The 144179-nt window shown below is 37.2% G+C and overlaps 1 protein-coding gene, 3 non-coding genes and 3 pseudogenes across 4 annotated transcripts; 5 read left to right on the forward strand and 2 right to left on the reverse strand.

Annotated features, from left to right (window-relative positions):
* Nucleotides 1-9638: 9638 nt before the first annotated feature.
* LOC148551080 (uncharacterized) lies at nucleotides 9639-55088 on the forward strand (annotated as a pseudogene).
* On the forward strand, nucleotides 19878-19985 carry LOC148551081 (small nucleolar RNA R71). Its single transcript, XR_015893874.1, has one exon. It is a non-coding gene; the product is annotated as a small nucleolar RNA R71 (small nucleolar RNA).
* Nucleotides 55089-55571: 483 nt separating the features above from the next.
* On the forward strand, nucleotides 55572-100014 carry LOC148551082 (uncharacterized; annotated as a pseudogene).
* LOC148551083 (small nucleolar RNA R71) lies at nucleotides 67814-67921 on the reverse strand. The gene has a single exon (XR_015893925.1). It is a non-coding gene; the product is annotated as a small nucleolar RNA R71 (small nucleolar RNA).
* Nucleotides 100015-100204: 190 nt separating the features above from the next.
* On the forward strand, nucleotides 100205-101194 carry LOC107607177 (phosphoglucan phosphatase LSF2, chloroplastic pseudogene; annotated as a pseudogene).
* A 26492-nt stretch (nucleotides 101195-127686) lies between these two features.
* Nucleotides 127687-129783, forward strand: LOC107608103 (blue copper protein). Its single transcript, XM_016309994.3, has 2 exons — nucleotides 127687-127972; nucleotides 129084-129783. The coding sequence occupies exons 1-2, from the start codon at nucleotides 127801-127803 to the stop codon at nucleotides 129542-129544; spliced, it is 633 nt and encodes a 210-aa protein (XP_016165480.1). The 5' UTR covers nucleotides 127687-127800; the 3' UTR covers nucleotides 129545-129783.
* Nucleotides 129784-141531: 11748 nt separating this feature from the next.
* LOC148551084 (small nucleolar RNA R71) lies at nucleotides 141532-141638 on the reverse strand. The gene has a single exon (XR_015893838.1). It is a non-coding gene; the product is annotated as a small nucleolar RNA R71 (small nucleolar RNA).
* Nucleotides 141639-144179: the final 2541 nt, after the last annotated feature.

The following is a 144179-nucleotide window of genomic DNA, read 5'->3' on the forward strand; positions in this document are numbered from 1 at the left end:
TCCTTATATGAGTATAAGAAGAGAAGGATGGAAGAAAGAAAAGTTAAGAATTCAAACACAGAGGAGAAGAGTTGGTTCAAATTTTTGAGTAGAAGAGAAGTGTTAGTAGATAAATAAATAGAAGGAGATGAGAGAGAGGAAAATTCGAAAATTAAAAATAAAGTGAAAAATAATTTTTTTTGTTTTTATGTTGACTATTAGTTAGAATTCGAAATTTAAGATGGGAAATAAAATTAAATTAAAATTTAAGACAATTAGTTAATTAAAACAAATTTTGAAAAAGGGGTTAGTAATTTTCGAAAATAAGAGAGAGAAAAGTAGTTAGGTGGTTTTGAAAAAGATATGATTGAAATAGTAAACTTTTAAAATCAAACAAAAAGTTAAGTGGTTAATTGAAAAAGATTTGAAAAGATAAGAGGTTAGAAAAGATTTTGAAATTGATTTTGAAAAAGATGTGATTGAAATTTATTTTGAAAAATATTTGAAAAAGAAATTTAAAAAGATTTTATTTTGAAAATTAAAGTTGATTACTTGACTAACAAGAAACAAAAAGATATGATTTTAAAATTTAAAGATTGAATCTTTCTTACTAGGCAAGTAACAAACTTAAAATTTTTGAATCAATCACATTAATTGTTAGCATTAATTTCGAAAATATGAAATAGAAATAAGAGGAAGATTTTGAAAATAAATTTTGAAAATTTCAAAATTATGAAAGAAAAATGAAAAAGATTTGATTTTTGAAAAAGATTTGAAAAAGATAGAATTTTTAAATTGAAAATTTGACTTGACTCATAAGAAACAACTAAATTTTAAAAAGTTTTGAAAAAGTCAACTCAAATTTTCGAAAATTTATGAGATAAAAAGGGAAAGATAATTTTTTTTATTTTTGAATTTTTAATGAAGAAAGAGAAAAACAACCAAAAGACTCAAAACATGAAAATTATGAATCAAAATGCATGATGCATGCAAGAACACTTTGAATGTCAAGATGAACACCAAGAACACTTTGAATGTCAAGATGAACACCAAGAACTTATTTTTGAAAATTTTTAAGAAAAGAAACACATGCAAGACACCAAACTTAGAAATTTTCAAACTTTAGATACTAACAGATTGAAAATGCATATGAAAAACAAGAAAAGACTCAAAACATGAAAATGCAAAGATCAAACAAAGAAGATCATCAAGAACAACTTGAAGATCATGAAGAACAACATGCATGAGTTTCGAAAATTTTTTATGAAATTAAAAAGATGCAATTGACACCAAACTTAAAAATTGACACAAGACTCAAACAAGAAACATCAAAATTTTTTTGGTTTTTATGATTTTATTAATTTTTTTGGATTTTTCGAAAATTAATTGGAAAAAGAAAAATAAGGACTTCAAAATTTCTAATGAGAATTCCAGGAATCATGCAATGTTAGTCTAAAGCTCCGGCCTAGGAATTAGACATGGCTTACTAGCCAGCCAAGCTTTCAGTGAAAGCTCCGGTCCAAAACACTAGACATGGCCAATGGCCAGCCAAGCTTTAGCAGATCATTACATACAAAAGCTAAATTGCTGAGAAAGGCAAAGAAGCTCTTCTTTAATGATAGTTGAAACCTCAGTCCAAAGGATTAGACATGGCTTTACAGCCAGCCAGACTTCAACAGATCATTATGAAACTCTAGAATTCATTCTTAAAAATTCTGAACCCATAGAATAATTTATTTATTTTATAAAAATATTTTTTTTTAATTTTTCGAAAATAAAAATAAAAATAATAAAAATAAAAAATCTTAAAATTAAAATAAAATTACCTAATCTGAGCAACAAGATGAACCGTCAGTTGTCTAAACTCGAACAATCCCCGGCAACGGCGCCAAAAACTTGGTGCACGAAATCGTGATCGTTCATTCCTTGGTAACGGCGCCAAAAACTTAATACGCACGTTCATAATCTTAGTTCTTTGTCACAACTTCGCACAACTAACCAGCAAGTGCACTGGGTCGTCCAAGTAATAAACCTTACGTGAGTAAGGGTCGATCCCACGGAGATTGTCGGCTTGAAGCAATCTATGGTCACCTTGTAAATCTCAGTCACGCGGATTCAAATGGTTATGGTGAATTGAGAGTTAAAATATAATTAAAATATAAACTAGGATAGAGATACTTATGCAATTCATTGGTGAGAATTTCAGATAAGCGTATGGAGATGCTTGTGTTCCTTCTGAACCTCTGATTTCCTGTTGTCTTCATCCAATCATTCATACTCCTTTCCATGGCAAGCTGTATGTTGGGCATCACCATTGTCAATGGCTACATCCCGTCCTCTCAGTGAAAATGGTCCAAATGCGCTGTCACCGTACGGCTAATCATCTGTCGGTTCTCAATCATACTGGAATAGGATTCAGTAATCCTTTTGCGTCTGTCACTACGCCCAGCACTCGCGAGTTTGAAGCTTGTCACAGCCATCCCTTCCCAGATCCTACTCGGAATACCACAGACAAGGTTTATACTTTCCGGATCTCAAGAATAGCCGCCAATAATTCTAGCCTATACCACGAAGACTCTGATCGTAGATCAGGAGGCTAAGAGATATGCATTCAACCTTGTTTGCATGTAGAACGGAAGTATTTGTCAGGCACGCGTTCATAAGTGAGAATGATGATGAGCGTCACATAATCATCACATTCATCATGTTCTTGTGTGCGAATGAATATCTTAGACAAGAAATAGACTTGAATTGAATAGAAAAACAATAGTACTTTGCATTAATTCATGAGGAACAGCAGAGCTCCACGCCTTAATCTATGGTGTGTAGAAACTCTACCGTTGAAAATACATAAGTGATAATGGTCGAGGCATGGCCGAATGGCCAACCCCCAAGTCTAAGGAAAAATGTTCCAAAGATCTAAAAATGATCCAAAGATTCTTAACATGATAGTAAAAAGTTCTATTTATACTAAACTAGTTACTAGGGTTACAGAAATAAGTAAATGATGCAGAAATCCACTTCCGGGCCCACTTGGTGTGTGCTTGGGCTGAGCATTGAAGCTTTCACGTGTAGAGGTCTTCCTTGGAGTTAAACGCCAGTTTGTAACTTGTTTCTGGCGTTTAACTCTGCTTTGCAACCTGTTTCTGGCGTTTAACGCCAGAATAGGGCAGAAAGCTGGCGTTGAACGCCAGTTTGCGTCATCTAAACTCGGGCAAAGTATGAACTATTATATATTGCTGGAAAGCCCTGGATGTCTACTTTCCAACGCAATTGAGAGCGCGCCATTTGGGTGCAGGGAGGTCAGAATCCACTTTGAGTGCAGGGAGGTCAGAATCCAACAGCCTCTGCAGTCCTTCTTCAGCCTCTGAATCTGATTTTTGCTCAAGTCCCTCAATTTCAGCCAGAAATTACCTTAAATCACAGAAAAACACACAAACTCATTGTAAAGTCCAAAAATGTGATTTTTATTTAAAAACTAATAAAAATATATTAAAAACTAACTAAATCATACTAAAAACTATGTAAAAACAATGCCAAAATGCGTATAAATTATCCGCTCATCAGAGGCTCTCTCCTCTCTCTAGGTTTTAGGATTTCTCTTAGTTTTAGGTTTATTTCTTCTCAATTCCAGGTTCAATGTTCCTTTAATTTAGTTTCTCTTCTACTTTTATTTATTCTAGCATTCTAGTTTATTTATTTTTCCAATTTGGTTTATGAACCTTCCATGTTAGATTTGATTTCTTTATTTAATGTAATTTGAGGTATTTCATATTCATGATTTTAATTTAGATTTTTACATTCTTAGCTTGAATTGATTAATTGGAGATGCTTGAGTTATCAAACTCCTTTATTGATTGTTAATTGAAAGTTGCTGGTTGATTTGGATCCCTCTAAGCTAGTCTTTCCTTAGGAGTTGACTAGGACTTGAGGAATCAAATTGATTAGTCCACTTGACTTTCCTTTATTTAGTAAGGGTTAACTAAGTAGGAGCAATGAACAAGTCTCATCACAATTGATAATGATAACTAGGATAGGACGTCTAGTTCTCATACCTTGCCAAGAGTTTTCTTAATAATTAATTTACTTTCTTGTAATTTACTTTCCTTGTTCAACCTTTCAAAAACCCAAAAAGGTACAATCTCATAACCAATAATAAATACACCTCCCTGCAATTCCTTGAGAGATGACCCGAGGTTTAAATACTTCGGTTATTAATTTTATTGGGTTTGCTTAAGTGACAAACAAGTTTTTGTACGAAAGGATTCTTTGTTGGTTTAGAAACTATACTTACAACGCGATTGTATTTGTGAATTTCTTTACTAGCAAAAATCCGTTCGTCAGGCATACTATAAAAATTTAGAACTCAAAGGATGAATTTATTTCTAAACAAGTTTGATAAAAATCGAGGATCCGAAGACCAAGATATGCTCCGTCCAAGTAGACCAAAATCACAACTTTCACAAAAACCAACAAAAACTAAATTTTCAACACAAACCAATTTCAAACCTTTTTAAAACCAACCAAAACTTACCAAAATCAACCTCAAGCCTCCACAACTCATATTTTCAACATTCTAATTAAATTCACAATCCACCAATCCACCATTTTGACCAATCTCAATCAAATAACTCAATTTCAAACAAAATACCATATCCTATATTTCATTCCACATCTCAAGTTCCAACAATACCAATTCCATCAACCCCCAATACATGTAAATCCATATATCATATACAACTCACATGCATTATCAACAAAGACATCAATTCCTCCCTCAAAACCAATAACAACGTAATCCATGAAATCCATTGTAACCAAATAACATCAATCACAATTCCATTCAATCTCATATGACATCACACAATACACGCATCACTTACCTTTCTTACCTCTTTTCGGCCTCCGGCCTAAATTCACAATTTAAATGCATGTTTCACAAACTAATATTCATTATCCAATTCAGCAAATTTTCAACACACCAAACATATAAATTCACACAATTCTCAACCCAATCATTCATTTACATTACATATCAACTATATATATTAGTACCAACCATTTACACAATCCAAACTTAATCCTAGGGGCATCTAGCCTAGGAATTCTCATCACACCACACGGTACTTAAATGAAAGTTAAATCGTACCTATTGGAGCCAAACCAAATGAGCCTCTTCTTTGGAAGTCTCCACCAACCTTAGCTCCAAGCTTCACCAAAACTCCACAAGCGATATCAATCTTCCAATTGTGCACCAAAATCACCCAATACTCTAAATTAATTTTCACACTTATAATCAACCTAGGGTTCATAAAATTGATAAATCACAAGGGTTAGAGGATTCCTTACCTTAACCCAGAAATTGGTTGATGGAACTCACAAATGGCTCAAACTAGAGCACTCCTAAACAACCACTATCATAAAATTACTCAACACCCATAACCAAACTCGAATTTAAGAAGAAAAACAAAAACTGGGTAGAGGACAGTGAAATACTCAACACAAAACTTAGATAGAATTGTAGAGGATGAGAAGAGCGATGCGTGGTCGTAAATGGCTCGTCAATCGGAGTTCCAGATCAAAAGTTGTGGTGATTTGAAGTTTGATGGAGTTAGGATTTTCTCTCCTTTTCCTCTCTTCTCTATTTCAGCACCCCACACCCTTTCTTTAGGGTTAATGAACTGAAATGCTCATAACTAGTGTTTATATATGTTGGGTCATGGGCCCGGTTCACTTGGTTTAGTCCGTTGGCCCAATTTTTGGCCAAAACCTTTAAGATTAGAGTTTTAAATCGTATTTTAAATATTTCTATCTTTCCAAATTATAAATTCTTATTTCGTAAAATTATTCACTTCTAATTAATTTTCTCAGCTACAGTATCGGACAGATCGCAGCCGGTACTGCTGATTGTAAGACCCGGTTAATTAACGGCTAATTAACCCATAAATGAGAATTTATTCTAGAAAGCCAAAAATGTTATTTTTATGGCTTAATATGATAAAGGAGATTGAGACGAGAATTTCGGTACCAATTTTATAGAAATCGGACCAAGATTGGATCGAACGGGCCAAACCGGACCAACCGGACCCAAAGTGGGCCCTTGGCCCAACATAACTAAACCAAAACCCTAGTTTTCAGCACTCTCTCTCCTCACTTGACACACTCACACGCTGAAAATAGGTATGGAGGGGGGAAGAACACTCTCTCAAGTTCTCTCCCTTGGTTGATCTTCAAACCACCATAACTTTTGATCTAGAGCTCCGATTGCCGCTCCGTTTGTGGCCACCTGTTCACCGCGGAGAGCTCTACAAAACCCATACAATCAATCTAGAGGTAAGCCACGTTTTTCTCTTCGAACTTCCAGCCTTGATTTCGAGTTTCATGAGCAAAAATGTTGAGATTTTGGGCTCTTTGATGTTATAGGACCCAACTCTCTTGAAGGAGAAGGTTAATCTTGTCTCTTTGGACCTTGGGTATGGTAAGATTCTCAACCCTAGTGTAATTTTTTGTTCTATGATGTTGGGTATTGAGATGTTGTGTATGGGTATGATGATTGTGGCTTAGGTTGTGTATATGTGGATATTGGAGCTTGATTGGTGATTTTGGAAAGCTTGAAAGAGGGTTTGTGTGATAAAAATATGTTCTTGGAGGTGTTGATACCTTGAGAGCTTGTGGACAAGTGGTTTGGAAGTGCTCCGGTTGAGCTTGGGAAATCGGCTAAGGTATGGTTTCGGTTTCCCGTATCTAATATGTAATGTGGTAGGAAATACTTAGGCTAGAGGCCCTAAGATAGGCATTGAATTGTTGATGTTGTTGAATGGTTGAGATATATGATGTGTTCATATATGTGATTATGAATATTGATGCCTTGATTGTGTGATATGTGAGAAATGCATGTTGTGATATATGCTTGATGGATGATTGAGGTTGAATTAATGGGTGGTACCATGTTGATTGTGAGTATGATGTTGATTAAGTATAATAATGATTGATTGGAAGTGGTATTATTGGAAATTGGGATGAGGAAGGATGTATGACATGATATTGTGTTTGTCCTTTAGCCATTTGATTGAGAAGGGTTAAAATGGTTGGATGGTGATTTTGGGAATTTTGGTAAAGTGTCAATGTGTGAGTTGAGGATGGCTTGATGTTGATTTTTGGTACATTTTAATTGATTTCAAAAAGGGTTGAAATTGGCATGTTTTGGTTGATTTTGAAAAGAGTTGAAAAAGGCTTATTTTGAAAATGGCACTATGTGGTTTTGTATGAAAACATGGTTTTTGGACATACTTTGACGGGACATAACTTGGACTACGGATCTCTGATTTATGCCAAATCTATTTAGAAATGAAATTGGATCCGGGATGTCCATGCCGTTCGAAGAACGGGTGAAAAACGATTTAAAAAGAGAGAGTTATGTCCGTCGGAAGATTGGGGGTTGGATCTGTAAATTCTGCAGCTTTTAACTTAGAAAATTTTTAGCAGAATGACCCTCCGCGCGTAGGCGCACTTGGCGTGTACGCGCCGTTCTTCGAGAAAGCACCATCCACGCGTGCGCGTGGTGTGCGCGAGCGCGTCGATGCGCTGCATCAGATGCCCAGCCATTTTCCAGAGAGTTGTGCCAGGGTTGTGCCAGTTTTGTGCCTGAGGCGCAAGAGCACCCACGCGTGCGCGTGGCTAATGCTTGCGCGTCGTTTGGCTATTTTTCAACCCGCGCGTCAGCGCGTATGACGCTTGCGCGTCGATGAGTTTTGTGGCCATCCACGCGTGCGCGTGGAGTGCGCGTACGCGTGGCCCTGTTTTCATCCCAAAGTTGATTTTTGAGTTTTAAAAGCCAAATTTCATACTTCTAAGCCTCCGATCTCACCTCTTATGTCTTAAATCATTATGATATGCCTAGCAATGAGACAAGGAGCTAGTGAATGTGGTAACTTGCGAGTGAAGCAAGGGAAAAATGAATGATCAATGAGGATCAAAGATGATTATGTGAGATGCGGAGGATGGCGGTGGAAGTGCTTGTTATGCCATGGGCCGAAGGGCCACAATTGCTAATATATTGGCTGGTTCTAGACTGAACCGTGAGCCGAAATGGCTGTGTATGATATGAATATTGGCTGGTTCTAGACTGAACCGTGAGCCGGATGGCTGAGATGGATGACGATCCATGGATGAGATTGAATGCATGTTTATGCTGAAACATTGATAAATGTGAATGTTGCACTTCCACTAACGGAGATGAGGGTTTCCCTGGAAGGAAGCAGTGGCTAGCCACCACGTGCTCCAGGTTAAGACTCGAAGCTCTTTTGACCCTACGTCGTAAGTGTGGCCGGGCACTGTGAAAGGCCCGGATGAGCTCGCCCCCGTAAATATTCACCAGTGAGGGTGATGGATATGGATCATGATTATGATCAAGTTTATGATGAGTATAACTCGAGTTGGGGATGCACGACAAAGGGACAGTCCAATGGTTAGCTACCAGGACTTGTCGGGTTGGCTCTATAACCGACAGATGATATCATCAGCCACTAGGGACAGGCATGCATCATAAGCATACTACATGAATTGTTTGAGATTGCCTATTTGACTGCATATTACTTGCTAATTGTCTAAATGCCTTATCTGTTTCTATTTGTAAATCTCTTGTCTGATATAACTGTGTTTGCTATATTATACTCCTGCTGGTGGTTGGGAGGTCTGAAGGAATTGGAAAGGGAAGTATTAGTTAGACTGAAGGATCCTTAGTCAGTTGCCACTTATGGTTTAGCTTGTTTATAAGCTTTGATATTATCTGGAGGAAGTTCTAGGATTGCCTTCGGCTTTCCTCTATTATTATGTATTATATATGTGGAAGCTGTTACCATGCTGAGGACCTCTGGTTCTCACCCATGCGGATTTTGTGGTTTTTCAGATGCAGGACGCGAGGCTTCTCGTTGAGGCATGCTGGAGACTTCTGGATTTGCGAAGATCCTTTGTTCTCGGGACTCTGTTTTGGTTTATATGTTTTGCTTAGATACTTTTATCTCCATTACATAATACAAACTGTGATGACTCCTCTTATAGGAGATTTTGGAGAATAGGCTTCTGTATTTGTGTCCCTTTAGGTTTCCTTTGGGGTTTCCTTATTTTTATTATATGTATATATTGCTATGCTCGGACCGGTTATCTTCGCAACCGGATTTGGAGTCTTGATATTCCTGTTTTTGACACTCCTTTGTATATACATAATCTTGCGTTAGCTTATCCCCGTTCGCTACGTTATCGATTCGGAGTGTTGCGCTTTCGAGTTACGGTTTTTGTCTACCCCCTTTTTCTACAAAGGCTCCTAGTTATAATCAATCATTCATACTACTATATGTACTAAATTTTTATTTTAGAGGTCGTAATACCTTGTCATCTCTGAATTATGACTTAAGCATAAGACTCTGTATGGTAGGGTGTTACATTATGGTATCAGAGCAGTTCGTTCCTGTAGAGCCTGAGGAATGGACTGACTATGCTTCTGTGCATTCTCTGTATGTGTGTTATGTGCTGTTAGTATATCTACTTGATATAGTTGGCATAAACGTTCATGAGCATGCATTTGGGACTTTGAAGCACTAAACTTCCGATATTGAGACTGATCAACTTAATATCGATTGTTTGGTGTGTATAGGAACCAGATGACGCCTCGTGGACGCGGTAGAGGTCGTGAGAGAGGTCATACGAATGCTCGTGCACCGGAGAATAACCCAAACGACCCGGTGAACTTTATGACTGCGTTGGAGAACATGGCTGTTGCTATGCAAGCCACTGCTGAGGCTCTTGGTCAACAGATGAACAACCATGGCAACGACAGAAATGGAGCTCAAGGACCAATGGAAATCAGAACTTTCGTTGTGTTGGTGAACAAGTGTGGGGTTGCTGAAGAGTGTGTGAAGAGGGCAGTCGCTGAGAAAGGAAGTCACAAAGGATCATTTCCACAGAACCGAGGGAAGAGCTTTGCACCTAGAGGCACGTCTTTCAAAAGGGGAGGTTCTTTTAGGAGGCCCAACAACAACTACTCCCAAGGGAAAAGGTTTGGGAAGTAGCCTCAGAATGATCAAGCTTGTACTAGGTGTAGAAGTCACCATCCGGGAGTACCATGCAAGGCCGGATGGGGTTTGAGCTACAATTGTGGAAAGGCGGGGCATAAAGCCGCAAGTTGTCCAGAGAAGCAAAAGCAAGGTGCTGGGAAAGCACAACAGACTGGTCGGGTGTTCACCACCTCAGCTGTGGGTGCAGAGGGATCTGAGACACTCATTCGAGGTAACTGTGAAATGGCTGGTCAAACTTTAAATACTTTATTTGATTCGGGAGCATCGCATTCATTCATTGCATTTGAGAAAGCCCATGAGTTAGGATTGAAGATCGTAACCTTAGGTTATGACCTAAAGGTACATAATGCCACCCATGAAGCCATGGTAACTAGGCTAGGATGCCCGAAAGTTTCGTTTAGGTTCAAGCAGCGTGATTTCGTCTATAATTTAATCTGCTTACCGATGATCGGTCTTGATCTTATCTTGGGGTTGGACTAGTTATCTGAGAACCATGTCCTGCTTGATTGTTCTACAAAGTCGGTGTACTTTATGCCGGAAGATACAGAAGGGCCGGTCGTGATGAATAATTATTACTTGAATTCGATGATGGTGAACTGTTCTGGAATCGAATGTCAGGGTATTCTGTTGTTAACCGCGGGTGTTTCGGGTGATGATCAAAGGTTGGATCAGATTCCGGTAATGTGTGAGTTTCCGGAAGTGTTTCCCCGTGGGGTGCTCCAGTATTACTGGTAAAGAAGAAAGATGGGAGTATGCGACTCTGTGTGGATTACAGGCAGCTGAACAAGGTCACCATAAAGAATAAGTACCCATTGCCGAGGATTGATGATCTCATGGATCAGTTACAAGGAGCTGGGGTTTTCTCCAAGATCGATTCGCGATCCGGTTATCACCAGATAAGAGTGAGGGGTGAGGATATCCCTAAGATCGCTTTCAGGACTCGTTATGGTCATTACGAGTACACTGTAATGTCCTTTGGGTTGACGAACGCTCCTGCAGTATTCATGGATTACATGAATAGAGTGTTCCGTCCGTTTTTGGATAAATTCGTTGTTGTCTTCATTGACGACATACTGATTTACTCCAAAACTGAAGAAGAGCATGCGGAACACTTGCGGACCGTGTTGCAGATTTTGAAGGAGAAGAAACTCTATGCGAAACTGTCTAAGTGTGAGTTCTGGAAGAGTGAGGTGAAGTTTTTGGGTCACGTGGTGAGTAAGAAGGGAATAGCCGTAGATCCAACTAAGGTGGAAGCCATGATGGATTGGAAGCAACCAACCACAGTAACTGAGATAAGGAGTTTTCTGGGCTTAGCTGGCTATTACCGAAGGTTCATCAAAGGCTTTTCGCAATTAGCCTTGCCGTTGACAAAGTTAACCCGCAAGGACACTCCGTTTGTTTGGACTCCTGAGTGCGAGGAGAGTTTTCAGGCATTGAAGAAAAAGTTGACCACTGCACCTGTGTTGGTGTTACCCGAGCCGGACGAACCTTTTGAGGTGTACTGTGATGCCTCATTAAAGGGTCTAGGGTGCGTGCTGATGCAGCATCATAATGTGGTGGCGTATGCCTCACGACAGTTGAGACCTCACGAAGTTAGTTACCCTACACACGATTTGGAACTCGCTGCGGTCGTGTTTGCCTTGAAGGTGTGGAGGCATTATCTCTATGGGGTTAAGTTCCAAGTTTTCTCCGATCACAAGAGCTTGAAATATCTCTTTGATCAGAAAGAGCTTAATATGAGGCAGAGAAGATGGATGGAATTATTGAAGGACTACGACTTTGAGTTGAATTACCATCCGGGAAAGGCGAATGTAGTGGCGGATGCGTTAAGTCGGAAGTCGTTATATGCGGCTTGGATGATGCTCCAAGAGGAGAAGTTGCTCAAGGGATTCGAGAGTTTAAAAATTGGTGCTCGAGAAGTATCCGGAACCTTGTGTTTGAGCCGATTAGAAATCTCGAGTGACTTTAAGTCCGAACTCCTAAAGGCTCATGAAAATGATGAAGCGTTATGGAAGGTGTTACCGGCTATCGAGCAAGGAAAACAGTGGAGAGTGTCAGAAGAAAAAGATGGGTTATGGAGATTCAAGGGTAGGATCATTGTGCCGGATGTTGGTACTTTGAGGCAAGATATCTTAAAGGAGGCACACAAAAGCGGATTCTCCATTCACCCGGGGAGTACTAAGATGTACCATGATTTAAAGGCGATGTTTTGGTGGCCGGGTATGAAGAATGATGTGGCGGAATATGTTTCAAAGTGCTTAACTTGTCAAAAGGTAAAGATTGAACATCAAAGACCTTCTGGGATGTTGCAACCTTTAGAGGTTCCGCAATGGAAATGGGAAAGTATTGCAATGGACTTTGTGTCAGGATTGCCAAGGACTAGGACTGGTTTTGATGCTATCTGGGTGATTGTGGACCGACTGATGAAGTCAGCTCACTTTTTGCCCATTCGGATGACTTACACCCTTGAGGATCTAGCTCGGTTATACATAAAGGAGATTGTAAGACTCCATGGTGTACCTGCTACTATAATCTCTGACAGAGATCCTCGTTTCACTTCGAGATTCTGGGGTGCATTTCAGAAAGATTTTGGAACCCGATTAAGCTTGAGTACAGCTTACCATCCTCAAACAGATGGTCAATCCGAGAGGGCGATCCAAACACTGGAGGATATGTTGAGAGCTTGTGTTTTAGACCAACCGGTGAGTTGGGATCGGTATATGTCGTTAGTGGAGTTTGCATACAATAATAGTTACCATACGAGCATCGAAATGGCTCCGTATGAGGCATTGTATGGGAGGAAATGTCAATCTCCGCTATGTTGGTATGAAGCTGGAGAGAAAGGCTTGTTGGGGCCGGAAATGATAGCTGAGACCACTGAACAAGTTAAGAAAATCCGAGATAGGATGCTTACGGCGCAGAGTCGCCAAAAGAGTTACGTCGATCAGAGGCGGAAGCCCTTGGAATTTGAGGAAGGAGATCATGTTTTTCTGAAGGTTACCCCGACCACAGGAGTAGGTAAGGCGATTAAAGCGAAGAAGTTGAATCCTCGTTACATTGGTCCATTTCAGATCCTGGAGAGGATTGGGCGGGTGGCATATCGGATGGCTCTACCACCTCATCTTTCAAACCTACATGACGTGTTTCACGTGTCGCAGCTTCGGAAGTACACTCCTGATGCTAGCCATGTGTTGGAACCTGAATCGGTTCAGTTAAGAGAGGATTTGACGCTTCCAGTGGCTCCAGTCAGAATCGATGATACTAGTATCAAATGCTTGCGTGGAAAAGAGGTTTCACTAGTCAAAGTGGCTTGGAGTCGAGGCGGTGTTGAGGAACACACTTGGGAAATTGAGTCGGAGATGAGAACGGATTATCCGCACTTATTCTCAGGAAATTGAATTTGAATTTTGTGGGCAAAATTCCTAATTAGGTGGGTAGAATGTAAGACCCGGTTAATTAATGGCTAATTAACCCATAAATGAGAATTTATTCTAGAAAGCCAAAAATGTTATTTTTATGGCTTAATATGATAGAGGAGATTGAGACGAGAATTTCGGTACCAATTTTATAGAAATCGGACCAAGATTGGACCGAACGGGCCAAACCGGACCAATCGGACCCAAAGTGGGCCCTTGGCCCAACATAACTAAACTAAAACCCTAGTTTTCAGCACTCTCTCTCCTCACTTGACACACTCACACGCTGAAAATAGGTATGGAGGGGGGAAGAACACTCTCTCAAGTTCTCTCCCTTGGTTGATCTTCAAACCACCATAACTTTTGATCTAGAGCTCCGATTGCCGCTCTGTTTGTGGTCACGTGTTTACCGCGGAGAGCTCTACAAAACCCATACAATCAATCTAGAGGTAAGCCACGTTTTGCTCTTCGAACTTCCAGCCTTGATTTCGAGTTTCATGAGCAAAAATGTTGAGATTTTGGGCTCTTTGATGTTATAGGACCCAACTCTCTTGAAGGAGAAGGTTAATCTTGTCTCCTTGGACCTTGGGTGTGGTAAGATTCTCAACCCTAGTGTAATTTGTTGTTCTATGATGTTGGGTATTGAGATGTTGTGTATGGGTATGATGATTGTGGCTTAGGTTGTGTATATGTGGATATTGGAGCTTGATTGGTGATTTTGGAAAGCTTGAAAGAGGGTTTGTGTGATAAAAATATGTTCTTGGAGGTGTTGATACCTTGAGAGCTTGTGGACAAGTGGTTTGGAAGTGCTACGGTTGAGCTTGGGAAATCGGCTAAGGTATGGTTTCGGTTTCCCGTATCTAATATGTAATGTGGTAGGAAATACTTAGGCTAGAGGCCCTAAGATAGGCATTGAATTGTTGATGTTGTTGAATGGTTGAGATATATGATGTGTTCATATATGTGATTATGAATATTGATGCCTTGATTGTGTGATATGTGAGAAATGCATGTTGTGATATATGCTTGATGGATGATTGAGGTTGAATTAATGGGTGGTACCATGTTGATTGTGAGTATGATGTTGATTAAGTATAATAATGATTGATTGGAAGTGGTATTATTGGAAATTGGGATGAGGAAGGATGTATGACATGATATTGTGTTTGTCCTTTAGCCATTTGATTGAGAAGGGTTAAAATGGTTGGATGGTGATTTTGGGAATTTTGGTAAAGTGTCAATGTGTGAGTTGAGGATGGCTTGATGTTGATTTTTGGAACATTTTAATTGATTTCAAATAGGGTTGAAATTGGCATGTTTTGGTTGATTTTGAAAAGAGTTGAAAAAGGCTTATTTTGAAAATGGCACTATGTGGTTTTGTATGAAAACATGGTTTTTGGGCATACTTTGACGGGACATAACTTGGACTACGGATCTCTGATTTATGCCAAATCTATTTAGAAATGAAATTGGATCCGGGATGTCCATGCCGTTCGAAGAACGGGTGAAAAACGATTTAAAAAGAGAGAGTTATGTCCGTCGGAAGATTGGGGGTTGGATCTGTAAATTCTGCAGCTTTTAACTTAGAAAATTTTTAGCAGAATGACCCTCCGCGCGTAGGCGCACTTGGCGCGTACGCGCCGTTCTTCGAGAAAGCACCATCCACGCGTGCGCGTGGTGTGCGCGAGCGCGTCGATGCGCTGCATCAGATGCCTAGCCATTTTCCAGAGAGTTGTGCCAGGGTTGTGCCAGTTGTGTGCCTGAGGCGCAAGAGCACCCACGCGTGCACGTGGCTAACGCTTGCGCGTCGTTTGGCTATTTTTCAACCCACGCGTCAGCGCGTATGACGCTTGCGCGTCGATGAGTTTTGTGGCCATCCACGCGTGCGCGTGGAGTGCGCGTACGCGTGGCCCTGTTTTCATCCCAAAGTTGATTTTTGAGTTTTAAAAGCCAAATTTCATACTTCTAAGCCTCCGATCTCACCACTTATGTCTTAAATCATTATGATATGCCTAGCAATGAGACAAGGAGCTAGTGAATGTGGTAACTTGCGAGTGAAGCAAGGGAAAAATGAATGATCAATGAGGATCAAAGATGATTATGTGAGATGCAGAGGATGGCGGTGGAAGTGCTTGTTATGCCATGGGCCGAAGGGCCACAATTGCTAATATATTGGCTGGTTCTAGACTGAACCGTGAGCCGGAATGGCTGTGTATGATATGAATATTGGCTGGTTCTAGACTGAACCGTGAGCCGGATGGCTGAGATGGATGACGATCCATGGATGAGATTGAATGCATGTTTATGCTGAAACATTGATAAATGTGAATGTTGCACTTCCACTAACGGAGATGAGGGTTTCCCTGGAAGGAAGCAGTGGCTAGCCACCACGTGCTCCAGGTTGAGACTCGAAGCTCTTTTGACCCTATGTCGTAAGTGTGGCCGGGCACTGTGAAAGGCCCGGATGAGCTCGCCCTCGTAAATATTCACCAGTGAGGGTGATGGATATGGATCATGATTATGATCAAGTTTATGATGAGTATAACTCGAGTTGGGGATGCACGACAAAGGGACAGTCCAATGGTTAGCTACCAGGACTTGTCGGGTTGGCTCTATAACCCACAGATGATATCATCAGCCACTAGGGACAGGCATGCATCATAAGCATACTACATGAATTGTTTGAGATTGCCTATTTGATTGCATATTACTTGCTAATTGTGTAAATGCCTTATCTGTTTCTATTTGTAAATCTCTTGTCTGATATAACTGTGTTTGCTATATTATACTCCTGCTGGTGGTTGGGAGGTCTGAAGGAATTGGAAAGGGAAGTATTAGTTAGACTGAAGGATCCTTAGTCAGTTGCCACTTATGGTTTAGCTTGTTTATAAGCTTTGATATTATCTGGAGGAAGTTCTAGGATTGCCTTCGGCTTTCCTCTATTATTATGTATTATATATGTGGAAGCTGTTACCATGCTGAGGACCTCTGGTTCTCACCCATGCGGATTTTGTGGTTTTTCAGATGCAGGACGTGAGGCTTCTCGTTGAGGCATGCTGGAGACTTCTGGATTTGCGAAGATCCTTTGTTCTCGGGACTCTGTTTTGGTTTATATGTTTTGCTTAGATACTTTTATCTCCATTACATAATACAAACTGTGATGACTCCTCTTATAGGAGATTTTGGAGAATAGGCTTCTGTATTTGTGTCCCTTTGGGTTTCCTTTGGGGTTTCCTTATTTTTATTATATGTATATTTTGTGGTTTCCTTATTTTTGATATTCCTGTTTTTGACACTCCTTTGTATATACATAATCTTGTGTTAGCTTATCCCCGTTCGCTACGTTATCGATTCGGAGTGTTGCGCTTTCGAGTTACGGTTTTTGTCTACCCCCTTTTTCTACTAAGGCTCCTAGTTATAATCAATCATTCATACTACTATATATACTAAATTTTTATTTTAGAGGTCGTAATACCTTGTCATCTCTGAATTATGACTTAAGCATAAGACTATGTATGGTAGGGTGTTACATTGTAAGGCCCACATTGGTTGGGGAGGGGAACGAAGCATGCCTTATAAGGGTGTGGATACCTCTCCCTAGCATGACGCGTTTTGACGAGTGAGTATGGGGGGCTTCGGCTAGCATCCCTATCGTCAAAAGCAAAATCGTGAGGCCTTGTGTGCCAAAGCGGACAATATCGTGCTAGCGGGTGGTCTGGGCTGTTACAGATGGTATCAGAGCCAGAACCCGGATCGATGTGCCAGCGAGGGCGCTGGACTCCCTTAGGGGGTGGATTGTAAGGCCCACATCGGTTGGGGAGGGGAACGAAGCATGCCTTATAAGGGTGTGGATACCTCTCCCTAGCATGACGCGTTTTGACGAGTGAGTGTGGGGGGCTTCGGCTAGCATCCCTATCGTCAAAAGCAAAACCGTGAGGCCATGTGTGCCAAAGCGGACAATATCGTGCTAGCGGGTGGTCTGGGCTGTTACACTGATCAAATTTTCAGTGCGCATTTTTATTTAGAAAATTATGTTTTTCGACTAAAAAAAATTCGCTAAGTCTAAATATCATATTTAAATTATCAAATTCCGATTGCTAAATTTTCTAACCATATTCGCTCCTATTTGATTTATTATTTAATTAATTACGATTTGAGCGGGTTTTACATTCTACCCCCTTAACAAAAGTTTTTGCCCTCGAAAATTCCATCCGCCACCACGAGTACGTGAGCGTAGTCTGCCTTTATATCTAATGCATAGTAGTCCCAAGGTCTTTTTACTCTGCGCACTTCCGTTGAGACGCTCTGATTCCTTTATCTCCGAGGATCTCAATCATTCGTCAAGGACTTAGCATCCCTACTCCAATTAGGCATGCAAAACGCCCTTAGAATGCATGTCTGGCATTAAACGCCAGCTTGCTGCTTGTTTCTGGCGTTTAACGCCAATTCCATGCTCTGTTCTGGCGTTAAACGCCAGTCTGGTGCTTGTTTCTAGTGTTTAACGCCAGCTTGATGCTTCTTTCTGGCATTAAACGCCAGTTTGATGCTTCTTACTGGCGTTTAAACGCCAGTAAGCTCTTCCTCCAGGGTGAGCTATTTTTAATGCTGTTTTTCATTCTGTTTTTGATTTTTCAGTAGTTTTTGTGACTCTACATGATCATCAACCTAAAAAAAACATAAAATAACAATAGAAAATAAATAGATATAATTAAATAACATTGGGTTGCCTCCCAACAAGCGCTTCTTTACAGTCAATAGCTTGACAGTGAGCTCTCATGGAGCCTCACAGATGTTCAGAGCATTGTTGGGACCACCCAACACCAAACTTAGAGTTTGACTGTGGGGGCTTTGGTTGACTCTGCAGTGAGAGAAGCTTTTCATGCTTCCTCTCCATGGTTACAGAAGGAGAACCTTGAGTCTTAAATATAAGGTAGTCCTCATTCAATTGAAGGACCAACTTTCCTCTGTCCACATCAATCACAGCTTTTGCTGTGGCTAGGAAGGGTCTTCCAAGGATGATGGATTCATCCTCATCCTTCCCAGTGTTTAGGATTATGAAATTAGCAGGGATGTAAAGGCCTTCAACCTTTACTAACAAGTCTTCTACTAATCCATAAGCCTGTTTCATGGATTTGTCTACCATCTCTAATGAGAATTTGGCAGCATGTACCTCAAAGATTCCTAGTTTTTCCATTATAGAGAGTGGCATTAAGTTTATGCCTGACCCCAGGTCACACAGAGCCTTCTCAAAGGTCATGGTGCCTATGTTACAGGGAATTAGGAATTTACCAGGATCCTGTTTCTTTTGAGCTAAAGTGTGATGAACCTAGATATTTAGTTCATCAATGAGCAATAGAGGCTCGTCCTCCCAAGTCTCATTACCAAATAGCTTGGCATTCAGCTTCATGATTGCTCCTAAATACTGGGCAGCTTGCCCTTGAACAATGTCTTCATCTTCTTCAGAAGATGAATAGTCATCAGAGCTCATGAATGGTAAAAGGAGGTTCAATGGAATCTCTATGGTCTCTAGATGAGCCTCAGATTCCCTTGGTTCCTCAAAGGAAAACTCCTTATTGGTCAGTGAACGTCCCAGGAGGTCTTCTTCACTAGGATTCATGTCCTCCTCCTCCTCTCTGGGTTCGGCCACACCAACTAAGGTTATGGCCTTGCACTCTCTTTTTGGATTCTCTTCTGTATTGCTTGGGAGAGTACTAGGAGGAGTTTCAGTGACTCTTTTACTCAGTTGGCCCACTTGTGCCTCCAAATTTCTAATAGAGGACCTTGTTTCATTCATGAAACTTAGAGTGGCCTTAGATAGATCAGAGACTATATTTGCTAAGCTAGATAGACTCTGCTCAGAATTCTCTGTCTGTTGCTGAGAGGATGATGGAAAAGGCTTGCTATTGCTAAACCTGTTTCTTCCACCATTATTAAACCCTTGTTGAGGCTTTTGTTGATCCTTCCATGAGAAATTTGGATGATTTCTCCATAAGGGATTATAGGTGTTTCCATAGGATTCTCCCATGTAATTCACCTCTGCTATTGCAGGGTTCTCAGGATCATAAGCTTCTTCTTCAGAAGATGCCTCTTTAGTACTGTTGGTTGCAGCTTGCAATCCATTCAGACTCTGAGAAATCAAATTGACTTGCTGAGTGAATATTTTATTCTGAGCCAATAAGGCATTCAGAGTATCAATTTCAAGAACTCCTTTCCTCTGAGGCGTCCCATTACTCACAGGATTCCTTTCAGAAGTGTACATGAACTGGTTATTTGCAACCATGTCAATGAGTTCCTGAGCTTCTGCAGGCGTTTTCTTTAGGTGAATGGATCCACCTGCAGAATGGTCCAATGACATCTTAGCTAATTCAGACAGACCATCATAGAATATATCCAGGATGGTCTATTCTGAAAGCATGTCAGAAGGACACTTTTTGGTCAGTTGCTTGTATCTCTCCCAAGCTTCATAGAGGGATTCACCTTCTTTTTATTTGAAGGTTTGAACATCCACTCTAAGTTTGCTAAGCTTTTGAGGAGGAAAGAAATTGGCTAAGAAAGCCGTGACCAGCTTATCCCAAGAGTTCAGGCTATCTTTAGGTTGAGAGTCCAACCATATTCTAGCTCTGTCTCTTACAGCAAATGGGAAAAGCATAAGCCTGTAGACCTTGGGATCAACCCCATTGGTCTTAACAGTATCACAAATTTGCAAGAATTCAGTTAGGAACTGAAAAGGATCTTCTGATGGAAGTCCATGAAACTTGCAATTCTGTTGCATCAGAGAAACTAATTGAGGCTTTAGCTCAAAATTGTTTGCTCCAATGGCAGGGATTGAGATGCTTCTTCCATGTAAGTTGGAATTTGGTGTAGTAAAGTCACCAAGCATCTTCCTTGCATCTCCACCATTATTATTATTTTCGGCCATGTCTACTTCTTTTTCGAAAATTTCTGTCAGATTTTCTCTAGAGAGTTGTGCTTTAGCTTCACTTAGCTTCCTCTTTAGAGTCCTTTCAGGTTCAGAATCAACTTCAACAAGAATTTTCTTATCCTTGTTCCTGCTCATACGAAAAAGAAGAGAACAGAAAAGAAAATATGGAATCCTCTATGTCATAGTATAGAGATTCCTTATATGAGTATAAGAAGAGAAGGATGGAAGAAAGAAAAGTTAAGAATTCAAACACAGAGGAGAAGAGTTGGTTCAAATTTTTGAGTAGAAGAGAAGTGTTAGTAGATAAATAAATAGAAGGAGATGAGAGAGAGGAAAATTCGAAAATTAAAAATAAAGTGAAAAATATTTTTTTTTTGTTTTTATGTTGACTATTAGTTAGAATTCGAAATTTAAGATGGAAAATAAAATTAAATTAAAATTTAAGACAATTAGTTAATTAAAACAAATTTTGAAAAAGGGGTTAGTAATTTTCGAAAATAAGAGAGAGAAAAGTAGTTAGGTGGTTTTGAAAAAGATATGATTGAAATAGTAAACTTTTAAAATCAAACAAAAAGTTAAGTGGTTAATTGAAAAAGATTTGAAAAGATAAGAGGTTAGAAAAGATTTTGAAATTGATTTTGAAAAAGATGTGATTGAAATTTATTTTGAAAAATATTTGAAAAAGAAATTTAAAAAGATTTGATTTTGAAAATTAAAGTTGATTACTTGACTAACAAGAAACAAAAAGATATGATTTTAAAATTTAAAGATTGAATCTTTCTTACTAGGCAAGTAACAAACTTAAAATTTTTGAATCAATCACATTAATTGTTAGCATTAATTTCAAAAATATGAAATAGAAATAAGAGGAAGATTTTGAAAATAAATTTTGAAAATTTCAAAATTATGAAAGAAAAATGAAAAAGATTTGATTTTTGAAAAAGATTTGAAAAAGATAGAATTTTTAAATTGAAAATTTTACTTGACTCATAAGAAACAACTAAATTTTAAAAAGTTTTGAAAAAGTCAACTCAAATTTTCGAAAATTTATGAGATAAAAAGGGAAAGATAATTTTTTTGATTTTTGAATTTTTAATGAAGAAAGAGAAAAACAACCAAAAGACTCAAAACATGAAAATTATGAATCAAAACGCATGATGCATGCAAGAACACTTTGAATGTCAAGATGAACACCAAGAACACTTTGAATGTCAAGATGAACACCAAGAACTTATTTTTGAAAATTTTTAAGAAAAGAAACACATGCAAGACACCAAACTTAGAAATTTTCAAACTTTAGATACTAATAGATTGAAAATGCATATGAAAAACAAGAAAAGACTCAAAACATGAAAATGCAAAGATCAAACAAAGAAGATCATCAAGAACAACTTGAAGATCATGAAGAACAACATGCATGAGTTTCGAAAATTTTTTATGAAATTAAAAAGATGCAATTGACACCAAACTTAAAAATTGACACAAGACTCAAACAAGAAACATCAAAATTTTTTTGGTTTTTATGATTTTATTAATTTTTTTGGATTTTTCGAAAATTAATTGGAAAAAGAAAAATAAGGACTTCAAAATTTCTAATGAGAATTCCAGAAATCATGCAATGTTAGTCTAAAGCTCCGGCCCAGGAATTAGACATGGCTTACTAGCCAGCCAAGCTTTCAGTGAAAGCTCCGGTCCAAAACACTAGACATGGCCAATGGCCAGCCAAGCTTTAGCAGATCATTACATACAAAAGCTAAATTGCTGAGAAAGGCAAAGAAGCTCTTCTCTAATGATAGTTGAAACCTCAGTCCAAAGGATTAGACATGGCTTTACAGCCAGCCAGACTTCAACAGATCATCATGAAACTCTAGAATTCATTCTTAAAAATTCTGAAGCCATAGAATAATTTATTTATTTTATAAAAATATTTTTTTTTTAAATTTTTCGAAAATAAAAATAAAAATAATAAAAATAAAAAATCTTAAAATTAAAATAAAATTACCTAATCTGAGCAACAAGATGAACCGTCAGTTGTCCAAACTCGAACAATCCCCGGCAACGGCGCCAAAAACTTGGTGCACGAAATCGTGATCGTTCATTCCTTGGTAACGGCGCCAAAAACTTAATACGCACGTTCATAATCTTAGTTCTTTGTCACAACTTCGCACAACTAACCAGCAAGTGCACTGGGTCGTCCAAGTAATAAACCTTACGTGAGTAAGGGTCGATCCCACGGAGATTGTCGGCTTGAAGCAATCTATGGTCACCTTGTAAATCTCAGTCACGCGGATTCAAATGGTTATGGTGAATTGAGAGTTAAAATATAATTAAAATATAAACTAGGATAGAGATACTTATGCAATTCATTGGTGAGAATTTCAGATAAGCGTATGGAGATGATTGTGTTCCTTCTGAACCTCTGCTTTCCTATTGTCTTCATCCAATCATTCATACTCCTTTCCATGGCAAGCTGTATGTTGGGCATCACCATTGTCAATGGCTACATCCCGTCCTCTCAGTGAAAATGGTCCAAATGCGCTGTCACCGTACGGCTAATCATCTGTCGGTTCTCAATCATACTGGAATAGGATTCAGTAATCCTTTTGCGTCTGTCACTACGCCCAACACTCGCGAGTTTGAAGCTTGTCACAGCCATCCCTTCCCAGATCCTACTCGGAATACCACAGACAAGGTTTATACTTTACGGATCTCAAGAATAGCCGCCAATAATTCTAGCCTATACCACGAAGACTCTGATCGTAGATCAGGAGGCTAAGAGATATGCATTCAACCTTGTTTGCATGTAGAACGGAAGTATTTGTCAGGCACGCGTTCATAAGTGAGAATGATGATGAGCGTCACATAATCATCACATTCATCATGTTCTTGTGTGCGAATGAATATCTTAGAGAAGAAATAGACTTGAATTGAATAGAAAAACAATAGTACTTTGCATTAATTCATGAGGAACAGCAGAACTCCACACCTTAATCTATGGTGTGTAGAAACTCTACCGTTGAAAATACATAAGTGATAATGGTCCAGGCATGGCCGAATGGCCAGCCCCCAAGTCTAAGGAAAAATGTTCCAAAGATCTAAAAATGATCCAAAGATTCTTAACATGATAGTAAAAAGTTCTATTTATACTAAACTAGTTACTAGGGTTACAGAAATAAGTAAATGATGCAGAAATCCACTTCCGGGCCCACTTGGTGTGTGCTTGGGCTGAGCATTGAAGCTTTCATGTGTAGAGGTCTTCCTTGGAGTTAAACTCCAGTTTGTAACTTGTTTCTGGCGTTTAACTCTGCTTTGCAACCTGTTTCTGGCGTTTAACGCCAGAATAGGGCAGAAAGCTGGCGTTGAACGCCAGTTTGCGTCATCTAAACTCGGGCAAAGTATGGACTATTATATATTGCTAGAAAGCCCTGGATGTCTACTTTCCAACGCAATTGAGAGTGCGCCATTTGGGTGCAGGGAGGTCAGAATCCACTTTGAGTGCAGGGAGGTCAGAATCCAACAGCCTCTACAGTCCTTCTTCAGCCTCTGAATCTGATTTTTGCTCAAGTCCCTCAATTTCAGCCAGAAATTACTTGAAATCACAGAAAAACACACAAACTCATAGTAAAGTCCAAAAATGTGATTTTTATTTAAAAACTAATAAAAATATATTAAAAACTAACTAAATCATACTAAAAACTATGTAAAAACAATGCCAAAATGCGTATAAATTATCCGCTCATCAGAGGCTCTCTCCTCTCTCTAGGTTTTAGGATTTCTCTTAGTTTTAGGTTTATTTCTTCTCAATTCCAGGTTTAATGTTCCTTTAATTTAGTTTCTCTTCTACTTTTATTTATTCTAGCATTCTAGTTTATTTATTTTTCCAATTTGGTTTATGAACCTTCCATGTTAGATTTGATTTCTTTATTTAATGTAATTTGAGGTATTTCATATTCATGATTTTAATTTAGATTTTTACATTCTTAGCTTGAATTGATTAATTGGAGATGCTTGAGTTATCAAACTCCTTTATTGATTGTTAATTGAAAGTTGCTGGTTGATTTGGATCCCTCTAAGCTAGTCTTTCCTTAGGAGTTGACTAGGACTTGAGGAATCAAATTGATTAGTCCACTTGACTTTCCTTTATTTAGTAAGGGTTAACTAAGTAGGAGCAATGAACAAGTCTCATCACAATTGATAATGATAACTAGGATAGGACGTCTAGTTCTCATACCTTGCCAAGAGTTTTCTTAATTATTAATTTACTTTCTTGTAATTTACTTTCCTTGTTCAACCTTTCAAAAACCCAAAAAGGTACAATCTCATAACCAATAATAAATACACCTCCCTGCAATTTCTTGAGACATGACCCGAGGTTTAAATACTTCGGTTATTAATTTTATTGGGTTTGCTTAAGTGACAAACAAGTTTTTGTACGAAAGGATTCTTTGTTGGTTTAGAAACTATACTTACAACGCGATTATATTTGTGAATTTATTTACTAGCAAAAATTTGTTCGTCATGCATACTATAAAAATTTAGAACTCAAAGGATGAATTTATTTCTAAACAAGTTTGATAAAAATCGAGGATCCGAAGACCAAGATATGCTCCGTCCAAGTAGACCAAAATCACAACTTTCACAAAAACCAACAAAAACTAAATTTTCAACACAAACCAATTTCAAACCTTTTTAAAACCAACCAAAACTTACCAAAATCAACCTCAAGCCTCCTCAACTCATCTTTTCAACATTCTAATTAAATTCACAATCCACCAATCCACCATTTTGACCAATCTCAATCAAATAACTCAATTTCAAACAAATACCATATCCTATATTTCATTCCACATCTCAAGTTCCAACAATACCAATTCCATCAACCCCCAATACATGTAAATCCATATATCATATACAACTCACATGCATTATCAACAAAGACATCAATTCCTCCCTCAAAACCAATAACAACGTAATCCGTGCAATTCATTGTAACCAAATAACATCAATCACAATTCCATTCAATCTCATAAGACATCACACAATACACGCATCACTTACCTTTCTTACCTCTTTTCATCCTCCGGCCTAAATTCACAATTTAAATGCATATTTCACAAACTAATATTCATTATCCAATTCAGCAAATTCTCAACACACCAAACATATAAATTCACACAATTCTCAACCCAATCATTCATTTACATTACATATCAACTATACATATTAGTACCAACCATTTACACAATCCAAACTTAATCCTAGGGGCATCTAGCCTAGGAATTCTCATCACACCACACGGTACTTAAATGAAAGTTAAATCGTACCTATTGGAGCCAAACCAAATGAGCCTCTTCTTTGGAAGTCTCCACCAACCTTAGCTCTAAGCCTCACCAAAACTCCACAAGCGATATCAATCTTCCAATTGTGCACCAAAATCACCCAATACTCTAAATTAATTTTCACACTTATAATCAACCTAGGGTTCATAAAATTGATAAATCATAAGGGTTAGAGGATTCCTTATCTTAACCCAGAAATTGGTTGATGGAACTCACAAATGGCTCATACTAGAGCACTCCTAAACAACCACTATCATAAAATTACTCAACACCCATAACCAAATTCAAATTTAAGAAGAAAAACGAAAACTGGGCAGAGGACAATGGAATACTCACCACAAAACTTAGATAGAATTGTAGAGGATGAGAAGAGCGATGCGTGGTCGTAAATGGCTCGTCAATCGGAGTTCCAGATCAAAAGTTGTGGTGATTTGAAGTTTGATGGAGTTAGGATTTTCTCTCCTTTTCCTCTCTTCTCTATTTCAGCACCCCACACCCTTTCTTTAGGGTTAATGAACTGAAATGCTCATAACTAGTGTTTATATATGTTGGGTCATGGGCCCGGTTCACTTGGTTTAGTCCGTTGGCCCAATTTTTGGCCAAAACCTTTAAGATTAGAGTTTTAAATCGTATTTTAAATATTTCTATCTTTCCAAATTATAAATTCTAATTTCGTAAAATTATTCACTTCTAATTAATTTTCTCAGCTACAGTATCAGACAGATCGCAGCCGGTACTGCTGATCAAATTTTCAGTGCGCATTTTTATTTAGAAAATTATGTTTTCCGACTAAAAAAAATTCACTGAGTCTAAATATCATATTTAAATTATCAAATTCCAATTGCTAAATTTTCTAACCATATTCGCTCCTATTTGATTTATTATTTAATTAATTACGATTTGACCGGGTTTTACATTCTACCCCCTTAACAAAAGTTTTTGCCCTCGAAAATTCCATCCGCCACCACGAGTACGTGAGCGTAGTCTGCCTTTATATCAAACACATAGTAGTCCCAAGGTCTTTTTACTCTGCGCACTTCCATTGAGGCACTCTGATTCCTTTATCTCCGAGGACCTCAATCATTTGTCCAACGCCAACCAACAGTCTCGTTCATTACTTTCATCATCTCATCAACTCACATCTTATTAAATCTCAAATCATGTCATCAATAATATCACCGTCATCATTAATCATAGTCATCCTCCCATATCACTATAATCAACCAAAAATTATCACCATACCTTAATCATACTCCATCAATATCCTCTCTCTCTGTCAAGCCAATTACCACTAATCACTGCTCAACTCCAAGCATAACCCCCAGATTTACTTTCTTATTCCCAAATCCTCGAATTTATATATAAATTACTGTTTTAAAGTCTTTGACTAATTAATCAAAACTCTCTTCGTTTTTAGAAATCAACTGAGTTTGAAATAACAAGTTAACAAAATCATAAGAATCCGATTTTCTTTAATAATCTATAAAAGCATTCAAAACACATCTCTTTTGTTAAAGTTACTCAAATCAAAAATCATTTTCAAAACCATAACCAACACTCTTTCAAATTCTTGGAAAAATTTCGACAGCACCTGCCTTAAAAACTGGAGTTTGCCACCTGTCACGGGTCCCCTCCTTTCAACCTCAACTCAATCAAAACCAACATTTCAAATCAACGTTTCCAAATCCATCATTTAGGACCATTCTTTATCTATTTAAATCAAAGGAAACTAAAAGTCATGGATTCAATCCATTTCACCAAAAATCCAGAAATCAACCAATTAAATAACAAACACAACATACTAATCTCAATAGAAAATCGTTTACATCGCAGGCATTTATCCATTTGTATTAATTTCCTAAACTTATCAGGTATTTAAAGCCCAAAGCATTTTTTTTAAAGCAAACCCCTACTCAGACCATCCGATTTGGTTCTAAGTCTAATACTAAGCTCAACATTCCCAGTTTTATTGTAAACGTGGTATTATAAAATTATGCACAGTCCTTTAAACTTGATTATTGCAATTACCTCAATCTTACTGTCGCAATTGGCCCACATCCTGACTCCCACCTTGTTGGCAATTTCTTGATACATGCCCTAGTAACCCGTACTTGTAACATACACCTAACCCCAATCGGCACGGCCTATTTAGGTGATGACTTCGACATCTCTGACAGCTTGAAACATCTGAAGCAGCCACTGTCTATTTTCCCTTACCGTTCTCTTGGGACTCCTCATTTGTTGCAAAGTTTTTCCGTCCTTGGGGAAAGTGTTGTGTGTATCCTCTCTCCTTAAACTCTCGACCCTTGGTGCGAATCCTTGGTTGTGCTCCCTATGGCTTCCTTTCTCTGCAGCCACCTTTTTTCACACACTCTTCAGTAACTCTGCTTTTATTCACCAACTCTGAGAAAATTCAGATCTCTATTGGTCCCACTGAACTTAAGATATCGCTCCAAAGCCCTCCTTCATACTTAATGCACTTCCATTCCTCAAAGTCTCCCGGAGCTCCCTGACACATGCGAGAAAACCTGAATAGCTCCTCAAATTTGTCTGTATACTCAGATACGGACATAGCACCTTGCTTTAGCTGTAGTAACTCAAGTTCCTTAGCCGTCTTGGCAAAATTTGGAAAGAACTTTTTATTAAATTCCACCTGGAATGCATCTCAGGTAACAGGGTCATCCCCCTGCCACCAATGCGATGCTTCCTCAGTGAGTAGACAGGTAGCAAATTCAACACATTGCTCTTCAGGTACCAACTGCGCTTGCAATGCTCGCTCCAAAGCCTGAAACCAGGTATCGGCTTCAGTCGGATTGGTGGTTCCCTTGAACTTAGGTGGATTAACCTTTAAGAAGGTTTCCAGTGTCATCGGGTCCTGAGCTCCACTTCTGCCATTGCCATTATTGTTTATCCGTTGCCCAAGAGCCTCCGTTGTGGCCTGCATAGCAGCAACCATGTTCTCCAACACCGCAATAAAATTTACTGGGTTATTCGGGTTGGTTTCCGGTCCCTAAGTACTAGTACGACCTCTCTCACAGCCTCAACCGCATCCACGAGGCGCCATTTGGTTCCTATACACAACAAACAATCGATATCAAGTTGATCAATCTCAATATCGGAAGTCTAGTGGTTCAAAGTACCAAAGGTATACTCATGAACTTCATGCTAGACATATCAGTCGGATACCCTAACTAGCACAGGCACATACTCAGAGTATGCATTGAAGCATAAGCAGTTCCATCCCTTAGGCTCACGATGATGAACAGCTTTGATACCATAATGTAACACCCTAATATTCAAATCCTTATGCTCAAGTCATAAGTCAATGATAATAAGGTGGTACGACTCTCAAGGGAGATTTTAATACATAATTTATAAGTATAATTGAAAGGAGTATTAATTGAGAAGCCTGAAAAGAGTAAAAATTAAATCGCGAAGTCGTAACACTCACGTATTGATAAAAAGAAGGTAAAGCGTGAACTGAGACGATATAAAGATAATGCCATCGAGATGAATAACATAAACAAAATATAGATAGGTAACATAAATATTTAGCCACTAGTCGTGACCTGCGAAGTTTAGGTCGGCTAGGGTACAGTATAAAAGCAGTTTGACAACCATATCTCCAAATCTATCCCAAAAGATGCACAAGGGCCTCTATAGGCAAGTTTTCCAAAGGATTAAATACCTATCATAAGTTCTTTAAAAACAAAAGCAGAGAGAATCTAAGCAAAATGTAAATAAGAGATCTTAAAGGCTAACAATCGGATTTCCGCTAGTTTAGAATTTTTATAAGAATAATCGCGTTGTAAGTATAGTTTCTAAACCAATAGAGAATCCTTTCGTACAAAAGATTTGGTTGTCACTCAAACAAACCCAATAAAATTTATAACAGAAGTATTCAAAACTCGGGTCGTCTTCTCAAGGAATTGTAGGGAAGTATGATTTATTATTGATTATGGAAAAGGGTATCGTTGGGTTTTTTTTTTTTTTGAAATAGAAAACAAGAATTTAAATGGCAAGAAAAATAAATTAATGATTAAAAAAACTCTTGGCAAGGTATGAGAACTAGAAATCCCATCCTAGTCATCCTTATCAGGTGTGATGAGAATTGTTTATCGCTCCCACTTAGTTGACCCTTACTAAATAAAGGAAAGTCAAATGGACCAATCAATTTGATCCTCAAGTCCTAGTCAACTCCTATGGAAAGACTAGATTTAGAGCGATCCAAATCAATCAGCAAGAATTCCAATTTTTAATCAACTGCTGAGTCTGATAACTCAAGTGTCACCAATTACTCAACTAAAGCCAAAAGGGGAAAAATATAATTTAAATTGAAAGCATCATAAATAGAATAAAATAATCATAAATCTGAAATACCTCAAATTATATTAAATAGAATATTCAAATCTAACATGGAAAGATTCATAAGCCAATTTGGCAACATAAGTAATTAACAAGTAAAAACATTAGAGTATCTAAAAGTAAAAGAGAAACATAAATTAAAGAAACATAGAACCTGGAATGAAGAAATAACCAAAAATAAGAGAAATCCTCATTCTAAAACCTAAGAGAGAGGAGAGAACCTCTCTCTCTAACTACTACATCTAAAACCTAAAATTGTGAATTATGAAAGTTGTATGAATTGTTGTTTGAATGAATGGATTGATTCCCCCACTATATAGCCTCTAATCTGTGTTTTTTAGGCCGAAAACTAGGTCAAAAATAGCTCAGAAATTGCCCCCAGCAATTTCTGGTACGTACAGGTCGTTGCAAAGTCACGTGGGAGCGTCGTCCACGCGTTCGCGCGGATTGCATTTTTTCTAGGTAACGCGTCCGCGTGATTCAAGCGTGCGTGTCACCTATATTTGGGGCAGTGAAGAACTGAGGATTGATGGTTTAGAAGTTAAAATAAATACTCGTTGCAAGTATAGTTACTAAACCAAGCAATCAACCTTTCTTACAAACGTTTTGGTTGTCAAAAGTAACAAACCCCTTTTTAAAATTGATAACCGAGTATTTAAACCTTGGGTCGTCTTCTCAAGGAATTGCAGGGAAGTATGTTCTTATTATTGGTTATGAGTCTTGTAAATTGGGGGTTTTGAAAGTAAGGAACAAGTAATTTAAATGACAAGTCGTTAAAATAATAAATAACAAAGCTCTTGGCAAGGTATAAGAACTGGAAGTCCTATCCTGGTTATCCTTATCAATTTTTATGAGAATTGGATTTTTCTCCCACTTTGTTAACCTCTAACTATGAATGTAAGTTAAGTGGATGAATTAATTCTGATTCCTCAAGTCCTAGTCTCTCCTTGGGAAAAGTTAGAGTTATTGGATCGCGAATTAATTCTTGAAGAATTCCAATTTTCAGTCAACAATGAGTTTGATAACTCAAGTGTTACCAATTACTTAACCAAAGCCAAAAGGAAGAAAATATCCAAATTAAATTAAAAGCATTCATAAATAGAATAGAACAATCATAAACTGAAATACCTCAAATAATATTAATTAAGAAAATCATAACATGAATGTAGCATAAGATAAATTGGAAAGATAAATATCAATTAAAGTAATAAAATAAAAGTAAGAAAATAAATTAAAGGAACATTGAACCTGTGATGAAGAAGAAATAATCCTAAATCGTAAAACTAAATCCTAAGAGAGAGGAGAGAACCTCTCTCTCTAAAAACTATATCTAATCCTAAAATTGTGAATATGAAAGCTTGTTATTATGAATGGATGCATTCTCCCACTTTATAGCCTCTAATCTGTGTTTTCTGGGCCGAGAACTGGGTCAGAAACAGCCCAGAATTCGCTGGTTGCGAATTCAAACACGCTGATTTTTTCGTCACTGCGATGTGTCCGCGTGGAGTACGCGTTCGCGTCGCTTAGCGTCAGAGCAACTATGGCATATTATATATCAAATAGAAGCCCCGGACGTTAGCTTTCCAACGCAACTGGAACCGCGTCGTTTGGACTTTTGTAGCTAAAGTTATAGCCGTTTGAGTGCGAAGAGGTCAGGCTGGACAGCTTAGCAATTTCTCCAACTTCTTGTATTCCTTCCACTTTTGCATGCTTCCTTTCCATCCTCTGAGCCATTCCTGTCCTGTAATATCTGAAATCACTTAACACACATATCAAGGCATCTAATGGTAATAAGAGAGGAATTAAACATAGGGAACTTAAGGCCAAAGAAGCATGTTTTCAATCAAAGCACATAATTAGGAAGGCAAATGTAAAACCATGCAAATAGTATGAATAAGTGGGTAAAGATTGATAAAATCCACTCAATTGAGCACAAGATAAACCATAAAATAGTGGTTTATCAACTTCCCCACACTTAAACATTAGCATGTCCTCATGCTAAGCTCAAGAGAAGCTATAAAGGTGAAGAGAAATGGTAGAATGTATGAAATGCAACCTATCTATGTGAATGCAACTATATATATATATATATGGGGCTAAGGTAAGGGTGAGGGTATATATATATATATGGCCAAGTGAGCTATAATATGAATCTTTGACTAACCTAAGCTCTCATCTAATATACATATACTCTATATACTGTTAAATTCATGCCTAACTACCCATAATTCCTACTTTTGTATGATTCCCATACTCATGTACCAAATTTTTGATATTTCTTTACCTTTATCACATGTGCATTGATCTTTTATGAACTTAGCATTGGGGTAATGTTGCCCCCTTATTTATTTACTTATTTATTGAATATTTTTGGATTTTTCTCTTTTTTTTGTAGAGAAATAAACATAACTTATCAATGCACATGGATTTGCATTATTTTTCTATTTTGGTTTTTTATGAGTAGGTTTCCAAATTCCCAATATTCAAATAAATTAGAAACATGATAATTCCCTTATTAATCCATGTTCCCACAATTTCCCCACACTTAGTTGATGCACAATTTCTATCTTAAGCTAACCAAAGATTTAATTGGGGTATTTAATTTATTTTTCTGTTTAAGACTAGTGATGTGGTAAAATATAGAATAAATGGGGGTTTAAAAGGCTCAAAGTGGCTAACAAAGGTAAATGGAAGGGTAGGCTATTTGGGATAAGTGAGCAAAAACAAATGATGGCCTCAATCATATGCAAGCATGTAAATATACTAAATAGCGGACAAATAGACTAAAACAAAGTAAAGATTGCAATCATAGAGAAGAGAACACACAAGAATAAAAATTTATGGTTAAATAATGTAACCATATAAATAAGATCAACCATCTCACAGGTTGTGTGTTCTTAGCTTTTTAAACTATGTTCCAAATACAACTTCAAACAAGTTTAACACAAAAATTTTTCAATTTAAATTAGTGAAATATTATAAAAATTTCTTGAAAAAGAAAATATTACTTCATCCAAGTAGTAACTAAATGCACAAAATCAAATAAACATGCAATTAACCATGCAAATGCAACAATGAACAAACAAAGAAAATAAAACAATGGTGTTTGAAAAGAAGAAAATAGCTAACCCATGGAGATCAGGTATCGACCTCCCCACACTTAAAGATTGCACCGTCCTCGGTGCACGCTAAGAGGTACAGGTGGACGGGCTGTTTCAACTGATGCTTTTCTTCAAGGATTGTGCAGATGGACTTGTTTGTCTCCTCTTTTAGAAGTTTCTCCCTTTTTCCGTCTTCGGTGGCCAGCCTAAAAGAAGAGAAAAAGAAGGAAAGTAATCCAGAAATAAAGATAAGAACATAAATGAAGTATGGGTGGGTTAATGCCAACTGATAAGGGTCTCATTTACATGGAAGCTTCAACATGTACGTGAGAAAACAATAGAAGCACATGGCATACCAATGGTGCAAAATTTGCAAAAATGGGGAAGAGAGTGGGGAAGGAGAGATAATATAAATTCATGTCAATGCAAAAGTAATACAGATATAAAATATTGGCATTGATTTAAATAATATTACTCAATCAGAATTAAACAAGTCACTAAGCACCAAGAAAATACCAGAAAAGATGTAACAGTTGAATAAGAACATTTGAACACCAATAGTAAAATAATAAATTTAGAAAAAGAAAAATAAAAATATGCAATGAATGAAAGTATGCATATAAATTAAATTAAATTAAATGAAAGTGAAGGAAAATAAGAAAGGAAGAAGAAAGAAATAAGAAAAGATAAGAAAAATAAGGATTTAGAGAAGAAAAGATAAGATATTTTGGCAATTTGGGGTAAGCTATGCGGCGCAAGCGACGCGGTCGCGTGGGTGACGCGCTCGCGTGGTGCGCGATAAGGTTAGGTGACGCGGACGCGTGGGGCACGCGATCGCGTGACTCGATTTGTGCTAGTGGCGCGAGTGCAGCCTCGCGGTCGCACAACTCTCTGTTCAAAACTTAGTATTGCCAAAATCCAGGGTGACGCGGTCGCGTGGTCGACGCGATTGCGTGAATGGTCATGACAGGGATGTGACGCGAAAGCATGAGCCATGCGTCCGCGTGGTAAGGCTGGGCGTTTAGCACCAGTCCAGCACCACTCCAGCATAACTTTCGGCTATGCACCCTTTTCACGTCGATTTTCATGTCACGCGGCCGCGTGGGTGACGCGGTCGCGTGGGAGGCCAAAGTTCCCACATGACGCGGACGCGTCAGCGACGCAGTCGCGTGGATCAATTTGTGCCAAAGGCACGCCTCCAGCCACGCTATCGCGTGACTCTCTGTTCGATTTTTTTCTTCCCAATGCACTGGCGACGCGGACGCGTCAGTGACGCTGCCGCGTCGCGTGCGTGCTTCTCTTTTTTTTTTAATAATGCAGTATGCAGAATGCAATGCTAATATGAATGTTATGCATGATTCCAGGTCCAATGAAATAAAATAAAACTTAAAAACAAACAAAACAGACTAGAATTAAAACTGAAAAAGGAACGATCATACCATGGTGGGTTGTCTCCCACCTAGCACTTTTAGGTAAAGTCCTTAAGTTGGACATTTGGTGAGCTCTTTGTTATGGTGGCTTGTGCTTGAACTCATCCAGGAATCTCCATCAATGTTTGTATCTCCAGTAACCTCCGGGGTCCCAAACTAGGCATGTAAAGCCCTTAAGAAGCTTCAAACAAATCCTTAGGCTCCCGGGGTGACAAATGTCAGAGCAGATTCCAAGATCCCAAATCTTGCTTTTACACCCATTTTTGTCAGGATCTGTATTTTTCCAGCTGGGTGATAAGTAATTTGAATTCTCACTGCAGCTACCACACAGCTTCCTAGACCCATTCAATTGAGCTCTACACCAACCTTCGCGTTTAAACTTAAAGCTTCCAACCATAATGAACTTTGCAAGACAATTCTTACCACTGACCATCTTCCTCTTACTCTTAATCTCACAAAGAGCTCTAAGTTGACCATCCATCTCCAGTAGCCACTTGAATGTTGTGAAGGATGATGGCAACTTAGGGGGAGGGGTCTCCAATAACTTTGGCAAGGTGATTTCAAGCTCCACTCCCTTGTGCTCTTTGACAACTTCCACGTCTTTGCAAGCTTCTTCAATTTCAACCTCTTCCTCTTGGTAGCTTTCTTCTAATTCAATCTTCTCTTTACTGCTTTCCAAGGGCATGGGAGGTTGTGCTTCTTCTTCTTTAATCTCCATCTCTTGATCAACCTCTTCCAAATCTTCAACTATGATATTCCTTAGAGGTTGTACACCCTCCTCAGTATCAATTTCAATCGCCTTGGAAGGAGGTTCTATGTCTTGACTTTCCCATGGAGGTTCAGCATCTCCTAAGTCTTCAACCACTTCTTCCTCCTCAATGGCAGGCGTAGCTTCCTCTAATTGTTTTAATATAAAATCGTGCTACTCACTGTCCACCGGAGTTTCTAATATCTCTTTCATGCTACGTTCTTCATTAGATTGCCCACATGAGGCCATGTGGGTTCCTTGAGTGTCCGAACGTCAGGAAGGTAATCGATTTATCGCTTGATCCAGTTGGCGAAGGGTTGCTTGAAGTTTTGTACATGTTTTTGTGAGATGATCCCTTGATTCTTGTTGCGCTCGGCTATCATAAGTAGGATCATAGTGCTCTTGGATTGATGGATATGGAGATGGCAAATATTGAGGTGGTGGTTCTTGGGAGTAATTGGGGTGGTTCTATATATGGTTCATATGGCTCAAAAGGTGGTTGGTGTGGTGGATACGGGTTAGAATCATGTGATGATGTCTGGTAGTAGGGGGCTTGTGAGTATGGTAGTCCAAAGTCATGTTGAGGAGGTGGTTCATTGGCATATGATGGGGCTTGTTGGTAACTACAAGGGGGTCCACCATATCTATTGTCTTGACATGCATTCTGGAATGGTCGTGGTCCATGGTATCTTGGAGGGGGTTATTGCCTAAAGCGTTGATCAGATCCTCGTGGCTCCTTCCATCTCTGATTATTTTGACCTTGATGCATGTTCCTGTTATAATTTCCATTCCTTGCAACAACATTGGAACCAAACTCAAAGCGAGAGGGGTAAGAATTCATGGTAGCTAATAAAAATTAAAAACGAAAATAAAAACAAATTCAAATTAAAAGGTTATTGAAATTTAAATTTTGAAATTTAATTTTTGAAATAAGATAAGATAAGATTTTGAAAAAGATATGATTTTTGAAAAAGATTTGAATTTTGAAATTTAAATTTTGAAATTTTAAATTTTGAAATTTGAAATTTGAATTTTTAAATTTTTAAATTTGAATTTTGAAAATCAAAATTTTGAAATTTTGAAATTTGAATTTTAAAATTTTTTTTTAATTTGAATTTTGAAAATTGAAATTTGAAATTTGAGTTTTAAATTTTGAATTTTTGAATTTGATGACGAAAGAGGAAAACAATAAAATGACACCAAACTTAAAATTTTTAGATCAAAATGAAGAAAACAACTAAGAACAACTTGAAGGTCAAGATGAACACGAAGAACAACTTGAAGATCAAGATGAACACCAAGAAATTTTTTTTTAAAATTTTTAATAACTAAATAAAAACCAATAACCTCTTAATTTATGAAAAAGAAAAAATAAAAAAAACAAAAATAAAAACAAATAAACAAGCAAAGAGTAAATATTTACAATAACCAATAATAAGGCACACGTTTGCAATTTTCCGGCAACGGTGCCATTTTGAAGAACTGAGGATTGATGGTTTAGAATTTATAATAAATACTCGTTGCAAGTATAGTTACTAAACCAAGAAATCAACCTTTCTTACAAATGTTTTGGTTGTCACAAGTAACAAACCCCTTTTTAAAATTGATAACCGAGTATTTAAACCTTGGGTTATCTTCTCAAGTAATTGCAGGGAAGTATGTTCTTATTATTGGTTATGAGTCTTGTAAATTGGGGGTTTTGAAAGTAAGGAACAAGTAATTTAAATGACAAGTCGTTAAAATAATAAATAACAAAGCTCTTGGCAAGGTATAAGAACTGGAAGTCCTATCCTGGTTATCCTTATCAATTGTGATGAGAATTGGATTTTTCTCCCACTTTGTTAACCTCTAACTATGAAGGTAAGTTAAGTGGATGAATTAATTCTGATTCCTCAAGTCCTAGTCTCTCCTTGGGAAAAGTTAGAGTTATTGGATTGCGAATTAATTCTTGAAGAATTCCAATTTTCAGTCAACAATGAGTTTGATAACTCAAGTGTTACCAATTACTTAACCAAAGCCAAAAGGAAGAAAATATCCAAATTAAATTAAAAGCATTCATAAATAGAATAGAACAATCATAAACTGAAATACCTCAAATAATATTAATTAAAAAAATCATAACATGAATGTAGCATAAGCTAAATTGGAAAGATAAATATCAATTAAAGTAATAAAATAAAAGTAAGAAAATAAATTAAAGGAACATTGAACCTGTGATGAAGAAGAAATAATCCTAAATCGTAAAACTAAATCCTAAGAGAGAGGAGAGAACCTCTCTCTCTAAAAACTACATCTAATCCTAAAATTGTGAATATGAAAGCTTGTTATTATGAATGGATGCATTCTTCCACTTTATAGCCTCTAATCTGTGTTTTCTGGGCCAAGAACTGGGTCAGAAACAGCCTAGAATTCGCTGGTTGCGAATTCAAACATGCTGATTTTTTCGTCACTGCGACGCATCCGCGTGGAGTACGCGTTCGCATCACCTAGCGTCAGAGCAACTATGACATATTATATATCAAATTGAAGCCCCGGACGTTAGCTTTCCAACGCAACTAGAACCGCGTCGTTTGGACTTCTGTAGCTAAAGTTATAGCCGTTTGAGTGCGAAGAGGTCAGGCTGGACAGCTTAGCAATTTCTCCAACTTCTTGTATTCCTTCCACTTTTGCATGCTTCCTTTCCATCCTCTGAGCCATTCCTGCCCTGTAATCTCTGAAATCACTTAACACACATATCAAGGCATCTAATGGTAATAAGAGAGGAATTAAACATAGGGAACTTAAGGCCAAAGAAGCATGTTTTCAATCAAAGCACATAATTAGGAAGGCAAATATAAAACCATGCAAATAGTATGAATAAGTGGGTAAAGATTGATAAAATCCACTCAATTGAGCACAAGATAAACCATAAAATAGTGGTTTATCAGGCAGCTATGGCAAATTATATATCGTTGCAAAGCCCCAAATGTTAGCTTTCCAACGCAACTAGAACCGCATCATTTGGACCTCCGTATCTCAAGTTATGATTGTTTTAGTACCAAGAGGTCAGGCTGGACAGCTTTAGCAGTTCCTTCAGTTTCTTGTATTCCTTCCACTTTTGCATGCTTCCTTTCCATTCTCTAAGCCATTCCTGCCCTGTAATCTCTGAAATCACTTAACACACATATCAAGGCATCGAATGGTGATAAGAGGGAATTAATTTTTGGTAATTTAAAGGCTTGGGAAGCAAGTTTCCAATTATAGAACAAAATTAGGAAGGAAAATATAAAACCATGCAATTTATATGAATAAGTGAGTAAAGAGTTGATATAAACCACTCAATTGAGCATAAGATAAACCATAAAATAGTGGTTTATCAATCTCCCCACACTTAAACATCAGCATGTCCTCATGCTAAGCTCAAGAGAAGCTATAAAGGAGTCAAGGGGAATGGTAAGACTTATGAAATGCAACCTATCTATATGAATGCAACTAAATGCAAAAAATATTTATACCTACTTGGTTAAAAGTAAACAAATCTTTTAAGAACAAATATGAAATGGATTTCACTAATTCAAATCACAAAATAAAGTACAAGTAAACTTGCAGAAGGAAATAGCTCATGAAAGCCGGGAACAAAGAATCGAGCATCGAACCCTCACTGGAAGTGTATACACTCTAATCACTCAAGTGTTTAAGGTTTGACTCTCTCAATTCTCTACTACCCTTGCTTTCTAAGGCTTGCTCTTGATGATTGGACTTTTGTGTGGTCTAGAATTCACAATAAATTCTCGTTGTAAGTATAGTTTCTAAACCAACAAGAGTCCTTTCATACAAAAATTTTGTTTGTCACTAGTACAAACCCCTAAAATCTATAAACCGAAGTATTGAACCTCGGGTCGTTCTCCCTAGGAATTGCAATAAAGTGTCTTGTTATTGGTTATGAGTTATATTTGGGGTTTTTGGGATAAGAGACATGAAAGGTAAATGGCAATAAAAATAAACTAACAACTAAAAAGGTCTTGGCAAAGGTTGGTGGTCAAGGATCTCTATCCTAATCACTAACCACAACATGAGAATTGGCAAGGACCAACCCCACTAAGTTAACCCCTAACTAATAGTAGAGGAAAGTCAAGTGAGCTATGTCAATCCAAGTTCATAAGTCCTAGTTCTACACCAAATCAATTAGTGAGATCTAGCGTTAATGGCTCCCAATCGTCAATCACTTGGAGATTAGTAACTCAAGAGTTCCTAAGTTACCTTTCCAAGCCAAGAACATAAAATTCTACTCTAAAATCCAACCAAGCATTTTATCAAACACTTAGAAGGCATAAAAGGAAAGCATAGTAAAATTGCAAGGAAAATAAATCTACACTACTCAATGGCAAGGAATTAAACATCAACAAATCAAATGAACAATAAAGGAACATGAAAACATAAATTGCATTAAAGGAAAATGGAAGAACAAAAGTGCATCAACATAAAAGTAAAGAATTACATGAATTAAATGCTAAACTAGAGAGAGAAAAGGTAGAAGAAGAACAAATTGCAAAGGAAAAGTAAATCAAAGAATGAAATTAACCTAGATCTAAGAATTCCTAATCTAGATCTAAAACCTACTCATAATCCTAGAGAGAAGTGAGAGCTTCTCTCTCTAAAACTACTCTAAACTAATCCTAATGTGTGTGAATGATGCTAAAATGAGTGAATCATGCCTTCCCCCTTCAATCCTTGGTCCTTATATGTATTTTGGCACCAAAGTTGGTTGAAATTGGGCCGCACAGCTCTCAGAAATCGCTGGGGATGTTTTCTATTTAAAAAATCACGTACGCCCATCGGCGCGTACGCATACAGTGCGCGTGCGCGTCCCTTGCCTTTTCACGATCCACGCGTGCGCGTACCGTGCGCATGCGCGTGGATGATGTTTCTCAAATCTTTGGCTTTTCCATGATTTCTCCACTTTGCATGCTTTCCTCTTCACTCCTTTGATCCATTCCAAGCCTTTTCAACCTGAAATCGCTTAACAAACAAATCAAGGAATCTAGTGGAATCAAAGGTAAATCAAGATTAAACAATTAAGGGCCTAAAAAGCATGTTTTCACACTTAAGCACAAATTAGGAGACAATCATGAAACCATGCTATTTCGTTGAATAAATGTGGGTAAAAGGTTATAAAATCCCCTAAATCAAGCACGAGATAAACCCTACAAATGGGGTTTATCAACCTCTCCACACTTAAACCAAGCATGTCCTCATGCTTAAACCAAGAAAGAACAAATGGTATCAACATTTATTCAATGTAAACTAATCTAAATGCAAACTACCATTATGCAACTATCTACATGAATGCAATTGCTTGGTCAAAATAAATCAATTCCCAAGGATATATATATGCACAAGGGCCAAAGGTATTAACAATTGTGCCAAACCACAATCGAATTGAGCTATTAAGTATTTTTATAAACTTGCATGAAGAATGATGATCATAGGTGAAAACATGTAATTGAGCATCAAACCCTCACCGGATGTGTTTGCACTCTATTCGCTCAAGTGTTTAGGGCTGATTCACTCAATTCTCCCCTAATCATACTTTCCAAGATTTATTTTTCATCTAACAATCAATATATATTTCATGCATGCATACAAGTATCATGAGGTCTTTTCGTAGGTTGTAATGGGGCTAGGGTCAAGGTAAGGATGCATATTTGGTCAAGTGAGCTTGAAATTTGAATCTTTGATAAGCTTAAACTTCCCACCTAACCTATGACATCCTATACAATTAAGTTCTAACCTAGCTACCCATTTTTTACTTTTTCATATACTCATGCATTCTTTTTCATTTCACAACACTTATGCATTGATTTTATTGAGCTTTACTTTGTTTTGGGGCATTTTGTCCCCTTTTTATTTCTTTCTTTTTCTCTTTTTTTTATATTATTTTTTTCTTTTCTTTTCCATACTCTTCTCTTTGTTTCTTTTTCATTTTTTTTTGTTTTTCTCATTTTTTTTCTTTCTTTCAAACTATATACAAGAACCCTAATGCATAAGGTCTATGCATTTTAATTAACACATGAGCATGTACCCAATTCCCAATATTCACAACAAAAATACAAAACTACCCTTTTATTCAACCAATGTCCCTAAGTTCCCACACTTGAATGATACCCACACTAGCCTAAGCTAATCAAAGATCCAAATAAAGGATGTTTATTATTTTTCGCTTTAGGGCTTGTAATGTGCTAAATTAAAGAACAAGTGGGTTAATCGTAGGCTCAAAGTTGGCTAACAATGGAAGATAAAAGGTAAGGCTATTTCGGTAAGTGAGCTAATGAAACAACGGCCTCAATCATATAAATACATGAATACACAAAATAATGGATATAAAGAATCAAACAAATCAAGGATTACAATCATAGAAAGAGAATACTGCACACAAGAAGAAAAAATAAGTGGTTATAAGATGTAACCACACCATTAGGCTCAAATCTCACAAGCTTGTGTTCTTAGCTCAAAAACATGATCCACAATATATATAATTCAAGAAAGTTCTATGAAAATTTTTCACTCAAATCAATTGGTTCCCTGTAGATAGAAATCTTAGAAAAATCTCATTATTTTGACTAAGCTTATTATGTATATATATGCAAAAATAAGAAAATGAAACTAAAAATCCTAAAAACCTAAAAATGAAATGCAATAGTGTTGGGATTAGAAATTTGTCACCCAAAATCGCCGATCGGTCGGACGACCTCCCCACACTTAAAAGTTTGCACCGTCCTCGGTGCACTCAAAGATGAGCAAGGGGGTATGGCGACTCTCCGGGTTGCTACCTTCAGCTGGTAGGTTAACCGGTTGCTGCGTGTTCTTTCTTACGATTCCGTTATTGCTTGTGGTGCATCAATCATAAAAAATAGAGAATAACACCATAAGATAAGAAAAGACAAAGAAGGAAGCATGCATTGTTGGAATGAGGTATTAATCACTAGGATTGAGTGAGTGAATTAGTGTGACATTAATGACAAATAAGTGTGTGAATTCTAAATTGCGCGCAGTTTAGAACACACATTAGCATAAAAGCTATGTCACTAAAGAAGCATGTACTTCACTTATCCTAGTGTGCTTGAGATGCTTTAAGTAAACTTGTAAGGTAAAACAAGCATTAAAGAAGCATGAGAGCATTCAAGCTATAAGCATATGGATGCATACGATCATGAAACACAATGCATTAAGATAAATGCATAACATCAATCATCAAGGAACTGCCTAATCGAGGGAAGGGAATGAAATTACATGGTGGCCAAATCATGCAATTCAAGAAGAGTTACAAGCTCGAAGGCAATTCTCATCACTTGGTATTCTTAAAAGGTAAGCATGAAAAACTCAAAACCAAGTAGCAAAATATAACCTCAACAATAGAATCCAACAACGATTATAAACATAATGATGTTAAGATAACATCCCTTTATAATACTCAGCAGCAATTAATGGTAAACAAGATTAACAATCCAACACTTACAATGAAAAAGAGAAAAAAATAAATGAAAATTAAACTAACTAACTAACAAACTAACTAACTAACTAATTAACTAACTAACTAACCAACTAACAAACTAAAATAAATGCTTATCAATGGTGTTTGGGAGTGTTGGATGAAGGGTAGGAGAAGGGAAGAAGAAAGGAGAAGGAAAGAAATGGAAAGAGGAGAAGAAAAGAGATGTGTTGAAGGAAGGACATCCACGCATACGCGCACATGGCGCACGCACGCGGATGGTGGTGCAATGGACGCGATGCGTACGCGTACATGGCGCATCCGCGTCGATGGCTTAGTTCAAGAGTGGCGCGTACGCACCAGGTGCGCATCCGCGCGAATTGGTTTGTGCGAAAGGCACAATGCTAGCGCAGCATTCGCACAACTCTCGGGTTTTTGGCTTGGGGGTGGAATTTCTGAATCCACGCGTACGCATACATGGCACGTCTGCGTGGGTAGGCGAAAATGCTTAATGCATGCGTACGCGCGCAGTGCGCGTACGCACGGATGGTGCTCTATTTTTTTTTAATGTTTTTGTACCAATCCAAGCATTCCAGACCTCCAAACAACTACCAAAACACCATAAAATCCTATTTAACATACTAAACTACCAAAAAAACTCAACAAATCAATCAAAACATGAAATTAAACTATTTTAACCAATATGTGCAAAAGAAAAAATGAAAAGAGGTTACCATGGTGGGGTGTCTCCCACCTAGCACTTTTGTTTATTGTCCTTAAGTTGGACTTATGGGGAGCTCCTCTCAAGGTGGCTTGTGCTTGAAGCTATCTTTGAACATCCACCAATGCTTGAATCTCCAATAAGCTCCATTCTTCAAATTTAATACCTTCAAGCTTTAATGGAGTTCTTCACAAACCATGGGCTCCCAAATTTGATTCTCCTTGTGCGATCCGGGATCCCACACTTTGTTTTGACACCCATCTTCAAATTGATCATCATGATTCCAATTGGGTGGCGTGACCTTAGAATTCTCAATAAAGTGGCCAAACATTCTCTTAGACCCAAACAATCTAGCTTTACACTAAACCTTGCAATCAAACTTTGAACATGCAACCATAATGAACCTAGAATAATGTTTCCAACCACTAGCCATCTCCCTTTTACTCTTAAAGCCACAAATATGTCTAAGTTGACCATCCGTCTCAAGCAAATCATATTCAAAGGGAATAATAAAGCTTAAGTATAAGGAATTTACCCACTTGAATGAAAGAATGGATGGTGATGGCTTAGGGAGAGGTATTTCTAATGTCCTTGCAAGCTCTACTCCCTTATATTCTTCCTTGATTGCCTCCACCTCTTCACAAACTTCTTCACTTTCAATCCTTTTTTCATCATTTTCATCTAGCTCTTCTCCATCACTCAAATCATAGATGGGAGGTTGAGAGAAATCTACCTCCACATTGCTTTCTATCTCATTGGGAGAAGGTTCTTCAAGTTCAAAGGATTCACCACCAAGAGGCTGGGGTGCATGATCTTCATCACCAAGGGAACTCAATTCTTGCTTCATTCTCTCCAAATCTTTTTTCAAAAATTATTTTGGAGGTTGTGCACTCTCCTCCTCAACATCAAATTCAATCTTCTTGGAGAGGTTCTCCTCAACTCTAGGTTCCCAAGGAGGTTCCGCATCTCCTAAGTCTTCAACCACTTCTTCCTCTTCTTCAATGATCATAGACTTCTCCAATTGCTCTAATACAAAATAACATTCTTCATTTTCCACCGGAGTTTCCAATCTCTCCTTATGCTTTTCAATTGATTCTCCACATGTGACCATGGGAATGCTTTGAGTGCTCAAATATTGGGAGGTTAAAATGCTTACTACCTTGATCAAGGTAGCCATAAATTCTAGTTTCTCCCTTTGCATTTCTCCTTGCCCTTGAAGTATAAGGCTAAGGGTTTCATCCATTGAGGATTGGGATGGATAAGAGGGTTCATTGTCTTGGAGAAAGGGTTCATAATAGAAAGGTGGTTCTTTTTGGTAAGGATGTGGTAGTGTGTCGTGGTAAGGGTATGGTGGTATATATTGAGGTGGTTCTTGGGAGTAGTGATCTTGGAGTGGTGGTTCCATGTATGGCTCATATGGTTCAAAAGGTGGTTGGTATGGTGGATATGGATCAAGGTCATATGGAGGTGTTTGGTGAAAGGAGGCTTGTGAGTATGGTTGAGGTTCATGTTGAGGATATGACTCATAGGCATATGGTGGTGGTTCTTGAAAGTCACAAGGAGATTCACCATAGCCATTGGATTGATATGCATCATAGAATGGCTCTTCTTCATAGTGCATTGGTGGAGGTTGTTGCCATGAAGATTGATCATATGCATATGGCTCCTCCCACCTTTGGTTATCCCATCCTTGATGCATATCTTCATTGTAGCTCCCATTCCCTACAACATAGTGAGAACCAAACTCATAGCCAAAGTGAAAATTTATAATGAAAAGAGAAAATAAGAAACAAAAGCTAATAAGAAAGAATGAAACAAAGTCCTAAACTTAGCAAGAACTAACAAGCAATCCAAAAATCAAGCTATTCACAATATTCACATATATACAATAACCAATAACATAACACCATTGCAATTCCCTGGCAACGGCGCCATTTTGATGATTGGACTTTTGTGTGGTATAGAATTCACAATAAATTCTCGTTGTAAGTAAAGTTTCTAAACCAACAATAGTCCTTTCATACAAAAATTTTGTTTGTCACTAGTACAAACCCCTAAAATCTATAAACTGAAGTATTGAACCTCGGGTCGTTCTCCCTAAGAATTGCAATAAAGTGTCTTGTTATTGGTTATGAGTTATATTTAGGGTTTTTGGGATAAGACACATGAAAGTTAAATGGCAATGAAAATAAACTAACAACTAAAATGGTCTTGGCAAAGGTTGGTGGTCAAGGATCTCTATCCTAATCACTAACCACAACATGAGAATTGGCAAGGACCAACCCCACTAAGTTAACCCCTAACTAATAGTAGAGGAATGTCAAGTGAGCTATGTCAATCCAAGTCCATAAGTCCTAGTTCTACACCAAATCAATTAGTGAGATCTAGCGTTAATGGCTCCCAATCGTCAATCACTTGGACATTAGTAACTCAAGAGTTCCTAACTTACCTTCCCAAGCCAAGAACATAAAATTCTACTCTAAAATCCAACCAAGCATTTATCAAACACTTCGAAGGCATAAAAGGAAAGCATAGTAAAATTGCATGGAAAATAAATCTACACTACTCAATTGCAAGGAATTAAACATCAACGAATCAAATGAACAATAAAGGAACATGAAAACATAAATTGCATTAAAGAAAAATGGAAGAACAAAAGTGCATCAACATAAAAGTAAAGAATTACATGAATTAAATGCTAAACTAGAGAGAGAAAAGGTAGAAGAAGAAGAAATTGCAAAGGAAAAGTAAATCAAAGCATGAAATTAACCTAGATCTAAGAATTCCTAATCTAGATCTAAAACCTACTCCTAATCCTAGAGAGAAGTGAGAGCTTCTCTCTCTCTCTAAAACAACTCTAAACTAATCCTAATGTGTGTGAATGATGCTAAAATGAGTGAATGATGCCTTCCCCCTTCAATTCCTGGTCCTTATATGCATTTTGGCATAAAGTTAGTTGAAATTGGGCCCCACAGCTCTCAGAAATTTCTGGACACGTTTTCTATTTAAAAAATTCCGTGCGCCCATCGGCGCGTACGCGTACAGTGCGCGTGCGCGTCCCTTGCCTTTTCGCGATCCACGCGTGCGCGTACAGTGCTCGTGCGCGTGGATGATGTTTCTCAAATCTTTGGCTTTTCCATAATTTCTCCACTTTGCATACTTTCCTCTTCACTCCTTTGATCCATTCCTAGCCTTTTCAACCTGAAATCGCTTAACAATAAATCAAGGCATCTAGTGGAATCAAAGGTAAATCAAGATTAAACAATTAAGGGCCTAAAAAGCATGTTTTCACACTTAAGCACAAATTAGGAGACAATCATGAAACCATGCTATTTCATTGAATAAATGTGGGTAAAAGGATATAAAATCCCCTAAATCAAGCACAAGATAAACCCTACAAATGGGGTTTATCAACCTCCCCACACTTAAACCAAGCATGTTGATAAACCATTATTTTATGGTTTATATTGTGCTTAATTGTGTGGTTTTATCAAACCTTTACCCACTTATTCATATGATTAGCATGCATTTATAATTCCTTCCCGAAATAACTTCATGGTTGAATAGCTGCTTCCTAGAGACTTTTAATTTTGTATTTTAATTCTCCTTTATTCCATTCGATGCCCAGATCTGTGTGTTAAGTGTTTCAGGCTTTATAGGGCATGAATGACTTGGAGATTGGAAAGGAAGCTTGCAAAAATAGAAGGAACACAAGAAATTGAGGAGATGACCAGCGAGAAGTGACGCGGATGCATGGCTCACGCGACCGCGCGACATAGAGGAAATTGCAGTGACGCAGACGCATGGCTCACGCGACCGCGCGGATTGGAAACTGCACAAGTGACGCGAAGGCGTGGACGACGCGCACGCGTGGCAAGGCAAAACGCTGGATGACGCGATCGCGTGACGTGCGCGATCTGCAGAATCTGCAGAATTTACTGGGGGTGATTTTGGGCCCTGTTTTGACTCAGTTTTCGGCCCATAAAAGCATATTAGAGCCAGGGAACATGCAGAGACCGGAGAACAACATTCATTCCGCAAAATTTTAGTTTTAGATCTGATTTTATTCCTCCTCTAGGTTTTCTCTCTACACATTCATAGTTCTTAGGATTTTGATTTCATTACTTTTTGGACCGAGATAATGAGAAGAGTTATTACTTCCGTCAAGACTTCGTCATTCTAGTTTGTTTCCTTACTTGTCACTTACTCTTCTATATCCTTCATTTACTTAGAATTATTATTGGATTATTTTTAGAATTTATTAATACAAGAACTATTTCTATTTTAATTGATCCTTTTGATTATTATTTATCATGTCTTTTAATATTTCCCTTTTCTATTTCGTGGATTTTACAATCATAATGAGCGAGTAGTTCCATAACTTGATTGGGAGTTGATTGATAGGAGGACCTTGAGTTGGATGCTCAAGAGTAAAATTATAGTTGGGTTTCACGTTGGGTCGCCCTCTAATCACTGACACTAGTCCTTCCCAAGGGAGAGGATTAGAACTGGTGAATAGAAATTGACTTCCAACTTGCTTAACTTTCCTTTACCTGGTAAAGGATAACTGAGCAGGCAACCTTTAATTATCACTTTTATCTTGAGAAAACTCCATCAAGGATAGGGCTTCCAACTAATCTACTCCCGGTCAAAGTTTTTATTTAAATTACATAAATTCTCTGATTTAATTTCCTATTTGTCAACTCAACCATTTTTTAGAAAACATCTGATTAATAAAATAGCACATCTTTCTGCAACTCGTTGGGAGACAACCTGGGATTCATACTCCCAGTATTTTAATCTTAATTTTGTGACAACCCTTCTAAATTGATAAGTGAATTTTTGGTTGGTTAAGAACTGTACTTGCAACGTATCTCTTATAACAATTTCTTAACTCGCCAATTTCCGCCACGTCAATTTTTGGCGCCGTTGCCGGGGAGTTGCAATAGAGTGCTAAGTTATTGATTGGAATTTATTTATTTGCATTTTATTTTATTTTGCTACTATGAGCTGCATGTTTCTTTCATTAAATGACGCGTTCACTTCCTGATCCAAGCTTTCCAGTATTTGATTCTGAGATTGAAAGAACTATTTCACGTATAAGGCAAGCTCGGCGTCAATTAGTCCTCTCTGAGGGCAGATCTAAAATGTCACTTGAGGAAGAAACAAGCCCCCGTTCTACTGATTCAGTTGATTCATGTGCAGGTGACATGGCAGCACCTAGAAGAGTTACTATCCAGGAGGCTGGAGCCCCTGATTTCACAATGCAACCGTTTCAAGTGCATCACCCAGCAGTGGCCACAGATTTTGAAATAAAGACTGCACTGCTCAACTTGATGCCTAAGTTTCATGGCTTACCTACTCAAGAGCCTATCAAGCACCTGAGGGATTTCCAAGCAGCCTGTTCTACTGTCAGGCGCGATGGTGCAGATGAAACTTCTATTTTGTTAAAAGCTTTCCCATTCTCTCTTGAGGAAAAGGCGAGAGAGTGGTACTACACTCAACCCGCAGCAACTGTTTCTGACTGGGATACGCTTAGAAGAGAATTTTTGGAAAAATTCTTCCCAGCTGAAGTTACTGATAAACTGAGGAAGGACATTTCCATGATTGTTCAGGACGAATCCGAGACTCTCTATGAATACTGGGAGCACTTCAACAACCTTCTGGAAGCATGTCCCCACCATATGATTGACAAGATAGTGTTGCTCGGCTACGTCACACAGGGCATGAGGCCCCATGATAAGACCACATTGGAAAGTGCTAGCAATGGGTCTATGAAAAAGTACAAGACCACTGATGAGGCATGGCAATTGATCAGCGACTTGGCTGAGTCTACAAGGAATCACAGGCAGAAACAAGGCCGATCAAAAGCTGTTGCAGAGGTATCTTCTAGCAAGGAAACCACTGCTCTGACTCAGAGTATATGTGAAATGACCAACTTACTGAAGCAGATGTAGTTGAGCCAACAACAAGCACAGCAGAGCCAACAGTTAGTCCCACAGAGAGTGTGTGGGATTTGTGCTGATTAAAGCCATTATACTGATGAATGTCCGCAGCTCGAGCAGGAAGACAACATTGTGGCAGCCACTCATAACTTCTATGACCGCCCCAACCAAGGGTACAATCAAGGTGGCAGTTACAACCATGGATGGCAGGACAATTCTAACCAAGGTTGTAGAGATAATTCTAACCAGAATTGGAGGGACAACAATAACAGAGGAGGCAGAGACAATCAAGGATATCAGAGGTGGAATAATAACAACAACAGGCAACAGAACCAGAACCAGTCTTACAGAGCACCTCACCTGAGGCAGTCCCAAGGACCACAGCACAACCAACAACAAGTTTCGCAGATCACTCAATCTAATTCTTCTCCGAGTTAAGAGGCGCTTCAATCTATTGCGCAAGGACAAAAGAACGTAGAAAGTTCAGTTAATGGCCTAGCAGCTGCTATACAAGCTCTCATCTCTCAACTGGCATCACCCAACACTTCAAACACTCAACATGCAAGCTCCAGTGGAATTCCTTCTCAACCCTTACCCAATCCAAAGGGTGGCATCAATGCCATCACCCTAAGGTCCGGAACCACACTGCAAGAGAGGAATCAGGAGGAGCCAATCCCATCAGAACACGCCTCAGCTGAAGAGGTGGTAGAAGTAGAGGATGCTGAAGAGGAAAAGGAGATACAAGACATGGGTGAAGAAGTAAAAGCTCAACCACAGAAAGAAGCACCAAGGGAGGCAGACCCTGCGGAAAACGCCCTCCCTATTCCATTTCCATAAATTGCAAGGAAGCCCAGGAAGCAGATGGAACTTGATCCCAAAATGGTAGAAATATACAAAAAGGTTGAGGTAACTGTTCCCCTTTTTGATGTTATTCAGCAGATACCTAAATATGCAAAGTTTCTAAAAGATTTATGTATACATAAAGACAAAATTAATGAATTAGAAACTATTCCTTTAGGGAGTTCTATATCTGCTTTAATGGGAGGTATACCTGAAAAGTGTAGTGATCCAGGACCATGTATGGTTAATTGTACTATTGGTGGTGTGATATTTTCTGACTGCATGTTTAATCTAGGAGCATGTGTTAGTATAATGCCTTTGTCTATATATGATACTTTGAGGCTCCCTCCCATAAAAAGGTCGGCAGCTCGTTTTGTGTTAGCAGATAAAAGCATTATTACAGTGGTTGGAGTTGCTGAAGATGTATTAATGAGCATTAAGGGACTTACATTTCCCATTGACTTCTACATTCTGGAAATGCCCCCCAATGACTCAGGAAGGCCATCATCAATCCTGCTTGGAAGACCATTCCTGAAGACTTCAAAATTCAAGCTGGATGCATTTTCTGGAACTTATTCTTTTGAAATAGATGGTAGAATAGTGAAATTCAGTTTAAATGGAGCTATGAAGCACCCTTCGGATGACCTTTCTATCTCCCAGTGTGACATCATAGATGAAACCATGGCTGAAGTTCATCAGGAGGAATTAGAAGAGAAGTACATAGGGCAAGGTCCAAGTGTGGGGACACTCTTGGAGGACAGTGAGGGCACTTTGCCATTATCACCAGCCCCAGATAATCCAGAGCCTGACCATGAGCAGAAACTGGAATTAAAGCCCCTCCCTCCACACCTCAAGTATGCTTACCTTGAGGACAAGCAGAAGTTTCCAGTTATCATTGCAAGGGAACTCACTTCCCAACAAGAAGAACAGCTACTCAATGTGCTGAGGAAACACAAGAAAGCAATTGGCTGGAGCCTGGCGGATATAGTAGGCATCAGCCCTCAAGATTGTGAGCACAGAATATTCCTAGAAGAGGGAGAAAAGCCCGTCCGTCAACCTCAGAGAAGACTGAATCCCACCATCTTAGAAGTTGTCAAGAAAGAAGTGACCAGGCTACTTAAAGCAGATATCATTTACCCCATCTCAGATAGCGAATGGGTCAGTCCAGTACAAGTGGTGCCCAAGAAGTCTGGAATCACAACAGTAAGAAATGAGCATGGAGATCTTCTGACAATTAGAGTGCAGAATTCCTGGAGAGTTTGCATTGACTATAGTCGTCTTAACCAAGCCACTCGCAAGGATCATTACCCCTTGCCATTCATTGATCAGATGCTTGATCGTCTGTCAGATAAATCCTATTATTGCTTTTTAGATGGTTATACAGGCTATTTTCAAATCCATATAGCTCCTGAAGATCAGGAAAAGACTACTTTTACTACCCTTTTGGCACTTATGCTTATAAGAGAATGCCCTTTGGCTTGTGCAATGCACCAGCTACTTTCTAAAGGTGCATGATGAGTCTTTTCTCTGACCTTATTGAGGACTGTATGGAGGTTTTTATGGATGATTTTAGCGTTTATGGTGATTCATTTAGCCTTTGCTTGGATAGTTTATCTAGAGTATTAGATAGATGTGTCCGTACAAACCTTGTATTGAATTTTGAAAAATGTCACTTTATGGTTAAACAAGGGATTGTACTAGGACATGTTGTGTCTAATACTGGCATTTCTGTAGATCCAGCAAAGATAGATGTTATTTCTAGTTTACCTTACCCCTCTTCTGTGAGAGAAGTCCGTTCGTTCCTTGGCCATGAAGGTTTTTACCGGAGATTTATTAAGGACTTTAGTAAGGTAGCACTTCCCTTATCCAGATTACTGCAGAAAGATATTGAGTTCGAGTTCAGTGAGGATTGCAAACAAGCGTTTGATAAGCTGAAGACTGCCCTGACTCAAGCTCCAATTGTGAGAGGACCTGACTGAAGCCAGCTATTTGAAATCATGTGCGATGCTTCCAACCATGCAGTAGGAGCAGCGCTGGCTCAGAATGAAGGTAAGGATCCTTTTGTAATTGCTTATGCGTCTAAGACTTTAGACACTGCTCAGTCTAACTACACTACTACTGAAAAAGAGCTTCTTGCTATTGTTTTTGCTCTGGATAAATTCTGAGCCTATTTACTTGGTACTAAAGTAGTAGTGTACTCCGACCACGCAGCTCTAAAGTATTTATTAGCTAAAAAGGAGTCCAAACCAAGGCTTATACGTTGGATACTGCTACTACAAGAATTTGATTTAGAAATTAAGGATAGGAGTGGAAATCAGAATCTGGTAGCAGACCACTTGAGTTGTCTTGAGCACATTAAGGATACCGCCACTCCTATAAATGATAATTTCCCGTTTGATGACTTACAAGCAGTATCTGAAGTAGTCCCTTGGTATGCACCTGTAGCTAATTATCTAGTTAGTCGCACCTTTCCTCCAAACTTTACTAAGCATCAAAAAGACAAGCTAAAAAGTGAGTCCAAATATTATATATGGGATGACCCCTATCTATGGAGATGTGGCACTGACCAGGTAATTAGACGGTGTGTGCCTCAATCAGAATTCCAGTCCATTTTAGAGGCCTGTCACTCATCTGAGAGTGGAGGACATTTTGGCCCTCAAAGAACAGCTAGAAAAATTTTAGACTGTGGATTCTGGTGGCCTACCCTTTTTAAAGACGCTGCTGAGTTTTGTAAATCTTGTTCCCCATGCCAAAGGTTTGGTAATATATCCAAGAGGGATGAGATGCCTCAACAGACTATGCTTTTCTGTGAAATTTTTTATGTTTGGGGCATTGACTTCATGGGTCCATTTCCAAATTCTAATGGTTATTTTTATATATTGTTAGCTATAGATTACGTTTCTAAATGGGTGGAAGCAATTCCTACCTACACTGATGATGCTAACACTATTGTTTCCTTTGTTAGAAACCACATTATTTGTCGCTTTGGATCACCACGAGCAATCGTGAGCAATCAAGGCACCCATTTCTGTAACAGGAGACTAACAGGATTACTGAAGAAGCATGGAATAATTCATAAAGTGGCAACAACCTACCATCCCCAGACTAATAGGCAAGCTGAGGTGTCTAACAAAGAGATAAAGAGTATATTGCAGAAGATAGTCAAACCTAATAGAAGAGACTGGAGCACCAGGCTACAAGATACACTCTGGGCATACAGAACTGCATACAAGACACCCATTGGGATGAGTCCTTTCCGCTTAGTTTATGGAAAGGCCTGTCACCTCCCAGTTGAGATCGAGCACAAAGCCTTTTGGGAAGTAAAGGAGTGCAATATGGAATTTGAGAAGGCCGGAACTGAGAGAAAGTTGTAACTGCAGGAATTAGAGAGCCTACGTCTGGAAGCTTATGAGAACTCAAGACTGTACAAGGAAAAGATGAAGGCTGTGCATGATAAGCACATCAAGAGGAGAGAGTTCCAATCTGGGGACTTTGTCCTCCTTTACAACTCTAGACTGAGACTCATGCCAGGCAAGTTAAGATCAAGATGGGAAGGTCCATATAGAGTGGAGAAGGTTGATCCATACGGAGTTTTCCACCTGAGTCATCCTTCAAGCTCTGAAATCTTCAAAGTTAATGGACATCGCCTGAAACTATACCATGGTGCGAAGGCGAAACCCAGGGAGCTAGAGATATTCCTCTTGGAGGATCCACCCATAGCAGAAGACTAAGCTACTGGAGCGTCCAACTTAAGGACGTTAAAGCAAAGTGCTGGGTGGGAGACAACCCACCATGGTATGATCGTTCATTTCTTTATTCTTAGTTTTCTTTTTCAATAACTCTTCTCTTCATTAGCACATTTAGTTTGCATCTGCATTTACATATTTTTATTTAAAAAAAAAGAGAGAAAAAAAGAGGGGGAGCACACAACGCGACAGCGTCGCCGACGCGTCCGCGTCGCAGGTGGCTCAGAAAGAACAAGAAATCGAACAGACAGTCACGCGAGAGTGTGGCTGGAGGCGTGCCTTTGGGACAAATCCAACGCGAACGCATCGCTGACGCGTCCGCGTCACCCACGCGGACGCCTGACCTGAAAATCGACGTAACAAAGGGTTCATGGCCGAAAGTTGTGCTAGAGTGGTGCTGGACTGGCGCTGGACGCACAGTCCCTACCATGCGAACGCGTGCCCCACGCGTCCGCGTCATCTCCCAATAATGGCCACCCATGCGATCGCGTCAACCACGCGACCGCGTCACCCTGGAATTTGGCAATAATGCATTTTGAACAGAGAGTTGTGCGAGCGCGAGGCTGCCCTCGCGCCAGTAGCACAAAACGAGTCACGCGTCCGCGTGACCGACGCGACCGCGTCGACTCCTCTAAGCGCCATCCACGCGAACGCGTACCCCACGCGTCCACGTCGCTTGCGCTGCACAGCTTAACCTAATCTGCCAAAATATCTTATCTTTCTCTTCTCCAAATCCTATTTTTTCTTTTCCCTCAATATTTCTTCCTTCTTCCTTCTTCCTTCTTCCTTCTTCCTTCTTTCTCACTCTCTACTTTTTCTTTTCTTCTCCCCTCCTTACTTTTCTATTCTTCTTTTTATGTTATCTTTTTCTTTTCTTTTTCCTTGCATTATCCATGTTTTCTTTTTCTTTATTTTTCTTTTAATTAGTGTTGGAAATTTTTTAGGTCACTATTCTTTCTTATGATTTGCTTGTGAATTATTCAGGAACTTTTTGACAATTATATATTACTTTTTAAAAGGGTTTCTTGCATGTTCAATTTATTATTTTCATTAGCATATTTACCATGCATGATATGTGTTTGTGAAAACGCCCGTATGGCATTGTGCACTATTTTTGGATTTCTTTTATTCTATTACTCTAAACGCCTGCTTTTCACAAAACCCTTTTTATATTTTATTAATTTAATATAATTATTGTTACAAATAGGTTATTAGTTTGAAAGGCTTGGTAATCTAACATGGACATTGAATACTTGATCTATGCTACTCATGCCTTTGCCTGCATGCCAATAAACACCTTGCATTTCATTGTCATCATATGCACTTCCTATATTTCCATTTATGATTTTTCACATGTATTCATGACCATGTGTTAACATCATTTATCTTTTAATGTGCATGAATTACCACCTTTCCCGTTCTCTTCCTTGCTCCAACCCTTGACATTTTAACATACTTTCTCTTTTCTTTCTTTTAGGATGGCCACCAAGAAAGGAAAGGAGAAAGCTACTCCCAAACCACCAGCAAGAAGAGGAACAAAGAGAGCATTAGTGGCAGAGCCATCTTCAACTACAGTAAAGCCCTCAACAAAGAGAATTAAGAGGATTATAAAGGTTGATGAAAAAGAGAAAGCTTTCCCAGCAAAGGACGCTGCGCGATTTACCAATTGCTACTGTGAGCAGATGTTCCCCATCCTGGCAGAAAGGAGTTACAACAACGAATACCTTCTTATCATCCCGACCCGTATTGCTAAATTTGTTGAACCGCAAATTGCGCGGAGACAATGGGGTTTCCTACAGAGACAGCCACGGCAGGTTAATCTTTCTTGGGTAGTAGAGTTCTACTCCAATTTCCACATGCCAACCCTGCAGTCTGTCTATGTCCGACAGAAGCAAGTCCCCATTACAGAAGAGGCCATTCAACGAGCTTTAGATCTTCCCCCTACTCCAGAAGGACTGGACACATTTCAAGAAGCCACACTCAAGCGCCAAATGTACTAATTTGACTGGGACGCTGTTCTCAGAGTTATCGCACTACCTGGCAACAGATGGATTTATGGATACCATCATTCCCGCCCTAGGGGAATATCGGCTTCCGCACTTACCTTAGAGGCTCGCGTATGGGCACAGATTATGTCCCATTACGTCTTTCCGAGCACTCACGAGTCCTCCTTCACTGCAGACATGGCCGTTCTACTATGGTGCATCCTTTCATACCAGCCTCTGAACCTACCAAGACACATCCGGAATGCCATGGGACACGTACAAATTGCGGGTAACTTACCTTTTCCCGCCTTGGTCTCAGATCTTGTCTCAGCAGCCGGAGTCTCCTACAGAGCTGGGGACACCAAAGCCATGCTCCCTCGGGAAGATCAGTATGTCCCTAACGGGAAATATATCAGACCTCCAGCAGCCACTACAAGCCCGCCTACTGAACCGGCTGAAGACATTCCTCCTTCAACACCACAAGCACCTACAACCAATCAACTGCTCCATCAGATACTTGAAAGGTTAGATCGGCAGGAACACAGAGCAAAGCTAAGAGAGTGCCGTAACAAGCGCCAATTCACATACCTCAAGGAGCTACTTAAGGGAAAATACAAAGACTCAGACACCCCAAACTCCAGTTTCTTTACCAGCATAGGGAGCCATGATGGTCCCGACTGTGGAGATACTGCTACTAGCCCACCCTTATTCCTGACAGATGGCACCGAGGACGGTGCAAAGCCTTAAGTGTGGGGAGGTCAGTCAATACCTGACTTCCGGAGGTAATTTCTCTTCCCTAACACCAATAAAATAGGATATTTAGTTAGTTTTTCTTTTGTAGAATAGGATAAATTGCATAGTAATAGATTAGTTGCATGCATGTTCTACTTGATTGAAAAGACAATAAGTTTCTTCTAAGACCCTATTTTTAGAACAAATTTCACTAATTTTAATCAAAACTTTTGTGTTAAATTTGCTTGAAGTTATATTTGGAACATGGTTTTTGAGCTAAAGAACACACAACCTGTGAGACTTTGAGCTTAAATACATGGTTACATTATTTAACCATAATTATTTTGTTCTTGTGTGTTTACTTCTCTATGATTGTAATCTATATTTTGTTTCATCCTATATATCCAATGTTTAATATATCTATATGCTTGCATATGATTGAGGCCATTATTTGTTTAGCTCACTTATCCAAATTAAGCCTACCCCTTAAGTTACCTTTGTTAGCCACTTTGAGCTTTTAAATTCCATTTGTTCTTTATTTTACCACATTACTAGCCTTAAGTGAAAAAACAATTATATATCCCAATTGAATCTTTGGTTAGCTTAAGATAGAATTATGTGTTAATTAAGTATGGAAAAATTGTGGAAACAAAAGATAATAAGAAAATATGTCATGATAATATAATGGGAATTTGGGTGCCTACTCATGTAAAACTATAAAAATTAAAAATCTATGTGCATTGATAAACTACGTTTATATTTATGTTAAAAAAATCCAAAAATATTCAATAATTAAATAAGGGGACAAAATTACCCCAATGCTAAGTTAAATTTCAAGGATCAATGCATATATGATAAAGTTAAAATAAAAGTTGATACATGGGTAAGGAATGTGAAAGGGAAATTTTGGGTAGCTAGGTGTGAAATTTAAGCTATAAAGAATATATATGTGTGTTAGGTGAAGGCTTGGGTTAATTAAAGATTCAATTTATAAGCTTACTTAGCCATATATGTACCCCTACCCATACTTTGGCCCCATTACAACCTTGAGAAGACCTTATGATGTTTGCATTGGTATATTAAATGTTGTTGATTGGTTAGGAGAAGAACAAAAATTAGAAAGCATGATTAGAGAAGGATAAAGTGATTACCCTAAATACTAGAGAGATTAGAGCATACATACATCATCAGTGAGGGTTCAATGCTTAAATTCTATGTTCCCTGCTTTCATGAGCTACCTTCTTGCATTTTTATCTGTTCTTACTGTATAAGAATTGAATTAGTGGAATTTAATTTGTGATTATCTTGAAGAGCTTATTTACTTTTGACCAAGTGGACAAGAATCATGTAATTGCATTCACATATATAGGTTGCATTGCATTGCATGAGTTTTACATGTTCCTACTCATTTATTTTATCTCCTTCAACTAAGCATGAGGACATGCTAATGACTAAGTGTGGGGAGGTTGATAAACCATTATTTTATGGTTTATATTGTGCTTAATTGTGTGGTTTTATCAAATCTTTACCCACTTATTCATATGATTAGCATGCATTTATAATTCCTTTCCGAAATTACTTCATGGTTGAATAGCTGCTTCCTAGAGACTTTTAATTTTGTATTTTAATTCTCTTTTATTCCATTCGATGTCGTGATCTATGTGTTAAGTGTTTCAGGCTTTATAGGGCATGAATGACTTGGAGATTGGAAAGGAAGCTTGCAAAAATGGAAGGAACACAAGAAATTGAGCAGATGACCAGCGAGAAGTCACGCGGACGCATGTCTCACGCGACCACGCGGATTGGAAACTGCACAAGTGACGCGAAGGCGTAGACGACGTGCACGCGTGGCAAGGCAAAACGCTGGATGACGCGAACGCTTGGATGACGTGATCGCGTGACGTGCGCGATCTGCAGAATCTGCAAAATTCGCTGGGGGCAATTTTGGGCCCTGTTTTGACTCAGTTGTCGGCCCAGAAAAGCATATTAGAGCCAGGGAACATGCAGAGACCGGAGAACAACATTCATTCCGCAAAATTTTAGTTTTAGATCTGATTTTATTCCTCCTCTAGGTTTTCTCTCTACACATTCATAGTTCTTAGGATTTTGATTTCATTACTTTTTGGACCGAGATAATGAGAAGAGTTATTACTTCCGTCAAGACTTCGTCATTCTAGTTTGTTTCCTTACTTGTCACTTACTCTTCTATATCCTTCATTTACTTAGAATTATTATTGGATTATTTTTAGAATTTATTAATACAAGAACTATTTCTATTTTAATTGATCCTTTTGATTATTATTTATCATGTCTTTTAATATTTCCCTTTTCTATTTCGTGGATTTTACAATCATAATGAGCGAGTAGTTCCATAACTTGATTGGGAGTTGATTGACAGGAGGACCTTGAGTTGGATGCTCAAGAGTAAAATTATAGTTGGGTTTCACGTTGGGTCGCCCTCTAATCACTGACACTAGTCCTTCCCAAGGGAGAGGATTAGAACTGGTGAATAGAAATTGACTTCCAACTTGCTTAACTTTCCTTTACCTGGTAAAGGATAACTGAGCAGGCAACCTTTAATTATCACTTTTATCTTGAGAGAACTCCATCAAGGATAGGGCTTCCAACTAATCTACTCCCGATCAAGGTTTTTATTTAAATTACATAAATTCTCTGATTTAATTTCCTGTTTGTCAACTCAACCATTTTTTAGAAAACATCTGATTATTAAAATAGCACATCTTTCTGCAACTCGTTGGGAGACGACCTGGGATTCATACTCCCAGTATTTTTATCTTAATTTTGGGACAACCCTTCTAAATTGATAAGTGAATTTTTGGTTGGTTAAGAACTGTACTTGCAACGTATCTCTTATAACAATTTCTTAACTCGCCAATTTCCGCCACATCACTTGTCCTCATGCTTAAACCAAGAAAGAACAAATGGTATCAACATTTATTCAATGTAAACTAATCTAAATGCAAACTTCCATTATGCAACTATGTACATGAATGCAATTGCTTAGTCAAAATAAATCAATTCCCAAGGATACATATATGCACAAGGGCCAAAGGTATTAACAACCGTGCCAAACCACAATCGAATTGAGCTATTAAGTATTTTTATAAACTTGCATGAAGAATTATGATCATAGGTAAAAACATGTAATTGAGCATCAAACCCTCACCGGATGTGTTTACACTCTATTCGCTCAAGTGTTTAGGGTTGATTCACTCAATTCTTCCCTAATCATGCTTTCCAAGATTTGTTTTTCATCTAACAATCAACATATATTTCATGCATGCATACAAGTATCATGAGGTCTTTTCATAGGCTTTAACGGGGCTATGGTCAAGGTAAGGATGCATATTTGGTCAAGTGAGCTTGAAATTTGAATCTTTGATAAGCTTAAACTTCCCACCTAACCTATGACATCCTATACAATTAAGTTCTAACCTAGCTACCCATTTTTCACTTTTTCACATACTCATGCATTCTTTTTCATTTCACAACACTTATGCATTGATTTTATTGAGATTTACTTTGTTTTGGGGCATTTTGTCCCCTTTTTATTTCTTTCTTTTTCTCTTTTTTTTATATTATTTTTTTTCTTTTCTTTTTATACTCTTCTTTTTGTTTGTTTTTCTTTTTCTTTTGTTTTTCTCATTTTTTTTTCTTTCTTTCAAACTATATACAAGAACCCTAACGCATAAGGTCTATACATTTTAATTAACACATGAGCATGTACCCAATTCCCAATATTCACAACAAAAATACAAAACTACCCTTTTATTCAACCAATATCCCTAGGTTCCCACACTTGAATGATACCCACACTAGCCAAAGCTAATCAAAGATCCAAATAAAGGATGTTTATTCTTTTTTCACTTTATGGCTTGTAATGTGCTAAATTAAAAAACCAGTGGGTTAATCGTAGGCTCAAAGTTGGCTAACAATGGAAGATAAAAGGTAAGGCTATTTGGGTAAGTGAGCTAATGAAACAATGGCCTCAATCATATAAATACATGAATACACAAAATAATGGATATAAAGAATCGAACAAATCAAGGATTACAATCATAGAAAGAGAATAATGCACACAAGAAGAAAAAATAAGTGGTTATAAGATGTAACTACACCATTAGGCTCAAATCTCACAAGCTTGTGTTCTTAGATCAAAAACATGATCCACAATATATATAATTCAAGCAAGTTCTATGAAAAGTTTTCACTCAAATCAATTGGTGCCCTGTAGATAGAAATCTTAGAAAAATCTCATTATTTTGACTAAGCTTATTATGTATATATATGCAAAAATAAGAAAATGAAACTAAAAATCCTAAAAACCTAAAAATGAAATGCAATAGTGTTGGAATTAGAAATTTGTCACCCAAAATCGCCGATCGGTCGGACGACCTCCCCACACTTAAAAGTTTGCACCGTCCTCGGTGCACTCAAAGATGAGCAAGGGGGTATGGCGACTCTCCGGGTTGCTACCTTCAGCTGGTAGGTTAACCGGTTGCTGCGTGTTCTTTCTTACGATTCTGTTATTGCTTGTGGTGCATCAATCATGAAAAATAGAGAATAAAACCATAAGATACGAAAAGACAAAGCAAGGAAGCATGCATTGTTGGAATGAGGTATTAATCACTAGGATTGAGTGAGTGAATTAGTGTGACATTAATGACAAATAAGTGTGTGAATTCTAAATTGCGCGTGGTTTAGAACACACATTAGCATAAAAGCTATGTCACTAAAGAAGCATGTACTTCACTTATCCTAGTGTGCTTGAGATGCTTTAAGTAAACTTGTAAGGTAAAACAAGCATTAAAGAAGCATGAGAGCATTCAAGCTATAAGCATATGGATGCATACGATCATGAAACACAATGCATTAAGATAAATGCATAACATCAATCATCAAGGAATTGCCTAATCGAGGGAAGGGATTGAAATTACATGGTGGGCAAATCATGCAATTCAAGAAGAGTTACAAGCTCGAAGGCAATTCTCATCACTTGTTATTCTTTAAAGGTAAGCATGAAAAACTCAAAACCAAGTAGCAAAATATAACCTCAACAATAGAATCCAACAGTGATTATAAACATAATGATGTTAAGATAACATCCCTTTATAATACTCAACAGCAATTAATGGTAAACAAGATTAACAATCCAACACTTACAATGAAAAAGAGAAAAAAATAAATGAAAATTAAACTAACTAACTAACAAACTAACTAACTAACTAATTAACTAACTAACTAACAAACTAAAATAAATGGTTATCAATGGTGTTTGGGAGTGTTGGATGAAGGGTAGGAGAAGGGAAGAAGAAAGGAGAAGGAAAGAAATGGAAAGAGGAGAAGAAAAGAGATGTGTTGAAGGAAGGACATCCACGCATACGCGCGCATGGCGCACACGCGCGGATGGTGGTGCAATGGACGCGACTCGTACGCATACTTGGCGCGTCCGCGTCGATGGCTTAGTTCGAGAGTGGCACGTACGCGCCAGGTGCGCATCCCCACGAATTGGTTTGTGCGAAAGGCACAATGCTAAGGCAGCGTTCGCATAACTCTCGGGTTTTTGACTTGGGGGTGGAATTTCTCAATCCACACATACGCGTACATGGCGCGTCCGCGTGGGTAGGCAAAAATGCTTGATGCACGCGTAGGCGCGCAGTGCGCGTACGCACAGATGGTGCTCTGTTTTTTTTTATGTTTCTGCACCAATTCAATCATTCCAAACCTCCAAACAACTATCAAAACACCATAAAACCTTATTTAACATGCTAAACTACCAAAAAAACTCAACAAATCAATCAAAACATGAAACTAAACTATTTTAACCAATATGTGCAAAAGAGAAAATGAAAAGAGGTTACCATGGTGGGGTGTCTCCCACCTAGCACTTTTGTTTATTGTCCTTAAGTTAGACTTATGGGGAGCTCCTCTCAAGTTGGCTTGTGCTTGAAGCTATCTTTGAACATCCACCATTGTTGAATCTCCAATAAGCTCCATTCTTCAAAGTTAATACCTTCAAGCTTTGATGGAGTTCTTCACAAATCATGGGCTCCCAAATTTGATTCTCCTTGTGCGATCCGGGATCCCACACTTTGTTTTGACACCCATCTTCAAATTGATCATCATGATTCCAATTGGGTGGCGTGACCTTAGAATTCTCAATAAAGTGGCCAAACATTCTCCTAGACCCAAACAATCTAGCTTTACACCAAACCTTGCAATCAAACTTCAACATGCAACCATAATGAACCTAGAATAATGTTTCCAACCACTAGCCATCTCTCTTTTACTCTTAAAGCCACAAATATGTCTAAGTTGACCATCCGTCTCAAGCAAACCATATTCAAAGGGAATAATAAAGCTTAAGTATAAGGAATTTACCCACTTGAATGAAAGAATGGATGGGGATGGCTTGGGGAGAGGTATTTTCAATGTCCTTGCAAGCTCTACTCCCTTATATTCTTCCTTGATTACCTCCACCTCTTCACAAACTTCTTCACTTTCAATCCCTTGTTTATCATTTTCATCTAGCTCTTCTCCATCACTCAAATCATAGATGGGAGGTTGAGGGAAATCTACCTCCACATTGCTTTCTATCTTACTGGGAGAAGGTTCTTCAAGTTCAAAGGATTCACCACCAAGAGGCTTGGATGCATGATCTTCATCACCAAGGGAACTCAATTCTTGCTTCATTCTCTCTAAATCTTCATTTAAAAATTGTTTTGGAAGATGTGCACTCTCCTCCTCAACATCAAATTCAATCTTCTTGGAGAGGTTCTTCTCAACTCTAGGTTCCCAAGGAGGTTCCGCATCTCCTAAGTCTTCAACCACTTATTCCTCTTCTTTAATGATCATAGGCTTCTCCAATTGCTCTAATACAAAATAACATCCCTCATTTTCAACCGGAGTTTCCAATCTCTCCTTATGCTATTCAATTGATTCTCCACATGTGACCATGGGAGTGCTTTGAGTGCTCAAATATTGGGAGGTTAAAATGCTTACTACCTTGATCAAGGTAGCCACAAATTCTAGTGTCTCCCTTTTCATTTCTCCTTGCCCTTGAAGTATAAGGCTAAGGGTTTCATCCATTGAGGATTGGGATGGATAAGAGGGTTCATTGTCTTGGAGAAAGGGTTCATAATAGGAAGGTGGTTCTTTTTGGTAAGGATGTGGTAGTATGTCGTGGTAAAGGTATGGTGGTATATATTGAGGTGGTTCTTGGGAGTAGTGATCTTGGAGTGGTGGTTCCATGTATGGCTCATATGGTTCAAAATGTGGTTGGTATGGTGGATATGGATCAAGGTCATATGGAGGTGTTTGGTGAAAGGAGGCTTGTAAGTATGGTTGAGGTTCATATTGAGGATATGACTCATAGGCATATGGTGGTGGTTCTTGAAAGTCACAAGGAGATTCACCATAGCCATTGGATTGATATGCGTCATAGAATGGCTCTTCTTCATAGTGCATTGGTGGAGGTTGTTGCCATAAAGATTGATCATATACATATGGCTCCTCCCACCTTTGGTTATCCCATCCTTGATGCATATCTTCATTGTAGCTCCCATTCCCTACAACATAGTGAGAACCAAACTCATAGCCAAAGTGAGAATTCATAATGAAAAGAGAAAATAAGAAATAAAAGCTAATAAGAAAGAATGAAACAAAGTCCTAAACTTAGCAAAAACTAACAAGCAATCCAAAAATCAAGCTATTCACAATATTCACATATATACAATAACCAATAACATAACACCATTGCAATTCCCCGACAACGGCGCCATTTTGATGATTGGACTTTTGTGTGGTCTAGAATTCACAATAAATTCTCATTGTAAGTATAGTTTCTAAACCAACAATAGTCCTTTCATACAAAAATTTTTTTGTCACTAGTACAAACCCCTAAAATCTATAAACTGAAGTATTGAACCTCGGGTCGTTCTCCTTAGGAATTGCAATAAAGTGTCTTGTTAATCACTTGGACATTAGTAAGTCAAGAGTTCCTAAGTTACCTTCCCAAGCCAAGAACATAAAATTCTACTCTAAAATCCAACCAAGCATTTTATCAAACACTTGGAAGGCATAAAAGGAAAGCATAGTAAAATTGCAAGGAATTAAACAACAACAAATCAAATGAACAATAAAGGAACATGAAAACATAAATTTCATTAAAGGAAAATGGAAGAACAAAAGTGCATCAACATAAAAGTAAAGAATTACATGAATTAAATGCTAAAATAGAGAGAGAGAAAAGGTAGAAGAAGAAGAAATTGCAAAGGAAAAGTAAATCAAAGAATGAAATTAACCTAGATCTAAGAATTCCTAATCTAGATCTTAAACCTACTCCTAATCCTAGAGAGAAGTGAGAGCTTCTCTCTCTAAAATTACTCTAAACTAATCCTAATGTGTCTGAATGATGCTAAAATGAGTGAGTGATGCCTTCCCCCTTCAATCCTTGGTCCTTATATGCATTTTGGCACCAAAGTTGGTTGAAATTGGGCCCCACAGCTCTCAGAAATCGCTAGACACATTTTCTATTTAAAAAATCATGTGCGCCTATCGGTGCGTACGCGTACAATGCACGTGCGCATCCCTTGCCTTTTCGCGATCCACGAGTGCGCGTACCGTGCGCGTACCGTGCGCGTGCGCATGGATGATGTTTCTCAAATCTTTGGTTTTTCCAAGATTTCTCCACTTTGCATGCTTTCCTCTTCACTCCTTTGATCCATTCCTAGCCTTTTCAACCAGAAATCGCTTGATAAACCATTATTTTATGGTTTATATTATGTTTAATTGTGTGGTTTTATCAAATCTTTACCCATTTATTCATATGATAAGCATGGATTTACAATTCCTTCCCAAAATTACTCCATGGTTGAAAACGTGCTTTCTAGAGACTTTTAATTATGTATTTTAATTCTCCTTTATCCCATTCGATGCCGTGATTTGCGTGTTAAGTGTTTCAGGCTTCATAGGGAATGAATGACTTGGAAATTGGAGAGGAGGCTTGCAAAAATGGAAGAAACATAAGAAACTAAGGAGATGACCAGCGAGCATTGACGCGAGCGCATAGCCCACGCGAACGCGCGAAGTGAAGAATTCGCAGCGACGCGGACGCGTGCCTGACGCAAACGCGTGGATTGGAGTGTGCACGAGTGACGCGAACGCGTGAACCACGCGAACGCGTGACAAGGAAAATCACTGATTGACGCGAACGCGTGGACAATGCGTACGCGTGACCTGCGCGATCTGCAATAATAACAGAATATGCTGGGGGCGAATTCGGGCCGCTTTTTGACCCAATTTTTGGCCCAGAAACACAGAGTAAACCTAGAGAACATGCAGAGACTCAACACGCATCCACACACATTGAGAATCATCACATTAGGATTACACTTAGTTTTAGATCTGAGTTTTTAGAGTTGCATTACATTGATAGTTTATGCTTTTGCTTGGATTTTTGGATGCTGAAAGTCATTACCTCCGTTGAAGACATTACTTTAGTTTGTTTCCTTATTCCTTTATTTTTAATTAGTTACTCATTGACTCTATTCAATTAAGTATGTTACATTTTGAATTTATTAATATATAAAGTTATTTTTATTTTAATTAATTTTAATTCTCTATTTTATTTTAATTAATTATGTCTTCTCGTATTTTTATGATTATTAATTTCATGTCAATGGAGTAGAATTCTACTTGACATGGGGGTTGATTAAGAGGTGATACTTGAGTTGGAATGCTCAAGTGCTTGGTTAAACGGGACATTGTTGGCTAATTCCATACCTACTAACACTAGACCTCCTCAAGGGAGAGGGCTAGGATCTAAGGGTGAGAGTTAGTTCAATCACCATATCTTTCCTTATTTAGTAAGGGAAAATAGAGTGAGAACAACAACCTTTTTACACCACACTTAAGAAGATACCAACAAGAATAGAAGGTCCACTTAATTATTCCCCCAGTCAAGGCCTTTTATTCAAAGTATCAATAATTATTCTTAGTTTATTTTTATTGCCTTAATTCATAATTATTTTAATTGCTCATTATCAAACTCATCTTTTTGGGAATTTTCTGATTAATAAAATAGCACTCTTACGTGCAACTCGTTGGGAGACGACCAGGGACTCATACTCCCAGTATTTTTATTTCTAAAATTGTGACAACCCTTTTTAAATTGGTGAGACGGATCTTAACCGATTAAGAGCTATACGTGCAACGCTGTCTCTTAATTGAAATCTCTAAATTGGTTAACTTCTGCCACGCATCAATTTTTGGTGCCGTTGCCGGGGAGTTGCAATAGTGTGCTAAATTATTAATTAGTGTATATATTTTATTTTTATTTGCATATTTTATTTTTATTTCTGTTATCATGAGTTACATGTCTTTCTCATTAAATGACGCGTTCATTGTCTGATCCGAGTTTAGTCCAATTTGATCCTGAAATTGAAAGAACTCTTTCACATATCAGATGAACTCGACATTGGTTAGCCTCCGAGGGTGGTGAAGTGATTATTATCAATTCACCAGTCTCATCTGAGGGCGAATTTGAACCGCCATCTGAGAGCGAGACAAGCTCATTTACTACTGATCCAGTTGATTTACGTGCAGAAAACATGGCAGCACCTAGGAGGATTACTCTCCAGGAGGCAAGAGCCCCAGATTTTACACTGCAGCCATATCAAGTGCATCACCCAACTGCAGCTGCAGATTTTGAACTAAAAACCGCACTGATCAACTTGATGCCCAAATTTCATGGCTTACCTGCTCAAGAGCCTATCAAGCACCTTAGGAATTTCCAGATAGCCTGTTCTACTGTTAGGCGTCATGGTGCAGATGAAACTTCTATTCTGTTAACCGCTTTTCCGTTTTCTCTTGAGGGAAAGGCGAGGGAGTGGTACTACTCCTAACCTGAAGTGACTGTTACCAACTGGGATACACTCAGAAGAGAATTTTTGGAAAAATACTTCCCATCTGAAGTCATAGATAGACTGAGAAAAGAGATCTCCTGCATTGTTCAAGGTGAATCAGAGACTCTCTTTGAATATTGGTAGCATTTCAACAATCTCCTGGACGCATGTCCCCATCATATGATTGGTAAACTAGTATTGATCAGCTACTTCACCCAAGGCATGAACCCCCAGGGTAAGACTACACTGGAAGGTGCCAGTAATGGTTCTCTAAAATAGTATAAAACCGCAGATGAAGCATGGCAACTGATCAGCGACTTAGCTGAGTCCACTAGGAATCACAGACAGAGGCGCAACCCCAAAGCTGTTGCAGAGATTTCCACTAGCAAAGACACTACTGCACTCACCCAGAGTATATGTGAAATGACCAACCTACTGAAGCAGATGCAGTTGAATCAACAACAAGCACAACAAGCACAACACGCTCAGCCTTCACTACAACAGACCCAACAGTTAGTTCCACAAAGAGTATGCGGGATCTGTGCTGATTATAGTCATTATACTGATGAATGCCCATAGCTCCAGGAAGACAACACTGTGGCAGCCACTCACAACTTCTATGACTGCCCGAATCAAGGATACAATCAACAAGGTGGCAACTACAACCAAAGTGGCAACAATAGCCATGGATGGCAGGACAATTCCAACCAAGGTTGGAGAGATAATTCTAACCATGGCTGGAGGGATAAATTTAACAGAGGAGGTAGAGACAATAATAGAAACCAGAGGTGGAATAATAATAACAACAACAGACAGCAGAATCAGAACCAACCTTACAGAGCACCTCACCTATGACAATCACAAGGACCCCAGCAAACCCAACAACAAGTTTCTCAGACTGCTTATTCTAATTCCTCATCAAATGATGAGATGCTCCGTTCTTTTGCACAAGGACAACAAGACATGCATGCTCAGCTGAACTCTAGTCTGAATGGATTAACTGTCACTTTACAAGCACTCGTCTCCCGAATGGATTCCTCATTTAATTCCATACATCAACCTTCAAGCTCTAATGGAATTCCTTCTCAACCATTGCCTAATCCCAAGGGTGGCATCAATACCATCACTCTAAGGTCTGGAACTACACTGCAGGAGAGGAACCATGAGGAGCCAAACCCACCAGAAAATGTGCCAGCAGAGGATGTGGTAGAAGTGGAAGATGCTGAAGAGGAAGAGGACATTCAAGACATAGTTGAAGAAGAAGAAGCTCAACCACAGAATGAAGCACCAAGGGATGCTGAAGCTACAAATTGCGCCCCTCCTATTCCATTTCCACAACTTGCAAGGAAGCCCAGAAAACAGATGGAACTTGACCCCAAAATGGTAGAAATATTCAAAAAGGTCGAGGTAACTATTCCCCTTTTTGATGTTATTCAACAGGTACCTAAATACGTAAAGTTTCTAAAAGATTTGTGCATACATAAAGATAAAATTAATGAATTAGAAACTATTTCTTTAGGTAGTTCTATATCTGCTTTAATGGGAAATATACCTGAAAATTGTAGTGATCTAGGTCCATGTATGGTTAGCTGTACCATTGGAGGTGTGATATTTTCTGACTGTATGTGTGATTTAGGAGCATGTGTTAGTATAATGCCTTTGTCCATATATGATACTCTAAGGCTCCCTCCCTTAAAAAGGTCGGCAGCTCGTTTTGTGTTAGCAGCTAAAAGCATTATTATAGTAGTTGGAATTGCTGAAGACGTACTAGTGAGCATTAAGGGGCTCACGTTTCCCATTGATTTCTACATTTTGGAAATGCCCCCCAATGACTCAGGAAGACCATCATCAATCCTACTTAGAATACCATTCCTGAAGACTTCAAAGTTTAAGCTGGATACATTCTCAGGAACTTAATCTTTTGAGATAGATGGCAGAACAGTGAGTTTGAGTTTAAATGAAGCTATGAAGCATCCTCCGGAAGATCATTCTATCTTTCAATGCAACATTATTGATGAAACTATAGCTGAATTTCACCAGGAAGAATTAGAAGAAAAGTACATGGAACAAGGTCCAAGTGTAGAGACACTTTCTGAAAATAATGAGAAAACTTTACCATTATCACCAGTCCCGGATGATCCAGAGCCTAGCTATAAGCAGAAATTAGAGTTAAAACCCCTTCCTCCATACCTCAAGTATGCTTACCTTGAGGACAAGCAGAAGTTTCCAGTTATCATTACAAGGGAACTCACTTCTCAACAGGAAGCACAGCTACTCAGTGTGCTGAGAAAACATAAGAAAGCAATTGGATGGAGCTTGGCGGATATAGTAGGCATTAGTCCCCAAGTTTGTGAACACAGAATATTCTTAGAAGAGGGAGCAAAGCCTATCCATCAACCTCAAAAATGATTGAATCCCACCATCTTAGAAGTTGTCAAGAAGGAAGTAACCAGACTACTTGAGGCAGATATTATTTACCCCATCTCAGACAATGAATGGGTCAGTCCAGTACAAGTGGTACCCAAGAAGTCTGGAGTCACAACAATAAAGAATGAGAATGGAGAGCTTCTGACAACTAGAGTGCAGAATTCATGGAGAGTTTGCATTGACTATAGGCGTCTCAACCAAGCCACTCGCAAGGATCATTACCCCTTGCCATTCATTGATTAAATGCTTGATCGCCTGTCAGGTAAATCTCATTATTGTTTCTTAGATGGTTATACAGGCTACTTTCAAATTCATATAGCTCCTGAAGATCAGAAAAAGACTACTTTTACATGTCCTTTTAGGACTTATGCTTATAAGAGAATGCCCTTTGGCTTATGCAATGCACCTGCTACTTTCCAAAGATGCATGATGAGTCTTTTCTCTGATCTTATTGAGAACTGTATGGAAGTTTTTATGGATGATTTTAGCATATATGGTGATTCATATAGCCTTTGCTTAGATAGTTTATCTAGAGTGTTAGACAGATGTGTTAGTATAAACCTTGTATTAAATTTTGAAAAATGTCACTTTAAGGTCAAACAAGGAATTGTACTAGGACATGTTGTGTCTAATAGTGGCATTTCTGTAGATCCAGCAAAGGTGGATGTTATTTCTAGTTTACCTTACCCCTCCTCCGTGAGGGAAGTCCGTTTGTTCCTTGGCCACGCGGGTTTTTACAGGAGATTCATTAAGGACTTCAGTAAGGTAGCATTACCTTCATCCAGATTGCTGCAGAAGAAAATTGAGTTCGAGTTTAGTGAAAGCTGTATGCAAGCGTTTGATAAGCTGAAAACCGCCCTTACTCAAGCTCCAATTGTGAGAGGACCAGACTGGAGCCAGCCATTTGAAATCATGTGTGATGCTTCCAACCATGCAGTAGGAGCAGCGCTGGCTCAGCGCGAAGGTAAGGACCCTTTTGTAATTGCTTATGCATCTAAGACTTTAGATGCTGCTCAGTCTAATTATACTACTACTGAAAAAGAGCTTCTTGCTATTGTTTTTGCTCTGGATAAATTCTGAGCCTACTTACTTGGTACTAAGGTAGTAGTGTACTCAGACCATGCAGCTCTAAAATATTTATTAGCGAAAAAGGAGTCCAAACCAAGGTTAATACGTTGGATACTGCTGCTAACCTGCTACAAGTATTCGATTTAGAAATTAAGGACAGGAGTGGTAACCAGAATTTAGTGGCAGACCACCTGAGTCGCCTTGAGCATATTAAGGGTGACTCCACTCCTATAAATAATAATTTTCCATTTGATAGCTTACAAGTAGTATCTGAAGTAGTTCCTTGGTATGCACCTGTAGCTAATTATTTAGTTAGCCACACTTTTCCTCCAAATTTTACTAAGCACCAGAGAGACAAGCTGAAAAGCGAGTCCAAATATTATATATGGGACAATCCATATTTATAGAGGTGTGGCGCTGACCAAGTAATTAGACGGTGTGTGCCTCAATCAGAATTCCAGTCTATTTTAGAGGCTTGCCACTCATCTGAGAGTGGAGCATATTTTGGCCCTCAAAGAACAGCTAGAAAAATTCTAGACTGTGGATTCTAGTGGCCCACTCTTTTTAAAGATGCTGCTGAATTCTGTAAATCTTGTTCCCCATGCCAAAGGTTTGGTAATATATCCAAGAGGGATGAGATGCCTCAACAGCTTATGCTTTTCTGTGAAATTTTTTATGTTTGGGGCACTGACTTCATGGGTCCATTTCCAAATTCTAATGGTTATTTTTATATACTGTTAACCGTGGATTATGTTTCTAAGTGGATGGAAGCAATTCATACCCGTACTGATGATACTAACACTGTTGTTTCCTTTGTTAGAAACCATATTATCTGTCGCTTTGGATCACCACGAGTGATCGTGAGCGATCAAGGCACCCATTTTTGTAACAGGAGACTAACAGGGTTACTGAAAAAGCATGGGATAATTTACAAAGTAGCAACAGCTTATCATCCCAGACCAATGGGCAAGCAGAAGTCTCTAACAGAGAGGTTAAACGTATTCTGGAGAAGATAGTAAAATCTCACAGGAAGGACTGGAGTGCCAGGCTACAAGATGCACTCTGGGCATATAGAACAGTGTACATGACACCCATTGGGATGAGCCCCTTCCGCTTGGTATACGGAAAGGCTTGCCACCTCCCCGTGGAGGTGGAACACAAGGCTTTCTGGGCTATAAGAGAGTGCAACATGAATCTTACGAAAGCTAGTGCTGAAAGAAAGCTACAACTAGCAGAACTAGAGAACCTCCGCCTAGAAGCATATGACAACTCCAGGCGTTATAAGGAGAAAATGAAGGCTGTCCATGACAAGCACATAAAAAGGAAAGAATTCAGACCAGGAGAGTTAATCCTACTATATAACTCCAGACTGAGGCTCATGCCAGGTAAATTGAGATCAAGATGGGAAGGTCCATACAGAGTAGAGAAGGTAGAGCCATACGGAGTTTTCCACCTACGTCATCCTGTTAACTCCAAATTTCTTAAGGTTAATGGACATCGCCTAAAGCTTTACCATGGTGAGAAGATGAAGAATCAAAAGGAACTAGAGATCTTCCTCTTGGAAGATCCACCAAGAGAAGCTGAATGAGCCTAACGAACATCTAACTTAAGGACATAAAAGCAAAGTGCTAGGTGGGAGACAACCCACCATGGTATGATCGTTCCGTTTCATTCTTAGTTTTATTTTTACTTTATTTTTATGATGTTAATGACTCATCTCATCATCCCTGCATTTAGCTGCATACAATCTGCATGTGCATTTTGCATATTAGTTTTATAAAAAAAAAAAAAAAGAAGCACGCGACACGGCAGCGTCACTGACGCGTCCGCGTCACCAGTGCAATGTGAATAAAAGGAAGTTGAACAGAAAGTCACGCGAAAGCGTGGCTGGAGGCGTGCCTTAGGCACAAACATGCCCATGCGTCCGCGTCACCCACGCGGCCGCGTCATTTGCGACATAAGCCTCCCACACGTTCACGTCACCCACGTGAATGCGTGACCCTAAAAAATTCGACGTAAATAGGTGTATGGCAGCATGTTGTGATGGAGCTGGGCTGGACTGATGCTAGAAGCACCAGCTACATCACACGACCGCGTGCCCCATGCGATCGCATCGTTTTCAAAACATCACCATTCACGCGATCGCGTCAACCACGGGATCGCGTCAACCACGCGATCGCGTCACCTTAAAATTTTGGCAAAAAGAGTTTGAGACAGAGAGTCGCGCGAACGCGCAGCTGCTCTCGCGCCATTCGCACACTTCAAGTCACGCGACCGCGTGACCCACGCGTCCGCGTCGCATGCAGCACACAGAATATTCAGATCAGCCAAAATATCTTATCTTTTCTTCTCCAAATCCTAATTTTTCTTTTCCTTTGTTATTTCTTTCTTCCCCCTTCTTCTTTCTCTACTCATTCTCACTTTTTACCTTCTCCTTCCTTATTTTTCACACCGATCATCAAGGTTCTTTTCTTTCTTTCTTTACTTTTTACTTTCCCTTATCAATTTTATTTATGTTTTAAATTTTTTTTCTTTTCACCTTCATTATCTATATTTTCCCTTATTTTTCTTTCTTTTTATCCCTTTTTATTGGTGTTGAAATTTTATTTCAGTTGTTATTTTCCATATTTTGCTTGTGGATTATCATGGATTTGTTTGCCAATTATATATTACTTTTCATAAGGGTTGCTTGCATGTTCAAATTTCCTACTTTCAATAACATTTTCATCATGCATACCAAGTGTTTGTGAAAAAGCCTGTATGGCATTGCACATTATTTTAATTTATTCTATTCCACTACTTTAATGCCTGTTTTTCACAAAAAAAAACCCTTTTATATTTTATTGATTAAAATATAATTGTCCTTACAAACAGATTGTTAGTTTGAATGATGTGGTAATCTAACTTGGACATTGAATGCTTGATCTATGCTACTCATGCCTTTGTCGGCATGCCAATAAACATCTTGCATTTAATGGCCATCACATGCATTTACTATCTTACTTTTGATGAACTTTTCACATGTAGTCTAGACCATGTGTTAACGACTTCCCTCTTTACCGTGCATTGATTACCACTCATAATATTCGCTCCCTTGCTCGAACCCTTCACTTTACACATTACTTTCTCTTTCTTTTTCCAGGATGGCCACCAAGAAAGGAAAAGAGAAAGCTATTTCCAAACCACCAGCAAGGAGAGGAACAAAAAGAGCATTAGTGACAGAGCCATCTTCAACAGTAGTAAAGCCCTCAACAAAAAGAATTAAGAGAATCATCAAGGTCGATGAAAAAGAAAAAAGCCTTTCTAGCAAAGAACACTGCGCGGTTTCCTAACCGCTACTGTGAACAGATGTTCCCCATCCTCGCAGAGAGGAATTACAACAATGAATACCTTCTCATCCTCCCAACCCGCATTGCTGAATTTGTTGAGCCGCAAATCGAATGAAGACAATGGGAATTCCTACGGAGACAGCCACGGCAGGTTAATCTCTTATGGTTAGTAGAATTCTACTCCAACTTTCACATGCCAACCATGCAGTCTGTCTATGTCCGTCAGAAGCAAGTCCCCATAACTGAAGAGGCCATTCAACAAGCTTTAGATCTTCCCCCTACTCCAGAAGGATTAGACACATTCCAAGAAGCCTCACTCAAGCGCCAGACATACCAATTTGACTGGGACGTCGTTCTCAGAGTTATAGCACAACCTGGCAGCAAATGGATCTACGGATACCATCGATCCCGACCAAAAGGGATATCGGCTTCAGCACTTACCTTGGAGGCTCGAGTATGGGCACAGATTATGTCTCATTACGTCTTTCTGAGCACTCACGAATCCTCCTTCACTACAGACATGGCTGTTTTACTCTGGTGTATCCTTACAGACCAGCACCTAAACTTACCAAGACACATCCGGAATGCAATGGGACACGTACAAATTATGGGCAAACTACCTTTTCCCGCCTTGGTTTCAGATCTCGTCTCAGCAGCCGGAGTCTCCTACAGAGCTGGGGACACCAAAGCCTTCCTTCCACGGGATGATCAGTATGTCCCTAACGGGAAATATATCATACCATCAGCAGCCACTACAAGTCAGCCTACAGAACCGACTGAAGACATTCCTCCTTCAACACCACAAGCACCTACAACAAACTAACTGCTCCATCAGATACTTGAAAGGTTGAATCGACAGGAACATAAAGCAAAGCTAAGAGAGCGCCGTAACAAGCGCCGATTCACATACCTCAAGGAGCTACTTTTGGGAAACTACAAAGACCCAGACACCTCGGAGTCCACTTTATTTACCAGCACAGGGATCCATGATGATCCCGATGGTGGAGATGCTGCTACCAGCCCCCGTCTGTTCCTGACAAATGGCACCGAGGACGGTGTAAAGCCTTAAGTGTGGGGAGGTCGGTCAGTACCTGACTTCCGGAGGTAATTTCTTTTCCTTAAACACCAATAAAAATAGGATATTTAGTTAATTTTTCTTTTGTTTAGGATAGGATAAATTGCATAGTAATAATTAGTTGCATGCATGTTCTACTTGATTGAAAATAATAAGTTTCTTCTAAGACCCTATTTTCTGAAAAATTTCACTAATTTAAATCAAAACTTTCGTGTTAAAATTGTTTGAAGTTGTATTTGGAACATAGTTTGAAAAGCTAAGAACACACAACCTGTGAGATTTGAGCTTAATTACATGGTTACATTATTTAACCATAAATATTTTATTCTTGTGTGTTTTCTTCTCTATGATTGTAATCTTATTTTGTTTTATCCTATATGTCCAATGTTTAATATGTTATATGCTTGCATATGATTGAGGCCATTATTTGTTATTAGCTCACTTATCCCAAATAAGCATACCCTTTAAATTACCTTTGTCAACCACTTTAAGCCTTTTAATCCCATTTGTTCTATATTTTACCACATTACTAGCCTTAAGCAGAAAAACAATTAAATATCCCAATTGAATCTTTGGTTAGCTTAAGATAAGAATGGTGTGTTAATTGAGTATGGGAAAATTGTGGGAACAAGGGATAATAAGGAAATGTGTCACGATAAAATAATGGGAATTCGGGTACCTACTCATGTGAGACTAGAAAAATTAAAAATCCATGTGCATTGATAATGTTATGTTTACTTTTACTTTAAAAAAAAATTTCAATAAATAAGTAAATAAATAAGGGGACAAAATTACCCCAATGTTAAGTTAATGAAAAATCAATGCATATGTGATAAAATTAAAGAAAAGTTGATACATGAGTATGTAATGCAAAAGTGAAGACTATGGGTAGCTAGGCATGATTCTAGAGTTATATAGAGTGTATGAATGTTAGGTGAAAGGTTAGGTTAATTAAAGATTCAATTTATAAAGCTCACTTAGCCATATACATATACCCTTACCCTTACCTTAGCCCCATTACAACCTTGAAAAGACCTCATGATGTTTGCATTGGTATATTAAATATTGTTGATTGGTTAGGTGAAGAACAAATTTTAGAAAGCATGACTAGAGAAGAGTAGAGTGATTACCCTATACACCTGAGTGATTAGAGTGCACATACACTACCAAGTAGACAAGAAGCATATAGTTGCATTATATATATATATATATATATATATATATATATATATATATATATATATATATATATATATATATATATATATATAGGTTGCATTGCATTTCATGAGTTTTACATGTTCCTACTCATTTACTTTATCTCCTTCAACTAAGCATGAGGACATGCTGATGTTTAAGTGTGGGGAGGTTGATAAACCATTATTTTATGGTTTATATTGTGTTTAATTGTGTGGTTTTATCAAATCTTTACCCATTTATTCATATGATAAGCACGTATTTACAATTCCTTCACAAAATTACTCCATGGTTGAAAACTTGCTTTCTAGAGACTTTTAATTATGTATTTTAATTCTCCTTTATCCCATTCGATGCCGTGATTTGTGTGTTAAGTGTTTTAGGCTTCATAGGGCATGAATGACTTGGAAATTGGAGAGGAGGCTTGCAAAAATGGAAGGAACACAAGAAACTAAGGAGATGACCAGCGAGCAATGACGCGAGCGCATGGCCCACGCGAACGCGCAAAGTGAAGAATTTGCAGCGACGCGGACGCGTGCCTGATGCAAACGCGTGGATTGGAGTTTGCACGAGTGACGCGAACTCGGGAACCACGCGAACGCGTGACAAGGAAAATCACTGACTGACGTGAACGCGTGGACGACGCGTACGCGTGACCTGCGCGATCTGCAAAAATAACAGAATACACTGGGGGCGATTTCGGGCCACTTTTTGACCCAGTTTTCGGCCCAGAAACACATACTAAACTTAGGAAACATGCAGAGACTCAACATGCATCCACACACATTGAGAATCATCACATTAGGATTACACTTAGTTTTAGATCTGAGTTTTTAGAGTTGCATTACATTGATAGTTTATGCTTTTGCTTGGATTTTTGGATGCTGAAAGTCATTACCTCCGTTGAAGACATTACTTTAGTTTGTTTCCTTATTCCTTTATTTTTAATTTGTTACTCATTGACTCTATTCAATTAAGTATGTTACATTTTGAATTTATTAATATATGAAGTTATTTTTATTTTAATTAATTTTAATTCTCTATTTTATTTTAATTAATTATGTCTTCTCATATTTTTATGATTATTAATTTCATGTCAATTGAGTAAAATTCTACTTGACATGGGAGTTGATTAAGAGGTGATACTTGAGTTGGAATGCTCAAGTGCTTGGTTAAACTGGACGTTGTTGGCTAATTCCATACCTACTAACACTAGACCTCCTCAAGGGAGAGGGCTAGGATCTGAGGGTGAGAGTTAGTTCAATCACCATACCTTTCCTTATTTAGTAAGGGAAAATAGTGTGAGAACAACAACCTTTTTACACCACACATGAGAAGATTCCAACAAGAATAGAAGTTCCACTTAATTATTCCCCCAATCAAGGCCTTTTATTCAGAGTATCAATAATTATTCTTAGTTTATTTTTATTGCCTTAATTCACAATTATTTTAATTGCTCATTATCAAACTCAACTTTTTGGGAATTTTCTGATTAATAAAATAGCACTCTTACCTGCAACTCATTGGGAGACAACTTGGGACTCATACTCCCAGTATTTTTATTTCTAAAATTGTGACAACCCTTTTTAAATTGGTGAAATAGATCTTAACCGATTAAGAGCTATACGTGCAACGCTGTCTCTTAATTGAAATCTCTAAATTGGTTAACTTCTGCCACGCATCATCGCTTAACAAACAAATCAAGGCATCTAGTGGAATCAAAGGTAAATCAAGATTAAACAATTAAGGGCCTAAAAAGCATGTTTTCACACTTAAGCACAAATTAGGAGACAATCATGAAACCATGCTATTTCATTGAATAAATGTGGGTAAAAGGTTATAAAATCCCCTAAATCAAGCACAAGATAAACACTACAAATGGGGTTTATCAGCTCTTCATCTAACAATCAACAGAAATTTAATGCACAAATATACATATCAAGAGGTCTTTTAAGGGTTGTAATGAGGTTAGGGTCAAGGTAGGATTGTATTTGGTCAAGTGGACTAAAATTTGAATCCTTTATTAACTTAAACTTTCCACCTAACTTAGACAATCCATGTAATCATAATAAAACATCTAACTATCCATTAACCATGTTTTCCACATATTCATGCATTCTAATTTCAAGTACAGTACATATGCATTGCTTTCACCACTTACTTTGGGGCATTTTGTCCCCTTTTATTTATTTGCTCTTTTTTTGTTTTCTTTTTCTTTATACATATATATATATATATATATATATATATATATATATATATATATATATTTCAATGCATATGATTAAATTATTGGATGCATGAACATGTCCTAAACATTTCTTTCACATTTTCATAAAGATATATAACATACTTAATTTCCAAAACCAAACGTTTCTAAACCCACTTTTTCCACACTTAATTCATAAGCATTCTCACTAGTCTAAGCTAACTAAGGATTCAAATTAAGGACATTATTATTTTCCTTTTAGAGTTAATGATGTGCTAAAGTAAAGAATAAAAGGGGTAAAATAGGCTCAAATTGGTTTGCAAAGGATAATGAAAGGGTAAGGCCATATGGGTATGTAAGCTTAGTGAAACAAAGGCCTCAATCATATAAGTGCAGGCATACATCAAACCATGGAAATATAGAATTAAGCAAGACAAATATCACAATTTTAGAGAGAAAAACACACACCAAAAATAAAATATTGGTTGGTAAAATGCAACCAATCAAATAGGCTCAAAATCTTACTGGTTTTGTGTGTTCGAGCTCTAAAATCATGTTCCAATATAATATTCCTTCAAACAAGTTTATCAAAAATTTTTCAATTTAAATTAGTGAAATATTATAAAATAGAGTCTTGAAAAGAAATTTATTACTTTAACCAAGTAGTAACTAAATGCATAAAATCAAACAAACATGCAATTAAACATGCAAATGCAACAATGAACTAACAAATAAAGTAATATATTGGTGTTGAGAAGAAAATAACTAACCCATGGAGATCGGTATCGACCTCCCCACACTTAAAGGTTGCACCGTCCTCGGTGCATGCTAAGATGTGCAAGTGGACGGGTTGCTTCAACTGATGCTTTTCTCCAAAGATTGTGCGGGTGGACTTGTGTGTCTCTCCCATGTAAACGTCTTCCGGTTCCCTTCCTGGTGGCCATCCTGAAAGAAAAAGGGAAGAAAAGTAACCCAAAAACAAAGATAGAAAACAAATAAAACATGGGTTGGTTAATGCCAAATAATGAGAGTCTCAATTACATGCTACAACATGCAAGAGAGAAGACAGTAGAAGCAAACGGCATATCAATAGTGCAAAAATTGCAACAAAGGGGAAGAGATTGTGGGTATGCAAGATAGTATAAGCTCATGTCAATGCAAAAGGAATACAAGTATCAGAAAAGATAACATTAACTTAAATAATATTACCCAACAGTGGAAAACAAGTCACTAAGCACCAAAATAATACCAAAAATGATGTAACAGTTGAATAAGAAAATTTAACACCATTGGAAAAATAATAGATTTAGAAAAGAAAATAAAAATATGCGCAAAATTAAAATGCAATGGATGAAAGTATGCAAATAAATTAAATAAAATTGAATGGAAGTGAAGAGGGATGAGAGGTTAAAGGGATGAAGAGGAAGAAAGTAAGAGAGGAGGAAGAAAGAAGGAGAGAAGATAGAACAAAAGGGAAGGAAATTAAAAACGGGATGCGACGCGACGCACGCAGGGCACGCGTGCGTGTGAAAACTGCATAAACCATGAGACGCGTAAGCGTCGCCCACGCATACGCGTGGGTGGTCAGAATTTAAAAATGGCGCGCACGCGTCAGGGACCCATACGCGTGGGTGATTTTATGCCTTGGGCACAGTGCCCGCACCAGGGCAGCACAACTTTCGGCCTGACACCTCTTTACGCCAATTTGTAGGGTCACGCGTACGCGTGGGTGACGCGTACGCATGGGTGACGCGTACGCGTGGAAGGCTAATTTTGTAATTGACACGGATGCGTCAGGGACACGTTCGTGTGGGCATGTTTGTCCTGAGGCACGCCTCCAACAACGCTCCCGCGCAACTCTCTGTAAAGTTTAGCATCGCATGTGACGCGTGCGCGTGGTTCACGCGCACGTGTGGGACGCGCTCTTTTTTTATGCAGTATGCAAGATGCGGATGCTGATGCGGATGTTATGAATGATTCTAGAGAGATTAAAATAAAATAAAATGAAACTAGAAATAAAATTTAATTTGAAAAAGGAACGATCATACCGTGGTGGGTTGTCTCCCACCTAGCACTTTTAGTTAAAGTCCTTAAGTTAGACATTTGATGAGCTTCCTACTATGGTGGCTTGTGCTTAAACTCATCCAAAAATTTCCACCAACGTTTGCAATTCCAATATCCTCCGGGGTCCCAAACAAGGCAAGTAAAGCCTTTGAGCAAGTAAAAGCAGGTTTTTAGGTTCCAGGGGTGTTAATTGTCAGATTAAATTCCAGGATCCCAAACCTTACTTTTGTATCCGTCTTCACTGTTATCTTCATTATTCCAACCGGGCAGTACACAACCTGAATTTTCCCTGAGATACCCAAATTTCTTCCAAAATTCATTCACTCGAGCTCTATACCAATCCTTGCACTTCCATTTGGAGCGTGGAACCATATTGAACCTTAGGTGCCAACTGTTATTACCAACCATCTCCCTCTTGCTCTTAAAGCCGCAAAGAGCTCTAAGCTGGCCATCTGTTTCAAGCAAACCATATTCAAGTGGAAAGATAAAGATAAAGACTAAGGATTTTACCCACTTGAAGTTTGTATTGGGTGGTAATGGCCTTGGGATAGGTGTTTCCAGTGGTTTTGCAAACTCTACTCCCTTGTATTCTACTGTGAATTCCTCCACTTCTTTGCAAACTTCTTCAACTGCAACCACATCTTGATCAAAGTCTTCGATATCTTCCTCATCACTCAAGTCATAAATTGGGGGTTGAGAAAAGTCTACCTCCGTATCATCTTTGTATTCACTTGGGGAAGATTCTTCAATCTCAAAGAATTTACTTGCGGATGCAAGTTCATTACTAGGGGAACTTGATTCATGATGATCATTACCAAGGAAACTTGCTTCTTGAGCTGTTCCATCCAGTTCTTCATAAGATATATGCTTCGGGGGTTGTGCACTATCCTCCTTAGCATCAATTGAAAACTGCTTGGCGTAATTTTCCACAATTCTTAGTTCCCATGGAGGTTCAGCATCTCCTAAGTCTTCAACCAATTCTTCTTCTTCGATAATTATGGCTTCCTCCACTTGTTCCAGTACAAAGTCATGCTCCGTACTATCCACTGGAGTTTCTAGTATCTCCTTCATGCTACGTTCTTCATTAGATTGTCCACATGAAGCCATGGGGGTTCTTTGAGTGTCTGAACGTCGGGAAGCTAATCGATTGATCGCTTGATCCAATTGGTGAAGGGTTGCATGAAATTTATTCACTGTTTCCTTGAGACGCTCCTGTGATTCTCGGGTTGATGGATATGGACATGGTGCATATGGAAGTGGTGGTTCTTGGGGATAATTGGATTGAAATTGGGGTGGGTAAGGGTTAGGGTCATATGAAGGTGAATGGTGGTGGGTGGCTTGTGAGTGTGGTGGTTCATAGCTATGTTGAGGAGATGGTTTATAGGCATATGATGGGGCTTGTTGGTAACTACAAGGGAGTCCACCATATCTATTATCTTGGTACGCACCTCGGAATGGCTCTTGACCATAGTATTTTGGTGGGTGTTGGTTGTCACGAACCACCATATCTATTGTCTGGGCATGCATTGTAGGATGGTCATTGTCCATGGTATCTTGGAAGGTGTTGTTGCCGAAAGGGTTGATCAGATCCTCGTGGCTCCTTCCAGCTTTGATTGTTCCGACCTTGATGCATGTTCCTGTTATAGCTTCCATTCCTTCCAACAACATTAGAACCAAACTCAAAGCGACGGGTGAGAACTCATAGTAGCTAATAAAAATTAAAAACAAAAATAAAAACAAATAAACAAGCAAAATAAAATATTTATAATAACCAATAATAAGGCACACGTTTGCAATTCCCCGGCAACGGCGCCATTTTGACGATCGAATTTCCACTAGTTTAGAATTTTTATAAGAATAATCGCGTTATAAGTATAGTTTCTAAACCAACAGAGAATCCTTTCGTACAAAAGATTTGGTTGTCACTGATGCGTGGAAAACTTGTTTCTCAATAAATCTCCCTTCGGCAAGTGTACCGAAGTTGTCGTCAAGTAAAAACTCACAATAGAGTGAGGTCGAATCCCACAGGGATTGATTGATCAAGCAACTTTAATTAGAAGAATGTTCTAGTTGAGCGAATCCAGAATTTGGGTTGAAAGTTGTAGAAAATAAAATGGCGGGAATGTAAAGAACAGAAAAGTAAATGCTAGAATTAAAGGACTGGAAGTAAATGGCTGAAAATAAATTGCAGAATTGTAAATGGGAATGGGGGATTTGCTCATAAAGGTAAATCGCAGAAATTAAAGAGAATGGGTAAGATTAGAGATGGGGAGTTCATTGGGCTTAGGAGATGTTGCAATTCTCCGGATCAAGTTCATTTTCATCTCTTCCTCAATCAATGCACTCATTGATCTCCTTGGCAATCTTAAGTGATTGAATTACAATTCCTTGCAATTCAATCTCTCAAATCTTGATCAATAGCCAATTCCTTGGTCAATTGCTCATGAGAAGAGATGAAGTATGGTCACTGATTATACCACATGCATTTCCCAAACCAAGTATTGAGAGGGTTACAGTCACATACCCATCCAAACCCAATTTGGTCCAACATGAGAAAGCATTTCTAGCTTGATCTCTTCATTCCTCTTCCAAGATTCAAAAGAGATCCAAGTTTGAATAGCTTCTCTTCCAAGATAACTACTCAATTGGATGAAGATCGAAAGCTTTCAAGTAAAATCAAGAGGAAAGATAGAAGAAGAACAATGAAAATTAGTATTGATCCACCAAATTACAACAGAGCTCCCTAACCCAATGAAAGGGGTTTAGTTGTTCATAGCTCTTGAAGAAAGTGTGTGAAGGGAGGAGAGTCCGAAGACCCCTCCATTCCAGGATGACTTAAAATGTAAAAACTAAGGCCTTTATTGGTTGACAAAATGAAATTAAAAGCAAATTACACTTAAATGAAAATTCCTATTCTAGATGCTTCTTGTGGCCTTGATTGGTTGACAATTGTGGGCTTGCTTGCTTGAGCTTTGAAGTGGACTTGAGAGAGAAGTGAGTTAAGTTGAGGTCCAGGTGCTAAAGTTAGTGCTAAAGTTAGACACACTAACGCTACAAGTGTGGCGTTAGTGCTAAAGTTATTGTGGCTAACGTTGCACTTGCTGCCCAGTTGGTGTTTTTGGGGCTTAAAAGATGCCTCTTGTTTGTGCTCCAATTTCATGCCCACTATAGAGTATTATATATCGTTGGAAAGCTCTGAATGTCAGCTTTCTAACACAACTAGAATCACCTCAATTGGACCTCTGTAGCTCAAGTTATGCTCCTTTGAAGTGGACATGGTTGCTGGCATGGTCGCCAACGTTAATGAGAATGTTGAGTCTCAATAACGCCAGCGATTTCCCGTTTTTGAAGCTCAAACTTAGTGTCCACCCCATACTATTATATATTTTTGGAAAGCCCTGGATGTCTACTTTCCAATGCCTTTGGAAGCACATCATTTGGAGCTCTACAACTCGAGTTATACTTCTTGGAAGGTGAAGAGGTCAGTTGGCCTAAATACAAGCTGATACCATGTTCATCATTGCACTTTCGGGGCAGGTTTTCTCCCTCAAATTTAGTGTCAACCATGTAGTGCCATATATGCTTGGAAAGCTCTTGAATCCTACTTTCCAATGCCACTGGAATCACCTCATTTGGAGCTTTGTGGCTCAAGTTATGCGTGTTTGAAGAAGGCATGGTCAGGCTGCCAGGTGAAACATTTGCCCACGTTAACTTCCACGTTAACTAAGTTAACGTGGGAGTTAACGTGGCTCATTGTGGCTTGTGTGGCTCCTTCCAACGTTAGTGACAATGTTGAGTGTCACTAACGTTGGCCATCACCTTCTTTCATCCACGTTAGCTTCCACGTTAACTAAGTTAACGTGGAAGTTAACGTGGCTTCCTTGGGGGTTGTGTGGTTGCTTTCAACGTTAGTGACAATGTTGGGTGTCACTAACGTTGTTAACCACCTTTGCCTCTTACGTTAGCTCCCACGTTAACCAAGTTAACGTGGGAGTTAACGTTGCATTTTGTACTTAGGCCAACGTTAGTGACAATGTTGAATGTCACTAACGTTGGCTTCCTTCCCCCTTTTAACGTTAGAGGCCACGTTAACTAAGTTAACGTGGACTCTAACGTGGCCACTTATGAGCTTGGTCCAACGTTAGTGATAATGTTAAGTGTCACTAACGTTGGCTCCATTTCCTTTCTTCAAAGTTAATGCCACTAACTTTTCTCCATAACGTTGGGGCTTTCCTTCCTTCCACGTTAGTGCCCACGTTAGTGTAACTAACGTAGCTACTAATGTGGCTCTTCTCTTCTTCTTTTGGCCTGAAATCAATCAAACAAAGTGCATCAAAGTCTTGCTCTTACTCATGGATCATGCATCATCCAATTTATCATATAATGCATGCAAAATTCTCATGAAATCATGTAAAGTGCACAATGTATGCTTGAATTAAGATGTAAGTGAATATCTGCCCAAAACTAGCTTATTTCCTAAGAAAATGCATGAAACTATCTTAAAAACAGTAAGAAAAGGTCAGTGAGACTGGTCAAGATGCCCTGGCATCACAACACCAAACTTAAAGCTTGCTTGTCCCTAAGCAAGTACTGGAACAAGAGAATGATGAATGGAATGCCAAGAGAAATGAGTCATTCTTGTGGAAGTCATGTCACTGATTTTATGGTGGTTTCATGCATAGCAACTTAGGTTCATTCCATTACTGGCTTTCAGACCTTTATCATGTCCTAAAACACTGACTTTGCTTACATCCCATGAGACTTTTATTGATCCTTTTATTGTCATTTCAGGGATTATTTGTGTTCTTTAGGCTAAGTGCTCTGTAAGGGGGCAACTCTTTAAAATAAGCTTTCAGCCAACACTCCCGAACCAGTTGGTTCAAGGTGCTAGGTGTTGAAACACCCCTACGGACTTACTTCCTCAAGTCTCTCCCCCATACATACACACCACAGGCACATGGTTTGTTTATTTTCTTTTCTTGAGACCTTGGTGTCCAGCACCTCTTTGGGTTACTAAATGCTCTGTAGTGAGGGTTACTCTTGATAGTGGACTTTCAGCTGATAATCCCGAGTTAGTTAACCCAAGTTACCAAGTCATAAGGCACCCCTAAGAGCTTATTCATCCAAGTAAATCCCTCACACAGGAACACCACAGACACATGCTTCAAGATTAAAACCATTGGTGCCTAGCCTTATTGCTTACTCTTTTTCTTTTATTTTTCCACTTTCATTTTTTCTTTTCCCCTTTTTCTTATTAGGATTTTGTTATTTAGTTAGTCTCATGGGGTGTGTTCAAAACATATGATTCAGGACAGATAGTTGTCTTCCCACCTTGTGGTTGAACCAACTTAGCTAACTTATGATCACACCACAAACTCAGGAACTTACTCCATAGTATGAACTCTACTCTGGTCTTTTATAAAACACTCATTCTCTTTTCATTTGATTCAAAAGGGACAAGCATACAAGTAAGCAAAGTAAGAATGCAGTAATGACATTCAGACTAGAAAACACAGCCTTAATCAATAAAAAGTTTAAAAGACAGAATTGACATGTTTATTCACAAGGAGAAAGCACACATACATACAAAGAACTTAGAAGACAATCATGCAATTGAATGTACTGAAAATAAGTAAGAGGAGAAAGGAACTTTACCACCTTGTATTTTATCTTCATTGTTGTTGCCCTTTTCCTCCTATTCTTTTCCTTCCCATACCAGACATAGAATGATTGCTTATACTCAAGCAACAATTAAAATAGTGCTGATGGGGTCCATGATGGATCATGAATGTCTTAAAATGAGGTGTGAGTATGCATGTGTTTCAGCAAGCAAGGTTAAGGATACAATAAAGACACAAGAGATACAAACAGAGACATTTTGACTGCATTAATAAGTGGTGTTGGCATGGTACTTGCATGAAAGTTAAGTGGCAACACCAAACTTAGTGTGCTACTATCAATTTAGAATGTTGCAAGTACCCAGTGAAGATTGAAAATCAAATTGTTGCATAGCAACACCAAACTTAGAATGCAATCATATGCCAAATTATTGAAAGTAAACTAAGCAAAGCAAGGAAATGTTACCTACGGTTGGGTTGCCTCCCAACAAGCACTCTTTTAGTGTCATTAGCTTGACATGTTGTTCATGAATTTCTTCCTCTTCTTCCAGTTTGTTAAGAGGGATGACCTCAATAGAAAAGAGGAGCCAGTTAATGCCCCTTGTTTTGAGTGCCTCTCCCCAGCAAGCATTCTTTTGTTGTTAGCTTGTGTAAACTTGCTTGTTGGGGTAGGGGTGGGATGGCCCTTGGTTGACCTTTTCTTCATGGATATTGTCCTTCTTTTCTTGGTCACCATCCCTTTTTTAGTGTTCATGTTGATTGCCTTCACCACCTTGATTTCAGGACTTGGGTGTTGTATGATGGTTGGAGCATCCTCTTCATCAAGAGCTTCTTGAATTGGTGATTCAATGAACTCACCTTCTATGCAACTCTCTGTGTCATTGGAGTGTGGGTTCCCTTGATTGACTTCCTCCATTGTTCTTGACCTTTGAATGAACTCCTCTGTTTCTGGAGAGAGTGAAGTGATCTCTCTTTGTGATCTTAGCTCTTCAATGAATTGTTCTTCAGAATAGAGTTGTGCATTCTGTCTCAATTTTTCTTCATGGTCCTTTTCTGCTATTTTCTCCTCTTCGATTGTCTCTTTTATCTTTTCAAGGAGAAGTTCTATCCTAGTGAGTCTCTCCTCTATTCTACTTTTTCTGAGCTCTTCCATGAAGAGTTCCATCCTAGCAAGTCTATCTAAAGGTGGTTGAGTAGGTTGTAATGGTTGGGCAGGGTTGGCTTGTGAATGGAATTGGTTGTTTTGTGGTTGTGTGTTCTAAAAGTGGTATGACTCTTGTGGGTAGTGGATTGAGTTTTGTGGATGGTGAAATGAATTGTATGGATTTGGGATAGACTTTTGTGCTGAGGCATACTCAAATGATGAAGAATTTAAGCATGTAAAACTTGGAGGCGAGGTTGTATAATTGAGAGGTGATGGCTCTTGATGAATGGGGTATGAATGAGTAAAATCTCTTTGATTATGATCTTCCCAGCCACAACTTGAGTAGTGATCAATTTCACCAAAATATGTACCATTTTGTGGCTCTGGAAAGTACCCCCTTTCATGTTCTTGATACTCCCACCCACCATGAGCATAGTAAAGTGAATCATTCTGTGGTGGTGGAGAGTTTCCCATGAAATTTGATTGACTAAAATATGATGGATGCTCCTGTCTTTCCTGCAGAAAACTCTGTCTCAAACAATAATCACCAAAAGAAATTGGAATCTCCATTGTCACAGATGAGGAAATTCCCAGTGAGGCAATATCACAAACAGTTAGTGAGTTAGCAAAATAAACGGCAAATAACAAAGAAAAAGAAAGAGTAGAGGGGGAAGGGGTGAAGTTAGCTGATACAGAAGGTGAATTACTAAAACAGAGAATTAAATCAACAAAATAAAATGCTCAATCTAGTGATCTTTTAATTTAATCATTGTTGATGCACAATTAATCCCCGGCAACGGCACCATAAACTTGATGCGTGGAAAACTTGTCTCTCAACAAATCTCCCTTCGGCAAGTGTACCGAAGTTGTCGTCAAGTAAAAGCTCACAATAGAGTGAGGTCGAATCCCACAGGGATTGATTGATCAAGCAACTTTAATTAGAAGAATGTTCTAGTTGAGCGAATCCAGAATTTGGGTTGAAAATTGCAGAAAATAAAATGGCGGGAATGTAAATAACAGAAAAGTAAATGCTAGAATTAAAGGACTAGAAGTAAATGACTGAAAATAAATTACAGAATTGTAAATGGGAATGGGGGATTTGCTCATAAAAGTAAATTGCAGAAATTAAAGAGAATGGGTAAGATTAGAGATGGGGAGTTCATTGGGCTTAGGAGATGTTGCAATTCTCCAGATCAAGTTCATTTTCATCTCTTCCTCAATCAATGCACTCATTGATCTCCTTGGCAATCTTAAGTGATTGAATTAAAATTCCTTGCAATTCAATCTCTCAAATCTTGATCAATAGCCAATTCCTTGGTCAATTGCTCATGAGAAGAGATGAAGTATGGTCACTGATTATACCACATGCATTTCCCAAACCAAGTATTGAGAGGGTTATAGTCACATACCATCCAAACCCAATTTGGTCCAGCATGAGAAAGCATTTCTAGCTTGATCTCTTCATTCCTCTTCCAAGGTTCAAAAGAGATCCAAGTTTGAATAGCTTCTCTTCCAAGATAACTACTCAATTGGATGAAGATCGAAAGCTTTCAAGTAAAATCAAGAGGAAAGATAGAAGAAGAACAATGAAAATTAGTATTGATCCACCAAATTACAACAGAGCTCCCTAACCCAATGAAAGGGGTTTAGTTATTCATAGCTCTTGAAGAAAGTGTGTAAAGGGAGGAGAGTCCGAAGACCCCTCCATTCCAGGATGACTTGAAATGTAAAAACTAAGGCCTTTATTGGTTGACAAAATGAAATTAAAAGCAAATTACACTTAAATGAAAATTCCTATTCTAGATGCTTCTTGTGGCCTTGATTGGTTGACAATTGTGGGCTTGCTTGCTTGAGCTTTGAAGTGGACTTGAGAGAGAAGTGAGTTAAGTTGAGGTCCAGGTGCTAAAGTTAGCCACACTAACGCTACAAGTGTGGCGTTAGTGCTAAAGTTATTGTGGCTAACGTTGCACTTGCTGCCCAGTTGGTATTTTTGGGGCTTAAAAGATGCCTCTTGTTTGTGCTCCAATTTCATGCCCACTATAGAGTATTATATATCGTTGGAAAGCTCTGAATGTTAGCTTTCTAACACTATTGGAATCACCTCAATTGGACCTCTGTAGCTCAAGTTATGCTCCTTTGAAGTGGACATGGTTGCTGGCATGGTCGCCAACGTTAATGAGAATGTTGAGTCTCAATAACGCCAGCGATTTCCCGTTTTTGAAGCTCAAACTTAGTGTCCACCCCATACTATTATATATTTTTGGAAAGCCCTGGATGTCTACTTTCCAATGCCTTTGGAAGCACATCATTTGGAGCTCTATAACTCGAGTTATACTTCTTGGAAGGTGAAGAGGTCAGTTGGCCTAAATACAAGCTGATACCATGTTCATCATTGCACTTTCGGGGCAGGTTTTCTCCCTCAAATTTAGTGTCAACCATGTAGTGCCATATATGCTTGGAAAGCTCCGGAATCCTACTTTCCAATGCCACTGGAATCACCTCATTTGGAGCTTTGTGGCTCAAGTTATGCGTGTTTGAAGAAGGCATGGTCAGGCTGCCAGGTGGAACTTTTGCCCACGTTAACTTCCGTTAACGTGGGAGTTAACGTGGCTCATTGTGGCTTGTGTGGCTCCTTCCAATGTTAGTGACAATGTTGAGTGTCACTAACGTTGGCCATCACCTTCTTTCATCCACGTTAGCTTCCACGTTAACTAAGTTAACGTGGAAGTTAACGTGGCTTCCTTGGGGGTTGTGTGGTTGCTTTCAACGTTAGTGACAATGTTGAGTGTCACTAACGTTGTCGACCACCTTTGCCTCTTACGTTAGCTCCCACGTTAACCAAGTTAACGTGGGAGTTAACGTTGCATTTTGCACTTAGGCCAACGTTAGTGACAATGTTGAATGTCACTAACGTTGGCTTCCTTCCCCCTTTTAAAGTTAGAGGCCACGTTAACTAAGTTAACGTGGACTCTAACGTGGCCACTTATGAGCTTGGTCCAACGTTAGTGATAATGTTAAGTGTCACTAACATTGGCTCCATTTCCTTTCTTCAAAGTTAATGCCACTAACTTTTCTCCATAACGTTGGGGCTTTCCTTCCTTCCACGTTAGTGCCCACGTTAGTGTAACTAACGTAGCTACTAACGTGGCTCTTCTCTTCTTCTTTTGGCCTGAAATCAATCAAACAAAGTGCATCAAAGTCTTGCTCTTACTCATGGATCATGCATCATCCAATTTATCATATAATAATGCATGCAAAATTATCATGAAATCATGTAAAATGCACAATGTATGCTTGAATCAAGATGTAAGTGAATATCTGCCCAAAACTAGCTTATTTCCTAAGAAAATGCATGAAACTACCTTAAAAACAGTAAGAAAAGGTCAGTGAGACTGGTCAAGATGCCCTGGCATCAGTCACTCAAACAAACCCAATAAAATTTATAACCGAAGTATTCAAACCTCGGGTCGTCTTCTCAAGGAATTGTAGGGAAGTATGATTTATTATTGGTTATGGAAAAGGGTATCGTTGGGTTTTTTTTTTTTGAAATAGAAAACAAGAATTTAAATGGCAAGAAAAATAAATTAATGATTAGAAAAACTCTTGGCAAGGTATGAGAACTGGAAATCCCATCCTAGTCATCCTTATCAGGTGTGATGAAAATTGTTTATCGCTCCCACTTAATTAACCCTTACTAAATAAAGGAAAGTCAAGTGGACCAATCAATTTGATCCTCAAGTCCTAGTCAACTCCTATGGAAAGACTAGCTTTAGAGCGATCCAAATCAATCAGCGAGAATTCCAATTTTCAATCAACTGCTGAGTCTGATAACTCAAGTGTCACCAATTACTCAACCAAAGCCAAAAGGGGAAAAATCTAATTTAAATTGAAAGCATCATAAATAGAATAAAACAATCATAAATCTGAAATACCTTAAATTATATTAAATAGAATATTCAAATCCAACATGGAAAGATTCATAAGCCAATTTGGCAACATAAGTAATTAACAAGTAAAAGCATTAGAGTATCTAAAAGTAAAAGAGAAACATAAATTAAAGAAACATAGAACCTGGAATGAAGAAATAACCATAAAATAAGAGAAATCCTAATTCTAAAACCTAAGAGAGAGGAGAGAACCTCTCTCTCTAACTACTACATCTAAAACCTAAAATTATGAATTATGAAAGTTGTACGAATTGTTGTTTGAATGAATGGATTAATTTCCCCACTTTATAGCCTCTAATCTGTGTTTTCTGGGCCAAAATCTGGGTCAAAAACATCCTAGAAATCGCCCCCAGTAATTTTTGGTACGTACAGGTCGCTGCAAAGTCACGCAGGAGCGTCGTCCACGCGTTCGCGCGGATTGCATTTTTTCCAGGTCACGCGTCCGCGTGATTCACGCGTGCGTGTCATCTATCTTCAGAGCAGCTATGGCAAATTATATATCGTTGCGAAGCCCCAAATGTTAGCTTTCCAATGCAACTAGAACCGCGTCATTTGGACCTTTGTAGCTTAAGTTATGATCGTTTTAGTACCAAGAGGTCAGGCTGGACAGCTTTAGCAGTTCCTTCAATTTCTTGTATTCCTTCCACTTTTGCATGCTTCCTTTCCATCCTCTAAGCCATTCCTTCCCTGTAATCTCTGAAATCACTTAACACACATATCAAGGCATCGAATGGTGATAAGAGGGAATTAATTTTTGGTAATTTAAAGGCTTGGGAAGCAAGTTTCCAATTATAGAACAAAATTAGGAAGGAAAATATAAAACCATGAAATTTATAGGAATAAGTGAGTAAAGAATTGATATAAATCACTCAATTGAGCATAAGATAAACCATAAAATAGTGGTTTATCAAAGGCCTTCGCCGTCTTTCAGACAAATCACCGCTCACTGCTGAGCACCTGGACCTGCATCTGAAAAATAAGAGATATATACGGAATGAGAACTCCCGACCCATGGGTTCCCAGTATGGTAAAAGTGCCAAATAAATACAATGCATTGTAATAAAAACTCACTAAGCATCCTAAACTTCCTTTCACCAAATATTCATCCTATGTCCTCACTAAGCATCCTCAAAGAATTGGCTCACAATGGTTCAGGGGAATTACTTGGATTTCAGTCTGGAAAATGTGAGGTTGGCATTTAACTTACCAATGATGAGAGGAGATTCTCATCCTTTCACTAGAAGGGTCAACTTTAATCAAAGGTTGGACCAAGTCCTCATGGACATCTGTATGGAAGGAGCTCAATGGAAGAGAGACTCAAGAGGCAAGCCAGTTCAATTAAGAAGGCTTGACCTCAAACCCGTGGCTAGGGGATGGTTGGAGTTCATCCAACGCTCTATCATTCCTACTAGCAACCGGTCTAAAGTTACAATAGACCGGGCTATCATGATCCATAGCATCATGAATGGAGAGGAAGTAGAAGTTCACGAAATCATACCTCTAGAACTCTACAAGGTGGCGGACAAGCCCTCTACTTTGGCAAGGTTAGCCTTCCCTCATCTCATCTATACCCTATGCAATTCAGCTGGAATTGTCATAGAGGAAGACATCCTCATTGATGAGGACAAGCCCACCATGAAGAAGAGGATGGAGCAAACAAGAGAGCCCACTCATGGACCTCAACAAGAGCATGAGGAAATTCCTCATCAAGAAATCCCTGAGATGCCTCAAGGGATGCATTTTCCTCCACAAAACTATTGGGAGCAAATCAACACCTCCTTAGGAGAATTGAGTTCCAACATGGGGCAACTAAGGGTGGAGCACCAAGAGCACTCCATTATCCTCAATGAAATCAGAGAGGACCAAAGAGCCATGAGGGAGGAGCAACAAAGGCAAGGAAGAGACATAGAGGAGTTCAAGCACTCAATAAGATCTTCAAGAGGAAGAACTAGCCGCCATCACTAAGGTGGACCCGTTCTTTAATTTCCTTGTTCTTATTCTTCTATTTTTCGAATTCTATGCTTTATGCTTTGTCTATGTTTGTGTCTTTATTACATGATCATTAGTGTCTAGTGTCTATGTCTTAAAGCTATGAATGTCCTATGAATCCTTCACCTTTCTTAAATGAAAAATGTTTTTAATTGCAAAAGAACAAGAAGTGCATGATTTTGAATTCTATCTTGAAATTAGTTTAATTATTTTAATGTGGTGGCAATACTTTTTGTTTTCTGAATGAATGCTTGAACAGTGCATATTTTTGAATATGTTGTTTATGAATGTTAAAATTGTTAGCTCTTGAAAGAATAATAAAAAAGGAGAAATGTTATTGATAATCTGAAAAATCATAAAATTGATTCTTGAAGCAAGAAAAAGTAGTGAAAAGCTTGCAGAAAAAAAAAGGGCGAAAAAAATAAAGAAAAAAAAAGAAAGAAAAAGAAAAAGCAAGCAGAAAAAGCCAATAACCCTTTAAACCAAAAGCCAAGGGTAAAGAGGATCCAAGGCTTTGAGCATTAATGGATAGGAGGGCCCACAGGCTTTGAGAATTAAAGTCATGATCCAAAGCAAAAAGAGTGTACTTAAGAGCTCTGGGCACCTCTAACTAGGGACTCTAGCAAAGCTGAGTCACAATCTGAAAAGGTTCACCCAGTTATGTGTCTGTGGCATTTATGTATCCGCTGGTAATACTGGAAAACAAAATGCTTAGGGTCACGGCCAAGAATCATAAACTAGTTGTGTTTAAGAATCAACATACTAAACTAAGAGAATCAATAACACTATCTGAATTCTAAGTTCCTATGGATGCCAATCATTCTGAACTTCAAAGGATAAAGTGAGATGCCAAAACTGTTCAGAAGCAAAAAGGCTTCAAGTCCCGCTCATCTAATTGAAGCTAATCTTCATTGATATTTTTGAGATTTATTGTATTTTCTCTTTTTTTTTTATCCTATTTTGTTTTTAGTTGCTTGGGGACAAGCAACAATTTAAGTTTGGTGTTGTGATGAGCAGATAATTTATACCCTTTTTGGCATTGTTTTTATATAGTTTTTAGTATGTTTTAGTTACTTTTTATTATATTTTTATTAGTTTTTATTCAAAAATTATATTTCTGGACTTTACTATGATTTTGTGTGTTTTTCAGTGATTTCAGGTATTTTCTGGCTGAAATTGAGGGACCTGAGCAAAAATCTAATTCAGAGGCTGAAAAAGGACTGCAGATGCTGTTGGATTCTGACCCTCCTGCACTCGAAGTGGAGTTTTTGGAGATAAAAAAGCCCAATTGGCGCGCTCTCAATTGCGTTGAAAAGTAGACATCATGGGCTTTCCAATATATAATAGTCTATACTTTGCCCTAGATTTGATGGCCCAAACTGGCGCCCAAAGCCAGCCTAAAACATCTTGGTGTAAAACACCCAAACTGGCACCAGAATTGGAGTTAAACGCCCAAACTGGCACCAAAGCTGGCGTTTAACTCCAGGAACAGCCTATGCGCGAAAAAGCTTCAATGCTCAGCCCAAGCACACACCAAGTGGGCCCCAGAAGTGGATTTCTGCACTATCTGCACTTAGTTACTCATTTTCTGTAAACCTAAGTTACTATTTTAGTATAAATAGCACTTTTTACTATTGTATTCATATCCAGTTTTCATACTTTGGAACTGAGACCATTGTTCACGTTTTGAGGGGCTGGCCTCACGGCCATGCCTAGACCTTTTTCACTTATGTATTTTCTACGGTGGAGTTTCTACACCCCATAGATTAAGGTGTGGAGCTCTGCTGTTCTTCCTGAATTAATGCAAGTACTATTGTTTTTCTATTCAATTCACGCCTACTTCTTCTCCAAGATATACTCTCGTACTTAATTCAGTTAAGTCAGAATGAAGGGGTGACCCGTGACAATCACCCAATCTTCGTTACTCGCTTAGCCAAGATCCGTGTGCCTGACAACCACAAAGCAGTCTACATGATGTTCAACATAGTCATTGGACGACAGCCGGAGTATATTCTCTTGGATATCTAATACACGGACCGAGTCCATGAGATTAGTATCTTCGTGGTATAGGCTAGAATAATTGGCAGCATTCCTGGGATCCAGAAAGTCTAAACCTTGTATGTGGTATTCCAAGTAGGATCCGGGAAGGGATGACTGTGACGAGCTTCAAACCTGCGATGTTGGGCGTAGTGACAGTGTGCAAAAGGATCGATGGATTCTATTCCGACACTAGCGGAAACCGATAGATGATTAGCCATGCGGTAGCTGTGCCTGGTATTTTTCATCCGAGACGAGAAATCCGACAGTTGATTAGCCGTACAGAAACCGTAGAGGACCATTTTCAGTGAGAGGATCTTACAGCTTGCCATGGAAGGAAGTAACACATGGTTGGAAGAAGGCAATAGGAAAGCAGAGATTCATAAGCAACAAAGCATCTCCAGACGCTTATCTAAAATTTCCAACAATGAATTACATAAGTAACTTTATTTTATTTTATTTTATATTTTATTTATATTTTAATTATCAAAACCTCATAACCACTTGAATCCGCCTGACTGAGATTTACAAGGATGACCATAGCTTGCTTCAAGCCGACAATCTCCATAGGATCGACCCTTACTTACGTAAGGTTTATTACTTGGACGACCCAGTACACTTGCTGGTTAGTTGTGAGGAGATGTGAAAAGTGTGAATCACGATTCCCGCGCACCAGTTAATGAGCTGAAGTGCTCAAAACTAGTGTTTATATATGTTTGGTCTTGGGCCCAGTTGGGCCCGGTTCACTTGGTTTAGTCCGTTGGCCCAATTTTTGGCCAAAACCTTTAAGATTAGAGTTTTGAATCGTATTTTAAATATTTCTATCTTCCTAAATTGTAAATTCTTATTTCTTTAAATTATTCACTTCTAATTAATTTTCTCAACCACAGTACTGGACAGATCGCAGCCGGTACTGCCGGTCAAATTTCCAATGCGCATTTTTTTTCAGAAAACTATGTTTTTCGACTCAGAAAAATTCACTGAGTCTAAATATCATATTTAAATTATCAAATTTGGATTGCTAAATTTTCTAACCATATTCGCTCCTATTTAATTTATTATTTAATTAATTATATTTTGACCGGGTTTTACAGAATATATATTGAGTATAATTTAAATTTTTGTACATTTAATAATTAGTCGATAAATAATCCATCAACTCTTGATAATTTATTTGAGTTTTATGATTACAATGACAAAATTAAAGTAGCATTTATTTTGAGGTACTGAGACAGAGACTGAAGGACTGGGATTCATTATCATATTTGTTAGCTCAAAGATTGGTACTAAAATTTTAGTCTCAATCTCCGAAATTTCAGTATTTTAGTATCTCCAAAAAGTAGGGACACAAGAGACTAAATTTTTGGAGACGAGGGCTGAAACTTTAATAACTTTTTTTTCTCAAATGCCCTTATTCAAAATTTCATATTCCTAAATTATCCTTCACCCCCAACTTCACTCCACCTCTCACTCCACTACCCAACCCCACCTCACCTTTCACTCCACCACTACACCTCCGCCACCAACAACAATAGTGCTAACAACAAGAACAATAATCTCATAAATCAGATTCAACAATAACAACAATAATACCAAAAATAATAACAATCGCATAAAAAACAACAATCTCATAATAGAAAAGAGAAGAATAGTGAGACATAAAGGTGGCACGGCAGTGTGGAACTGGAACAGTGGCTGCGCGACGAGCATAGAGAACAGGGACGGCACGGTGGACCATCGGCAAGCATAGGGTGCAGAGGCACAATGGATTCGACCCCAAGTATAAGATTGGCTATAGTGGGTTTGGCTCCATCTACCTCGCAAATTGTGAAGGCAACGGTGACAAAAGAGCTTGATTGTGACGACAAAGCGAGTGAGAGTGTTGGAAGAGCTTGACGGTGATGGAAAAGCTTGACGTTGAAGAGAGAGAGAGAGAGAGAGAGAGAGAGAGAGAGAGAGAGAGAGAGAGAGAGAGAGAGAGAGAGGGGGGTGGGTTTAGGATTTTTTATTCTTTTTAATTAATAAGGATATTTTAGTCATTTTAAATATTTTAGTATCTACTTTTATCTCAAACCAAATAAGATATTAGACATATTCAATTTTGTACACTTTATATTAAATACAATACTAGAATTTATTTCAGTCTTAGTCTTCAATTTCAGTCTCTCAATCTTAATTTCTCAGTATAAATTTCTCTTTTAAACGCTACTTAAATAATGTCTTGGCTAAAGAAATTAAATGAATGAAAAAATAAATTCCTCATTCATGAATTTATTATAATAATAATAATAATAGCAACAAATTAATTTTGCCAATTATATACCATATTAAGGCTATCCAAAAGTTAGAATGATGAAAGAAAATATACTGTATTTTTTCTAGTCCATACATATATACATGCATACATATTATTTCATACTATTAAGTAATAACACTACAAGAAAATGGAATATTTGTAACAAAAATTTTGTAACAAATTTAAAATTGTTACAAAAAATTATTTTTTTTGTAACAAAAATTAGTAATTGTTACATAATAATAATGTTTTGTAACAAAAATATAATTTGTTACAAAATATTTTGTTATTTTGTAACGACTTAATTTTTTTGTTACAAATTATATTGGCTTTTGTAACGAATCGGTGTTTTGTTGCAAAATTTTATAATATTTTGTAACAAAAGATGAAGCTGTTGCAAAAGTTCAAAATATTTTGTAATAAAATATCCATTTGTTTCAAAAACTCTAACTATTTTGTAACAAAAAATTAATTTGTCACAAAATTCAATATTATTTGTAACAAGTTATTTGTTTGTCACAAAATACAAGAAGTTTTGTAACTAAAAAAAATTATTTTAAAATGTTAAAATCTTTAAGATAATTTTATTTTGGTTCAAAAATTTAATTTTTTAAAATATTATTTGTATTAATTAATTATTTTTTATAAAAATTAAAGATTAAATGATTAATTTTTAAAAATAGTATATATTATTTTATATTTTTTATAAAATTAATATATAATTTTTACTAATAATCAAGTCTTAAATGTTGACTAGAAATTAATTTTTTTAAATTAAAAAAATTAATTTTTAAATATAAATAAAAATAGTTAAAATTTAAAAATAAAAACAAATGTGAAAAATAAAAACCTTTATTCTAACCCTCACTAATAAAAAATAACCTAATTTACACATACTCTCCAAACTCTAATCCTAATCCTCACCATTTTTCTTAATGTAATTTTATTAATTAAGATTCTTATATAATTTTATTATAATTTAATATTTTGCATGATAGAGATTAAAATTTAATAATGAAAGAATTATATAGTTTAATTTAAGTAATTTCTATTATGAATAAATTATGGTTTAGTTTATTGATTTGAATTCTTTATTTTTAAAAAATTAATCTAAAGTAATTAAATTAGTTTTATGAATATTTAGAGTTAAGTTAATTAATATTTTTGTGAATTTTATTATAATTGGTTATTTTATATAATTTGAAATTAAATTTTTGGTAATAAAAAAATAATAAAGACTTAAATAATTTAAATTAAATAATTGATATTTTGAGTTTAAATGATATTTTATAAAGTATAATTAATATATTTATTTTATAATTTAAATTAAAAATAATTATTAGAAATGAACAATATATTAATAAATTGTATTGTTAAATATTTTAATAAAATACATTTAATTTTAAAATTATTATTCCATCATTCAATTTTATCAAAATATCTATTTTATCTGTTTTTCTTTATAAAAACTCAACCCTAAATTTCTAAATAAAAAACCTTAATTTTCAGTTAAATCTTAAACCTAATCCCCTTTCCCCTTTAAGCTAATAGGCTAACACACACACACACCACAGAAAACATAGGAAAGAGAGAGGGTTCGATGAATAGCTGCGCCAGGAGAAGAGAGGAGAAGGGGGGATGTCGTCGACGGAAAAGGGGACTGCTGCCGCCGTCACATGCCTCGCCGTTGCCGTCGATTTTGCCTGGAGAAGATGCGTGGGGAGAAGAGCCGTGGGTCAAGCCAGAGATCGCCGAGGGGGAGAGGGCTATTGTCGCATCTGCTGCAGGCTCGCCATCGTCGCCATCATGGAGCCTCGAGGAGGCCGTCACCGGTGCGAGCTCGCGGAGGGAGAGAGGGAGCCCGCGAAGTCGCTACTGAGCCGCCGTTGATGTGAGGAACAGAACACGCGAGAAGGGTTCGAGGCTGCGCTGTTAGCTGCTTTTAAATCCGAGGAATAGAACCTCTTCTGCTTCTGCTATCATGTCATCGTCTGCCCCTCTGGACGTCGCTGCTTTTGAATTGATATCGTGTCCTATCACTCGGATACCACTGCTATTAAGAGGCATTGATGAGGAAGAAGCACAAACCCTCCACGAGTAATACCACTGCTATGAAGAGGATGATGAGGAATCCTTATGAGTATCACCACAATCTGGGTTAGTTTCCTCTTTTTTCCCTATTTGTTAGTTATGACTGCCAACTGTTTGATATAATGATGGGTTTCCTTTGTTAATTATTTGCATTTTGTATAAGTTACTAGAAAGAACGGTTAGTGATGTATTAATTTGTGTCTATTATATTAAATGCATAGCACAGTAATATGATTGCTGCTGCTGATGCAATCTGTGATTGATTTATTTCAGGTATGAATTACACACTTATAACTGACAATCTCATTGTGGGATCCCAATCACAGAAACCTGAAGACATCAATCACCTCAAGAAGGAAGAAGGTGTGACATACATTCTGAATTTGCAGCAAGATAAGGATGTAGAATATTGGGGAATAGACTTGAAGTCGATAAAAAGGAGGTGTCACAAACTCGATGTTCGAAATATGAGGAGGCCGGTAAGTAAAAAAGCTGTAAGCCTGCATTTCAGTCAATTTTGTTGAGAAAATAGACTCCCACTCTGAATTTTATAAAAGTATATACAACAATGCCAACTTATCTTGCTTAATGGCATTGTCATGAGATAGAAATTTTAATTTTTCCTATCTGGTTAATACAATGTATGGCTAAGTCAAGGATCCATATACTTTTGGTGCAATTGACATTGCACTTTAAATGTGTTAGAAAACCTTTTTCTGAAAGAGTTGTGAGTTTGTTAAATGCTTTGCTTGCTTTTCTGAGACTGGATTATAATTCATAACTTGATATATTTTATAAATCTATTCTATTAGGCAATATACTTTGATCCAAACTTCTTACGAAATATTCTACCTAAAGCAGTTTCATCATTGGAATGGGCAATCTCAGAGGGAAAAGGAAGAGTTTATGTGCATTGTACTGTTGGACTTGGAAGAGCACCAGGGGTGACAATAGCTTATTTGTTCTAATTCTATGACATGAATGTGAGTTCTAAACTTCCACCTATCTTTGATTCAAGAAATGATTATCAAATTTGATATTGTTAAGTGTAATGTTATGGTTGCACTAATTTTCTAGCTCATGTTATGGAAAAACAGTATTTTTAATCTGTATGACAGATTAGTTCACAGTTTCTTAAGAACTCTTAATTATTAAGAAAAGAATGTGTTATCTTTCTTGTGAATGAATTGTTATGGAATCCATGCCTGATGAGATAACAGCTTCCCTTATACAATGCTTGATTTATATAATGTAGCTTAGTGTATTCAATTGATGGTGGAGTAATGTATGACCGTGACTTATATGGAAAGAGGGATATAGAGTGTTGATCTTGATGTGGACCTGAAATCAGGAATAGGCTTTGAATTTTTGAGATAATTTTGGACTCAGATACATAATGGGGATAGAATAGAATAGGATTATATCTTTTGACACCAAAAGCTGCATTCTTATTCAATGCAAAAGCTGATGGATGATGCTGCAGCAGCAACACTAAGCTCTGAGGTGTTGCTTATTAAGCTAACTAATGTGGCAAAGTTATTATGAACATACAAAAATTGTGATGCATCTTACTCAATATGCTTCACCAACTCTATTTCAGTATATATCTTCTCTTTTTTATCTTTTTCATTATATTTAAATATATATGTTGTCAATTAGTGAACATAACTCAAGTGAATTATGATATTTTATTGCATGGACTTGATTCATTGTGGGGTGTTTTGTTTTTCTTTTTCTTTTTCTCCTTGATTTGAAAGAAGGAAAATTGATGTTGTATATATCAAACTCCATCCTTAACAAGAAGAAAAATTGATGCTGTATATATCAAACTCCATCCTTAGGTGGGGCCTTGAATCTTTTTTTTACCTTAGGATGGATTCTTTACCAGTATTTCATTCATTATTTATTTTTTAGTCATTATTGGCAGTCTTCAGAAGACATGGGGGGTGACATGTACTGCCATTGAGAATGATGTAGATGTTTTGATGGCTACATATGCATTTCGTCTTAAAATTTTGCATGAAAGGGGACTTAATCTGTTAAACAAGGAAGGTATGGGCTTCCACTACATATATGAATTTGATGACTTATTGGAAATCTTACTTCAATTCTACTTATCAAACCATTTAACATGCAGCAGGAAATGATCAAGCAAAGCGTGTTCATTCTACTGACAAGAAACTCTCTATTCATAGTCAGCATGTAACCATGATCAATGGTTTACAAAGTCGTCACCCAAATTAGAGGATACATTAACTTTTTTGGTAGATACAATGAACTGAATTTATTTATTGAATTTTTTAGTTGAATTTTGCTTGTGTAATAGATGTGCTCAAAGAAAAACTTAAAGAGCAACAAACACGGCAAGAGGAAGAATTAGCTAGAGTGAAATCTCAATTGAAAGCTCAACAAGTCGTACTCTTTCATAACGCATTTTGACGATGAAAGAAACTAGACAATTAAAGGTACTCTTAAAATTGCTTATATTTTTAATACATATTCTTAGATGATTCATATATTATTAGTATAGCTTAATTGTATATGGATCTATTTATTATATTTTACTTGTGTCATGGTTGATAAATGATAAATGTCCTATTATTTGGTTTGATAAATTTGGTTGTGTATTGGATGAGACATAAGTTGTGAATTGGTTATTTATGTTGGAACCGTAGACGGTGGAAATATCTAAGTTTTAGGGGAGGTTCTGCCAAAATTTTTCTAAACATTTTGGATAAAACTTAATGGAAAAAATTATAATTAGTGTTATATCTTGTTTCTAATTTTTTGTTTATGTTTTTCTTATTTACAGGAGTGCTGAAATGATGACCACATGCTACCTTGAGGGCTCAAGAATATTTTGATTCATAGAGACACTAATCTATGTTAGAACTTTTAACTTTTGGTTGAACTTATGCAAGACATATAACTTGTAGAACTAATCAATGTACTCACTAATGTTATTTTCTTTTAAAACAATTTTAGCTAAAAGGATCTTGTTTGAATTATGTATGTTTTCTCATATTATATAGATGTAGACTTGATTATTAAAATAGTTAATATATTAGTTAATTAAAAAATAATTTAGTAAATTATGCATGCAATTTGTATTAAAAAAATTGTTACAAAATAATTAATTTGCTTTTGTAACTAAAGAAAAAAAATGTTACAAAATCATGTTACATTTTGTAACAAAATTTTATGATAGGAAAAAATAGATTGTCACCAAAAATATCTTGAATATCAAAATTTGTTACCACTTTTGTAACGGCCTCTGGTTTTTTGTATCAGAAAAATTTGTTGCAAAATATCATTTTGAATTGTAACAGTTCCATTTTTTGTTACAAAAACTTTTTGTAACGGGACATACTGCAACGGCCCCTTTTTTTGTTACAAAAAACTTTTGTTTCAAAATTTTAATTTTTTGTAACAATTTTTTTTTGTTACAAATATTATTTTTTCTTATAGTGTAAGGAGTGTTGTTTCTAGATACAACTTTGATTAGTAAATTCATCAGCATGACTAATTCATTACTTGTTTAGTAAACCTATGAAGTCATATAGTAAAAGAATGTCCTGCTCTTTACTAAATATTTTTTAATTATTATTTTAATTTGATCAAACTAATAATGATCGTAACTACTTAAGAGAATATTTCTATACATTTTGCTGGCACTAAGAGCCCAATAATAATAATAATATGTTAGTGAAAAATAGTAAATATGACTAAGAATAATTAATTATTTTATGATGATGAGTTTTTGTTTCGGCTCAGTCCAATAAGGGCCGGGAGTCCATGTCACGGACTACCGATCCGACGGATCCTCGACCCTTGCACGCAAAAGTGACCCGCGCGTCACTTTCTCTCAATAAAGATTTAGACGACTGGTAAAAGCTTTTAAACAAACGGGTCTAAGTCAGATGGCCCACCCAAGTATAAGGTGTAAATAGAGAGGGACTTATCCTTCTCCCAAGGTACGTCATCTTTATTCTAATTAGCCACCTTATTATACGAACACTGACTTTAATTTAACATCAAAGTGTTCTTGCTTATAGATGGCCCCACCTACCGATCCACTAATGATCATGGCAGCACCTTTCATTGTACAGCTCGCGTTTAAGTCTGAATACCTCCCTATTTCTAGTTGTTGCTCTCGACCTGCCATCTAATTTATCCAAAATCTCACTACAAAAAATTCTGGTTAAAACGGCAGTTTTTTTGGGTGTTTACGGCGGTTTGAACCGCCATTATTACCAAGAATGGCGGTTTTAGAAAACAACGTAATTCTGGGCGACATTCCAGTTATTACGGCGGTTTTTGAATAGGTTAAAACGGCGGTTCAAAACCACCGTTATTTCCAGGGTTAAAATGGCGGTTCTTGGATAGGTTAAAACGGCAGTTTGAACCGCCATTATTACCCTGACAGAGTGGCATTTTGGTTGGTTAAAATGGCTGTTCAAACCGCCGTTATTTCTAGGGTTAAAATGGCAGTTTTTGGATAGGTTAAAACGGCGGTTTGAACTACCATTATTACCCTGACAGAGTGGCATTTTGGTTGGTTAAAACGGCATTTTTGAACCGCCATTTTTACCTTGACAGTAGCGTTTTGGTTGGTTAAAATGGCATTTTTGAACCGCCATTTTATCCTGACAGTGACATTTTTTATCGTTTAAAAAAATAATTTTTACTGTTATTTTTATCGCGTTAAATAAATAATTTTGTGATTAAAATTTCACAATAGCAAAAAAGCATAATCCATAAATGAAATATTATATAACTCATAAACAAAATATTAATATAATATATAACTTTTTATTATTGAAAATCAAAAGTAATAACTCCTATACAAAACCTTGTCTTACTAAACTTACCAAAATACAAACATTGCAATAAACACTAATCAGTCAAATCTACCATCCAGTTTCCTAAACTATGTTAATATCTAATAATGTATTTAAACCATCTAATAAGTGCTGTTTTTACAACTTAGAATATGAATATACAAGACAAGTAGCTTAGCTAAGTGATGATGAATAAGATTTGGAGGCCAAAAGTTTCCTCCTTTTGTAATTAACTTTAAAACAAGTCCGCCTTAGTTTCTTAGTCTCTTGTGTGAGTTTCATTTCGGGAACTTGTTCCAACATCTTTGTTTCTTGCTCCATCTTGTAAGAAGAATCTGAGATAGAAAATGACTCAAGTTCAGAAAACGATCATATACTAAATGTATATGTATATAAAAAAGATGAAATACACTCTAATTATATATGGATATGAATGACATATGGAAAGTAGAAAAAAATAATTAAGATATATATATATATATATTGAAGCTAATTAAGCTTATATATTATTGATCTTTTGGGTATATCATTATAAGGTTCAGGGATGAGAGAAAATCCAAAGAACGAAAGCACAAAGGAAAAGCACAAAGGGTATGAGATGAATGGCATTTTCTCCTTGGGACTTATAATTAGACTTACCATTAATAAGATCGGTGATGCTCTCCTTTATTACTAAAATAGAGGAATAGGAACATGCTGCTCAATTTTCCACCAATTTAACTACTCCAAGCATAATGCACAATGCACAAAGATACTCCAAGCATAATGCACAAAGAGGAGAAAAACTTCAAATAGCCACAACTAAGCCATTGAGCCATTATGATTCTATTTGGCCTAATTTCCTTAAAGCTCAAGCTATTAGCTAAAGGCATATGATTTGTTTTATATCTTTATAAGTAATAAATTTAGATGGAGGAAATTTTTCACAGGATGCTGTGCGGTATACTACAATAGAAAACTTATAATGGCAGCAAGATAATTATATAGAATAAAAATTTTAGAAACAAGGTATGAGTCAAGCCACCAAACACATTATAAATTGACTAACAGTGATTTATTGATCTTCAATAAACTAGAGTACAAATAAAAAGTAAAAACCCTTATGGATTGATTAAATAAGAAAAGAAGCATGTGGAGTTGAACGAGTTCTCACCCATTTGTAGAATTTGTCCTAATTGAATGATAGTTGCTTGGTGCAGGGACTCCATTAACAACATGACCTGATATGGCACCACCCATGGAATCAAGATGTTAAACGTGAAGCATTTACACTCTTTCCTTACTTGGCTTGTTACTATTATGTGTTTAACCCAATACCAGATTGTGTTCAAGCAAACACATGATAGAGAAGCTACTGTTATTTCACCAAACGTATTAGTTGCGTTAAAATCTCCTCATAATTTTGCCAAGTTATTCAGAACAGGATGAATAACCAGCTTATTCAATTCAAATAACAAAGTTCCATTTAGATTATGTCATTATTATGCAGTGATCAATATCCAAAGCTGAATAAGAAAGTTAATCAACCCAAAGCTAAAATTAACCATCACAGAGACAGAGGTGAAATTTTTTGAGGTTATGAGTTTCAGCCCCTTCACAAAAACAAAAACAAGAAGTCAATCCATATGTGTGGTGAAAACTGAAAAGCAAAACTCTACCATCATCTCTAGCTCAATTATATCAGCAATCTCAGGATCAACTTCCTCAAGTGAAGCATTTAATTGCTTTGGCCACTACAAAGGCAAATCAATATAATACGATAGAAGTCTGATTTTTCTTCCTTTCTGCTTGAAAGTTGAAACAATGTGTATATCTAGATATGCATAATATTAACTGTAATTATATAATAAGCTTACTGAAACTCGGGATTTTTCTTTGTCATAAACAGCTTCATCAAGTAAAGAGGACTACATTCAAAAGCAAGGAAAAGGAATGGCAAGTAGTTAATTAGTTAAGCAAGGGAAAGGAATGCAAATTGAAACCACCATCAGCACCACCACATATAACAATTAATTAAATAAGCATGAAATTAGTTGCTGCTACATGTGTTCTTATGATTTTAGTGACCTCAGTAACTAGTTTTGAGGCTACAATTTCATCATGCAGTGATGTAACTAAGAACCTAAAGCCTTGTGTGAGTTACTTGGTGAGTGGAATTGCTAAACCACCAGGACAATGTTGCTCTGGCATTAAAGCTCTTGCAGCTACTGCAGCAACCTCGGCTGATAAGAAAAATGCATGCTAATACTAAATTTAAACTAATTATTTCAAGGTCACAAGCACTATTTAAGTTCAGCATGTTAATACTCACCAGATGAATGAAAAGATGATGTCTATCTTCAAGTGGTTCTTATTTAAGTTGCTTCCATCTTCTAAATAGTTCCAAATCTATTTATCTTCATCACCTGCATATAAAACAACCTCATTGTTAACAACTTCATTGTTCTCTAAAGCAAATAACTTAACAAAGCACAAAAACAAGTTTCAAGCTAATAAAAGAATTTGTGATATACCTGCAAAAGAGATATGTCACATACAACAATGATTGAATAAATGCATAAACAAAAAAAATAAGCATTCAAGCAATTCATCAAACACGTGCTATGCAAATCAGTAAAGCACCAACCAAGAACATATTTACAAATCAAAACCGCGAAGAGAATGAAAATTTGTATACACAGATGTAAGAAAAAATTGAAGAAATTACATGAAGACCTTACCCCCAATTTCTGCTAACAAGGAAGAAAATCAAAACCTAAAATTACAGAAATAGAAGTAGTAACAATTTGCAAAACAAAATATGAGTAATTAAAAGAAGAGAATGTGAATTTGTATATAAACCTAATTCAACAAAGATGGAGAAGGAGAAGCTTCACAGAGGACAACATGGTGGAGCAGGAAAAATCACACAGCAGATCCATCAATTGAAGTGAAATATACCTTTGGTAGCACAGTGCACTGTGATCTAGTTCTTGTAGTATCAAAGGCATGAGAAGCCGTAGCAGCAACTAAAGCTGACAATCCAGTAGTAATACTAACAAATAAAGGAGACAAGGGACCAACTTCTTCATCTGAACTGAGTCAAGAGAAGCACATTTGAACAAAAAGGGTAACTAGATTAAATTAGGAGTCAAAAATAAAAAAATACCAAGCACAAAAGATTTGAAGTTCAGATCACAAATTTCTATAATGACCAAACTAGAGATGCAGGGTTCACAGGCATTAATCAAGGGAAATGGTGGACAAAATTGAAACCGAAAATTTGCAAAAAATCAACATTCAAAATACCCTTGAAAATCTATATATTAATATATAAACAAAAAGAAAGAGAGTAAGAGGGTAAAATACCTGTGCAGAAGACTCTAAATAGCTTTTTATTTTGTGCTGCTAGTTTTAGAACTTCAAAGACAACCCTTGAAAATCCATGGACTAAAATTGTACAGTTTTATGAAGAGGGACATATAGTCATTTGGAACAAAGCAATACTAGTTTCTTATGTGAGTATTTCCTAAAAAGCTGAATCATAAAATGCTATTTACCACACAATTGATTTGTAGAAAAAATATAGGAATTACCCTTATAAAAGGCAGTGATGATTTCATAGACCCCAAATTGAGCTCCGAGACCAAGAATCCTTCCTAATTAAAAAATCCGGTATTGAAGCTCTTGGACAGTGGCAATCTTGTGTTAAGAAATGAAGGGGAATCAAATCCAAAGGCCTATTTGTGTTAAAAAATCAGGTATTATCCAGTCTATTACATGATGAATGGCACACAAAAAGTATATCGCTCTGGACCTTGGAATGGCCTTTACTTCAGTGGATTCCAAGATCTGTCCTTTACATATGTTTTTGAAGATAGTTTTGTCACAAACAAGGATGAGATATCCTATAGTTATAACACCAAGGTTGATTCTATCATTGGAAAAGGTGTAATAAGCCAAACAAGTCAATCTCTTACAAGTTATTTATGGGATGACAATCTTCAGAATTGGAAAGTTTCTGGATCAACGCCAGGTGATATGTGTGATAAATATGATCTTTGTGGAGCCTATGCTTATTGCAGTGTAGCAAAATCAAAGCATGTATGCCAATGCTTTAAAGGGTTCAGTCCAAAGTCACCAGAAGAATGGAACTCAAACAACTCCTCACAAGGATGCATTTGCGACGATTCGTTAAGCTGCAATGTCACAAGCACTGATGTGTTTGTCAAATATACAGGCTTGAAAGTGCCAGATACTCAGCATACTAAGCTGCATGAGAATATTAATTTAGATGAATGCAGAAACCTGTGTTTGAAGAACTGCTCTTGTATGGCTTATGCCAATTCATACATAAGAGGAGGAGGCAGTGGCTGCGCATGTGGTTTGGTGATCTAATTGACATCAAACTGTTTCAAAATGGTGGTATTATGCCAATTGGAAGGAATTAGCAGACGAAAGACTCAATGGAGAGTACAATGAGAAAGAACTGATGAGATTGATAAGACTGGGAATCGCATGCACCCGATGTGACCCACAATTAAGGCCACACATGAGGCAAATTGTAAGCATCCTTGATGGCAAGGACAGCTTACTCGTCGAACCGAACAAAGAGAGCAGGAAAGAATGGAGAGAAAGAAATGCAATTTCTTTGTCACTCATTAGGAGAATCCAAGCTCTAGGAATACAGTAAGAAGTTACAGAACACAATGGATTAACCAAAATGGAAACTAAATTTTGTAAAACATACATTTTCTTCTTTGTCTCTCCATGTTTTATCTATTCTATAAGTTTATTGTCTATGAAGGTTGTATATAACAGAAAGTTTGATGTATCAGTGTTACTTTGTGATGAAGCAGGACTCAGACTACATATATTTATCTATACACATCCTTTTTCTTTTTCTTTTTTTTCTTGATTCATTGCCACAATCAAATTCTGTATCTATCCAACACACTTTTAAGAAAATGAAAAACTTTACACTCAAACATTCAGCATGATAGAAATTAAAGCAATCCTTTTAGAAGTATATCTGTTCTTACACAATGCATCATGCATCTATTCATCTGCATCAATTCCAACTCATTTGATGAAACCGAAGAGGAACTCTCTGATAGTGACTTGTCCATTATTGTCCCAGTCCACTTCTTCTACAAGGATGAGAAGACAACCAAAAAGGGATGTCAAAGCAGGTAATAACAATATTGTTGTATATTTTAATGTATATTTTATCATCCAAAACAGCATGCACGAAAAATAGCGAAGGTTCAAGCTCCAGCTTACCAACTTCAATCTTTGCCAGATCTAATACCTGGTTTATAAGTGACACCAAAGCTTTTCCACTTTCTTGAGCCATTCTCACATACTCCACTTAGTATTTACAACCTAAAACACAAACACACTAACAAAACCTCACAGCACATTGAAAAAATAAGAAAATCAAAATACACAGTTTTACTTTTCTCCAATAATAACAAATTCAGAAAAGCTTAAAAACCAGTACCAAATGAATAACAACAAAAATCACAAGGAATTTATATCCACGTATTCACGCACTCTCATGTTTCAATCGAATTGGTAAAAAATCTAGCAAAAGAGAGAAATAATTCGTACTTTTGAACCCTAGAATGTGAAAAGTAGTGAGCTGACCTGCTGATCCAGAACAAAAAGGGAGACACTGAAGATTTGGCAGAGAGGACACAGGACGACAAGGAGGAAGCCGGAGGAGATCGTCGTTGGAGGAGACATCGGAGGAGGGAGATCGTCGCTGGAGCAGACGTCGCAGGAGGAGATCATCGCTTGAGCAGACATCGCCAGAGGAGATCGCTGTGGAGGAGATCTTCGCTGGAAGAGATATCACCAGAGAAGATCGCCGTCGAAGGAGAACGCAAGAGGAGATCGCGTAGTGTTTCAACTTTTTGCTCGAACACGGTGATACAGGGTAGCATTTTTGAAATGAGGGTTTGGTCAATTTTTGTATTTTAAATATAGTTAATGACAATAGCGGTTCAAACCCGCCAGAATTACCGAAAACCGCCACAAAATACGAATCAATTATGGTAACAACACAAAACGACGCAATATCTAAATATTATGGCGGTTTTTAAAAACCGCCGTAATACAAATGCCATTTTAAACTCTTTTTTTTGTAGTGTCTTAACGAGCAACTGAACAATTTTAAAATTTAAAATTTAAGTTTAAATAAGATTCTAACTGAAGTTGTTTTAAGTTCATATAATTAGTGCTGACGTTATACTATATATGTATAGCACTAGTAAAGGAAACACAGGATTTTTGTTTATTTACATTTATATACTAAATATACATGAGTTTAATCATTCTTAAAAAATAATTTCTTGGTGGTATGAATTAAAAAGAGTTTTTTAAATTAGATCTGATTTTTATTGATAAAAAAATTAATAGCAAGAATTGGTCTCAATATAAATATGCATAACACGTTTATAAAATTGAAAAAAAAAATATTTTTACTATAAAACATATTTAGATATTTATATATGATATGTATTATTTGGATAAAATCTTAAACACTCAAAATTTTATTATGAATTACTTTATTATTGTTTTCGCTACATATGATGAACATCTAATAATCCTTTAATAATAATATGTCTTCTGCTTATATGCACACAACATGGAAAAGAAAATTCAAAATTGGATAGATTTTCTAAGATTTTTTCCAAGGTTCAGAAAACTGGACTGGTCATCAAACCGTTCTAGTCACTAGTTTACTGGTTTATTGGTCTAACCGGTTCAACCGGTGATTCAACCGGAAAAATCGTTTTAAAATAGAATAATAAATAAATTATAAATAAACATCCTAAAATATAATTATAGTCTAATATAAAACTTAAAATATCTTCCAAATTTAAAATACTACATGAAATATTATCAACCAAATTCATATGATCTTATCAAACTACAAATTCAAAAGTTAAATAGTAAAAAGAAGTATTTAAATATTAAATGCCAACATGAAAAAATTATTTTAGTGTATTAAACTATTTTGTAGAAGATTTAAAGTGACAATAAGCTAATAAAATGGCACTCTAACTAAAATGTTACTAACAAGACAACCACTCAGGAACTAAGTAAAATATCCCAGCAGTGTAACATACTCGTACTCATAAAAGTGGCTGTCATTTTGTCTATTATCAACATACAATATTTTCAAACACTAGCAACTAATTGAGATAATTCATAATTTCTAACCCATAAAATAATTATGACAGGAACGGGAACCACAACACTAGGTGGAATAATAAACACAACCCATTTCTTGCTTGAAACGTAAAGCTTGGAAAATGGATTAGATTTCTTCACTGTGAATTTAAAAATAGAAAGTAGGACTACGAAATTGGAAGTACATAAAACATATATGACTTTAGTGAGGCCTTAGAGGAAACATATCATCATTTGTATCTTGCTAATCTTGTTCACTACGGGTAGAAAAGGAGATGGATCTTACAATAACAAAATTTCTCCCATGTACAAAACGGGACTTTGAAACCTTGGAACGACCAACATCTTTCTGCACAAAAGTTAACAACAGCCATTTGAAAATAAAAAATAGCATTTGATTTGATTTCTATTTTTAGCATTCAGCAACAAACATTAGAAAACAGCAACAAGTAATCCCTAATTACACTAAACTTGAAATTTCATTAGCAGCAAGTAATCCCTAATCATACTAAATCTGAAATTTCAACAAATATTACAAAATCGCAATAAGTAATCCCTAATCCCTAAACAAAAATTCCAATAATGATTTGATTTCCATTTTTAGCAGCAACAAGAAAATTTCAACAAAAATTTCCGAAATTAAAAAAAAAACTTAAAAAGAGCAGAATCACAAAATCAGCAAAAATTAGCAATTTAACAATTTCACATTAAAAATTAGCAAACAGAGCACAAAAAGAAGAGAAGAACGAAAGAAGTGAAAGCAATGCCACTAACCTTCGACGGAGACACGGACGGCGACCGGGGAGACGACGACGAGCGGCAACACGGCGGCAAGCTACTCCAAGCCTCGAACAGAGAAGCCACGGATAACGGGAACAGGGGAGAAGGAAGACACCGAGCTACAAGAGAGGGCCTGGACTCGGCACAGCTGGAAGAAGGAAGCTGCGGAGGCGCCAACAGCACAGACGGCGGCGGCACTGCGACAGATCTGTTGCAGGGAGAACCTAGGGTTTGGGTTTGCTTCAGAGTTTAGAGGGTCACAGTGATTCACGAAAAGGGGGGGTTGTATTGGGGGAAGGGGGTGAGACGGTTAGTGAGTGAGGGTGAACCATGGGGTGTCTTTTTTTAAAAAAAAAAAGAAAACGACACCGTTTAACAAGAACCGGCCGGTTACCGATTTGGTTCAACCGGCTAGTTTTTAGCCGGTTCAACGGTTTTATAGCAATTTGCAAATGAGCGGTTATTAGCAGCGGACCGAACTGTATATATCACTGGTTTTCGGTTGGACTGGTTCGACCGGCCGGTCCGGTACGATTTTCAGAACATTGATTTTTTCAAATGCATATTAGAAGTTAGAACACCAAATATCTTTAGAAATATGTATATCAAAATACTCTTAATTAATGCTATCGTTATTTTATTATAGGATAAATCACATAAATAATATAAATATCACTCAACATTACACTAAAATTCCAAAATTCAAAACATTACATGCATGTCCCGTTTTAAAATCAGATCTATATAAATTGAAGTTGGTAAACTTGATTTACAAATGTACAATATAAAATCGAATTAAGTAAGATCGATTTACTAAAAAAACAAGTAAATTAAATGAGTTCGAGTCTATTTACTAAGAGCATCAGTAAATCGAAATAATCTACATCGATTTATAAGAAGGAGAGATCAATGAGTAAAATGATACATGTTATTTCAATTTAGTGCTTGAAATAACCAAAGTAAATCGAGTCTACTTAATTCGAATACTATGATATCCAGCAACTTATATAAATCGAATTAGTTTAATTCGATTTACAAAGGATTGGTTCCTATATAAAAATGATCAGAACGTTATTGATTCATTAGAGTGGAAGTCACAATGGCTAATGATGATAGTTTTTTAGTTCTGATGTACTACAGAGGGTCAATTAAGAAAAAAATCGTTCTGAAATTAAATTTACTTATAAGAATCCACTTAGTATTTTTCTCAAACATTCAACGAGTTTCACCGAGTTTCAGAATGCTATAATCCAAAAACTGGGGATGCAAGGCATGAAACGGGTGGAGAAGTTATTTTATAGAATTCTGATTTCTGTGTTGCAGGATGATGTGAAGTACGATTCCTTTATCATAGGCAGTGACGAAGATTTGCAAATTTTGTTCCATTATCGATAGTTTTCTGAGGTGAGGACTCCTGAGCTATTGGCCAAGCTTGTAGATGTGATATGTCGTTCAAGAGGTTCAAACCAGAATCCTCAACCTTCAACAATGGCTGCCTACTCTAGTTAAATGCCTGTTAGTGCCTCTTCATGACTTCATATGTGCTTGTGATTTCACCAGAGGCAGTTTTGGTTGGCTCCCTGTAACACCCTCACTATCAGAATGTCACGCTTCCGGCTGCGCCACTCTGATAGCAAGAGGTGTTACGACGACTTCATGTACTTAATAATAAAATATGAGCCTTTGACTCAAAACTGTGTCGCTATTTTATTTGAAAAAAAAACCGGAAAAAATACTTTTACAATAAAACAAACAAGCATATACATAAACAAAATTTCTTACTCAAGTAATTTGTACATATTATATACATACAAATCATACAACTCCTATCCCTCTTACAAAATAATTATAATATTAATGGCGAGGGAAGAATAAATAATAACTGAACTAATACATCCATATCGCATAAGCTAAACTCAAAAATTCTTCATGAGCTTTTTCGTCCGTTCCTTGAAAGGAGAAGTCTGTAGGGGGTGAGAACATCATCCTCGAAAAGGTTCTCAATAGAGGATTTTGAGAATTGTCGTAAGAAGATATTATAATTAAAAACTATTTTCAAGACATAGTGATTTATCAATTTGTTATTCAAATCTAAAATTCGTATTTCTCTTACAAAAATTCCATGTAAAATAACATTTTAACCAAAACTTATCTCTAATACAGTCAATCATGGCCTCCAGCCCAAACATAACCAATCATGACCTCCGGCCCAATACATAATCAAATCTCGGCCTCTCGCCCAAATCAACATAATTCTCCATCGAAAATTAATCTCAACAAAATCAATCACACACAAATAAATTTAAGGCAAATACATATACAGAACAGTTACAGCAAGTATCACAGTTACCAGTTAAACATAATTCATCAAATAAGCAAACCAAAACACTTAAGCACACTCAAACAAAGCACACAAATGCAACATGATGCATGCCTATCCCTAACGTAGGCCATGAGCTCATGTGTCGATTGCCTATCCGCTCCCGACATTACCTGAGCACCAGTCCCAGATATGGCTTTCCAGATGCATACAATGTGCTTATAAATCTTACGGCTAAGCCGCATACAGTGTGATTTTCAATGTGCTTACATTTGGAAAACAGTTCTCAGTGTGTGGGCATCACCACTATACATTTGGCACTAAGACCCAAACAACATCGCATATGCTCTCCTATGGCAGACAATCTCTTAAAGCTTCTTTCTTTATCCTTGCCCTCTACTCTCTTGTGGCAGAGATCCATTTAGTTAATACATTCTTTTAATCTTTGTTCTCTGCTCTCCTGTGGCAGAGATTTCTTTTCTTAATAAACCGAATTGAAAATAAGACTCTTTCCATAATAAATCAAAATCAAATAATATTCTTAAATAAGATTTGCTTTTAAAACAAAACGCTTTAAACAAAGTCTTGGAGTTTTATAAAAATTTCGGTAGCACCTCGCATAAAACTCGGACTTTTGCCACCCTTCAAGGGTCCCAACCAAAACATTTCTCAACTTTTTTTTCCCAACCATTTCCAATAACTCAAACTAATTTCAATATCAGAAATCATCTACCAAAACTCAATTCATGACCAATAATTCAAACCAATTTCAAATGTTAAAATTATTTACGATAAATCAACAAAGTCCATTCCTAATATCCCAAATCGTTTTAAATGCTGATTCATTTTCAATATCTAATTAACCCCAAACCAAGAAAATTATTTTACATAGTATTTAATTAAACCAACTTTCCAAATCAATAATTAGAAACGGCCACAATTCAATCATCATCATAATAACCTTAAATCAAGTACAAAACCGAACTAAGTATCCTCAATCAATCAATAAACCATTCAAAATAGCATTTATATTTATTCCAGGCAACTCATTTCAATTCATAAAAAACTTGCGATCCAAACAACAGTGGCGGCAGTTCAAGGGAATAACCACATGGCCCATGACAGCGGCAGTAGGGGATGGCAGCTCCGGGAAGATTCTCTGGTGCACCACAGCTAGACAGCGGTGCATATATGGCGAAGACGAGCTCCTCCTCACGTGCAATAGTGCCTGATGGAGGACACGACAGTGGTGACGGCAACATGCAAACAGCGGCGGCAGTCCTCCGGCACCCTTCAGCTCACGCATCTCCTCTCTCCCATGACGGCAAGGTGACCCGACGGCGACAATGATCAGCGCAATGAAGTTGGCGATAGTGGATCCTCCTAGCGGCGGCTCTGGCTCAGCAACGTCTCTCTCTTTCTCTCTCCGCAATAGTGGCGTAGTCCCTTCTCCCTTCCCGGTCTCTCTTTCCTTTTGTTTTTCTACTGCTGCGTTAGTGAGTATATGGGGAAAAGAAGATGGCGGTGGTGAGTGGCGGTGGAGATTAGGGTTTTGTGTGTATGTTTTGAAATTAGGTTAAGATTAGGGTAGTTGAGGTAATTTTAATAAAATTTAGGGGTAGTAGAGTAAATTAAAAATTGATTTTAATCCAACACTAATATTTATAAAAATACTATATTAATAATCAATTTACAAATTTATTTTTAAATAAATACTCTAATTTAATAACTAGAGATAATTAAATTAATTTTTTAAATCATAAAATAAAATTCAAAATCTAATTATTCAAATTAAAGCAGATAAAAGTCACATTATTTTTCAATCACTAAAATTTTAAATCAATAATAAGAAAATACTTAATTAATATAAAAATCTCTGAAAATATATTCTCGAATAAATAAAATAAATCATAAATAGTTTGATGTTCAAAATCTGGGGTCTTACACACCCCATCTTCCACAGCTGATCTAAACCGCAATCATGACGGAGAAATAAGTGATACTCGACCCTTCGATGAGCTTGCATTTGCGATGACCGGTACTCCTGATGTGGTACCGATTTCTGGACAGGGTGGAGCATCAAATGGTGTGGAAGATGTACTGCGGTATGATGATAATGATGACGTGGAGTCTATCACGATTGTCGATGATAGTGATGATGTTATAGCAAGGAGTAATCCAGCTAGGGGTGGCGGAGTGGCTAGTTTAGGAATTCGACATTACCCCCCGCACTTTCCAACTTTGGACTTGGATGCCATGAGACAGAAGGGGGTACCTGGCGTTCCTGTTGGATTTTGGGCCAGAGATACACAGGATACAGGAGGATTAGCTGTATTCCAAGTCGGTCAACAATTTCAGAATAAAGAGGAGGCCGCGTTAAGCGTGAAGACTTATAGCATCTGACGTGGAGTTGAGTAAAAAGTGTTGAAAAGTGATCATACCAAGAGCCATCATCTTATTATTCATATCAAGAATCACCCTCTCCTTATCAAGAACTAACAGCTTTAGAGCATACCATGAAATAAGTAAGGGATGCCACTCAAGATTGCATACAAGATATGAGAATGAGTGTGAAAAATGTAGAGGAGCATATGGGGGTGATCACCAAGCATTTGGAAGAGGAACAAACAAACCCCCTCACAAGGGAAACAATGCAAATTCATACAGAAGAATGTGAGAGAATCATTCAAAGGAGTCCATACCCTAATGAAGTAGAGAATTCTCCATCCTCACACATGGAAGAAGAAGGAGATGCACGAACAAAGGAGAGTGTAAAAGAGGAAGACAATTATGGGAATGTACACTCTAATGAAGTAGAGAGCTACATAGAGGGTGAGTTCACTAAACCACTAATTTCAGAGGTTTTTGATGACGAGTACACTCTACCCATCACACAACACCCAAATCCTGAACTCAGGGTGGTAAAGATAATTAAGGAATGTACTGAAAAGGGGATTGTGACCGAGGAACCAAAGATGATATCCATGAAGAAGAAAAGGTCTGTAGGAAACAATACGATCCCTACCATAACAAGCAAGGAGAAGCAAGCTCATAACAATAAAAGAAAGCTTGTTAGGAAGAATTCAGATCTGAGGGCACTAATCTCCTCTTCTTTCCCATTGGAATCATTTCTTTTAACCAACTGGAAGAAGAGGAAGAAAATCAATAATCAAGTGTCAAGATAATGACATTAAAGAAGCGCTTATTGGGAGGTAACCCAACCATGAGTAGAGTACTATTGTCTTTATTTCTTTTGTTTATCTCCATTTGCTTTCATTTTAGTTGATTCCTATAGTTTTCTCTTGCTTTTTAATGTTTGTGATCGTGTGCAGTACTTAGAACAAAGACAGAGACATTTAGAGATGAAAATAGAACACCCTGGGGAGAATCCCTTACTAGCGTTGAACGCTAGCCAAGGAGAAAGCTGGGCATTCAATGCCCATGAAGGAGAGCTTGCTGGCATTGAACGCCAGAGCAGGGGTACTCTGGGCGTCCAATGCCCATTGAGGGGCAGGCAGCTTGAGCTTTTCATCCTTCTCAGCCAGTGGGTCCCACACAAATCCCACCAACCCTACCCACTTCAAATTCAAACCTTTCCCATCCATTCTTCCCTCGCATAAGACTAATAAGAGACCATGTTTTCTTTGCTTGGGGACAAGAAAACTTTTTAAGTTTGGTGTTACAGAGCAAGCTCTGGGATTATGCTAAAGGAAGGTGGATCATCTTCATAATCAGTAGCCGCCAACACTAAGGTGGTCACGTTCCATTACCCCCTTGCTTATGTTAATTTTTGTTTTCCATTGTATTTTATCTTATTGTCTATATCCTATTTCTAGTTGCATGATCATCTTTAGTATCTTGTTCTTTACTTGTTTTGTTTTAAGCTATAAAATATCCTATGTATCTCTCACCATGCTTAAAAGAAAATTTTATTTGAAAAAGAATAGTGAGATATATAAGCTCGAGTTATATAATAAGAGTAGTTCAATTATTTTGATGTGGTGGCCTTGCTTTTACTTTCTGAATGCATGAATTAACAGTGCATATTTAATGTTGGAGTTAAGTATGTTGGCTCTTGAAAGAATGATGAAATAGGAGAAGTATTATTGTGGATCTGAAAAATCCAAAAAAATTGATTATTGAAGCAAGAAAAAGCAGCAAAAAGAAAAAGAAAGAAAAAGAAAAAGAAAAAAAACGAGAAAAAGAAAAGAGAGAAAGAAAAAAAAAGTAAAAGAAAAAGCCAAAGGCTCTTATAACCAAAAGGTAAGAGCAAGGATCCAAAGCTTTGAGCATCAATGGTTACGAGGGTCTAAAGAAACAAAATCTTGGCCTAAAAAGTTCAAATGAGCTGCTTCCCGTAACGAAATGCTTGTGGTGTGAAGGTGTCAAGTGAAAAGCTTGAGACTGAGCAGTTAAAGTCGTGATCCCAAAAGCAAAAGAGTGTGCCTAAGAACTCTGGACATCATTGTCTGGGACTTTAAGCAAAGCTAAAGTCGAATCCAAGGGTTCCCCGAGTTAAGTGTCTGTGGTGTTTATGTATACGGTGGTAATACGGGAAAACAAAACGCTTAGGGTCACGGCCAGGCTCAAAAAGAAGTTGTGTTCAAGAATAAAAAAAAGCTAAACTAAGAAAGTCAATAATATCATCCGGATTCTAAGTTCCAAGGGATGCCAACACTTCTGAGCTTCAAAGGAAAGTGAGATGCCAAAACTGTTCAGAAGTGAATAGCTACTAGCCCCGCTCATCAATTGGAAATGAGCTTCATTAGAAACTTTGAGGCTTATTGTATCTTTCTCTTCTTTTTAATCCTACTTTGTTTTTGGTTTCTTCGGGACAAGCAACAGTTTAATTTTGGTGTTCTGATGAGCGGGTATTTTATACGCTTTTTGGAATTATTTTCATGGTGTTTTAGTTATGTTTTGTTGAGTTTTGCTATGTTTTAGTAGTTTTTAGTGCAAAATTTATATTTTTGGATTCTACTTTGAGTTTGTGAGTTTTCTTATGATTTCAGGTAATTTCTGGCTGAAATTGATGAGTTTTGGAAAAGTACTGATTCAGAGGCAAAGAAAGGACTACAGATGCTGTCAACTCCTGACCTCCGTGCATTCAAACAAGAATTTCTGGAATAGAGTTCCAATTGACGCACTCTCAACGGCATTGGAAAGCTAACTTCCAGGGCTTTCCCGCAATATATAATAGTCTATACTTTACTTTGGAAATGATGGCCTAAAACGGGCGTTGAACGCCCAAATCATCCCTTGCCCGGTGTTCAGCGCCCCAAAAGGAGCAAGCTCGGTGTTGAATGCCCAAAATGGACCAAATTCGGTGTTCAACGCCCCAAGAGGAGTCCAAGCATGTGAATTCACCCCAAGCTCAGCCCAAACACTTACCAAGTGGGCTCAGAAGTGGATCTTCGCATCCTTTAGCTTAGTTTATCACATTTTTGTAATTTTTAATTATTAGTAACATCTTTTAGGTATAGTATTTACTATAAATAAAAGACTTCCTTCTTCTTGAGGATCAGCCCTCCCAGGAGGGGAGAAGCTTAGACACATTACTACTATTATTTTCTGTAATCTATGAGCAATTAAACCTCCTAGGTTAAGGTTATGAGCTCTCCTGATTCTCATGGATTAATAATATTACTATTTCTATTTCAATCTATGTTTAATTCCATTCTAAGATGTATCTTTGTTCTTCAAACTAATGAAACTGGGTGGAACGAGAGTATGACCCGTTTTCTACATGGGTTCTTGCGAGTCTATAGCGGGATAGCCTTGAATCACAAGCTTGATTATACATCTCTTAGATGGCTAATCCACGACTTCGTTGGGGACATGGGAACATCTGTTCAGTCGAGGTACGGGGCGATTAGGGCCTTTGTGGTATAGACTAGAATCATAAAACTTCATTCTCCGATCCGGAAGATCCGACCTTGTCTGTGGTGTTTTGAGTAGGATCACCAGGGATTGAATTGCTAGAGCTTTACCCTCGTTCAGATTGGATGACCATTAGCACCGGCGTGTAATTTGCAGCAGAGGAGATTAATGACCACTAGCCCCGGCATTAATCACTTATAGTTTGCCATGGAATGATTCATCCATTGTTGGAGTAGACAGTAAGAAAATTTGATTCAGAAAGAAGAAGCATCTCCAAAGCCTCAACTGATTTCTTGTTACTGTTTTCACACCAATTCAATAATTCTTTCCTTATTTTGTTTTTATGCATTTTTCACAACCACTATCTTTTCTATCCGCCTGACTAAGATTTGCAAGATAGCCATTACTTGCTCAATCCAACAATCCTCGTGGGATTCGACCCTCACTCACCTGAGGTATTACTTGGATGACCCGGTGCACTTGCCGGTTTGTCTGTGCGAAATTTGCGGAGTTCAATTGTGCGCACCATCTGGCCACGTCGATATCGAGTGATCATAGGACGCTTGATTACCATGTTATCTCGGTCTTTATATTACCTATGATTAGAACTGATGCGGCCGTGTCGATCAAGGTACTGCTGAATGCGATAGAGGTACATTTTGGTTTTAGACCGACTTACAGGGGGGTTTGGTTGGCTAAGTAAAAGGTCATGGCTCAAATTCATGGAGATTGGGAAGAGTCATTTAATGAGTTGCCGCGATGGGTACTAGGTGTGCAGATGACGATGCTAGGTAGTGTTATAGTATTGAGGACGAGTCCGTGCGAGTGGGTGGGCAAGTCAATGAGTCACATGCTTATTTCCACCGTCTTTTTTGGACATTCCCACCATGTATGATTTCTGACATTGTAAGCCGTTTGTTAGTGTTAACGGAACCCACTTGTACGGCAAATAAGGGGGTACACTACTTGTTACGATTGATCAGGACGGCAATTCCAATATCATTCTTGTCGCATTCGTACTTGTGGAGGGTGAGAATGCAGAGCCGCGGTCATTCTTCCTATCCCACCTTTGGCAGTACGTAATGCCTCAACTGGGTATTCTAATCATATCGGATAGGCACAACGAGATCAAGGCTGCATTGGAGGCTCCTGATAGGGGTTGGCTTCCATCTAATGCATACCAGCCATTTTGTATCCAACACGTGGCGGCGAATTTTGTCCAGAGTTTTAAGGGTAAGGGTGCTAGGAGGTTTCTAGTGAATGTTTCTCATGCAAAGATTGAGGTCAAGTTTGACTACTAGTATGACATCCTCCGCTCTGAAGACCCTGCAATGTGTGACTGGGCTAATCAGATTAACTACGCATAGTGGATTCAGCATTGAGATGAAGATCGGAGGTTCGGGCATATGACTACAAACCTCTCCGAGTTGTAAACTCAATACTGAAGGGTGTAAGGAACTTTCCAGTTTGTTCGTTGATAAAGTCCACCTATGTAAGGAAACTCAATTTACTATGTGCAAAAACCATGAGCTAAATCGAAATATGGTGTATTGATTTACTATGGGTAATGTCAAACCATATGCATGTCTTAGTAAATCGACCCTACTTACTTTGATTTACATGAAATCCCAGTAATTCGATACAAAATAATTCGATTTACTACTATATTGTATAATTCGAATTGGTTTAATTCGATTTATGTAAAAATATACATAGAGACATTTAAGTAATATTTTATGTTTTAAATGATTCATGTAAAAATGAGTTGTCTTTGGTTTATATAAGTATTTTATCCTATGAGGTAAATACCAAATCGGTACCCGAAAGATTATGATGCTGACAAAATGGTACCTGACTTTTGTTATTGACAAAATAGTCCTTAAAAGATTTTAAAATTTGACAAGCGTACCCACGAGTTCGCCGGAGCACATCTCCGACAAGCACAATGCTGACATGGCCACTACGTTTTGATGACATGGCAAAAACCCTCCCCCACCCTAATTCTTCCTTTCCAACGCACTTCTCCTTCTCCTTCCCCTTGCCCAACACACTCCCCCCTACCCCTTCCTGAATGCACTCTCTCCCCTCCCCAACCCTAATCCTTCCCTCCCCCTCCCTAACCCTAATCCTCCATTCCCAATGCACTTCCCCCCTCCTCAATCCAAAATCCTCCTTTCTGAACCCTAATCCCCTTCTCTTGCCCCTTTGAATCTTAATCCCCTTCCCAACACAATGTCTCACACTCTCAACTCACTCTCCCCTAAAACGGCAGTGGAGCTCAACCTTCTCAGTCTTACAGAGCTAGTGTCATCGACACCGCACTATCGCCATCTCGTCATCGGGTCTTCTGCGTCCGCTAGTATCATCTGTCTCCTTCGTGGCATTGCATCGTCTGTGCGCCTTCATCACTGTCGCCTTCACTGCTTGTATCTGCTTACTGCTAGCCCCAGTCGCTGCCATGCCTCCTCTGTCTAGGTTTCATCTTGGCTCCATCGTGTCGTGCCTCCTCTCTAGTGTTCTTCTTCTATTCTTACTTTGGTGGTGTATGTATTAAGTTTTATTTTATTTTATTTTATTTTGATTATTGTATATGAATTTGTTTGTTTTCTCTGAGTTTTATTGTTATTAATCTTTTTGAATGATAATTTAACCTAAAAATTTGGGACAATTCATGATTTGGGACAACTCTGTTGATGTTGAGGTTGTTGTTGCTGTGAGTGGTAGTGTTAAGGGAGGGAGAGGGGAGTGTGCGTTGGGAAAGAGGGAGTGGTAGAGATTATTGTTGCTGTTGATATTGAGGCTGTTATTACTGCGAGTGGTGGGGTTGAGGGAGGGATGGGTAGTGTGCGTTGGAGAGGGAGAGTGGTGGAGGTTGTTGTTGCTGTTGATGTTAAAGTTATTGTTGCTGCGAAAGGTGGTGTTGAGGGAGGAAGGGGGAGTGTACGTTGGGGAGGGGGTTGTGATGGGGCGGGACTGCGATGGAGGAGAAGTGTGCGTTGGGGATGAGGGCTGCGACAGGGAGGAAGAGGGAAGGGGAGGGAGTGTGCATTGGGGAGGGAACTTTGGGGGTGGTTTGCCAAGTCACTAACACACGGTAGCCACATCAGCATTGTACTTGCCGGAAATTTGCTTCCGCGAGCTCGGGGGCACGCTTGTCAAATTTTAAAATTTTTTAGGGACTATTTTGTCAATAACAAAAGTCAGGTACTATTTTGTCAGCGTCAAAATCTTTCGGGTACCAATTTGGTATTTACCTCTTTATCCTATTTTATATTATCTATTATACAGCAAATATATTTTTGCAACTATCTATTTTTAATGTTTTATTTTTCATCTTTTAATTAAGTTCTCATTTTATTATGATGTCAAGAATTATTGTATCATTAGTGTTTCCTCATTTCCTGTTTCCATTTCAATGAAGATCATTACTCCTCAATGTAAATATATCCCAGCAAACTCAGTTATCGTTTCATTCATGAACAAATATTTATCCACTAATTTAGAAATTTAATAAATATGTACAGTTAATTAAATAGTCTAATTTTTTAATTTTGAAAAGGCAGCTAGTTTGTTATAAAGAAAAAGGGTGCACACGTGCGAATGTCTAAGCACAAAAGAATACACTTTTTTCATTCCTCTTATTAGAGAGCCGCCAGAACAAGCTAAGCTAACAATTGAAAGTGCTAAAACACTTTTAGTCCTTTTTTTATATCATGCATCATGCATGTATTTATAGTAACCTATTCTCATTCATGAATAACCTAAGTTACACTGAGCTTTTTTAAAAGATAGATATATACTAACTAATAATAACATATCACAAGAGAATTAAATTATTAAATTACATTATCTATATGCGACACATGATATTTTTTTTTTTGGCTGGTAATATTAGGTAAACAAAAAATAATCAGTACAAATAATTTAAATTTATCTTATTTAGTATTTATTTATTACGATAATACTAAAAAAATAAAAAAAATAGTTATTTAGTATTCATTCATTGTTACAATAATTAATGAATATTAAATAAAAAAAATTCTTTCCACTTTTGACTAAAATTTTTTTGTTGCTAAATATTTTTGATTTATTATATGATGCATTAAATAAAACCAAAAATAGTAAATTTTAATAGTTTTTGACTAATATTTTTTGTTACTAAACATTTCTATTTTTCAGTATACCACTTGCATTCTAGGTTCAACTTATAATTTGTAATTCTTTTTTGTTGAAGAAAGCAAAATAACATTTAAAGTAATGTATATTTTAACATAAAGATGTTAATTAAAAAGAACGTGCAATTATATATCCATCCTGACGATACTTTCTCATGTTTTGAACTCTATATACACTTGCAATTTAGTATTTTGATTTACATATATTTTTTAATTCTTAAGAGAACTTATATGGAAAAAAACTTTACAATTACCTCCTTTTGGGAATTTTGAGTTGGTAGTTGGTACATACCACATTGTAAAGGGACCGGGATATGTTTTAGGAGTTGATTACTCTTTAGTTGTGCCCCACAATGAGTAGGCATTAAGCAAACACTCATTATCAAACCATAATGTTGTTTATGAAATATAATTATCGTTAGACGTTAAGTTGAGAAACTCATCCAATTAATTAATTGACATTTATGTCTTCAAGGCATCAACACGTAACGTTCGCAACCATATATAATAGAAGCTGTTCCTCCTTTCCATAATAATATTTTTTATTTTTTATCAAATTAATTATCATTTTTAAACTTCAATAATTCACTAATTAATGTATACTTTATATTCTTCAAATATTTATTAAAAATAAAATATTATAAAAATAATATTTATAAAAAAAGAAAATATATTATGATTAATAATGGGTACATTATTTCTTATTTTCTTTTAAACTTATAGATATTCAATAAAATTTAATGATTGTCTTTATAACATATAAAATTAAAAAAAGGACAGATTACAAATGAGAACTTCACATTCTCCAACACAGAAGTTTTCAACAAAATATGAGCGGGGCAAGTAGATTTTTTTTTGAAGTTCTTTTGGCAAGCTTTTGTTAAATATGTAAGCTAACTAGCTAAGGCTCTTGCTAGAAGCGCCTTAAAATATTATTTAAAAATACCAAAAATAGAATGTCTGAATAAAAAACATAAATTCAATATGGAATTTTTAACTTTTGGGTCTAACTAATTAACAAGTGTCCTCAGACACATTTTAGCATGTATTGAATCCATTGGAAGGAGCAAAAGTTTCCATTCTGTTAAGGAATGAATAAGGAGTGATCTAAAATTATTAGTTAAGAGAATAAAAATAAAAGGTTTTATTAATTCATTTTTCAATATATTTAATAATGTATAAAAAATTCTAAAATTTACATTTAATTTATATTTTCTATTAAAACTTTTTTTAATAGTGTTCTAAACATTATATTTATATAGGATACTTGTTATAAAAATTCAATATAAAATAAAATAATCACACATATAACTTTAACCTGATAATTTCAATCAATTTATTTACAAAATTATTTGATAAATAATATAATATAAGTATAAAATAACTCAAAATTATCTTGTTTTTTATTAAATTTTTATTTTATATTTTTTAATTATCACTGAAATAATTAGATAACTTTAAATATAATAAATATGTAATTATGAATATTAATTTAAATAAAATAACTATATATTATTGTCTCTCTAATGACTAATCTTTTAAATGATTAATTACATGGCATGAAAACATTATATATTATTATTGTTATGTGATTTAGAGGTTGATTTTTTTTTTTTCATTTGTGTTTCTTAAGAATAAATTAAAGGTGATTTCTTGCCAATCCTCTTATTTTTATAAGTGGTTAGTTATTTTTTATGATATATTCAATAATTATTAGATAAATTTAATTGTATAATTATAATTAACACCAATAATTTATTTAAAATTTGATTCCGAAGAAAATCATCGCAGAGGCTAATGTGATTAAAATTTAAAAAATTTAGGAATTAAAATGAAACAATTAAAATTTTAAAAACTAAATTAAACCTCGAATATAATTTTAAGACCAAATTGAATATTTTCTTCTATATTATCCATGTTTCAAGTCACCTACTCCCCTCCCCCAAAGAAACCCCCTTCCCCTCCCAAAAAAAAGAAGGAAAAAAAAAAAAAAACAAAAAGAGCTTTTCCTTAAAATGATTTTGTACAAAACCGATTAAAAACTTTAGATTTTGGAAGAAACGTTGATGTCAGTGTCTTAACCAACACAGAAGAATAATTCTATGCAACCACTCTTTGGTATCATAGGAAATTGGTAAGAAAAGATGATCCCACTTTTTTCTAACCATGCATTAGGTTTGATGTTTAACTCAAGTCACCATCATGGAAACTCAGTCCAACCGGGCTTAACATTCCGACCCACCAACTCCAACCCATTTCATGCAAATATGCAAAAGATGAATATTATTATATAAACCAAATTCATTTCACATCATCTTCCTCGATCAGAGCCTCCTCTGTAGTTTCCTTTATTTATAACACTGTTTCCCTTTTCTCCAACATTTGTTTTTTCATTCAAAATGGAATCGTCAATTGTTGTTGTTTTGTATCTAACTCTATTTCAAGCTATGAACACGGTTCTCCCTACATTGGCAAAAGTATACACCGTTGGAGAGTCCATAGGTTGGGCAATCGGAGCTGATTATAGTACTTGGGCTAGTGACAAGACCTTTCATGTTGGTGATAAACTTGGTGAGTTGAGATCCTTTTGGTTTCATGTACATTAGTGTCAGAGGGTCGCAACAAATTTTATTATTTTCGACTAAGTAAAAATATTTTTATATATATGTCAAAAAAAAAAAAGTCCAAATGCACTGGCGTGTATACACGCTTTCTTTTCTGTATTAGCCAAATGACGGCTAAAATTGGTATAAAAATACTGCTCTTTGAATTTTTTCTAATATTAAATTATGAAAAATACCATTATGTCGAACCTTTAACCAAAATATGTTTGTTCTATAGTGCATACTTAGGAAATTTTTTCATAATTCATTCGAAGTTTTCCAAGATCATTTACTTGTTTAGATATTAAAGTTAGCTATTTTTCACTATGTCAGCATTCACTTTATTTTGTTCTAAAAGACTCAAATGAGGTAGAAGTCAAATCGATTTTGATAATACACAAGTGAATTTGAATAAAAAATTGCATCGTAATTAATAATTATAATTATTTTTTATATAATATTAGCGCTCCATCTAATAAGTGATATAAAAGCCAAGATGGTGGATCCTTTTTCTAGATCTAGGTAATGCACAAGCACAAGTGGTTTTCACGTGTTTTAGGATCGGAAAGGGAAATTGCAATTGGAAGATAAAATTTGGACGTTGGCAAGGCCGATATGCATGATTACAAAAATCATTCGTATACTTATTTTCTGTCTATTACTCTATCACTTTGTTGACAGTAAATGTTAACCTCTCCAAATTAAAGTTCACATTGCAAAACACAAACAGCTCGCATATCAACGAAATTTTTTTTTCTTTTACAGCATTTAAGTAATAAAGATGTTTTTATATTAAATTTTAAATTCTAAATTTGAGATGCTAGATTCTAGTACTATAAAATAAAAGAGGAGTACTAGGGAGTTAATTAACAAGTTTTATGATTTATAGTTATTAATTAATTATTATTAGTATTTTTAATGATATAAGATTATTCACTTTTTTTTTTTTACTAATCGATCAAATTTTAATAAAAATACTCGTCATTAAATTTTTTAAAAACAAAATGTTAACTCAAAATATTATTGACTAAAAATAAGTGTTTGTCTTTTAATATTTCTCTTTATTTGATGTGCCACAGTCTTCAACTATGGAGCTGGGCACACAGTAGACGAAGTTAAAGAAAATGACTACAAAAGCTGCACAACAGGCAATTCACTTACTACAGACAGCAGTGGTACCACCACAATTATTCTCAAGACTGCCGGCACACATTACTTCATATGCGCTGCGCCGGCGCACTGCATGGGCGGTATGCAACTTGCTGTCACGGTGAAGGCAGCTAAAAAGGCTGCCTCTCCGACACCGGCTCCAGCCCCAGCGCCATCAAAGGCAAAGGATTCATCTTCTGATACCAAAGGCACACCTAAGGCATCTACCACCCCCGGAACTGCTCCGACAAGAAGCACAACCACCACACCAACCAAATCCGACAATTCAAAAGGGGATAGTTCAATGGCTCCTAGTTTATTCTCACCGACTTTTGCACTAGTGTTGATTGTTTCTTGGATCTCCTACTATATTATGCTGCCTATGGTATGAGTTTGATTATAGGATTGGTCAGGATTGAGGCAATGCTATTGGTTTCTTTTTCGTTTTCTTTGTTATTTTAAATTTGTTTCGTTGTCTACTTTTATTCAGACTCAGATTTTGATGTGATTACTGATCAATATGTACCCTTGTGGATGTGTCTTATAGCATTAGTTATAATGTTGAGAAATGTTAGAAACAAATATTTTTTGGTCTCTTTTTAAAATAACATATAATTTATTTTTTATATATATGATGTGTTAATTAGAATAAATATCTTAACTATAATAAAATTATTTTGTAATTAAGTTATTATTTAAAACAAATAATTATATAATTTTTTAAAATATTAATAATTAAATTCTATTTTTTTCAAATTATTCTCTAAGAAAAAAAGAAAAAAATAAAATTTTTTTTCCAAATCAGGTACCCTAGTTAACTTTCTCTATGTAATGATTTTTATTCGTTCCTATTTTTTCATCATGGTGACGCTTTTTTAAAATTGTACCCAAAATTTCACTACACAAGTAACTAATTTAAACATATTTTGATAGAGGTGAATTCATAAAACTTTTATTTTTATTCAATTTTCTATTATCTCTTTTAATAATGTTATATTATTTTTTATATTGATTTCATCTAGTAATTAAGATTAAAATTTTAGGATGAATAGTTAGATTTATTTAAAAATTTGAAAGTTCGCAGAGTTTATAATTTGATAAAAATATCTTGAAAAGTAAAAGAATAGATAAAGTAATATTTAAAGCAATTAACTATTATCACGGTGAGGTAGTGAGCGATTATATTGAGGAGTGATAATCTATTTCAAGTAATGGGACTCGGAAGTGTTTTTTTAAAAAAGAATGATTTGAAAAAAAAATTAAATTTGTTTATTAATATTTTAAAAAATTATATAATCACCTATTTTAAATAATACTAATTATAAAATAGTTTTACTATTGTTAAGATATAATTAACTTTAATTAATTAAATTGAAGTAACTCAAATTACAAGTATAATTAATTATCACATTAAGATAACATTTAATTAAAAATTGACGCATTATAAAAGATAAATTATATGTTAAGTTAAAAAGAATTAGATAAAGTTTATCCTTTTTTATTAATATTAACTAATATTTTGTTCTAATACTTTTATTTTTATACTATTAAGATTTTAGAGTTTGATTTTAGTTTCTTCTTTTACATTCATGATTGAATACAATTTTTAAATGTCAATAATGTAATCAAGAAAATTTTATTGGTAAATTTGTTCACATGAGTTAACATATATAGTTTACAAGTAACTTGTGAATTTTTTTTACGTAAAACGGATGTAGAAAAAGTGTTACGAATTAAAGTAACAATGATTTAAACATATGTAGCTTCAGATAGTAGTCTTTACTTAACTAGATTATACCTAGATGGTTATTACTAGAGAGAACAATGCAATATGTGGTAATACATATTTTGCGGCGGTTTAAATGAAACCGCCGCAAAATGTAAAACAATAAATCACCCGGCGGATATATAGCAGCGGTTTTCGAAAAGACGCCGCGAAATGCAAACCTAATGGAAATATAGCAGCGGTTTGAAATAAACCGCCGATAAATGTCAGCCTGATTGCAGCTCCAACCTCTAACCGCCGTTATATGCGCTGCAGGTTGTCTTTTCGTGGCGGTTTAACACAACTGTCGCAAAATTTCTGCCGCTAAGTGGCGCTTTTGTTGTAGTGAATGCTAGTGAAATATGGACTAAAAATTAATAAATTTTATTGCTCATATAGCAATGCTTAATATCTTATACCATAAAAAAATGTTTAGGGAGTTAAACCCTATTTTGGTCTCTAAAATTGGCGAGTTGCACTGATTTGATTCCTGACTTCCCAATTGCTACACTTTGGTCCTCCAGATTCAAAAAAGTGCACTAATGTAGTCCCTCTTCAACGCCGTTAGTGAGATAGCTCAAGTCTTACCATGTTGGACATATTCAAACGACGTTGTACACGTTTTGACGCTAAAAGAGCACTAAATGATGTCATTTCAGGGTTTGAAAAATGTCAAAAGGGAGGGATATAATGTTTTAGAATTGTTCAAACCCTCAAACAACGTTTTTTAGTGTCTTCTTTAGCGCCAAAACGCATACCACGTCGTTTTAATATGTCTAGCGTGACAAGACTTGAGCTACACCACTAACGGTGTTGAATTCCAACAACAGAAGATACACGAGGGACTATATTGGTGCACTTTTTTAAATTTGAAAGATCAAATTGTAGCAATTAAAAAGTTAGAGACCAAATCAGTACAACTTGCCAATCTCAGAGACAAAATAAAATTTAACTCAATGGTTAGGAGACAAGAAATTTCAATCTAAATTTGCCAAAAAATTTAATTTTGACTTCATTTATATCACTTGCATACATTATTATACATATACCTCACGCGCATATAACATTAGTTATACGGTAATTATCTTGAAAACTAATGGATCAATATTATTTAATTGGCATTAGTAATATTTTATTTTCCTTTTAAAACCATCGTACGTTTATTTGTGTTTGGTATATAATTTACATTAATAGTAATAAAAGCATATCCCATATTTATTGTGTATATATATTGATTTTATTTTATAGTATATAGTTTGCTCATTTTCCATATTTTCTCCAAAATAATTTTTGACACTAAAACTTTTAAAGAGAACAAGGTATTTTTTTGTAAAATCCCTACAATACCCTTATTCCCTTTCTTTTTTCAAACCAAACCCTAACCCTCTTCTAACACACTCACTCACCTCTCACTGCTGCATACACACTCCCCTCACACCCTCTTCCTCACAGCACACACCCACGAGTTGAGAAAAGAATAAAAAAAAGAAAAGAAAGATGGAGATCGAGAGAGTGAAGGAGAGGAGGAGAGAAGGAAGAAGAGGGAGAGGGCTATTGCACCGGCGTCGCGTCTCACCGCAGTCCAACTTGCCGTCGCGCCGCCACCACACCCGTCTCGCCCAGCCGCTCTCAGCTCGCTGTCGCGTCGCCTTGCCATTGTCGCTGCCGAAGAAATCGCCATTGGAGGGAGACCTTGTCGTTGCAGCGGAAAGCGTAGAGATCGAAGAGAGGGTGAGAGAGCTACAAGATGGAGGGAAGAAAGGTGGCAGTCGTGAGAGGAGGTGACGATGGAGGATTCTGCTGTTGCCGTCGCTGGAGCTCACCGTTGGTGCACCTGGAGCTACTTTATCCCCTAACTTGCTCCACCGTGGCTGACCCCTGGCCTCCCTATTTTCGTCGGAGTTACTGATGCCACTGCTGGAGGAGAGGATCTAATGCCACTGCTGTTTTGCTTCACCAGTGTAGCTCTTACTGTTGCCGGGAAACATGTTACAACTTCCAAACTTGCCGACAACACTGTCTTACCACTGTTCTGGTCTAGTTTCTTCCCTTGATCTGTTCCAATTTCACCTTATCTCTGCCGCCATTTTGTTTCTCTGTCTTGCTCTTATTCTGATTTATTTTTGGCCTCTATTCTGTTTTGGATTTTCAGAACTATATTTGTATTTGTCTTTCATTCAATTTGAATCTACTGCCTTTGGCTGGTGTCGTGGCCATTGTTGCTATCGTAAGAATTGAAGTTGCTGCATTGTCCCAGTTCAAGTTCTGCGCTCTTTCGTACCCTTTTAATTTGGCACCCGAGTTCGGCCTCTTCGGTCCCTTAGGACCATGTTGTGAGTAGGCTTTATATTTAGAATTGTTTGACTGTGCATATATAATTATTTTGACATATATCTATTATGATCTTTGAATTATACTCACTATATTTGTTTAGAACGATTTTAAATTAATTAGAATAATTGATTTATTAAAATTAAATAATTCATTTTTATGAAGTTTATACTTTCAGAACTATACATGAGACCATATATATTTTTGATGAAGTCTTGCATTATTTTAAATTGTTTGATCTTATCTGAATATCTGTTTTTGAGACCATATATATTTTTGATAAAGTTTTGCATTATTCTAAAATGTTTGAGTTTACTTGAATATCTGTTTTTGAAGCATTGAAGTATTTGTTGGTATTCACTTAGTTTAAAGATTGTGAAATATATTTGAAATGTGTTTTGATTAAAAAAGTATGATTGGAAAGGATTCTGATGAGAAAGTATAATATGATTTGATTTGATTCGATGCCTTATATATTTGAAAGATCAAAGATTTGTTGTATTTGAAATTATATGTTTTGAATTGGTTTGGGAGGCTCGTATTAGAAAACCGTAGTTAACGGCGGTTATGACGTTAACTTAGATGCATCTAACTCAGACTCCAGCTAGCAGGGGTGTTGCTAGTCTAACGTGTAGGCCACACGTTAGATCTGTTATTCTGTTAGGACACACGAGAGGAAAGGGCTACCCTTAGAGGTGGAGCCGCCCAAGTGTGGATTATTTGATTTGATTTCTGTATGAGAACTCCCTTATTGATTCACATATTTGTATAAATTATTATTTTCTAACTAAAATTATTTTTATGATAATGTTTATATGGTCTCATGTGGATTATAGATGTATTGTCTAGTCACTGAGTTGCAAAACTCACCCCTTTTTCAAAAAAATATTTTTCAGGAACAAATACTTGAATGTGTGAGCCTTCTATTCAAGAGTAATGATCTGCAATTGTTACTTCATTTTTGTTGAGTTCTTAGACGTCATATGCTCCATATGTCACAGGTAGGATCCATCCATATTTATTTATTTTACCTTTTATTAAAAATATGTAATTATTCATTTTAGAAACTGTAAATTTATTTTAAAATATTTGTAATTTTCTTATTTAATTTATATTTGAGTCTGATAGACTTGCTATGGAACTGTTTCCTTGAGCGCTGGTCATGGTTCATTTTCGGCCATGACATTTTTAATGGAAATATTTTTTTTCATTTTAATTTTGTAAGTATTCAATCGCTATTCACGATATAAATTTTTTTTTATATATACATTGCCTTGGTTTTTATTTATTGTTTTATTTTTTTAATCTTTTTTATTACAATCCTGGTCAAGTATCAACTATTTTATTATATTTTTCTATTTTATGACATTTAAATTTGACCAACTTATTTAAAAATTTATTTCATAAGTTTTTTATATTTTATATTCTATTTTATATTTATAATAGTCGGTATGCATGTAATAATTAATATGAGTTGCATAGTAAAATTTATAAAAATATCTTTAACTTAACATCTCATTTTACACACATAATATTTATAATTTTTCACTTGTAATATCAATAATTTCATATTAATTAATAACATCCATCATTTCATATATATAATTTCCAAAATTAATATGTTTTTATAATAATATATTACCAAATTCTAAACTATAAATTTTTTTAAATTATCTCACGTGTGCGAATAAATCATAATTTTAAATTATTTTATTTTTTTATTTACATTTATATATATACTTATTTATTGATTTTAATTTGATCGGTTAATAATTATATTTAAAATTTTATTTCTATTTTTTATTTATAACATATAGTCTTTATATATAATATGAGTTGTATAGCGGAATTATTAAAATATCATTAATTCAATATTTATAATTTTATATGTATAATATACCCACAATTCAAACATATAACATACATAATCAACGAATTGAGATTAATTTATTATTATTTTTTATTTATAGGTCATAAAATAACAATTTTTTTATGTTTCTAATTTTTAATAAATTGAGACTAGTCAAATTTGAAATGTTTACAATTTGGTTTAATTATTCTATTGGTTCCCAAAGTTTTATCAAATTTTTAATTTGGTTCCTATACTTTTTTCTTTTTAATTAGGTCCCTATTCCATATCAGATTTTGTAACTAAGTCCTTACTGTGACAAAAATATTGAAATTAATGGCACTATAAGAAAACACCTCTATAGCCACGCTTTTAAAGCGTGGCAAAAATTGAAAAAAGCGTGGCGTGTAAAATCTAGTTAATTAATGACTAATTAACCCATAAATTAAAATATATTCTAGAAAGTGAGAAATGAGATTTTTATGGTTTAATGTGATAGAGAAAATTAAAATGAGAATTTTGACACCAATTTAAAGAAATCGGCACAAGATTGGGCCGAACAGGCCAAACCGGACCAACTAGACCCATGTTGGGCCCAATGGCCCAGCCAAGCCCTATTTTATTAGAGAGCTCAGCACTCTCTCTCCTCCAAGCAACACACACACGTTGATGAACACCAAGGGAAAGAGGAGAAGTTCCAAAACCCTTGTTCTATATTCAATTGATCATAACTTTTGATTCAGAGTTCCGATTGACGCACCGTATGTGGCCATGCGACCGCGGCGTCGAGCTCTACGAAATCTACACAAACATTCTTGAGGTAAGCTATAGTTTCTTCTTCAAATTCCATCCCTTGATTTCAAATTTATTGGGCAAAAATGTTGAAATTTGTGAGCTCCTTATATTGTAGGATCAAATTAACTTGAAGGGAAGGCTTGTTCTTGCCTCTTTGATCCTTGGGTAAGGTAAGGGATCTCAAACCCTAGTGAAAGTGTTGAATTTGAGGTATTGGATATTTAGTTATTGTGTTTTGATGTGATATTATGGCTTAGGCATTATATATGTGTGTATTGGAGCTTGATTGGTGGTTTTGAAAAGCTTGGAAAGGAGCTTTGTGTTGGGAAAATCTGTTGGTGGAGTTTGAAAACCTTGGAAGGTTGATATTAGAGGTGTTCCAGGTGGAACGGGAATCGGCCAAGGTATGGTTTCGGTTTCCTGTATCTAAAATGTAATGTGGTGTGAAAACGTAGGCTAGTGGCCTTAGGATAGGGTTTTGAAATAATGAGGTAGTTGATGAATGATGTAAATTGTGTTATTATGCATGAACTTGGTGGGTTGTGACATGTTATATTTGATGAATGAATTGGATTGATATGGATACATGGATTGATATGTTTATTTGATGAAAAGGTTGAAGCTCTTGTTGATGAGCATATTTTTGGAGTATGATATTGACATGTGAAAATATATGGTGATTGATGAAATTGATTGTTTATTTTGGGAATTGAGATATGAAATGGTGATTATGATGTGAGATTTGTTAAATTGAGATATTGGTTAAAAATGGTGTAATTGATGGGTTGATGATTGAATGAGGTTTGGAATGGTTAATGTCAGAATGGTTGAGTTTTGGGTTGATTTTGATGGATTTGGTAAGTGTATGTTTTGAAATGGGGAGTTTATGAGTTTTGGTAAAAATGGGATCTTTATGAACTTCAGTGGATCATATCTCAAGCTATTGTTTTTGAAATTTGATGATTTTTATATCAATTGACAGATAATTTCATAAGCTTTAAAATGGTTTAAATTTGGTGGAAATCCGAATTTTGTGGAAGGAGATATGATCGTTGGAAGTTTGGGCCAAAAATCTGGATTCTGCAACTTCTGCAGAATTTGTGATTTCTAGGTTGTGTGCATACGCACAACCCTGTGCGCACGCACACTACACAGAATTTTGAGCCTGTGCGCACGCACAGCCTTATGTGTATGCACACGCGGGGATGAGGTTGCTGTTGGGAGCGCTAGCATGCTCTGTGCGCGCACATGGCCAAGGAAGTTTTGCACGCTGTGCACGTTGGGAATGACATGCAGTTGGTGGCTCTAGCACACCTTGTGCGTGCACTCAACCCTGGAGATTTTGCTTCCTGTGCGTATGCACACGTTTAAAAATGCTTCTGGGCGTGCACATGCACACTCCTGTACGTATGCACGCGACCCATTCCTTTTCTAAAATTTTGTTTTCAAGTATTTCGCATTCCCAGCAAGCTTGTAACCTTCCAAGATATTCTTTCACACTTATAAACTCCCAATTTCATTCCCTAAATCTTAAATTGATGTAAAATGCCTACTGAATGAGAGTAAGCTAGAGAAGGGAGTAACTTGTGGAGGAAGAAAGGGGATATTATGATGAGTTATGGTTAATACAGATGATATGAGATGTTTAGGAGGACAGTGGAGTGCTGTGTATGATATGGCCGAATGGCTGCGTATAAGATGAGCCGAATGGCTGTGTATGAGATGATGGCTTGTGGCTGATCATGGATTATGATTTCAAGCCAGTTGGCTGAGGTGAATGAATTATAAAGATAATGAAATCGAAGTTTACTGTGATGTGCCTCCGTGTAAGACGCAGTGGTGCTAACCACTTGCTCCGGGTAAGAGGCGAGAACTTCGGGTAAGATGCAGTGGTATTACCCACTTACTCCGGGTATGAATTGAGAATGAATGGATGAATGAATGGGTGGTAATGATAATGAAAGTGTGTTTTTGTATGTGACTCCGGGTAAGATGCAAGGGCTGTGTTTTGTTGCCGCTTGCTCCAGGCCGAGAATGTAATACTGCCTGGGTAAGAGGTAGGGTGAAGTTGTCCCCTGCTCCGGGTACGCCGGTAAGATGCAAGGGTTGTGACGTTGTCCCACTTGCTCTGTGTTTGGTGTTCTGTCCAATGGTTAGCTAGCAGGACACGTCGGGTTGGCTTTGCAATTGACAGATGAGACTCATCAGCAACTAGGACAGGCATGCATCATATGCATTATATGTGATTTGTTTGGAATGCCTAACTGATTGCATCATTACTTGCTAATTACCTAATTGTCTTACTTGCTTCCTACTTGTGCATTTCTTGTGTGATATACTTGTGTTTGCATATCTTTACTATTTGTGGTTGGGAGGTGATGACTTGCATCATCTACCCTTTTTTCTTGCATAAAAAGGACCATAAAAGAGCATAATCTCATTTGATCATTGCAATTCATGCATTATTTGATGAATATTATAGTACATTGCTTTGAAATAAGTTTGTGCTAAATTTCAGGTGAAAAAGGCATCAAAAAGGGGAAGAAAACAACAAAACAAGCTGGGCGTGTGAAACTGGCGTGCCACTTGGAGCAAACGCCACAAAAATGCACTGGCGTAGCACGCAAGGAGCTGGGCGTGGCACGCCAGTACTGAAGTCTAGAGGGGATTCTCAAAGCAAATACATGGGCGTGGCACGCTAGTACAATTTTCCAGAGAACAACAATGAAGGCCACTAAAGGGGCGTCCACCACTTGAGCCATGGGCGTGCCACTTGGTATCGAAGGCGTGGCACGCCAGCTTCAAAAGTCACTTGGGCGTGCCACTTGATGAGTCAGGCATGGCACGCCAAGCTTAAGAAAGCCACAAATGAATGGGCGTGCCACTTGAGCAGCATGGCGTGGCACGTTAGTACAAGATTCCAGAGAAGAGGTTGAAGGCAAAAAAGGCCTGGGCGTGCCACTTGAGATCGAAGGCGTGGCACGCCAAGCTTTTACCCTCACTTAGGCGTGCCACTTGAGCATCTAGGTGTGGCATGCCAATGTACAAGGAGGCCAAAGCAAAGGTTGGGCGTGCCACTTGGTATCGAAGGTGTGGCACGCCAGCTCAAGATTTTCACCTGGGCGTGCCACTTGAATGCTGGGCATGGCACGCCAGCTACTGGAACTAAGAGGAACAATGGGTGTAGCACGCTAGACCCTGGGCGTGGAACGATAGTTATATGTTCCAGAGAGGGAGATAGGAGGCCAACCATATGAGCGTTCCACTTAGTATCGAAGGCGTGGCACGCCAGCTACCAATTTCCACCCAGGCGTGCCACTTGAGTCTCAGGCGTGGCACGCCATCATCACCAATCAACCAAGAGAAGAACTGGGCATGCTACTTGAGTTCTGGGCATGGCACGCCAGCGAAGGAGCCAAGCACACAAATGGGTGTGGCACGCCAGAACCTGGGCGTGCCACGCTAGTTCAGTTTTCCAGAGAGGAAGTCCAAGCACACATAATGGGCGTGGCACGCCAATTCAACTTTCCAGAAGCAAGAAGAAAAGGGAGAAGGCCTGGGCGTGCCACTTGGGCTCGAAGGTGTGGCACGCTAGGGAGGCTAATGAAGGAAGGCGTGCCACTTGAAGAGTTGGGCGTGGCACGCCAAGTCAGATTCAGAGTGGGCATGGCATGCCACTGAAGCGCCAGCCACACGCCAACTAGGAAATCACGTTTATTGAGTTTCTTTTCCCTCCAAATTGTATTTTTCTTTTCACTTTTGTAATTCCTTTATTTTTCTAGTGCTAGGAGTAGTATAAATACCCCCAAAAGATACTGAAAAAGGGGGGGTTAAGCAGTTGGAAAGCTAAGTTGTGGAGTAGAGCTATTAGTTAGATTTACTTTTTCACTTTATCATCTTCTCCATCTCTTGTACTTTTCTCTGAGCTATGAGTAGCTAAATTCCCTCTCATTGAGAGAGGGAGCTCTGTTGTACTTGATGGATTAATGATAGTTAATTTCTTCTTCTTTTCATTTTCTCTTTGATTTGCTAGAAGGAATTTCGTTTTAATGCTAGTGTTCAATTATCTTGGAAAAGAGATTGAATGAAAAATGGGTTTCATGGGAACCTTGGAAAAGGAAACATGAAACCAAGCTAGAAATTCCTTCTCACACTTGAGTAGGATCTGGGTTTTGGTGTTTGGATATGGTGACATATAATCCTCCCTCTACTTGGACCTATGATGATGTGTGGTATAGTCAGGGACCAAGCATATCTCTCTTCATGAGTAATTAGACCAAGGAATTGGCTATTGATCAAGATCTGAGAGATTGAGTCACCAAGGGATTGGGGCTCAATCAATCATGATTGCCAAGAGGTCAATGAGTTGCATGATTGAAGAGGATATGAGCTGGATTTAATCCAAAGAGACAACATCTCCTGATCTCAATGAATTCCCTTATTCTTATCTTCCACTTTCTTTATAGCTTTCTTTATATTTTGAAAATCCCCATTCTCATTTACAATTAAGTCATTTAAGTTTCTACTCTTTATATTCTTGCCATTTCCATTTCTGCACTTTACTGCTTTTCTTTACTTTTGAGTCATTTATAATTTTGCCGATTTACAGTTCTGCAATCACAATCTATTCTGTTTAGCTTGACTAATTCATCAATTAATTAAAATTGTTCAAATCTACCAATCTCTGTGGATACAATCCCACTCCACTGTGGGTTATTACTTGACGATAATTTTGGTGCGCTTGCCAAAAGAAAGGATTCATCATTTTTATATGGGGAGTGAATTCGGCTCATCAAGTTTTATAGCGCCGTTGCCGGGGATTAGTTTGAATTTGACAATGATTAAATTGATTGGAGAGCTAGATTAAGCAATTTAATTACCTTGATGTTTTTCTTTTAGTTCTTTAATTTTTCTTCTTTCCATTCTGTTTTCCTTTTACTTTGATTATTTCAGTTATTCATTGTTCATATTTCCATTCTTCTAACTGTTTGATTAATTGCATCAACTAAGCTAACCACTAATCTTGACAAGAGTGATTCCTTCACTTGCCCTCTGCTTGCTATTTATTGAATGTATGACAGGTAGAAGGGGAGAAACTTCATCTTCCTTCGATAGTGAACCTGAAAGGACCCTCCTTAGATTAAGGAGGGAAGCAAGATGCAAAGGCATAGTTGGAGAGAAAGTAGTGGGGGAAGATCTGAGAACCACTATGGAGGAAGAAGTGCATAACAATGTTGGAGAGGATGCTGGCAATCATGTTGGGCAGGAGAGGAGAGTCTTAGGCTCCTACATCAACCCAAATCCAGGAAACTGTGGCAGCAGCATCCTCAAACTAACAATCCATGCTAACAACTTTGAGTTGAAGCCTCAACTCATCACACTTATCCAGAATAATTGTTCATATGGAGGGGGAGCCCAAGAGGACCTAAACCAACATCTCACTACATTCTTGAGGATTCGTGACACTGTAAAGTCCAATGGTGTACACCCTGACACCTACAAGCTACTTTTGTTTCCTTTCTCACTCATAGATAAGACAGCAAAGTGGTTGGAAGCATTTTCCAAGGAGAGCCTAACAACATGGGATGAAGTTGTGAACAAATTTCTAGCAAGATTTTACCCTCCACAGAGAGTCAACAGGCTAAGAGATGAGGTGCAAACTTTCAGACAGCAAGATAGTGAAATACTTTATGAGGCCTGGGACAGGTTCAAAGATTTGACAAGGAAATGCCCACCGGATATGTTCAATGAGTGGGTACAACTACACATCTTCTATGAAGGGTTGTTATATGAGTCAAAGCAAGCAGTAGATCATTCTTCAGGAGGCTCACTCAATAAGAAGAAAACCATTGAAGAAGTCATAGATGTCATTGAAACTGTGGCTGAGAATGAGTATTTCTATGCTTCAGATAGAACTCAAAAGAGAGGAATAATGGAGCTCAGTTCAATCACTACAAAAAAATATGATTAAAAGGGCACTAATATTACGGCAATGTTACTTAACTGCCGTATTGTTGGTTTATTTTAACATTTCTCTCTTATGTCATAATATCCTTGTTAAAAGCGCTACATTTTGGCGTTTATACCCGCCACTGCAATTGTTTTAATGTTTTTTTTTATAAAACTAAAAGAGAATATGAGAGTGAAAGCAAGTGATGCTTTTCAACATGTGAGAGGGAGAGTATACGAAACCCTAAAATTGCCGTTGTTCATCTCCACGCGAGGAAGCCATTTTTGTTGATCTAGTTTTCCAGTTTTGATCTGAGGGTTTGCCGTCACGATTCATCTTCACATTGCTGCAAGTGACGCTGTTATTGCTGCCTGCGATTGAGCTTCTATGATCTGGTTCTTCAACTTCGATCTGAAGTTTGCCACCGCCACAAGCGGTGCCGTTGTTGCTGGCCTCCAATTGTGCTTCTGTGATTTGGTTTTGCTATTTTGTGAATTATTAATTACTAATTTGATCTACTTCATCTTTTGATTTTTCTTTCCTCTTCATACTTTTAGATCTAGTTCATGCTCTAATAGGAAGAAATAGAGAATGCCTGTTCTTTTTTCTTATTGTGTATTTACTTTGATTTATCTTCTGCGTTATTGTTCTTGTTGAGGAGGGTGCCAGAGGTGGTGGAATTTTACCACATGTTCATGAGGAGAGAACTGTCTCGACGCGAATGTGATAAACCACTATTTTATGGTTTATCTTGTGCTTAATTGAGTGGATTTTATCAACTCTTTACCCACTTATTCATACTATTTGCATGGTTTTACATTTGCCTTCCTAACTATGTGTTTTGGTTGAAAACATGCTTCTTTGGCCTTTAAATTGCCTATTATTAATCCTCTCTTATTACCATTAGATGCCTTGATATATGTGTTAAGTACTTTCAGAGATTATAGGGCAGGAATGACTCAGAGGATAGAAAGGAAGCATGCAAAAGTGGAAGGAATGCAAGAAGTTGGAGGAACTGCTAAGCTGTACAGCCTGACCTCTTCGCACTCAAACGGCTATAACTTTAGCTATAAAGGTCCAAACGATGTGGTTCTAGTTGCGTTGGAAAGTTAACGTCCGGGGCTTCGATTTGATATATAATATGCTATAGTTGCTCTGACGCTAGGTGATGCGACCGCGTGCTCCATGCGGCCGCGTCGCAGTGACGGAAATCAGCGTATTTGAATTCTTCTCCAGTGATTTCTGGGCTGTTTTCGACCCAGTTCTCGGCCCAGAAAATACAGATTAGAGGCTATAAAGTGAGGGAATACATCCATTCAAAAACAGGCTTTCACATTCACAATTTTAGGAGTAGATGTAGTTTTTAGAGAGAGAGGTTCTCTCATCTCTCTTAGGATTAGGATTTAGGACTTCTCTTAGTTTTAGGAGTGACTCTCAATCCCAGGTTCAATGTTCTTTTATTTCTTTTCTCAATTTTGTTATGACTCTCTATGTTTAGATTGATTTTCTATTTAATATATTTTGAGGTATTTCAGACTTATGATTGCTTTCTTTTATTTATATAAATAATTTGGATTTTTCCCTTTTGGCTTGGGTTGAGTCATTGGAGACTCTTGAGTTATCAAACTCATTGTTAATTGAAAATTGGAATTCTTCAAGAATTAATTCGAGTTCCACTAACTCTGACTTTTCCCAAGGAAAGACTAGGACTTGAGGAATCAGAATTAATTCATCCACTTAACTTACCTTCATAGTTAGAGGTTAACAAAGTGGGAGAAAAATCCAATTCTCATTACAATTGATAAGGATAACTAGGATAGGACTTCCAGTTCTTATACCTTGCCAAGAGTTTATTTTACAGTATTATTATTTTATTATTACTATTTTTTTGTTCAACATACTGCTTCCTTACTTCCATAACCCCCAATTTACAACTCATAACCAATAATAAGAACATACCTCCCTGCAATTCCTTGAGAAGACGACCCGAGGTTTAAATACTCGGTTATCAATTTTAAAAGGGGTTTGTTACTTGTGACAACCAAAACTTTTGTAAGAAAGGTTGATTGCTTGGTTTAGTAACTATACTTGCAACGAGAGTTTACTATAACTTCTAAACCATCAATCTTCCACTCTTCAGAATGCATCTCCAACAGAATCATGGAGGCAGTGCCAGCCCTGGCAAATGCACGTGACATGATCGATGAGATCGAGAACTGCTCATCTCACTTGCTCACAGTAAGTGCTCTTTATTTTTTTTCATTTTTCGCTAAATTTACAGTTATACCCCATGATATTGTGGAAATCAACTAGTCAAGTCAAGTTTTGATTTCGCG

The sequence above is a fragment of the Arachis ipaensis genome, chromosome B7 (genome assembly GCF_059453495.1).
Source record: "Arachis ipaensis isolate K30076 ecotype BB chromosome B7, ASM5945349v1, whole genome shotgun sequence".
NCBI lineage: Eukaryota > Viridiplantae > Streptophyta > Magnoliopsida > Fabales > Fabaceae > Arachis > Arachis ipaensis.

Bases quoted from the DNA above. Each gene is read 5' to 3' on its own strand.
- LOC107608103 (XM_016309994.3), top strand. From the start codon at position 127,801: ATGGAATCGTCAATTGTTGTTGTTTTGTATCTAACTCTATTTCAAGCT. The intron at 127,973-129,083 runs GTGAGTTGAGAT...GATGTGCCACAG, and splicing joins TCATGTTGGTGATAAACTTG to TCTTCAACTATGGAGCTGGG.